Source organism: Triticum aestivum, chromosome 5D (assembly GCF_018294505.1).
Source record: "Triticum aestivum cultivar Chinese Spring chromosome 5D, IWGSC CS RefSeq v2.1, whole genome shotgun sequence".
Classification (NCBI taxonomy): Eukaryota; Viridiplantae; Streptophyta; class Magnoliopsida; order Poales; family Poaceae; genus Triticum; species Triticum aestivum.
This window is the reverse complement of record NC_057808.1, coordinates 378353619-378497797: the sequence shown is the minus strand read 5'-3', so window position 1 is coordinate 378497797 and position 144179 is coordinate 378353619. Positions and strand designations below refer to the sequence as shown.

Here is a 144179-nt window from a genome sequence, read left to right as displayed (position 1 = left end):
CTCTCTAACCAAGGTAGGGACGAGGAGTAAACGGAGGGAGTAGTAAAATTTTCTCCTCGTCCTGCGAGCCACCGCGCGCGTGGGCGAGGGAGCGGGCGTAGGCGTAGTAAGCAAGCTTCACCTCGTCCTGCGAGCCACCGCGCCCATGGGCGGGGGAGACGGCGTAGTAAGCAAGCTTCTCCTTGTTCTGCGAGTTGACGTGACACATAAAAAGTAATACTTACGTACAGAGCATCTCGAGTGTACAGAAGCTTGCCTCTAAGGTAGGCCCCATATGACGCGTCAAGTCGCAATTTGTTTGTTCACCCGTGGTAGACGATCCTCCATCAAGTGGACAACTAGTACACGTGTCAAATTACCGCGTGGGCTGCCTTTTCATACAAAAATGAGCTCCATCGTGTACCCGCGCGGGTGTGGCTGGGAAAGGGACGGGAGTACGTGCGTCGTGCATGCACCTCTTCTCTTCGTGCACGTCCCCCACCTACGTGGGTGTGTGTGAGAGAGATACAAACCTAATAATAATGTGCCGTCCATCCCCATGCCTCCACCCACGCCCCACTCCTCCTCACCTTATCTCTCATCTTTCTCAATATATCATTTTTTCGATGAAATTCTTGAGATACCATTTTTCCGATAAAATTCTCGAGATATCATTAGTTTTTACACATGGCATTACTCCTGCATGGGTCAATCACAATAGGTGTTTTGTAAAAAAATGCATGTTGATGTTTCGTGCAATGCACGGGCATCTAGCTAGTCCATGAAAACAACACATGGCAAAATTTCACGGCGAACGAGGGATTTGAATCTGCTGGGAGGGGCTGTTTGGATTTTGCCCGGGGTAGCCAAAATATTGGCGACCCTTTTGTCCACCGGTGCCTTTGCCACCGATGAACGAGGAATGGCTCGGGTGCTCATGCATCCTCCAGCGCGTACGTTGGAGACGAGCTCGCACGAGCTGTGCTTTTTTGTCCCACCACGCAGCCCGAGCCGGCTGCAGACTGACCGACGACCCGCATATTACGCCATCCAACCGTAGCTGCACACATTCTGACAGCAACTCAACCAACCAGACGAAATTCATGCAAACACGGCGATATTTCTCATAAACAATGATAGAATTCATATAAAATACCAAATTTTCATACAAACATGACAGATTTCATTACATTCAAATCAACTAAGCGGTGCTAGTTCTGGACAGCACAGGTATATAATACCTGGCCTAAATGGTCGCCCGCTGATCCATTTGTGTTCCTCATGTCTGGCAGCACGATCACCGGATTGCCGGGAGCCCTGAAGGTATATGCTTCAGCGCAAAGGACGGCTCGCTTCCTCGCTGCCCAACTGATATGGTTGGCCGATGCCCAAGATGATGGTAGAAGGGGGCTTCGCCGCTTCCGTGGAGCCCATGCGGGGTCGATGAAGGTCCTCGCAACAAAAGGATCTGGCAGGACACCTGCTGTGTACGCCGGCGTCGCCTCCGCGGTGGCCTTCATGGGACCCAAGCGGCGGCGGCCTCCAGTGTTCTACTTCTCCTCGATGATGGCGACGAACGCGGAGGCGCTGGCCATCGACTCGTCTCTCTCTGCGCACCCAGCTTCTGTCTCTGTTTGCATGGCGCGGCCGCCGGCATGGGAGTCTCGGCCACAGAAACGGGAGTCGCGGTCGAAGAAATGGGAGGCGCGGTACGAGGCGGTAGGGTGGATGGCAGCAACGACGCCAGTGCGCCGCTCCTCGTCGAGCTGGCCTGGAGCGGCGAGTTGCTGAACCGCGCGCCGGCTTGTGGCAGCAACTGGCTCCGTCGGGCGAGGGGAGGGAGGTGGATCAGCGAGCTGCATAGCTCGTACCCGGCGGGCTCGGCGGGCCACCCAGCCGGCTTGGATGCGGGATAACTACTCTTCGTAAGCCATTGTAAGAGTGGACAAAATGGTGAAGGAGGAGATAGGGGAGCGGTGGAGGGGTGCGATTCTTGGCCGGCGTTTGGCCTCGTTTAAATAGGAGATTAAATAGACGGCGGACGGGAGGAGCTCGGCCGGCGTTGCGTTTAATGCCGGCCTGGTCATGAACGGACATGTGTCTAGAGTGGGTTTCTCGGCTTCCACACGGGTTTCATGGAGGCGTTTGAATGCGGCAAGGAGGCGTGTTCAGCCGGGCGTGCATCGAGTGGTGCCCTCGACTCCAACATATGACACCGCGCCGTTCTTCCACTGACGTGTGGGCTCTTTGGGTACATGGCCTGCATGTCAGTGACCCAACGCAGGCAGCGCACGGCAGAGGAACTTCTGGTGGGCCAGGGCGGTCAGAAGCGGGCATTTCATAAACCGATGATTGTTCATTGAGTGTGACGTCATCTATTTCATCTAGATAAGCCTACTATATAATGTAAGAGAATTTTAAAATTTTCATATATACGTTGATAGCGTGTTCGATACGTTGTGATTCATAAAGATGGCTGCAAACATCAATGTTCTGCTTATCACAGATAAGATTGATTAAACCTTGCAAAAAAGGATTAGATTGATTAATACCCGTAACAATCCATGTCCTTAATAAAGGGTGCATGCACATATAGGTTGAGCGTGTGTCTCGCATCGTGTGCGGTGTGCATGCAGGCGTGCGAGTGTTGCGTGCGTGCATGTGTACGTTTCAGTGTTGCATGTGTGTGTACGTGCGTGTGTTCGTGAGTGCATGTGTACGTGTCAGTGTTGTACGCCTGCATGTGTGCGTGTGTTCGTTATGTGTACGTGTCAGTGTTGCACGCCTACATGCATGTGTGTGTTCTTGCGAGTGTTGCGTGCGTGCATGTGTACATGCGGGGTGAGGCTGCACGTCAGTCGACTGACTTTTTCATCTCTGGTCAGTAGATTTTCTAGCCGTTGGATACGAAATCAAGGGCCTGCAGTTTATCTTCAACCTCCACCCCCTGAGCCGCCAGCCACCGCCGGCCGAACCGACGGCCGCCGCCGCCCGCCACCGCCCGCAGCCGGCCCGCGCGGCCAGGCCGCCCCGGCCGCCCCGAAACGACTCCCCACTGCCGGTCCGCCGCCGCCCCGGCCATCCCACTAGCCCCCCCCCCGCGCCGAGCTTTTTCTCCGGCGATCCCCACGCCACCGCCCAATCACCGTGCCCCCCCACCGCCGGCGACTGCCAACCAGAGGTCTCACGACTTCGAATCCCCACCGAGCACTAATTTATTACCATTTCTGTCCATCATATACGCGCTGATGGGTGGGCCCTATGGTAATGTGCGCTTCTGAATGTGGACCGTTTGAGTGGTCAATTGATCGTGTCATCAATAAATTACGGAGCTGTATGGTGAGCCAGTGACGATATGATCACCCTAAAATGTATTTTATTAACACAGTACAGACTCAAACTGCTATTTCTTTCTTTCATATACGCGCTGACAGGTCAATTGATTGTGTCATCAACAAAATACGGAGTTGTACGGGTGAGTCAGTGACCGTATAATCACGACATGTATTTTTTTAACACGGTACAGACGCAAGCACTCATATATAGGCGCAAGCACTCACCGCTATAAGCGCACACACACATACCCTACCCCTATGAGCACCTTCGAGAGAGTGAGCCAACATATCATCTTGAGATTTTACGAAGTCACCATAGGTGCCTCGTAGTTGAGTGGAACGTCTCCTCCCACTGAACGCACATCGCCGGAAAAATACTGAAATTAACCCACAATAAATGCGAGCACCAGGACTTTAACCCTGGTGGGCTCGAGAAACCACTGTCCTCCTAACCATCCAACCACAGTTTGGTTAGCACCACAAAATGTATGTGCTGACCGTGACGAGCTTATTCTGAAGTCCAGTGACCATATCATGCTTTCGCTTCAAATACAATGACCGTAAGTGTCGTCAACAAAATACGGAGCACGCATCAAATACTATGTCCATCAGTGTCATAAAAAAAACACGGAGACGTATCGTGAGCTAGATACCGTATGATCACCACGAGAATATATACGGTGACTGTAATGAGCATATTCTGAAGTCCACCGACCGTATAGTGCTTTCGCTTGAAATACAGTGACCGTCACGCGTGAATGTGTCATGGGCATGCATTCTTTTATAGGGTCGAGAGATAATTTGTGTGCGTACGTGAAAGTGGTGTAGAAAGAGGGGGTGTCCAGTGGAGACAAGGAGAGATATGCCCTTCGTTTCTCTTTCCCGTGACTAATATTTTAGGAGAAAATATAAACATTCACAATGCAGAACAAATATTTTTGGATGCACCATGCAATTAACTTTCATGTATAACATTGTACTATTGTATATGCTTATTTTCTTAGTGGCCGATTGCGTGTGTGGTGTGGTGGGCACATCATTTCTAGTTGGGGTGGGCACATCATTTCTAGTTGTGGTGGGTCAACATGAGGACTCATGGGTCGGTTCCATCCTGCGCCACATAGGTTGGACCGAGACGCATTATACGAAGACCCATGTGGAGGACTCGGCGTACAACACGAAGCTACCAGAGTCGTGGAGGACTCTATCCCTGCTGGTGATAAGCCAACTATATATGATTTGTAACCCTAGGCCCCGAGTATGTTATAGAAGCCTCGGGGTTAGTTCGTCGATAGTATACACACACACACAATGCCTGGTATTCACGTGTACTTTGTACACACCCCTATCACTAATATACAGTACCAGGAGTAGGCTTTTTCCTCAACTGCGAGGGTCTGAACTTGGGTAAAACTTTTCCTCGTATTACCATCCAGCCTTACAGTCAGGGATATCCTACCGAATGATCTGATGGAATCATATCTGCCAACTACTAAGAGAGAGGTGTGTCTGGCGGGGCAATGTGTGCGAGAGAGGCCTAAAGATAATGTGCGTGCGTGTGTAGAGTGGTACATAGTAGTCAGAAAGAGAGAGAGAGAGAGATACAGAGGGAGTGTGTGCGTGAGACACCCCGACACCCCGGGAGAGATTGTGAGCATGTGTGAAAGAGAAATGCCGATGCATATAAAGTGTGTGCACTTATGCGTTAGATAGAGAGATATATAGCACATTTGTGAGAACGGGCCGAGGCATAGTGCATCTACGTGTAAAAGGCGGTTCTACGCATTAAATTAAAATATAAATGGCATTATTATTTTTGGATGAGATCATGAATTTTGCAATTTGCGTATGAACGAAAATTGGTCTATCAGACGCCCATACTCTATTGAATTCTAACATGTGCATGTGTTTATTTCATATTATCGATCCATAGATTGAGAGCGGTTTGAAATACAGGCAATGCATTGCTTTTGCAATTCATATATAAACATTAATTAGTGCACTTCATGTTGTTAGTGTGAAGCACTTTATACATTTGTCACTTGCATGGATACATTCCAAATTGCTAGCTACGAAACAGAATACATGTCGAATTCAACATAAAGGGGGTTTTGAAGATTCGAATTCATAGGAAGTGCATTCATCTATTTGAACCCGAGATAATGGCATTTGTAAATCAGATCTAAAGGGGGCATCAACCTTTGTTGTGCGTTTGAACATGCTATATATTCATACGCACGTCTAACTATTTTTTTGCAACCAAGGAGATTATATCTGGAACCATGCATGAACTGAGGTAAGTTGCATGTTTTTTAATAGGGATTTTTACATATGTGCCCCTGGTTCCTTAGCTCTACTCATTCATCCCCGTGCTCTTAACTTTTGCTCAATTTTCCCCGCTCCCTTGCCAGAAACCCTCATAACTAGGCACAACGGATGTTGCCGTCGGGTCAAAGGCTTGACCGTTAACTCTGACTAGTGGGGCCACGCTGGACTGTGCTGCGTTGGGTGGTGTCGCTGTTCGACCATTGGGTCGTCCCTTGCATTAAACGTCTGCGCGCGCCGCCAGGACAGAAGCCTGCTATGCATGCACCCAGCAAACCCTGCCTGCATGCGTCGATCGAGCCTGCATGCGCCAATGCCACGATCCCATGATGCGGCGACCGAGCCTGCATGCGCTGATGCGTCCGCCACGATGCACTGACCGAGCAGCTTTCTTGCACGCCAGCCGCCACGGTCACTGCCGCTGGTTTCTCTCTTCTAGCTAGGTGGCTACATATTTGTGGCTTGTGTAAAAAAAGAGCCACTCCCTTGCTTAGTTATACTCATTCATCCCTACTAACAAAGCTTGATTGCATGCACTAGCTAGGTGGTTACTAAGAAGGGAACCCTACTAACAAGCCGTGCTCTCTAAGAAAATAATCAACAAATATGCAGTCCCAATATGTAGATAGGGCCAACAAGCCCATAGCACGATCACATAGCTCAAACTAGGAAGAACTTAATAATAGAATAGATAGAAAACTTAATAATAGATTTAAGAAAAGGGCCAACAAGCCCATAGCAGCTCCAACATAGTTCAATTACAACTTAACATAACATAGACTAAAAAAAGATAGAGGGTTTAGAACCCTAGCCGCCGCCTTCTCCACCTCGCTCCTCCTCCGGGCGCCCTTTTCACTGCTCCTCCGGGGCGTTGTCGATGGGGTACGGAAGAGTGTGTATGCGCATCGCGGTGGGGAAGATGTTGTTGTACTCCGTGAACCTGTTGTGGGTGGTGAAAGCGATGAACTCGGAGCCACACCAGAACACCCGGCCGAGGAGGTAGAAGGCGTCGAATGTGTTGGTGAAGTGGGCAAGGAGAGCAACCACCACCCGGTTTTGGATGACCTCCTCGACACGGAACATCGTTGGAGATCCCCTCGGGAGGTGGTGGTAGCCGGACGCGAGGAAGAACTCGGTGAAGTTCCTTGCGGTCCTCAGCCTTGATATCGCCCACACACGTAGTGTGCGATCAACGTACATGCCGGTAGGGTAGAGCCTCTCCGGCACGGTGGGTGGGAAGCGGTAGGTTGGTCCGGTGTACTGCATGGCTGAGGGATGTGCAGAAGACGGAGAAGGGGTCGAAGAGCAAGAAGGGCAGATGGATGAGGGATGGCAGAGGCATAGGGTGGCTTAAATAGCCGTAGTGCTACGTGTTATTTGGCCGCGGCAATAACGGGGTCAAATGTGAAGTTAGTAGCCCGTTTTCAAACCCACCGCAACATCGAGAGTGTACACGCATGGGAAACGGCGGTTTGAAATGAAGAAGAAAAAGAAGCTAATTGCACGCGTGGGAATCCGTGGTCAAACCCTATATTATATGAACAAAAAGAGATAATTTTTGAAGAGCTTGTGGCCATTTTGAATGATAAAAATAAATTTGGCCCTTAAAAATTTGGTCATTTTGCATGATAAAAAGAGATAGAGGGCTTGTCGCCATTATACAAATGCAAAATGACCCATTTTTTGATAGTTTGTGGTCATTTTGCATGATAAAAATAAATTTAGCCCTTATAAATTTGGTCATTTTACATTTGTATAGAACAAAAAGAACGATGCAAAAAATAGAGCAAACGATTCAAAAAACGATGCAAAAATATAGAGCCAGCACATTCACAAAAAACAGAGCAAACAATGCAAAAAAAAAACGACGCAATTCGACGACCCAGAGCTTGGTTTCCTTTTGGGCCGAATAACAACGTTTTTTTTCATGTAGTCAGTGGTGGGCGAGCAGCCGATCACAACCAATAGGATTGCCTCTCGCGGATCGCCCCACGATCCAACGATGCGGAGCCGTCCTTGTGATCCAACGGCGCGGAGCCTGCACACAGCCAGCCCACCTAGTTCCTTCTAGAAGGCCAGATCTGAGGACTGTCGCTTGGCGCGAGGGTATGATCGGACGGCTGACGTTGGGAGTTAGGGTTAGGCGAAACCCCGCGGGGTTTAGAGGGGTTTTGAGCTGGTCAACGGGGTTTCGAAGGCTTTGAGTGAGCATAACTAATTTTTAAAAAATCGAAAAAATATGAAACCTTCGCCGTTCGTCGTTTTATAAGACAAACTAACGAGGAAAAATACTAAACTTGGTATATGGTCATTTTCATGAAAAACCCTAGCTGGCACGATCGAGGTCAAATGAGCACCATTAATTTAAAAAAAATCAAAAAAATATAAAACCTGCGCACAATGTTGTCTTATGTGACATGTTACCAACAAAAAATCATAAACTTGCTCTATGGTCATTTTCATGAGAAAACCTTCACACATATGAGCTATCATGTACATGATTTCATAGAGTTCAAGGAGAGGAGGTGGTGTTACCCTCTGTTTTTGAAAAATTTAAAAAAATCAAAAAAATCACTAAAGCTTTATTTTAAAGTGAATAAGAAGGATCTGAAGTTAGTTTTCCATTTTCATATTTCAAAATGTGTTTTTAATAGTTTTTATATTAAAGCATATGTTTTCAAAAGAAAATGTAAAAATATGAAGATTAATTCAAAAAATAGTGAGACTTCGAATCTACACTATGGAAAGTGAAGATGTCTTAATAAAAAAATATTTGGCTCATTTAGAGTAGGTTCAAAAAAACTTGATTACAAATGGGTTGTTTACCCTAGCCTGGGAGCTCATTTGGAGCACATTTTCGCAAATTCAAATTTATTTGACCTCCTCTAAATCACTTCAAATTTTGCACACATGATCTCCAACACAAACATAGATAGTTTGCCAAGGTTTTACTTGTTTTTGTATTTTCTTGCATTTGTACTGCCCAGGTTTGCCAAGGTTTACATGATCTCATTTGGAGCATGAATTTGATTTCCTACACAACATGTGTGATCATTGCAGCACCTAAGATCATAGTCCGTTTGGGTCGGCACGGGCAAAAGTGGTGGCCCAATGCGCCGACCCAAACCCAAATCACGTCTGCTTCACGTCCGCGCCGACGCATTTGCGGCCCAAATTTGCGCCCCAAATGCGTCGGTGCGGATGTCGAACGGACGCCACGCGCGCATTCTCGCTGTCCGCCGCGTCCTCACCCGGCGGCCGCCCACTCGCGGTCAGCTTAATTTATGACCACGGGCCCACGCGTCAGCGACGGCGGTCACCCTTTTTTAAGCCGACCGTGCGGCGGGGCCGTCCTCATCCAAACTCGTCGTCCCCATCTAGGCAAGCTCGCTCCCCCGTCGCCGGCAAACCCTAGCCAACCCTAGCCAAATGGGGCTCTTCTCCGGCGCCGGCAGCAGCAAGTCCAAGGGCAAGGCCCCGCCGTCCCTTTCCCCTCTGAGTTCGTACCGCCTCCGCCGGCGCCGGCTCGCCGGCACCGGCTCACCGGCAGAGGGTGCGAGTGAGCGTGCCAGTGCACCAGGCGGAGTGGCACTGGCAGCACCGCGTCCCTCTGTCGTACCCCGATGTCACCCTACCGCACGACTGGCATCTGGATCCAGAGAGGATCCCAGTGCCGGCGGCGCCGCGGTCGACTAGGGCGCACACGGAGGAGGTGCGGCGCCGGCGAGTAATGCTGACACCGAAGCAGCGCCGCGACGCCACCTATGCCACCGACTCGCCTAACTGGGCGAGGTGGTTCACCTTCGAGCACGAGGAGGCGAGGCGACGCAGCGTGCGGGAGGTCGACCGCAGCGTGCTGCCGCCCACGCTCGTCGTTCGGGAGGAAGACCAGGCGGCGGAGGCCGCCTACCAGGCGGCCCTTGCGGCGGTCTACCGCGAGAGCGAGGAGGACGAGCGGCGTGGTGGAGGCGGTGGAGGAAGCGGAGGCTCGCTACGAGGCGGCCATGGCGCAGGCCCTCGCCCTCTCCGTGGCCGGCGATTGCGTCATGCCGCCGGTGGCCCCGCCGTCCCCTCCCCGACGGCTCGTCAAGGCCGACCCAGAGCCGCAGCCGGAGCCCGAGCCGGAACCGGATCCCATCAAGCACTTCTCCTGGACGGGAGTGGTGCGCGAGTGGGTGTCCGCGCCACTGGTTTGGATGGGGGCGACCCCGGAGCAGGAGGCGGCGTACCTCGAGAGGTGGCGCCAGCGACGGCTCGCCGAGGAGCACCGTCGTGGCGAGTACGAGGAGATGCTCGAGCACGACCTGAGGAGGAGGTGCTCGAGGCTGAGGAGGAGGCGCGCTAATCCGCGGCTGCACAGGCGGCCGCACAGCCCCCCGCGCCAGCACTACCCCCGCCGGAACAGCTGCCCTCGGCCTACATCGCCGTCGCCTGGAACACGGCATTCCCCTGGGCCGGCCCTGCGCCGACGCTCATCGACCTCACCCACCCCGAGGACGACGACGACGACGCCTAGGACACGCTGGCAGCGCGCCGCCTCGTAGTTAGGTTGTTTTTAATTTCTTTTAATGCAAATGTGGACGCGTGGACTCTTGCCGGCCTTCCTGGCCGGCTTTAATGTTTAATTAAGTTGTTTTTATTTTAAATATGCATGCACAGTTTTTTTTGTCAGCGCAGTGAAAATGGGTCGGGCCAGCGTTGGGCACACGAGCCGACCCAAACGCGGAAGCGTGTCCGCCTGGCCGACCCAAACGGACAAAAAGCGAATGAAATCACCGTCTGTTTGGGTCGGCCCGTTGGAGTTGCTCACCATAGATTCAGGACAGACAAATATACCACATGCAAATTTAAGGACAGACAAATATGATGGGACAACGGGGGGATTTGGGGAAAATGGTAGGGGCGATGGAGGTGGTTGCCCTCTTTATATGATGAGACTTTCGGGCATGTCCATGGACACGTGCTACCCCACGACCGCGGTCTTGCATGCGCCCACGTATACGCGGCCCCACTCGTCAGCTAACTGTCAAAGGCATTGACCCAACGACAACGTCCGTTATAACCAGTTATGAGGGTTTTGGGCAAGGGAGTGGGGAAAAGTGAGCAAAAGTTAACCGAGTGGGGATGAATGAGTAGAGCTAAGGAACCGGGGGCACATAATCCCTTTTTAATATATACTTGTGTACAATGTATATTCAAATGTACCCCCTCCATTCCAAAATAATCGTAGTTTTAGGATTTTCAAGAGTAAAGATTTGTGAAGTTTGACAAATCCTGAAAGTTCAATTCAAGAGAACCAAAAACGTTAATGCTTTTGCTCCCAAATATCGAACGAAGCGCCAAATAAGCATCTGGTCACCCGAAACCGCGCGAGACTAATGTTTGGTGGTAGGAAATTACTGTCCTGACTCTGGCACGTGTAGCCTATCGGTCCGATGTCCATAGGTCTAAAGTGGGGTAGGTTTGTAAATTCACCAAGACGCCAGTCTCCACCGCCTCCGAGAAGCATTCATACGCCGTGGGCGCCTAAACACCCACGCGCTTGGCCGAAATCTATCCCGCCCACCATTTGGGACACCTGAGATTACTGTCCTACCCCAACCCGCAATATGTCTGAAATTTTAGATGGGGGCAAAGTTAGTAACTTTCCCCAAATTTCAAACAAGCGCGTCCCAAACCGAAACATTGTTCACCCTTAGTTCCCCCTCCCTCCGTTTTGTGACGCCCGGATAATCAAGCTACAGTAAACCTGTGCTAATGGTGCCACGTCACCTCGGTTACTGTTGATAAACTCGAGTTAGTTCAAAAACGATTCAAGTTAAAATTTAAAATATAGGCCAACAATAAAAGTTTTCAAATAATGAAAACTAAACTAAAAACTGAAAACTAAATTGTTCAAAATTTAGAAAATAAATCATGGGTGATTGTGGTGGAGAAACCACATTTTGATAAAATGTTTAGATGCAAGAAATTAATTAAAACAGGGGCTAAACAATTACTTAAATGCTTTTAATTAGCAAACAAATATAAACCAATTTTATTAAAGTGTGAAACTTCTTGTGGCAGAGGGGTAATTTAAAACACTAATTTAAGTGTTGGTCTCATATTTTTATAAAACTAAAAATCTACTAGTAATAAAATAAAACAGAAAAGAAAAATAAATAAAAGAAACTGGAAAAGAATAAAAATAAAAAGAGGAGAAACCCCCTGCCCTCGTGGGCCTCGTGGCCCAGCTGGCCATTCAGCCGGCCGGCCAGGCCTGCCCACACGGCCCACCCCACTCCCCCGGCCTACATACCCTCCCCCCCGAAACCCTAGGCCTCACCCACTCTCTCCCCGATCCCCTTCTCCTCCCCGTCTGGATCGGGCGCACGCCCCGCCCCCGACGCGGTCGCCCCCTCCCTCGCCCGGAGCCTCCGCCGGCGCACACCGTCGCCACCCCGATGCCACGCCCCATGCTCGCCGTCGCCCACTCCCCCCTCGATCTGGATCGAGATCGAGGGCTCGACCCGCCTCGTCGCCGCGCCGACGCCATCCGGAGCCCGCGCCGCCGCCTAGACCTCGCAGGACGCCATCGCCGGCCTGCCTCCTCTCCATCACGCCGTCTCCGTCTCCTCCCCGCGCCCCACTGCCACGTTCCCTACACCCGCGGTGAGGCTCGGCCTCCACCTCCCCTCTCTCCCGCGCCTCACGCCTGCTCCAACCACCGCCTTGCCACGCCGCTCATGCCGCCCCGCAGCCTTGCTCGCGTGCTGCTCCGCGCCCGCATGGCCACTCACCAGCCCGGCCGCGCCACCCCGTCACCCCCTGCTGCCCGCACCCCCGCCACACCTCCCTGCTCCGCCGCTCGCCGCACTGGCTCCGCCACGCTACTGCTGCCCCGCCGTACGCGCGCGGACGACGCCGCTCCTGCCTACGGCTGCTACGTCCGTGGCCGTCGCTGCCCGTCCCCTGCCGCGGCTCTGCTCCGGCCAAGCCGCCGCACGCCGCCACTCGTCGCGCGCCCGCCGGCGCCCCACCGCCCCTGCACCGCCTCCGGCCTCGTCCGGCGACCGCCCGCTTCGCTATGGCCTCGCCCCGCCGCATCCCCCTGCGGGCAACCGCATGCTGCGCCCGTGACCCACCGCCCGTTAGGGCCCCTGGCCCAATGACAGCCGGGGCCCATCCCAGAATGTTTTAAAAAAAGGAATAAATAAATAAATAATAATAATAAAAATAAATTTAATTAATTAATTAACTAAATTAATTTAGTTAATTAACCCTGTTTAGATTAATCTAATTTAATTAATTAGTTTAATTATTAGTTAATTAATTAGTTAACCCTAATTACCCTAATCAGTCTATGACATGTGGGACCCACGTGTCAGATGACTGCTGATGTCAGCATGATGTCATGCTGATGTCATCGCAACACTGTTTCGGATAATGTATATATTAAATAATTAAATAAATTCCAGAAGTTAATAAAATCTTCAAAATTTAATATAAAATAAACCGTAGCTCGGATGGAAAAACTTTGTACATGAAAGTTGCTCAGAACGACGAGACGAATCCGGATACGCAGCCCGTTCGTCCACCACACATCCGTAGCATAGCAAACCTGTAACATTTCACCTCCGGTTCATCTGTCCGAAAACGCGAAACACCGGGGATACTTTCCCGGATGTTTCCCCTTTCGCCGGTATCACCTATCCCTACGTTAGGTCACCCCTAGCACAACGTATCGCCGCGTCTTGCTTTGTGTTACATTTGATTGCTCTATTATTTATTGTGTTCCCCCTCCGTTACTTCTTTCCGGTAGACTCCGAGACCGCTGCCGATGTTCGTGTGTTCGACTACATCGAAGACGACCCCTCCTTCTTGTCTGAGCAACCAGGCAAGCCCCCCCCCCTTGATCACCAGATATCGCCTAGTCTTCTCTATACTGCTTGCATTAGAGTAGTGTAGCATGTTACTGCTTTCCGTTAATCCTATCCTGATGCATAGCCTGTCATTGTTGCTATATATGTTACCCTTACCTGCTATCCTACTGCTTAGTATAGGATGCTAGTGTTCCATCAGTGGCCCTACACTCTTGTCCGTCTGCCATGCTATACTACTGGGCCGTGATCACTTCGGGAGGTGATCACGGGTACATACTATATACATTATATACATGACACATGTGGTGACTAAAGTCGGGTCGTCTCGAGGAGTACCCGCAAGTGATTCTGATGAGGGGGCTGAAAGGACAAGTGGCTCCACCCCGGTAGAGGCGGGCCTGGGTTCCTGACGGCCCCCGACTGTTACTTTGTGGCGGAGCGACAGGGCAGGTTGAGACCACCTAGGAGAGAGGTGGGCCTGGCCCTGGTCGGCGTTCGCAGATACTTAACACGCTTAACGAGATCTTGGTATTTGATCTGAGTCTGACCATTTGGTCTATACGCACTAACCATCTACGCGGGAGTAGTTATGGGTATCCCGACGTCGTGGTATCAGCCGAAGCTCTTTTGACGTCAGCGACTGAGTGGCGCGCGCCGCATTGGACCGTAAGCTCGCGCTTGTATTAAGGGGGCTAGGTCTGCTTCCGGCCGCGTACGCAACGTGCAGGTGTGCATAGGGCGATGGGCCCAGACCCCTGCACGCATAGGTTTAGACCGGCGTGCTGACCTCTCTGTTGAGCCTAGGTGGGGCTGTGACGTGTTGATCTTACGAGGCCGGGGATGACCCAGGAAAGTGTGTCCGGCCAAATGGGATCGAGCGTGTTGGGTTATGTGGTGCACCCCTGCAGGGAAGTTTATCTATTCGAATAGCCGTGTCCCTCGGTAAAAGGACGACTCGAAGTTGTACCTTGACCTTATGACAACTAGAACTGGATACTGAATGAAATACACCCTTCCAAGTGCCAAATACAACCCGGTGATCGCTCTCTAACAGGGCGACGAGGAGGGGATCGCCGGGTAGGATTATGCTATGCGATGCTACTTGGAGGACTTCAATCTACTCTCTTCTACATGCTGCAAGATGGAGATGGCCAGAAGCGTAGTCTTCGACAGGATTAGCTATCCCCCTCTTATTCTGGCATTCTGCAGTTCAGTCCACTGATATACCCCTTTACACATATACCCATGCATATGTAGTGTAGCTCCTTGCTTGCGAGTAATTTGGATGAGTACTCATGGTTGCCTTTCTCCCTCTTTTTCCCCCTTTCCTTCCTACCCGGTTGTCGCAACCAGATGTTGGAGCCCAGGAGCCAGACGCCACCGTCGACGACGACTCCTACGACACTGGAGGTGCCTACTACTACGTGCAGGCCGCTGATGACGACCAGGAGTAGTTAGGAGGATCCCAGGCAGGAGGCCTGCGCCTCATTCGATCTGTATCCCAGTTTGTGCTAGCCTTCTTAAGGCAAACTTGTTTAACTTATGTATGTACTCAGATATTGTTGCTTCCGCTGACTCGTCTATGATCGAGCAATTGTATTCGAGCCCTCGAGGCCCCTGGCTTGTATTATGATGCTTGTATGACTTATTTATGTTGTAGAGTTGTGTTGTGATATCTTCCCGTGAGTCCCTGATCTTGATCGTACACATTTGCGTGCATGATTAGTGTACGGTCAAATCGGGGGCGTCACACGTTTCCCCATTCATACTCTGTGGGCGCGAAAACGCCCTCTCCACCAGCCGCGAAACCCCAGCCTCCTCCGTCCTCCACCCCATCGCGCCCAATCCACCGCCGCCCTCCTCCATCACGCCGGAGCCGGTACCCCGACGTCATCGTCCGACGCAACCGCAACCGCAACGCCCTCAAGGACTTAGCAGCTGAAGTCGAGGCAGAGCTGCCTCCACGACGCCGACGCCGATGAGCACCGTACCAGAACCACTTCGGCCACGCCGTCCTGCGCCTCACCGCTGCCGTTCCACTGTCGCAACAGTCCACCGCACCGGAGCTGTTCCCGCTACGCCGTCGTTCGCCGCCTCGGATCCAGTTCCCCGCCGCCGACAGACGGCCACCGCACCACACTCAACAACTTGGCCATGGGTTCGTCCAAGGCTCCACCATCCTCCACAACTTCTCATTTCCAGCGAACCACAAGAAGATCGTTGGAAAAACAGAAGGAGGACACAACACTGCCAGCAGAAAGAGGTACTCCTCTTCCCTTATTTGTGCAAATCTTACATCTCTACTCACACTGTATTCATCCCATGAAATAAACTAGTTGAGCGCTTCGTACTGCATCTTCTTCGTGATACTAAATGCACAAGGTTTCCCCCCATTTACTATTTCACCTTTGCTAGAGGTCAGTAGCCCGCCTGGATTTCAATTCAGGGTCAGTCAAATCGCAATCAAAAGAAGCAGCACCCGCTTAGGCGTGCGGAGCACCTAGTCCGCCTGTTCGTCGGGGAAGCGGCACATCGGTGTCTATCATAGGGGTGTGGGGTGCAGGAGCTGCTTGCGCCCGATCTGGAGGTCGGCGGGGCTTGAAGGGATGGCCGGGGGCGGTGCCAAGCACAACGGTGCGGTGAGGTCGAGGGGAGGGCGGAGGCAGGGGACTGGGCCGGTGGTCGCTGGCGTTTCGAGGAAGATCGTAACACTGACTGGCTGGAGGTAGATGAAGGCGATCTGCCCGTTCTTTGTACATCAAACGATGCAGAAAAAAATGGACTGACCTATTTGTTTTCAGTCGACTGTTATTTTCATAGGACCACACCTTGTGGTGTGCTGGAGGAGCATCTGCATTTCCCAGCCATCCCTGTGCTCATATTTCAAAATCCTAGAATCTAGTAATTTCGTGTGCCATGCATGTTGTAGATCTATCATATGCCTCTCGTCATTTATTTCTCACCGACCTGCTATCTGCTACCTTTACACTGTACTACTTGGGCACACACTTCACCCATACTCACACTATTTTTTTATGCATGGGTATTTTAGACTCTGATGCAGTGTTGATGAATACAAAAAAGAAAAGATAGAAGTCGCTCCAGTGTAATTCGAAGATAAGCACTAAGCGTCCCAGCGCTCTAAAGGGTGCAGTGCCAGTAGATGGAGACAGTAAACGTAGCTCTGCAGTTGATGATCTCAATTTCCGCACACAACCATCCCAGGTGCTTGCTTTAACTTCGCGCTGTCAAATGTGGTTGCATGTTGCATATGGTGTCTAGCTTGTATTGCTTCCAATTTGGTTAAATTGCATCAGCTTACTTTACACATTATACCTTTGATAATGACATGCCTTCATGTTTTTGATACATACTACATATGTCTATTAACCATGTTCGTACATCAAACTAATGCTCTTTTGTATCCCTCATCAATCACTTATGACGAGACAGTCACCCCAGTGGGTTACTGTGAGACGCGCTACTCGTTTAAAGAGTGCAGTGTCATCCTCCCCACATGATTCTCAAGAAACATCAAGGCTAAATGAAGATAGTCAACGTAGCTCTCTAGTTGATGACCGCAATTCCCCCACACCACCATCGCAGGTGCTTGCTCTTACTTGGTAGTGTGATATGTGGTTGCATGTTGCATATGGTGTCTACCTTGTAATGCTTCTAATTAGGGTAAATTGCATCTACTTAGTTAACACATTATACCTGTGAATATGACATAGAAGTTATGTTCGTCAGTATCATGCTTCTAAAAGGACGAAGGCACATATTCCCCAAATGGTGGTCCTCTGGAGCAACCGAAACAAATGATCTCTGCAGATTCTCCTGCTACTCCTACTGTAGTGCAAGTTCCAAATCTCATCTCCCCTACTCCACAACCCCAAGTGCTTGCTCTAACATGGCAGTGTGATATCTGGTTGCATGTTGCATATGGTGCCTAGCTTGTATTGCTCCTAATTTGTTAAATTGCATCTCCTTAGCTTACACATTATACATGTGAATATGACACGCCTAGCGAAAAATAGGCACATCTAGAATACCAAATGCACATCATTGGATACATAATGAGTTGTATTTTCAGATTGTACATGTTTGGTATTGTAGATGTAGACAGTTTTCTCTATACACTTGGTCAAAGTTGACAAAGTTTGACTTTCAGAAAAATCTATAGGCACTACATTGTGGAACGGAGGGAGTATTGCTTCTAATTTGGTCAAATACATTTGTTAGGCCACCCTTTTAATTTGGCAGAGTGATATTGGTTTCATCTTTCATATGGTTTCTAGCTTGCATTGCTTCTAACTAGTTCAAACACCTTGTGCCTACTTTACACTTTATACATCATAGATGTCAATATGTCATGCCGTCCTGTTTTTCATACATATTCCATCCTCCTATCATGCAGCTGTCTTACATGAAATTAGTGCTCGTCAGTATCATGCATCAATGAGTTCTGAAGAGCAAATTTTATTCCTTTTTCTTGTGGGTTTGACTTGACAAGGCAAAATCAAAAAAGAGGAAGGAAAAGAGTAAGGAAGGCGATGATGGTGATCCTCTGCAGCAATGTAAATGGAGCATCTGTACGGATTCTCCTTGTACTGCTAGTGCATTACAAGTTCCAAGTCTTCGCTCCCCTACTCCACCATCCAAGGTGCTTGCTTTAACTTGGCAGTGTGATAGCTTGTATTGCTCCTAATTAGTGTAAACTTCATCTGCTTAGCTTACACATGATACGTGTGAATATGACACGCTTTCCTGTTTTTGGTACATACTATATCTATCTATCACACCATGTTCTTACATGAAACTACTCTTCTTGTGTATCTCGCGTCAGTCAGATATGATGGGACACCTTTAAGTTGGCATAGTGATATTGGTTTGCGTCTTGAATATGATTTCTAGCATGCAGTGCTTCTAGTTTGATGAACGCCACCTATGACGAGACAGTTTTAACTTGGCAGACTGATATTGATTGCACCTTCCATATGGTGTCTAGCTTGCAGTGCTTCTAATTTGTTGAAGTGCCTTTTGCTTAGTTACCACATCATATGTGTGAATATGTCAAGCCGTCCATTTTTTCGTACACATTCCATCCTCGTATCATGACTTTGCCTTTCATCAGAGTAGTGTTCGTCAGTATCATGCATGAATGAGTTCTGAAGAGCGAATTTTATTCCTTTTTCTTGTCGGTTTGACGTCACAATGCAAAATGAATAAAGCGGAAGGAAATTGGTAAGGCATTGGATGATGGTGGTCCTTCCGAGCAACTGAAATGGAGGGTCTCTACAGATTCTACTCCGCCATCCTCCCAACAAGATTCGCAAGACAACGCAAGACTAGACAGTCAACGTAGATGTGTAGATGATGAGCACATCTCCCCTACTCCACCATCACAGGTGCTTGCTCTAACTTGGCACTATTATATGTGGTTGCATGTTGCGTATGATGTCTAGCTTGTATTGCTTCTAACTTTGTTGAATTGCATCTGCTTACTTTACACATAATGCCTGTGAATATGACACCTATTCCTGTTTCTAGAACATACTATATCTGATCACACCATGTTCTTACATCAGACTACTGTTCTTGCATATCCCGCATCAGTCACTTATGATAAGGCACCTTTAAGTCGCCACTGTGATATTGGTTGTGTCTTGCATATGATTTCTAGCATGTATTGCTTCTAATTTGTTGAAACGCCAGACAGTTTGAACTTGGCAGAGTGATATTGGTTGCACCTTTCATATGGTGTCTAGCTTGCAGTGCTTCTAATTTGTTGAAATGCCTTCTGCTTACTTACCACATCATAGGTGTGAATATGTCACGCCGTCCTGTTTTTCGTACATATTCCATCCTCGTATCATGTGTTTGCCTTTCATCCGAGTAGTGTTTGTCAGTATCATGCATGAATGAGTTCTGAAGATCGAATTTTATTCCTTTTTCTTATCGGTTTGACTTCACAATGCAAAATGAATTCAGCTGAAGGAAATTAGTCCGGCAGTGGATGATGGTGGTCATTCGGAGCAACTCAAACAGAGGGTCTCTACAGATTCTACTCCGCCATCCTACCAACAAGATTCGCAAGACAAAACAAGGCTGGACAGTCAACGTAGCTGTGTAGATGATGAGCACATCTCCCCTACTCCACCATCACAGGTGCTTGCTCTAACTTGGCACTATTATATGTGGTTGCATGTTGCGTATGATGTCTAGCTTGTATTGCTTCTAACTTTGTTGAATTGCATCTGCTTACTTTACACATAATGCCTATGAATATGACACATGTTCCTGTTTCTAGAACATACGTGTAGATGATGAGCACATCTCCCCTACTCTACCATCACAGGGGCTTGCTCTAACTTGGAACTGTTATATGTGGTTGCGTGTTCCATATGATGTCTAGTTTGTATTGCTTCTGATTTTCTTGAATTGCATCTACGTAGCTTACAACTTATACCTGCAACAATCGCTTACCCATAAGACACATTTAACTTGGGAGTGTGATGTAGGTTGCATCTTGCATTGTCTTCTAGCTTGTACTGATTCTAATTTCTTGAAATGGCAATTACGACGAGACACTTTTTACCTGATAGTGATATTGGTTGCATGTTCATATGGTGCCTAGCTTTCATTTCTTCCAATTTGGTTGAAATGCCTTCTGCTTACTTTTTTCATACATATTCCATCCTCCTATCGTACGTCTGAATATGCAATGTTGTCTTTTTTGTATATATTACATCCTCCTATCCCGCGCTTGCCTTACATCAAAGTAGTGTTCGTCTGTATCATGCATCAACCAGTTATGCAGAGCTAATTTTATTCATCTTATTTTGGTTTTGACTTCATAAGGCAATATCAGAAAATAGGAAGGAAAAGAGTAAGTTAGGGGATGTTGGTGGTCCTCCGGACCAACGCAAACAGAGACTCTCTAGATTTGCCACTGCTACTGCTAATGAAGTTGAAGTCCCAAGTCTACATGATGAGTTCATCTCCCGTACTCCACCATCACAAGTGCTTGCTCTAAGTTGATAGTGTGATAATTGGTTTCATGTTGCATATGTTGTCTAGCCTGTATTTCTTCTATTTTGATTAAATTGCACCTGCTGAGTTTATACGTTATACATGTGCATATGACATACCTTTCTGTGTCTAGAATACACTGCATCTATCAATCATACCATGTTCTTACATCAAAGTACTGTTGCTGTGTATCCCGCATCAGTCACTCATGATTGGACGCTTTTAACATGGCAGTTTGATAGTGGTTGCATCTTGCATTGATTTCTACGTTGTACTACTTCTAATTTTTGGAAATGCCACTTATGACAAGACACTTTTAACTAGGCAGAGTGATATTGGTTGCATCTTTCATATGGTGTCTAGCTTGCATTACTTCTATTTTCTTGAAAATCCTTCTGCTTAGTTTACACATCGTAGCTGTGAATATGTCATGCCATCCTGTTTTTCTTACATATTCCATCCTCATACGGTTGTCTTACATCAAAGTATTGCTTATCTGTATCATGCATCAATGAGTTCTGAAGAGAGATTTTATTCTTTTGTGTTGTGGGTATGCCTTGACATGGCAAAGTCAAAAAATAGCAAGGAAAAGAATATAGTAGGGAATGGTCTTACTCGTCGGGTGAAAGGGAAAATGATCTGCCATCGAGATTCTGCTGGTACTTATAGTGCAGTAGAAGGTCCAAGTCCACCGGCTAAATCTACAAACACAGTATCACCTGCTCCACCAGCTGCAGCATCCGCTTCAACTGTACCAGTATCTCAACGAGTTACTCGTTCGTTTGCTCCGGAACTGGCTAGTTCCCAAGCTGCATTCACACCTAACACTACTTCTGAAGCACTACTGACACAATAGGACTTGGCAAGATCAGATGAACCTCATGAGCATCAACACCAAGACGGTACCTGACCGACTCAAGTTGCAATTGCATGCTCCTTTATATGTAGTCTCACAGTTTGATGTGCACTAACACTTTCCATATTCGTTGTTGAACTAGCACCACGGCGCAAGCAAAAACAGACATCAGGGATAATGCTTGACAGATTAACAAAATCTATAGGAGGAAGAATGGAGATCCATTTTGAGGCAGGTTTAAAAAGGCCATGTGATGCTACAGAGTCAGCCAAGTTAGTATCAGAGGCAGCCATTACCGTTAGGTGCCATGCACGTATCCTCCCAATGTGGATCCAGTACAGGAATGAGAAAGACAATACCCAGTTTAACACCTTCCTTGACCATTTATCCGTAAGTAATGTTATTCATCGCAATTTGTAATATTGTCTTGCTCTGTGCCATACTTTCTAGCTTCCTCCTAATAAGACTCACATTCTTTTTTCAATAGATGAGGTTCAAGTTGGATCCGAAAGATGATGCAACTAAACAAGCATGCACTCATGTTTTTCAGTCTGCTCTGCGACAGTATCGGTACCACCTTAGAAAATCTCACTTTGAAGGCAAGGCTAACAATGAAATCGCCCAAACATCTCCAGTGGAATATATTACAGATGAAGATTGGACAACCCTTGTTAAACACTGGTCTGATCCAAAGTATCAGGTAGGGTATATGTATTTGATAAGACCACATATTGAACTTGTATTTATGTATGTGCCTTACAAGTGTATCTTCTTCTAGGATAACTGTTTGAAGAACAAGACCAACCGTTCTAAAGTGAAATTCCAACAGACAACAGGATCTCGTAGCTATATTGCACACTGCGAGGCTCTTGTAAATAGCTCCTACTTCATTCTTTTTTCTGTGCCATATTATCGTATCTATATTGACTGTTCCAAATACAGAGGAAAACTCGTGCGGACCAAAAAGAACCTGAACCGAATGCAGTGCAAATCTTCAAGGATTGCCACACCAGCAAGATGAAGGGCATGAGCACACCAGTTCAGGCCGCGATTGTAAGTCCTTACTACTCCTGCCTTTGAACTGATTGGTACTATGATGTGTTCATTTAACTGTTTCGTTTGCAACCAATGTCAGTTACTCTGTTCACTTTTATACATAGTTGTCTTAATGTATCATTTCACCTTACATGGTTTAACAGAGATGAAGGATATTCTTTTGGTCTTGATCTGTAATCTAGTTGTGATGTTCACGTGCGCACACAATGATACAGTAGCATGTTTGTTTTATATCTGTTTGTTCATCATATGAATGATGTATCTTTATCCTACTTTAAACCATGTCTCTTTATCCTTAGATGTCAACGAATGTGAGGAAATAGACAATACAGTAGGCATGCTACATGGACATATGTTCCAAAAGTGATTTTATTATGTAGTTGGCACTACAATACATGCTAATGTATTACAGTAGTTCACCAAAATAAGTTATGTATAGACGTGAAACCTACTTTGTTTGTTTTTGTCTCATTAGTAACTTATCTGGTACATTAATCTACAAGTTCAAACTTTCAGCAAGCTATGGAACAAATGATTGAACAGCCACAACCACCTGAAGGTGACGAGGCTACCACAGGCACAATGTCACCTCTTGCTGCAGTGCGTCAGTATGTCTCCACTAACAGTGCAAAAAGCACCTTCCTGCGTAATTCTGGGCTGGTTGTCAAGGTAACCTCGTCCAAATCTTCTACTGAACAAAATCTTCCGACTAGACAGAGTGATATATTTGTGCTCCAGACACAAGTCCAATCCAAATGGACGTTGTGTCAGAAACAAAAATAGTGGTTGACAAATGTCATGAAGATATGAATGGTTTTGAAACCAGACTATCAGACATTTGCTTAGTTGTTCAAGAGCAATGGCGGGAAAAAGGGGAAGATCGTGCTGCTCCATCAGATTCTACAGCCTGAAACATAAGCACTCAGGTCAAATGATCTGTGCTTCTATACATCTGATGGTGCTTTTATCTGCAAGGACTGTAAACTTTATGCCAACAGGCCTTTTGTTGTATGGTTGGAATTTATTTTGTTGTGATACGGTATTTATGATGCTGCCAAAGGTTGCAGTAATTACGACGCTATTTTTGTATAGTGTAGGTTTATCTTAGTAATGTATTCGGCCGAAAGCTTCGTAGGAGCCCAACATGCCAACATTCGTCGGGCCCATTCCAATTGGGCTAAAAACAATTCTGGGCCGAAATTTGCATGTAGCCCACTAAAAAGATCTGGGCCTAAATTAGCATAAGCTTTCATATTTTTCTGGTAGGCCCGTGCCCATAGTGGGCCTTTAATATGCCTAAATATAATTTGGGCCCTCTGTAATAATAGGCCGTTACATGTGTAAATATCTCGGGCCCATAAAAAACATGGGCCTTTAGTAGGCCGAAAGTAAGATTGGGCCCTGATTGTGCCAAATAACCCACTGGTCTTAGCAGGCGGAAATGGTGGCCCATTCACAATTCGGATCGTCCACAGGCCGAAATTCAGACGGGCCGTAAATGCGCCGACCTACTACACAGGCCTTTAATAGGCCGGAAGTTCGGTCGGGCTTGATTAGTAGGCCCGATGTGGAGTTGGGCCACATATGGCCCATGGACTTCGTCCGACGTTAACAGGCCGAAAGTCACAACAGGCCGAAAGTGGCCCAAATCTGTAGTGGGCCTCTAACAGGCCGAATATGAACCATATCCTTCACAGTCGTTTATGGACCAAAAGTTTCAATGGCCTATAAATGGGCCCAAATGAAGCAGGACCTTTAACACGCCGGAAACACACCGGGCCGTAATTCGGCCCAAATTCTTAGCGGACTGTTAATGGGCCAAAAGTGACCATGGGCCGCAATGATGACAAGTTTAGGACAGGCCATTGACGGTCCGATTTAACACTAGCTGTATGGACCTTAACAGAGAATGTTGGGCCTTTAGCTGGGCCGGCCCATTATGGTCTACAAAATCTTGTGGGCCTTTAGTTGGGCTGGTGAAAGTGCAACTATCCCTGGGTGGTTTTGGTAATGATTAACAACATATAGCTCATTGAATTAATGCCATTACAAGATAAATATTTCAGGAAAGTTCAATGATTGGCATGGCATGGATAAGAATGTGGACCCCTCAAAATGCTAAGGACAAAACATTGGCTCAAGCTTCAAAGTCCAAGACTCTACATTTTACTTTTAGTGATCCAAGATCACATTGAGTCCATAGGAAAATCCAATACTATTAAAAGGGGGTGAGGTGTTGCTTAATGGCTTGCTTGCTGAATGTGCTTAGTGATATGCTCCAAAGCCCTCAGCCACTTTCTCATATCCACATATGTCCCAAACCAAAAGTTAAACTCGGCCCCACCGATTTGATCTATCCGGCGCCACCGAGTTCATTTGACATATCGACTGCTAGAAACCCTAGTCTTTTCGGTCTCACCGATAGGGATCTCGGTCTCACCGAGATGGGATTGCAGACTCTCTGTTTCCCTTCGTAACGTTTCGGTCTAACCGAGATGAGCGATCGGTCCCACTGAGTCTGCAATGCAAACTCTCTGTTTCCTTTTCGTAACGCTTCGGTCCCACCGAGACGAGCGAATCGGTCCCACCGAGTTTGCCTGGCCAACTCTCTTTTTGTCTATTACCAAAGTCGGTCCAACCAAGTTTGAGTAATCGGTCCAACCGAGATTACGTTATGCCCTAACCCTAATGATATCGGTCCCACCGAGTTGACATGTCGGTCCCACCGAAAATCCTAACGTTCATATTTTGAACTAAATCGGTCTGACCGAGTTTTTTGATTCGGTCACACCGAGTTTGGTGATTTGTGTGTAACGGTTAGATTTTGTGTGGAGGCTATATATACCCCTCCACCCACTCTTCATTCATGGAGAGAGCCATCAGAACGTGCCTACATTTCCATTACCCATTTTCTAAGAGAGAGCCACCTACTCATGTGTTGAGACCAAGATATTCCAATCCAACCATATGAATCTTGATCTCTAGCCTTCCCCAAGTTGCTTTCCAATCAAATCATCTTTCCACCAAATCCAATCCTATGAGAGTGAGTTGAGTGTTGGGGAGACTATCTTTTGAAGCACAAGAGCAAGGAGTTCATCATCAACACACCATCTATCACCTTTTGGAGAGTGGTGTCTCCTAGATTGGTTAGGTGTCACTTGGGAGCCTCCGACAAGATTGTGGAGTTGAACCAAGGAGTTTGTAAGGGCAAGGAGATCGCCTACTTCGTGAAGATCTACCCTAGTGAGGCAATTCCTTCGTGGGCGATGGCCATGGTGGGATAGACAAGGTTGCTTCTTCGTGGACCCTTCGTTGTTGGAGCCCTCCGTGGACTCGCGCAGCCGTTACCCTTCGTGGGTTGAAGTCTCCATCAACGTGGATGTACGATAGCACCACCTATCGGAACCACGACAAAATTATCCGTGTCTCCTATTGCGTTTGCACTCTCCAAACCCTTCCCTTCACATTCTTGCAAGTTGCATGCTTTACTTTCCGCTGCTCATATACTCTTTGCATGCTTGCTTGAATTGTGATAATATTGCTTGACTTGTGCTAAGTTGTTAAAATCTGCCAAGAACTAAAATTGGGAAAAGGTTAAGTTTTTATTTGGTCAAGTAGTCTAATCACCCCCCTCTAGACATACTTTCAATCCTACAATTGGTATCAGAGCTTTGGTCTCCATTTGCCTTGATTTCCATAGCTTTTGGTGATCATGGCCTTGGTTTCACAACCTAGGAGAGTATGGCGTCTAGTGAGGGAAATTACCACCGTAGATGTAATTACTTTGATGGTACAAATTTTGCTAGTTGGAAGCATAAGATGAAAATGCATATTCTTGGACATAACCCCGCCATTTGGGCTATTGTGTGTATTGGCTTGCAAGGTGAATTCTTCGATGGGAGAGAACCAAACCGTGAAGCTACCGCGGAAGAGTTGAAGATGCTGCAATACAACGCTCAAGCTTGTGATATCCTCTTCAACGGATTGTGCCCCGAAGAATTCAACAAAATCAGCCGCCTTGAGAATGCAAAGGAAATTTGGGATACTTTGATTGACATGAACGAAGGTACCGACTCCATCAAGGAATCCAAATTGGATGTGCTTCAAAGTCAACTTGACAAGTTCAAAATGAAGGATGGTTAAGGTGTCGCTGAAATGTACTCTAGGCTTGCTCTCATTACAAATGAGATTTCCGGCTTAGGAAGTGAAGAGATGACCGACAAATTCATCATCAAGAAGATCCTAAGAGCCTTGGATGGAAAATATGATACCGTGTGCACATTGATCCAAATGATGCCCAACTACAAAGATCTCAAGCCAACGGAAGTCATTGGAAGAAATGTTGCTCATGAGATGTCACTCAAGGATAAGGAAGAGCTTCACAACAAGTCAAGTGGTGCTTACAAAGCCTCATGTGATTCTCCCACATCATCAAGTGACAAACAAACCTTCAATGAAGAATTGAGCCTAATGGTGAAGAACTTCAACAAGTTCTACAAGAGTAGAAGCAAGGAAAGAAGTTCCAAGTCAAGGTCCTACAATGACAAAAGATCTTCTAGTCGTGAACGAAATTGCTATAATTGTGGAAGACCCGGACACTACTCCAATGAGTGTACGACTCCCTACAAAAGAAGAGAAGATTCTCCCAAAAGAAGAAGTAGAAGAGATGAATCACCACCAAGAGAGAGAGAAGGAGTAGAGATGATCGTTATGAACGAAGACCCTCTCGGAGAAGCAAGGATTTAGAGAGGAAGGACAAATCATCAAAGAGCTACACAAAACAGACATCAAGCTCATGTTGGTGAATGGGTATCCGGCTCCGACTCCGACCATCACTCCGAAAGAAGTTATCACTCCGACTCCGAATATACTCAAGATGAAGGTGTTGCCGGTCTAACACTTGTGTCAACCGACTCCTACGACATATTTGACTCACCAAATGAAGGAATTGGAAGATGCTTAATGGCCAAAGGTCCAAAGGTATCACACCTCGAGTATGTTGATTTCAATAGTGATGAAGATGACTTGTTAGGTGATGATGATTTACTTGTTGACAACTCTAGTGATGAATAGTATGATGAAACGTCAATTAGTCATGCTAATCAAGATAAAACGAATGACAATGATAAGGAGAAGATTGAGCGTCTAACTAAAGAACTAAACACTCTTAAGTTAGCTCATGAAACTACCTTGGAAGATCATCGATAACTTTTAAAGACTCATGAGAAGATACGCTTTGAAAATCTCAACCTTGAGCAAAAGCATGAGTTCTTAAAAGCAATCAATGATGATCTTTGCAAGAAAAGTTCTTCTTACATTGCCAAGCGTTTACTCTTATCTACTTACATGCCACAAGTTAAATCTAGCAACAAGAACAAGAAAGATTCTTCCTCTAGTAGTAACAACAATCATGCTAAATCCAATGTTGTTGCTTCTAGTATTTCTCTTGATTCCACTAATGATTCTCTTAGCCAAGTTACACTTGAGCAAGAAAATAGCTTATTGAAGGGAATTATAGAGAAAGGTGTTTACAAGAGTCTTGCCGGAAGTAAGCACTTTGAGGAAATTGTACGCAAGCAAGGAAGACACCGGAAGAATCAAGGTGTTGGTTTTGAACGAAAGTTCAATGCCAATGGAGTTGAGTGGGAAGAAGATCAATATCCCAAGATGAAGTTTGTTCCTCAACAAGAGAAGTATGATCCTACTTCTTTCCAAGGAACACAAGCTCAAGATGATCTTCCACCACAAGACCACAAGCTAAAAGGCAAGGACAAGCTTCAAGAGGAGATTGATGCATTTGAAGAAGCTCCTAAGGCCTTGGTCAAGTGGTTTCCTAAGACTACATCAAGCTCTACTTCATCAAGTTCCACTACTACCCCAAGGATTCCCATCAAGATGATGTGGAGCCCAAAGAAGAAAAACTAGAGAGTTCTTGAGGGTGACTCCGCCAATATACTTCACTCATATCATTTTGGCAAAGACAAGTGCAATCAACTTCCACATCTTGCACTAGTTCAAGGAGTCACAAACCCTCTTGTTGGTAAGACAAGGGACAAGGTAACCTAATGCATTCATGGACATCATCTCATGTGAACATCACTCTATGTCTATGTATATCCTTGTTTGTTCCTTGTGGGACTAACCCGTGTAGGTATTGAAAGTGCAACTCACTCAAGGATTGCTCCAAATGATCTACATCAACATTGAGCATCTACATCTTCAACACCTACATGAAGTCATCATCGACAAAACCCAAGGTTAGTTCATCCCTCTTAGGGGGGATCTCACATCTAGGGGGAGCTTTACTCTAAAAATTGAGCTAAAGCAACTCTAATGGTGTGAACACATCAATGCTTTATGTAAAACTGGTAACCCCACTTGTGCTTAAACGATGAGTATGACCTATGATCAAATGTTCTCATTTGACTCCTAAGTCAATATACTCATATATAGATGACCTAGTCATTGCCAATTGTTTGATAGATGCTAGAATTTGTTGTGCATGCTTTGCCACATATTTCATTTGTCATTTTATTGTGTGAGCATGTTGGTCGCATATTTTACTCATTCGAGGACATCCACTTGTTAATTTGATTGTTTGGATCTTTCTTCTTTTGCCAAGTGGATGGACAAGAATGCCTAAGAACCTTCTCTAGCTATCTATGTTTTTCTCGTCTCAAACACTATTCATGCTACATCACAAAGTTTGATCAAGTCAGATTCGAACCACTCTGTGTGAGGAGCACTCGGAGTCCCCGATTCATCATAGACTTAAACTTCCAAAACCTCTTTGTGCATTTCGGTCTGACCGAGAAATCCATTTCGGTCAAACCGAGTTCACTAAGTTGATCTAGGTTTTCATCTCGGTGCAACCGATTTGAACACTTCGGTCACACCGAGTTGCAGCAACTGCTTGCGATTCTGCAATCTCGGTGCCACCGAGTTGTTCCACTCGGTCACACCGACAGGGTCGGGATATAAATACCCACGGGTGAGACTTTGGAAATTTCTTCAAATTCTCTCAGCCCGCGCGTGTCCTGCTCTGCCTCCTCGGGTCTCCGGATCGTCTCCTCGCCGCCAACGACCTCCCGCCGTTGGACTCTGCCGCCGTCGACGGAATCTGCTCCGCCGTCGCTGCCGTAGCGAACACTCGCCACTCTAGGGTAAGTGTTCGACCCCTTGTGTTGTCTTTTTCACTCCGATTCCTAGCACAAGGACAATGCCATGTTTCTTGCCACGAATGTGATTAATCTATCCAGCTAAAACTTCCTTAGGTCTAGATTGATGCGAAAAAATTTAGGGTTAGCTCTCCGCAGAACTCATCTCGGACCGACCGAAATGTAGAAATCGGTCTCACCGGTTCGGCTTAGGCCATTGCACATGTGCTTTTCGGTCCGGCCGAAACATGCAAATCGGTGTGACCGAGTTCAAGATTCTGTGAAACCCTAGCAATCTCGGTGCCACCGAACTGTGACTCGGCCCAACCGAGTTCACTAGTTTAGGTTCCAAGTGTTGCTTCGGTATCACCAAGTTTGTCAATTCGGTAGCTTCGAGATCACTTCTGTAGAGAACTAAAACTAAGATTTTTGACTCAATTTGTTTTGCAAAACCTCTGTACTTTGTGATGCTCATCCACTCTACCTCATCTATATCTATTCACAGGGTCTGCTGTCAGTAAGGTTGCAGAGATGTCTGATCAGAGTGACAGTCAGAATAGGTCAGAGGAACATGTGCAGATGAGTGAGGGCTCAGATCCCTCTAGCACTTCTGATGATGGCAGCAGGAGCACTCCAAGCAACTTGCCAAAGGCAGCCACCAGATCAAGGAAGAAGAGAACCTCATAATCTGAGGATGAGGACTATGTGGCCACTGAAGAGGAAGTAAGCTCCAAAAAGAAGGTGCTGAAGAAGGAGTATGGCACAGCTGCTGCAAGTAAGCCAGGGCTGAACAAGAAGGCACCTGCAAGGAGGATGCCAATGTCAAAGCCAAGGAAAGTTGCCACAGGTGAAACTATGAAGTTCACCATTGAATCTGAAGAAGAAGCAGCTGGTGAGGACAAGAAGAAGAAGAGGGCAAGAACTACAACAGCTAAAGTTCTTGGAAAGTCCTCAATGGTGAGATCAGATGATGAAGAGGAAGAGGATGCTGCTCCAGCACCTAAGGCACAGAAGCTCATGGGAGATGCTATAAAGTCAGGGGCTGCTGCTAAGCCCAAAACTGCTCCCAAAGCTGCTGCTCCAGTTCCCAAGACTGCACCCAAGAGGAGTACCAGGAACATACCTGCTGAGGAGAAGAACAAGGCCCCAGTGCCTGAGACTGAAGAAGAGGAAGCTGAAGCCCAAGTGCTAAGGAAGCTAAAGCCAAAGATCCCTGACCATAATGATGCACATCCTGTTGCAGAAGATATGAGGATCAGGAAGGATGCAGGACTGAGACAGTGGAGAAAGGCTGACCCATATGCTGTCAGGAGGAGAACTGCTGTGGATTATAGGTTCCACACAAAGGAACAACAAGATTTCTATGAGACTATCCTGCTTGACAAGAAGCCGATAGTGTGTGACATGAGATGGGTGGACTGGACCTACATAAGAGAGAATGAAGATCACTTTCCAGGTGTTTATGACAGCTTCAAGGCATGTGAGGTTGACAAGTTTGTTGGCCAAAAGCTCACTAAGTGGAATGATGAGCTGATCATGCAATTCTATTCTACTGCTCATTTCTATCCAGATGGCAGAATCGTATGGATGTCAGAGGGTACAAAGTACCAGTCTACAGTTGATGAGTGGGCTAGATTGATCAATGCTCCAGAAGATCATGAAGATGACTTGGATGTCTATGCCAAGAAGAAGGAGGATCACAACTCAATGGCCAGCATGTACAAGGAGATTCCTGATGCAGACCTGGAGACTCACAAGTTTGGCTCTGTGAAGCACTTACTCTCAGGCCTGCCTACAATCAATACCACTCTGAGGCACACACTATTGCCAAAGTCAGGTGATCACATAATGATCAGAGGACACTTCATCAACTTGCTGCATATATTTGATGTTCCTCAAAAGTTCAAAGTGATGAGTCTGATTGTGGAAACAATCAAGAGGACAGCTGCAGATCAGAAGAGATCTTGTGGGTATGCTCCACAAATTCAGGTGCTCATCAACTCCAAGATGGGCACAGGCACATATCTATTGGACAAAGAGTATTTACCCCTCAGGCCAGACTTTGAGGACAACATTGTTGTCATGACTGAGGAAGATCCATCATCAGTGCAAGCACATGAGAAGAGAGAGAAGGCAAGGGCAGAGAAAGCTGCAAGGATGCCAACTGCTGAAGAGGCATCTCAAGTGTTCTTGAAGAGCAAGCAAGATCAGCTTGGATATCTGATCCAATCCACCTTGAGGATTGAGAAGGGCTTGGCCACCCTGACTCAAAACCAGGAGAGCTTGGAGAGGATCATTGAGCAGAAATTCTATGATCTTGATGTCAAGGTAACTGAGATTCAGTCAGTGGTTGAGCAACTTCAGGAGGAAGTGGAGGAGAAGAAGGGCAAGTCTACTACAGATGCTTTTACTAGAGTGCCCAGGAGCCAGAGGTCTGCTGCAGTGCCTGTCCTAGACACAAGAGCTACTACATCTGCACCAGCAGCCACAGCCTCAGTGCCATCAACTCCAGCAGCCACTCCACCAGCTCCAGCTACATCAACAGAAGCTTTCGTCCTTGGAGTCATCTCTACACCACCTCATGAAGACCAAGCTTGAGAGACGCATAGCACTATGCATATTTTTAACTTTTTGGTACTTGTTGCCAAAGGGGGAGAAATATGTATAGATCATAGTCTTCGAGAGAGAGAGAGAGTGTGTGTGTTGTTTTGTCTCTCTTTGCATTTTACTTGCTTGAACTTTATTGTGTGTTTGCTTGCTATATTATGTCTTTTGTGAGATACTTGGATGATCATGTGATTGATCATTTGCTACCTTAATGCTTGTTTGGATGATACTATCTTTTATATCTTATATATGATCATTCACTTTGCTTGGTGATGAGTGCATGTTTTTAATTATTATCATTTTGAGCGCTCCACCAAGATGTATGTGACATGGAAGAGTGACCCATGATCCTAACACATTGTGCATTTGCAGTCCAAAGCAAATTTTAAATAATGCACAAATTTAGAGGGAGCTCTTGTTTGTCACATACTTCTCAAAGCGACAATTTATTTCAATCTTATTATCAATTGTCGAAGCTTTGATCTATATGGTGTCATCAATTACCAAAAAGGGGGAGATTGAAAGTGCAACTATCCCTGGGTGGTTTTGGTAATGATTAACAACATATAGCTCATTGAACTAATGCCATTACAAGATAAATATTTCAGGAAAGTTCAATGATTGGCATGGCATGGATAAGGAATGTGGACCCCTCAAAATGCTAAGGACAAAAGATTAGCTCAAGCTTCAAAGTCCAAGACTCTAAATTTTACTTTTAGTGATCCAAGATCACATTGAGTCCATTGGAAAAGCCAATACTATTGAAAGGGGGTGAGGTGTTGCTTAATGGCTTGCTTGCTCAAAGTGCTTAGTGATATGCTCCAAAACCCTCAGCCACTTTCTCATATCCACATATGTCCCAAACCAAAAGTTAAACTCGGCCCCACCGATTTGATCTATCCGGCGCCACCGAGTTCATTTGTCATAGCCACTGCCAGAAACCCTAGTCTTTTCGGCCTCACCGATAGGGATCTCGGTCTCACCGAGATGGGATTGCAAACTCTCCGTTTCCCTTCGTAACATTTCGGTCTAATCGAGATGAGCGATCGGTCCCACCGAGTCTGCAATGCAAACTCTCTGTTTCCTTTTCGTAACGCTTCGGTCCCATCGAGACGAGCGAATCGGTCCCACCGAGTTTGCCCGACCAACTCTCTGTTTGTCTATTACCAAATTCGGTCCAACCGAGTTTGAGTAATCGGTCCAACCAAGATTACGTTATGCCCTAACCCTAATGATATCGGTCCCACCGAGTTGACATGTCGGTCCCACCGAAAATCCTAACGTTCATATTTTGAACTAAATCGGTCTGACCGAGTTTCCTGATTCGGTCACACCGAGTTTGGTGATTTGTGTGTAACGGTTAGCTTTTGTGTGAAGAGAGCCATCAGAACGTGCCTACATTTCCATTACCCATTTTCTAAGAGAGAGCCACCTACTCATTTGTTGAGACCAAGATATTCCAATCCAACCATATGAATATTGATCTCTAGCCTTCCCCAAGTTGCTTTCCACTCAAATCATCTTTCCACCAAATACAGTCCTATGAGAGTGAGTTGAGTGTTGGGGACACTATCTTTTGAAGCACAAGAGCAAGGAGTTCATCATCAACACACCATCTATTACCTTTTGGAGAGTGGTGTCTCCTAGATTGGTTAGGTGTCACTTGGGAGCCTCCGACAAGATTGTGGAGTTGAACCAAGGAGTTTGTAAGGGCAAGGAGATCGCCTACTTCGTGAAGATCTACCCTAGTGAGGCATGTCCTTCATGGGCGATGGCCATGGTGGGATAGACAAGGTTGCTTCTTCGTGGACCCTTCGTGGGTGGAGCCCTTCGTAGACTCGCGCAGCCGTTACCCTTCGTGGGTTGAAGTCTCCATCAATGTGGATGTATGATAGCACCACCTATCGGAACCACGACAAAAACATCCGTGTCTCCTATTGCGTTTGCACTCTCCAAACCCTTCCCTTTACATTCTTGCAAGTTGCATGCTTTACTTTCCGCTGCTCATATACTCTTTGCATGCTTGCTTGAATTGTGATAAGATTGCTTAACTTGTGCTAAGTTGTTAAAATTTGCCAAGAACTAAAATTGGGAAAAGGTTAAGTTTTTATTTGGTCAAGTAGTCTAATCACCCCCCTCTAGACATACTTTCGATCCTACAGCCGGCCCATTATGGCTCACTAAATCTTGTGGTCCTTTAGTTGGGCCAGCCCATTTCATCTTTATGGGCCGCTTTTGGGCCGGTCCACATGTCAACGTATCATAGGCGCATCTCGCCCATTGGATATGTGACACCTGTGCCAACGCGGAGCTGACACATGGTTCCATCAGCCAATGAGAATTTTACACGTGGAAAATCGGCATTGGTCGTTGCTGTTAGCGGGTTATCGGATCCAAAACTGGACCCGATAGCTTAACGGCGTCCCATTACGGTGGATGCCACGTGTCGGTCACCCTTGATGAAAGCACTTCTATGACGTGCGATTTATCGTCATGGAAGTGGACACTTCCGTGATGATAATTTTGGTAATGTCATGGAACACTTCTACGACAGCACAGGTATGACTATCTTGATTCTGTCATAAAATTGTCATGGATGTACATGCATGATAGAAAACGTGACCTACTGTGACAAACACGTATCATCACGGAAATGTCTTTTTTTTGTAGTGATGTCTACCAAACCGAGAAAAAGAAAAGATAAGGAAGCGAATACATCATACGATGAGCCAAAGCGCCACATAGTTCTTTCAGGAAAAAGAGACATCATGGGATTGGAGGGCAAGACAGACATATCTGAGGATTATGAAAAATTTCATGAAATTCCTCCCTTCAAAGTCAAGGCTGACCCACGCACCCTGTTAAACGATGAAGATTATCCATGGTTACGGCGCAATAAGCAAAGGATACAAGCGAAGTAAAAGTGAAGACTTTCTCTCCACAACTATTATGATGATGCCTTTGATCTAGAATATCACTGCAGTTACATGTGAAGAAATGAAATCCCTTTTGTAACAGACGAGTTTCCGTATGAAACCCTGATACTTTGAAAGAGATTGTCCATTTTGTACACGAAGTGCATCCAGTTTTTGCCGTAACCCTCTCAACTTTTTAGCACATGCTATGTGGATGAAATGATGATACCATGCTAACTTTCAACCTTTTCAGAGTTCATTTGTAGTGCTTTTCAATTTCAGGGTCATTTAGCTTAAAAAATCTGTAAATGCATGAAAAATACCAGATGAAGTCAACAAGGGTTAAAAATTGATGATGTGGTTTTGAATGGTTCATTTTGAACACACAAAAAGTCTAGAGTTCAAATAAGTTCAAAAAAATGAAATCCCTTTGTGACAGATGAGTTTTCGTCCGAAACCCTGATACTTCGAAAGAGATTGTCCATTTTGTACACGAAGTGCATCTAGTTTTTGCCGTAACCCTCTCAACTTTTTAGCACATGCTATGTGGGTGAAATGATGATACCATGACAACTTTCAACCTTTTCAGAGTTCATTTGTAGTGCTTTTCAATTCCATGGTCATTTAGCTCAAAGAATGAACTAATAGCAAAAAGAATGAACTAAAAATATTCAATTAAAATATTCGGTTATGATCAACTAAACAAAACTATAATATTCTTTAATAGCAAAAAGAATCAACTAAAAAGCTTTTATAAAACTCTAATAGCAAAAGGAGTCAACTAAAAAGCTTTTATGAACCTCTAGTATTTTTGAAACTAAAATTATATAAAATTTATGCAACTAAAATTATCAAAGTATTTTCGGTTGAAAACATGAAAAGCAAAATGAAATTTCATGAAGAAATTTTTTGTTAGAAACATTAATAGCAAAAAGAATTATCATAAAGAATTTTTTGTTAGAAAATAAAATAACAAAATATGTTTTTGAATATAATGAGAAAACACAGTAATATTAAGTAGCAGGAAAAAGAATCACTCCAAAATCTATTTTTATAGTAAAGTTAATCACAAACTAGTGATTCACACAAATTTCAAAGAATTCAAATTTAAACTATTTAAATTTGAAAACTAATGGCACTAACAGAAAGCTTATAATTTTTGAGACCTAAAAGCAAAAAGAATTTAAAAATAAAGCGAAAAACAAAAGAAAATAAATAATGCAAAAACAAAACAAAAAACTGGAAAAAAATAAAAAATGCCACCTACTGGGCCACCACGGCCTGAATACGACTAGAAACCCCATTGGGCCAGGATTCAGGCCCGCAGAAGGCCCAATAGGCCCACAGGCAGCGGAGTGTGAGATTAGGCTCGTAAGCCTGCATTTGAGAGGAGCTCGAGAGGGCAGCGGCAATGGGGTTTATAAACCACTCCAAGCCCCTCTCAACTAGCGAGGTGGGACTAAACTTTGGGCCGCGGGCAGCATAGGGCCTTTGGTCCCAGTTGGTGGCACCAACCGGGACAAAAGGGGTGCATTGGTACCGGTTCATGGTACCAACCGGGATCGATGCCCCCCTTTAGTCCCGGTTGGTGCCACCAACCGGGGGACCAAAGGTCCTTGTTTCCTGCCCTTTGGGCTGCTGAAAAGAGACCTTTGGTTCCGGTTGGTGCACCAACCGGGACTAAAGGAGGGCATTGGTCCCGGTTGGTGCCACGAACAGGGACCAATACTTCGTGTATATAAGAAAGCACTTAGCAGTTTCTGCAAAAATCACTTCTTTCTCCGCCCCAACGCCCACAGATGCTCCTCGTCGCCGTCGCCCCCGAGCCCTGCCCCGACGCCGTTAGGCTGCTCCACCGCGTCATCGCCGATGCCGTCAGGCTGCTCCACCGCGTCGTCCCCGCCACCACTGCCGACGCCCTCTGCCCCGACGTCGGCGCCGCTCCCCACGCCCCTGCCCGCCCCGACGCCGCCCGCCGTGCGCCCTTGCCCGCCCGGCCCGACGCCACCCGTCGTGCGCCCCTGCCCGCCCCGACGCCTCCCTCTGTGAGCACCGTGCCCCTGGCCTGCCCCACCGCCGCCGCCTCCGCGTTGCTTTTTTTTTATATATGCTTTTTTGTTACATGTTTGTAGATGATTTTAGATGTTCATATATGTATGTATGTATTTTTAGATATATGCATTTTTTAGATGTATTTTTTGTATGTAGGTATGTATTTTTTTAGATGCATTTTTTGTATGTATGTATGTATATATTTTTTCAATTGTAATATGCATGATGTTTTAAATTTTGAAATGTGCTCTGTTTTTTTAGATGTGATAGATAGATTTTTCGTGGAGATGAGATGAGATGAGATGGAAGAGAACTTTTTTAAAACTTTTTATATGTATGGAAAAGAGGAAGAAGGAAGAAAAAGAAGGAGAGGAAAAAGGAAAATAAGAAGAGGAAGAAGGAGAAGAAGAAGAGAAGAAGAGGAGAGGAAGAAGAGGAGAAAAAAATAAGAAGAGGAAGAAGAAGAAAAAAAGAGGAGAAGAAGAAGAAAAAATAGGAGAAGAAGAAGAGAAGAAGAGGAGAGAAAAATAAGAAGAGGAATAAGAAGAAAAAAAGAGGAGAAGAAGAAGGAATAGAGGAGAAGAAGAAAAAATAGAATAAGAAAAAAAAAGAGGAGAAGAAGAAAAACTACATTCTATTTTTTCTTCTTCTCCTCTTTTTTTTTCTTATTCTATTTTTTCTTTTTCTCCTCTTTTATTTCTTCTTCTTCCTCTTCTTATTTTTTATCGGGAACGAGGGTGTCGAGGATCGCCGAGCGGTCGAGGGTCGGGAACTAGGGTAGAGGGTCACCGAGGGGTCGAGGGTCGTCGAGGGGTCGAGGGTCGAGGATCGCCAAGGGGTCGAGAGGGGGACGTCGATCAACCCACTCTCGCTCGACCAACTCTCGAGGACACCCAAACCCTACAAAAAAACATTGTCGATCTCCTACCCCCTCCCGCCCCTACCCGACAAACTCTCTCGAGATTTATAAGAGATTTATCAAGAATGCCCCCATTATGGATGTGCATAATTAAGTTGATCCATATTTTTTCTGATCTCATCTACGCTTCTACATGTGCACGTTCTCTTGTGTCAAAGTATTGAAGAAATCCATGGTTTCATAATTAGCCGGAAGTAACATGCACATGATGGTATGAAGCACTCCAAAATTATTTTGGAACGGAGTCCTGTTAGGATAATTCACTTTTTGGTACGAAATTCAGCAAAGGCCTTCCAAATAGCGATATTCGAAAGGCTCTTGCTGAACTTCGTACCAAGAAGCAAATTATCCTATCAGGACTCCGTTCCAAAATAACTTTGGAGAGCTTTATACCATCATGCGTGTGTTACTTCCGGCTAATGATGAAGCCATGGTTTTCTTGAATACTTTGGCACTAGACAACGTGACATGTGGAAGGATAGATGAGATCAGGAAAAATATGGACCATTTTCTGCACATCCAGAATGGCGCCATTTTGTTAAATCCCTTGTTGGTCCGGACGTCGGACATTCATGAGAGAGGCGGTCCGGACCAAACCCTAGAAGCGTTTCCGAGGCCACCCCAAACCCTAAAAGAGTGGAGGCCAGCCCAAACCCTAGAAGCGTTGCCAAGGCCACCCAAATTTACCAAGTTAAAAGAGCGTTGTCGTCGAGGCCACCCCAAACCCTAGAAGCGTTGTCGAGGCCACCCCAAACCGTAGAAGCATCGAGGCCACTAATTAATATTCCTTGTTGTGATTGGCTAGCTAGTTCTATGTTTGCCACTAATACGTCCATCTCTCATGTTTGTATATTAATTGCCATGTTGTAATATTTGCAGAAACTATGGAGCAAAGAGACTTGGAAACAGAATAGTTGTTGGGGGACATAATCCTCGGCGGAGGTGATGTCTTGTCGTATCTCAACGACACCGATGGTCTCGAAGGAGAGGGTGAAGGCTCCGGTGATCGAACAATGGAGAATGAAGGACATGATGATGATGGCTCCGGTGACCGAATGCCGGTGGAAGAAGGAGACTGTGATGACTGCTCCGGTGACCGAACGGAGGAGGGAGCTGTTGCAAAGTCCGGCGAGGTATATATATTAATTAAGCATGTGCTGACTAGCTAATTGATGCATTAATTGTTTTGGTATGTACATATATTAACTCTTCTTCCTTCTTTTATAGCCCTCCGGATCGAGCCAAACTTCGGTAACGAGACGAGGCCCAAAGAAAAGGTTGAGCCAGGATGAAAGGTTCACGATCACAGCAATCTCGGATGATGTCCAACCGATTGAACCCAGGCGGACCAAGGAAGCATTTTCTGCTCAGTGCGGGGCTATTGTTAGGGACATGATCCTGATCAGCATCCAGCAATGGAATAAGCCTAAGAACGAAGGCCCTCAAATTCCTTATGTCAATGATAGACAGAAAGATGATCTTTGGACCACGCTGAAGGCAAATTTCACCCTACCACCAGAGGAGGAACCGGATAAGCTAGTTATAGAGCCATTGGTCAAGGCTCATGCTCTTAAGAAGATGGAAGATCTATTCAGGAGGTGGAAGAATGAGTTCATATCAACGTATGTCGACAAAGGGAAGACTCCAGAATTCACCGGCCGATTTGAGAAGATAAGAGATCACTGGCCCACATTTGTGGCCTACAAGACATCGAACATGAGTAAGAAGATGTCAGAGACAAACAAGAACAATGCTGCAAAGAAGAATTTTCACCATCGCACGGGGTCAGGTGGCTACCTCAAAGCCTGGCCGTTGTGGGACAAAGCTGAGAATGACCTGATTGGTAAAGCGGTCAAACCAGAGACATTGAACTGGCCAAACCGTTCAAGGACTTGGTTCTTCGGGGTTGGGGGAACCTTGGACCCTGAAACAGGGAAGTGCATTTGTACGGACGAGCAGCTTGCAACACACGTCAAGAAGCTTCAGAAGTGTATCACCGCAGCACAGTAAGGGACGTTCGTTCCCGACAGAGAGAATGACGAGCTGACCGAGGCCCTCGGGAATCCTGAGCACCCTGGACGAACACGAGGCACGCCAGGCTCTGTTGCGTGGAAGGTTGGGTTTCCCGGTACAGGCGGTTACAAAACCCGGGAGAGGAAGAGGAAACTGGAGCAGAGCGAACTACGGAAGCTGAATGCAAGAGTACAAAAGCTAGAGGAACAAGTTGAGAGCCAGCGACCTGCCGGAGCTACCCCAGAAGCGACCCCGCCATCTTAACGGAGAAGCAACGTGGCTTCCACCGAGCTCGTTCAACAGCCTGACTTCACGGCTCCTAACTACCCCGTGGATAATATCACGGAGGCTCAACATTGCCAACTTATGACGCAATGGCAGAACCCCAAAGTCAAGGTGGCTGTCGGCTCTGTTGCACCTCCTCAACCCGACGGAACTTTTCACTGCCGTCCGATTCCACAAGGCTAAGCTGTTGTGATGGTGGATGAAGTAACGGAGGGATTTGAGGAGCTCGAGCTTGACCACCCTACAGGTGAAGGGGAGACTCAGATGGGTCTTGCTCTGAAGACTCCATGTCTATGGCGGAAGGAGCACATCAAGCTTCCGAACTGGACGCCTCCTCCTCCGGCGAGTCAGGGCATTCCGCCGCCTCCTCCTCCTCCTCCGGCGAGTGATCAGGGCACTCCGCCTCCTTCTCCGGCTGCTCCGGCGCGTGAGGCCGGCACTCCGCCTCCTTCTCCGCCTGCTCTGGCGCGTCCGAGCAGCCCGCCTCCTCCTCCGCCTTGTCAGCAACGGCGGAAGACAGACGTCGTCGCTCCGGCTGCTCCGGCGCGTCGGAGCACTCCGCCTTCTTCTACTACTCGTCGGCAGCAACGGAAGAGAGGCGCCGCCGCTCCGGCGTCTAGCAGTACAGCCAGAGAAAACCTGCAGCGAGTCTGGGAAGGATGCTTTGACGATGAAAATTAAAGATGACCACGACTTCATTGGACAAGATCTGTTAACTGTTGATTTTGACGAGTTTTTCCAGTTCTACAATCAAAAGGCCCTCGACAAATCACTCGTGGCTTGCTACTGTCTGTAAGTACTACTTTCTGTAATTAAGTCTCTCTATATAGCTCAGCTCTTTCATTGCATGTATATATAATTATCCTCACTATATTATGCAGATTGAAGATCGTCGAATGGAGAAAAGCACAAAACAATGACATTGGGTTCATTAACCCAAATGTCATACATGAATGGACGGTTAAACACAATGTCTCATAAACCGAGGACAACTTGCTACAATCGTTGCTCGAAACTCAAAGCAAAGTTAAAATACTCCTTCCTTACAACTTCAAGTGAGTGTTACTGTCTTGTGCACATTCGGTTTCCCTTATTACTCAAGGTTATAGTAATGTAACTGATGAGTCATGCATGCGTGGGCGGGTTCCACTTTATTCTCCTAGAGATTAAGCTTGAGCGGGGAGAAGTAACCATCTTAGACTCCAGACGAAAAGATCCCGAGGAGTATGCGGACATGACTCGAATGCTCAAGAAGTTCAATCGATCATTATCGCACCATATCGGCAACTTTGTTCATTTCCTGATATCAAGTAATTATTTTCTTTGTCTGGCAGGGTTTGGAAAGAGTTCACCACAATTTCTCGAGGACTGCTGACCGACCTGCGATTTAAACACCAGAAAGTAAGTACTACTACCTAGTTCCGTGCATCTCCCATTGATTCTAGCTAGTTTCATCAATACCATTTAGCATGCATGCTTATCAGTTTGATTGACCTTTATTTCTCGTAAAGTGCTTGTGGCAGGAAGCCGGGAATGATTTCTGTGGATACTACGTTTGCGAGTTCATCTACAACACGACGGCCTCTAATATGCGGGGCTACTCTCAAAAAGAATATGAAGTGCGTAAGCAAAAATATTCACAATTTTATTTTATTACCATCATTTGTGTTGAGTTTCATTCATACACATGTATTGACCCTCTTCTTCAATTTAGATCTGGCAGATGCGGGATGAACTCCTACCACATGATTGCATAAAAGTAATTCAAGAGGAATTGGCGGGATTCTTTCTTGACCACGTCATCAATAAAGCCGGAGAATACCATGTAGCACTTGACTTCATATGTTAGGGATTGTAAGAGATCTTATATTGTATATATGTAGCTAGTAGCGTCGGATAGATATACGAAAACTTGTTGTTCGACCAATCTCTCGGAGAAGGAGGAGGTTGATCACTTCTCTCTGTATATGTTCATGACGATCTTGTGTACTTAATGGTTTCCTTCATTTGTTTACTAGCTAGCGTGTCGCGAGTTCTCTCTATACGTATAGTACGTAGCGTCGACCAAGCACGGAGATAAGAGAGGTCACTTCTCTCTATTAGCTAGCTAACACAATATATGAAACCCCTAAATTAACCCTCCAAAAACCCCCAAACCCCCCCCCCCTAAAAAACAAAAACCCCAGCTCCTGAGCTGCTGATGTGTGGATGCTTTCTGGTCCCGGTTTGGGACCAAAGGCCCTCCTGCCTGGGCTCACCGCAGCGGCCACGTGGAGCCCCACCTGTCCCGGTTCGTAAGCGAACCGGGACTAAAGGTCATGGTATTTAGTCCCGACCCTTTAGTCTCGGTTCCAGAACCGGGATAAATGGGCCTCTGGAATCGGGACAGATGGGCCTTTTTCTACTAGTGTACGTACTACGTCAGTCACTTAGCTACTTGTCGTCGGAGATGTCGACGATCTCCGTGCCCGGCTCCAGCAGGATAGGCGGCAGCTGCAGCTCTGGCTCCCCCTACTCCGGACCATTGCGGACCACCGGAGTGTGGGCAGAGTGCCGGAGCGGGAGAGGGAGGAGGTGGATGGGCCCGAACTGGCAGCGCGGAGAGGGTGGAGGTGGATGGACTAGGGTTGCGGGACTCCAGCTGGGTTAAATAGGCGAATTTGCTCTCGTGCGGCGAGCCGGAGCGGCGCCACACGGCGTTCACACCACGGCGATGGAGGAGGTGTCTGTCGAACCGCCGGGTTTCCGGGCGAGTCAGTGTGAGACCCCTTCGCCAGTCCTACGTGGTGGTCGTCCCTGACCCCCGTCAGCTGCTGCTCCCCACGCGGGCGATGGGTGCTTGTACCCGCCCCGACGGCCCGGACGCACGCGTCGGAGTCGTAGGCGCGCGCCGCCCGCCACGAGAGGCAGCGGGCAAGGGAGAGGGACGCGGCGGAGACCTCTGTCCGCTGCCGCCACGGGTTACCAACGAAGCCCGACGAGGACGAGCGGCTCCTCGCGTGGGTATACCGCCGGTCACTTACGAAGGCGGAGACTCACGCTCAGCGGCTCCACGGGAAATACGCGAAGGCTCTCCGGCTTACCATCGCAGTCCGAGCGTGAGGCCAAGGAGAGAAGACGACGGAGGCGGCTGGGCTGGCGAAGCTCAAGCGCCAGCAGGATCGGGCTATCCGGCGCCTCAAGGGCCTCATCATCGTCTCCTCCTCCTCCGATGACGACGGAGGATCGTCTGACGAATCGGACGATCCTCCACCAGCCGCCGACGGCTACAGTTGCGCCCGCGACCGGATGGGAAAAGGGCCGGCCCAGAAGTGGTGAAGATCTGCTTTCTTCAATTTAATTTCTAGTTTTAAATGTAGTTTAAAGTTATCCGTCGTTTATGTGAACTTTGGTGGTCCTTTGAACATCTGGCCGTGTTTTGATGACTGTATTGTGCTTGCCTATGTCCATATGCTGATCGACGTCGCATGGTTTAGTATGGAGTTAGGGGATTGGATATGAGATACAAGGATGTGGACGACGCGATTTGAGGAGTATCCGGTTAGTACCCGCGACGCGTCCGGGCGCGACCGTTGACGTTTGAAGGCACATATTTGTCTAGTCCGGCTGCAGATGCTCTTACGTAGAGAGAAAATACGTGTAATTGACGAAAGAATGAATAGAATCCAACTGCTGCGTAGGTGACCTCTTCCACCCCACCGGGCTCCCTCTCTCAGAAGTCAGAACTTGAACGGACGCATCGAGTTGCTGCTCCTCACCGCTCCAGAGTCTCCGGGTCGTCCTTTCTTACTACGAAAGCACAATCAAGTAACCGAAGCGCGAATGGATTCTGTTAACTCTGGGATGCGTAAATGTGTATTAAAGTACTAGTACACGAGAAGGGAGACGCAGACACAAAGGTCACACAGAGATGTCAGTGCGCACACTGATCAAGGCCAATCACCACGGTCACCACCGCTGCGATCGGCATTATCGTCGGCGGGCGGGCGGGCAGGCGGAGCCCTCAGAACTCACCCTGCTCACGTCTGTACTCCTCAAGGTGCAGCCACGATAAGGCCTCCATGAAACTGGGGAAGCGGTCATTGACGAGCAGGGAGGTGCCCATGACCCGGAGCCTGGGGGTCACCCCGCGGAGCAGCTGCAGGGCCAGCGCGGTGTCGGAGACGGGCTCGCCGCCCGCGTCGGAGACGGCACGGGCCAGCGCCTTGAGGCGCCAGCCGTAGGCGTTGACGGACATGTCCCCCTGCGCGGCGGTGCGGAGCTCCAGGGCCGGGTCGAACGCGCCCTCGTCCTCGAAGAAAGCCGCGCAGCTGGGCCCAGACCTCGCCGGCGGTGCTGTGGGCGGCCATGACCTCGTCCAGCAGCTCGTCGGAGATGGTGGTGTAGATCCAGAGGACGATGGTGACGTCGGCGCGCATCCACTCCTCGTCTCCGTCGTGCAGGGAGTGGGCCTGCTCCTCGACGTGGTCGACGGCGCCGAACTCGGCGAGCGCGGAGAGCATGCCGTCCCTCCACTCGGCGTAGTTGTCGGCGTCGAAGTCTAGCTTGGCGGGGACGTGGGTGAAGATGTCCACGTTGTGGATGGTTAAGGGCGCCGGCGAAGAAGCGTCGCCGGACGAGGCGGCATCCAGAGCGCCCTGGCCGGCGGCGGAGGCGTCGCTCATGGCGGACGTGGTGGACAGGCGGAGAGATTACTCAGAACCAGAATGATCTGCCTTTATAGATATAGATGGACAAGATTTGACGAGTACACATCTGAATCTGGACGTTTGCATGCGATACATGCAGCGGAGGAAGCGGCCGTGGGTTGTTGAGATCCGCTGGGCTGCCGTGATCCGGACTTTTTGCAGCGGCCAGGTTCTCACTCAGCTACCTGTGAATCTGTCAAGCGCTGCTAGTATCTGCCAAGAAGATCAATGGTACTAACAGATAAATTCTCTCTCCAAAAATGACATTACTACAAACGGAAGAAGCTCAATGATTCTGACTAAATTCCACAGAAGATGCATTTGGCAAGCACAGAAAGTATATATAGGCGAAGAACTTACTACAACTATCTGGTTTCAGATATATGCAGCGCTTCATAATGGCCACAGCCATGATAGAGGACTCGGATCGGGTCTTCTTTGCCGTACTCCTGGCCATACTCCGCGATCGCTATCAAACCACCCGCTGCTTCTTCGCGCATATAAACAGTGATCGGCATCCTGAAAACGAAATGATGTTTATTCTTACTGCTTTGGTACCTCACTGTTGCAAAGAAGGGCCAAGTTTTAAAATGAAACCTACAAAAGACAATCCACTAACTATCTTGGAATACAGTAATAGATTCTCATCGACGTGACAATCGAAACATTTCCCCTTGTTATTTTTCTGTTAAGACAGAAAGCCACAATCGCAGCACCTTGAAGTGCATATACAAGGAAGCCAAATATTAGAAGAAGAAACAAGGTCAAGTGGCAGTAGTCTTAAACGCCAGAGACTCAAGTGTTATGCTACATCAGTATTACTGACTTGGGACGCGCGGTGAAGGTAAAAGTGAAACAAACTTGTTGCAAGTGCTGTATTAGGTACATGCAGTGATGTATAGTTCAGCTAAATAGCAAACATGCAGTGATGTATAGTCCAGCTAAATAGCAAACAGTTTGAAAATATTCAGAGATCATGGCTAATACTACTCATCTTTTAAAATGCCTATCTCAACAGAAAAATAGTCCAGTTACTCACTGAAGAACGTGAGAAGCCATGAGCAATTCTGGCTCTCCTCCCCACAAATGCGGCTTCCTAATCTGAGAGATATATGTATCGAAATCACCCTCAATAAACCTGCATATTGATGTTACAACAAAGGGTAAGCATGTGTAGCACAACATTACTGTGAAGAAAGAACAACAGCAGGATAAGGAACGAACCATTCAGTCTCTGTCCGTCTCTTGATAAACTCATCAGCAACCTAACAATAGAAAAGTTATATGCAAATTTCAGACAGGATTAACCAAGAAAAAAAATCTTCAGTCTTGAGAACACTATTCATCAAAAGTATGACCTTGGCTTTAGATTATAAACACACCAATGTTCTTAAATCATCAGCGAGCTTTCTCTGAAGATTCTCATTAGGTATGGGTTTCCCTGACCTAATGCACTCACCATGAGCCACAGAACGGAACAAGCATCTACCATCCCCAGGAATGCCTACGGGTCTCGTGTGAGACAGTCACAAAGCGTCCAGACGATGTTATGCTTTGACTACGTGCCTGTTGCAAGGGGAAAATAGCCAATTACTCACCGAAGAATGTGAGAAGCCATTAGCAATTCTGGCTCACCTCCCCACACTTGTGGCTTCCTAATCTGAGAGACGTATGTATCAAAATCGCCCTCAATAAACCTGCAAATTGATGTTACAACAACAAAGGGTAAGCATGTGTAGCACAACATTGCTGTGAAGAAAGAACAACAGCAGGATAAGGAACTAACCATTCAGTCTCTGTTCGTCTCTTGATAAACTCATCAGCTACCTAATAATAGAAAAGTTATGCACAAATTTCAGACAGGACTAACCAAGAAAAAAAATCTTCAGTGTTCAGAACAATATTCATCAAAAGTATGACCTCGGCTTTATACATTATAAACATACCAATGCTCTTAAATCATCAGCGAGCTTTCTCTGAAGATTCTCATTAGGTATGGGTTTCCCTGACCTAATGCACTCACCATGAGCCACAGAACGGAACAAGCATCTACCATCTCCAGGAATGCCTGCAGGTCTCATGTGAGACAGTCACAAGTATTCACACGATGTTACACTTTGACCACGTGCATACACACATATTGTATAGAAACAAAATGTTCCACACGCTCACCGGTGACAGAATACTCTGTATAAACTTTCTTCCCATGAGCACAGGTAGTGGATGATTCGGAAGTGTGGGTGGTATCGATGCCATCATCCACCGGACCCTCAGAATTTGCTATCCCAGAAACTGCGAAACTCAAGGAAAGCCCAGCGCCTGTAGCTCCTATTTTTTGTGCTAAACTTCTCGGTGTTCTCGACTTCCAGCTGATACTAGGAAACTTGTGATGTGAGGTCATATCAATCTTAGCATTTAGGATATGACCTCTCGCTGATAATCCACGTCGAGACCGTCGCTCCAAGCAGGCAAAGCATGTCGCATTTTGCAGACAAGAAGATGTTCTGTTCTTAGGAGAAAAGCTGACTAAACCCATTTTTGTTTGATAACTGGATGCATGTGAGCGAGAATGCTTCCATAAGGCCATGCTCTGTGACAATCCTCCTTGTAACTGACTAGGCTGAGAGAACACATGGTATTAGTGCAGTGTTGCAAACATATAGCAGGCGTGTAACGCAGCAGCATCTGCTTCCAGTAGCACCAAGTATAAACTGAAAAACATGGTCAGAGGACCAGGTAAGAATTAGTGGAACACGAGATGATTGATTTCATATCAAATAGAAACAAGAAAGCACACTGAAGTAGATGACCCTAGGCCTGAAAATAATGTTATGCAACATGTGACGGTAGCATCATTTTAAGAAGACCAACGCATGTTTCAGAAGTGCTACAGATGATAGAACTAAAGGATTTGCAATGTTTTTCTTTAAACTCAACCAGGAGACTGCAAGCATAGAGGCTGATGACCACATAGAGCTGTGAGAAAAGAACAGGAATATATCAAAATACTAGTTCGAACACACTGAGCACACACTTGCCAGAATATGCTATAGAGAAACCGCATACATGATTGAAGCTAAACATGTGAACTTCCCAGAATATGCTGCTACAACTGAATTCCCCTCCCAAATCATGGGCATTTCAAGCACGAGCAGCCAACCAGCCACCAGGAAACGGAGCTCTATGCTACCACGAATCCCAGTAGGTTCGTCGTTACGGCAACTGTCGACGACAGATAACATCGCCCGGCGAGTAGGCACACTACACTGCACTGAAGTACTCAAAAGATCATACTTCAATCTACGCTTCATATTATCTATAAGTTCCGGTGCACCTACTAGAGTGCAGAGAAGGTATATATACAGATTATTTCGAGTTCAAATTAGACACCGGAGAGACCGGGAGATTCGTACCTTCAACCTACTAGATTCGTACCTTCAGACTTGGGTCTCCGGATCGAGTCAATCCGGCAGGGGCAGGGGGCCGGGGAGATGCAAGGATGGGGCGGGGTCGCGGGTAGCAGGGGAAGGGTTGGTGGAAGCCGGAGAAGCTCAGGCTCCGCAGAGGCGGAGGGGATTGGTCTACTCTCGCCGGCTGGAGCCGAGGAGAGGACGAGGCGAAGATGGCCGTGGGCTCTTAACGGGCCCATCGCAAATGGGCCGTACCGTGCGAATTTATTTATTATTGTTACGATAGTGGGCCACAATATACATACAGCCGCATGCAGCCCAAAAAAAGAAAAAGAAAAGGAGGTATCGGCGTATCGCCGCCGTCACCGTGGTATCATGGGGCTGCTGGCGCTCAAGCGGCTCATGTCCATGCGGCGGCAGGGGCTGCTGACCGCTGAGTATGCATGGCATGACACCCTGGCTGGATTTTTGTTGTCAACTCACGCTGCTAATGTCTGCACTATGTTCTTGTTCGTGGATGATGTGCTGCCGCTGAGTACTTGTAGGACGACGCTATACTCCCATCTCTGAATATCTAGATCAGTTCGGGTGGACCATGGACTAGAAAACTCCCATCTCTGAATTTCTGCATCCTACGTCTGAACTGAATTTCTGCACTATATTGGTCAAAAAGATGGAATGTGCATCAAATAAGATCATGGAAGCTGCAGTTCGATATACACTGCATTTCTGGACATCATTCCGTTACACAACACTGCAGACAAAAATCTGCCACGCTATACATACACACTGAATTTGCAAGGTGTCTCTGTGGGAGTCTAGTAAAAAAAGGTGCAACAAATAGATCATGGAAGCTGCAGTCAAATAAAAGCCACACCAAACTGATGAAAGGAAATTTGCCTCCATTTCAAAAACAAAACAAAAAAACTGATGAAAGGAACACACTGGTTTTTTCTTATCTATGGTCAGCAGGGCAAACACATTGGTTTTCTTATCTAGTACCATTCTTGTTGCTTCATTATGCTCCCTCACCTACACAAGTATACAAAACGTCAAGATGGTGCAAACCTTTGGAGGTTTGAAAGCAGACTGGCCTATGCTCCACGAGCTATGATTGCCATTGCAAAGATCTTTTTCTACAAGCAGATATGGTGATTTAGTTTAGAAAAGGTTTTACCTAATTCTGAATTGGAGCTAGAAGAGAAAAAAATTCAATAAGGCTAATTAAGCTGGATGGAGCGATACCGATTAACCCTGAGAGTTGTTAGCATGGAGAAGAGAAACCCGAAAAGGAATAGGAGGATGCTTGGCCGTTCTTACCCTGGGATCTAGGGGGAGAAGTAGAGGTCGGCGGCGAGGCCCCGGTGTTGGTGTTGGGCGGAGAGGAGGATGGCGGTGGGGTGGAGGTGGAGGATGCCGAGGGAGAGGCGTCGCCAGCTTTAAGTCAAATCAATCAACATTAAGAAAGAAATTCATAAAATATGACCATTGTTGTGCATATAATTATGGACTACTTCTCTGTTTACCTGACGCTGACGCTGATGCTGATCTATGTTGGCGAAAATCCAAGGCGTATAACACCTCAAGATCGAAAGCAGTAGGATTGCTGGTAAGCTCGACCCTACTTAGCGTTGTATCCCCAACCCCCTTGTGGACCATGAGCAGCCAGACGAAGGTGAGCAGCTCCCCTCCCCTGGCGAGCTGCGCCGCGTGCTTCTCCGGTCGGGACTTGCCGGCGGCGTACATGATGATCCTCACCCACATGTCCCTGATTTCCACCAGTGTTTCTTTATACAAATCAGGCTGCAGGTTCTCACACACTCGAACATCTCTCAGCTCCCGCAGGATGGCTGCCTTGTCGCCGCCTATGGGTCTCACACGCTTATGTGCGCTTTCGAGCAGCTCCCCGGGACTAGAACCAATGACCTGCAACATGGAAGCTGCATGTATTGCAACAATGTACATCATGTAATTGGATAGTTTCCGGCAGTGGCTGACCAAAACGCCTGTTTCGGCATCATCCATGCTGATTCTCGTAGACATTGAAACAAGGCTGAGCTGCATCTCCGTCAGCAAGCGCAACTGGAGCACCAGATCGTTGAAATCCGCGGCGCCGCCTGATAGTTGCTGCTTCAGGAACGGACCGAGGTGTCGCCACTGTGGCTGGGGGAAAGAGAAGGCGTACGCGTCAATCACCTTTATGAAACTCTCTGCGATCTGCTTGTCCACCACCTCGGACTTGGTGTCTAGCAGTTTGCTCAGCCAAAACAACTTTCCGGCCCCTCCAGCGCCAACTACCTTCGCTATTTTCCTAATCATGCACATCGCGTGTCCTGACATGCTACTTGGCGTTTCACAGCCAATGTAGCTCAGAAAACTGTACTGCCCCATGCTGTTGGACCACAGTGTCTTCTCCTCCGGCCACCCGATGATATTGCTGGAGAGAAGAATCCAAGACATGCGGGCGAGCCAACGACACTTGTTGGCCTTCAACCATGCCCATGTCCAAGGTGATACCATGACCATCATAAACATTGCAAAAACTTCCAGGGAAAAACCTCCGATAAACAACGCGTATGTGATTACAACGTCGGCTATGTTGTATTGCCGCTTGTTGCTAATTGCGAAGAGCACCATGGCAACTATGGCCGATACTTGGGATATGCACCGAAGTATAATGCCACTTCTTGTCCGAAGCACTGCCGCCTTAGTGTACAGATCATAATACATGATTCCAAGTTCAACGTTGATCAACTTGACCAACTGGCCTTCATCAAATTTGTCTTCTCGAGCAATGTCTTTTTCTATCTGGTATAGTGTGCGCCCAGCAAATAGATGTCGGATGACGGGTGCGCAATCCAAAGCGTAACAAACAATCCTAGGGTAGATAGCATCCTCATGATCTAGTGCCATGTCTGTATACTTGTTTTCTTTCCTATCGGAATCCTTGTTATTACCGTACATGAGAGCCAGTGTCCTCTCCACATACTTGATGACTCCAGCAACAAATACAAAGATGCCTGGGAGAAGAAGTTGCATGTTGCGCAAACCAGTCGACTTCCAGAAAACATACAAGGCCAGGACCACTTGGGCTGTCAAATTATACATTTGCCTTAGCCACAAACTGTTGTCCTCTATGGCGAATGCAGTGATGGTGTCTTGTCCGCCGAGATGAATGAGGAGGAAAGGCGCCCACAAGAAGGCCAGCGGGTGGGTTTCCCTTATTGTGCCCCTTTCCGTGGTGGATTCCCTTTGCCTTGACAGAAAGCCAAGGGCAAAAACTGCAACCAAGTCTGCCGCTAAATAGGCTACCCAAATGGTGCCTCTAAGAAAACCGTTGGTGCTACGTAGCCGAAGGCTCCCCGTAAAGAAGAGGAATGTTTGTAGCATGAAGCTGGAAAGCACAAGCAGCTGAATCTCCCACTCACTAAATAGTTTTAGCATGCTCTCCATTATTTTATAGATTTCCTGTATCACCAACTTGGCAGTAAGAATAAATTGTCAACAAAAGAATCTGATAGTAATACCAAAAATAAGCTAGAATATACTGTTGTGCCTTCTTGAAAAGAAAACCGCATGATCCACACACCCCAGCCCACCCTAAAGGGTATGTTTAGAACCGTATGGAACTTTGGGTTTTGTGTGGATGTTGGGCGGGGGAATAGTTAGCATGCATCAATACTCTCATCCAAAAATAAATGTGTAACTATAAAATAACTCATTCCATATATTGAAAAGATTGGCATATCTATAGTTAATACAGTTTGTAACAACATTCTAACTTACTTTAGTTAAGTGTGTACCATAAGTTTAAGTATTAAATAAATAAAATGTGGAATAATTTACTTTTCAAAAATTGAGAAACAATTAATACTCATGATACTTGACACTGTTGATAACAAAAGTATAAAAAAAGGCCGAGGAAAAGAAAATTACGGCAGTGCAAAGTACATATGAATGCAACAGCAATTACAAAGATAAAATGGAAATGCCCAAAAATGGATGTAGCATGTATTTTATTAGGTGTATGCAAAGCCATTTAGATTAACTCTTCTATATTTTTTTTTGCTAGTGAACATGGCGAACTAATGACAATCATAGTGACAAAGCAGGAGGCTGAAAACATTTTTTTACCGTAACCAGCTGTAGTTCTGCCATTTTCATTAAGTAGAGGGAAAATTTACATCAGCTAGAGAGAGCTTACAAAAAGAATAAGAAGAGAGTAAAATTAAACCGAGAGGCAGAAAATGCCATACTCGACGACAAACACATTTGGCAACTACTCACCCCAGACAACCCTTAGAGCCTGCACATCATCTCCGATCATCCCTACGATCATAGGCACAATGGCCGCTTTGCCCTAAAAGACTCGTTGATGGTGTTACGGCTCAGGGAAGCCTCAAGACACCGGAAGTTGGCCCATCAAGCCGATCTGAGACCCCCCCCCCCCCGACGCTATAGGGTCCCATGCCTCAGCCTGGTCTGTGGGCCCTCTAGAAGGAAGGAACCGGCGTCCCTGCCGTGCAAGAGAAGGAGGCCGGGTCACCATAAGATTCTTTGACTTTCTTAGAACCGACTATGACTTTGTAACCCTAGGCCCTCGACATCCTTTATGAGTCGAGGCCGGGCTAGTCGATAGACACATTAGTCATTACCCTTCCATATACCTATGATCCCTGAGATCTACCTTGTACTCTGTACACCCCATCCAATCAATACAATAAGAGCAGGAGTAAGGTTTTACCTCCAGAGTGAGGGCCTGAACATGGGTAAATCTGCCTCATGTTTCCCCTCTGAGCATTCCGGCGTTGTGGCACCCTATCGAGGGGTTTGCCGTGATTCACACTGACAGTGGCACACCAGGTAGGGGGTGGTGCACCAGGCACGTGTCGTGCTTGCCAGAACCGAGATCCAGATAGGATCCCACATCAACTGCGACGTCTTCGCTCCCCGCTATATCTTCGCCCTTGGGGGCGATGAACATCGTAACAAATTCGGAGGGTGAGATTGAAGTCAACGACACCGACAATCCAAGCCAGGTTCTCTTCTTCGCGAACCTGGAATTCGTTCTTGATTCATACGGAGAGCTTCACCTTCGTAGCCCAGCACATTGCCAAACACAGGAGCTGGAGCCGATTTTCATCAATCCACCAACCTCCTACTTCGTCGTCAACATGGAGTCGCTTCACGACGTCCTCGGGGAGCGTGATGTGGAGGAAGAGGAAAGTAACAACAGCTGCCCAGAGGCCATCCCGGTTCGTCCCTGGCCTTGGTAGTCGACTGCTTGTTACATGGTCGACAACCACGTCGGTGGCTAGGACAACACAAATGCCGAGGACTCTAACGATGATGATGCGCTAGGTGAGGATGACCCAGTTCTACTCACAACTCTCGTGAAGGGTACCGATGAGCCTTCCAAGAAATTTGATTCAAGAGAACTCATCTACGTGGAAGGTCTTTTAAGTGCCAGTTGTACGCGTATAGAAGTTTTGTGCCCTCAACTACACCAAGATGCCTCATGCATTAGCATCACAACTTTTATCACTACGGACAGCTCGCTAGTCTTCTTGCATCAGCCACGCCTAATTGGCCTCACATCCCTCACGATCGGGTAAGAAACCCTCCAAAATTGTCTAATAACGACAAATGGTGCACATGCACTTCACCACTTGCCACCATCAGAGAAAATAAGAGTGACATTTGCAAAGAGTACTCTTTAATTAGTGATCTGAAAAAAGTGCAATTAGCATCAAGCATGAGCCATGCTACCGAATCACAGCGCTTGGCCCGGCTAACAAGCATGCCAGGCACTCTAGCTAGGCTAATGATCATGCAAGATGCTTTTTTTGCAGAGTGATCATACAAGATGCTACTCCCTCTGTAAAGGAATATAAGAGTCTTTAGATCACAAAAGTAGTGATCTAAACACTCTTATATTTTTTTACGGAGGGAGTACATGCTAGGCCATTGTTTGCTTTCCAGACGAGTCCTTTTTTCCTCGGGTCTCCAACCAAACAAGTGTCCCACCTCCCTCCTCGCATTCAGGGGTTATATCTTGGTCTGGTCTCAGTTGACCGGTTCCCTTTAAAAATGTAGGTGGCGTAGTGGAAATAGACTTTGTTGGGGTGGTGACTCCCAACCCTAGTAGTTGTCACCACAGCTTCCCTACACGTGTCGCCTTGGTCCCCCTCCTCTTCCTCGTCTTCTGGCCTCGTCAATGGCAATAGGAGTGGGGACACGTCCGTCTCATTCCCCCCCTTAGTTTTTTGTTTCCTTGGCGACATCGATGAGGTGGTGGCGGCAATGGCGTGTTGGAAGAAGATCTTCTAGTCTCCTCCCTCAATGACATTTGATCCGGCGTCGACAAAGGGCCTGTGAGAATTTGTATTCCCAGATCTGTTGGTTTCCTCCAGACCTTGGCAGTTGGTGTGTCTTTCAAGGAGAGCTATTTGACTGGCTATTGGTGCGGCGAGTCCGACATCTTCTTTCATTTGTTTTGTGGCATGGTTCGCTTTTCTCCAACCCTCTGAACTGATGGTGATGGACCACAAGCTTGTTCTGCGTGGGGTGATGCTCTAGCATGATGTTGCCTCAGCGATATATAGATACTGCAATTTTCAATCTTTGGCGGGAGGCGTACAACCGAAGGAAGAATAAGCCTAGTATGAGTTTCAATGTAATTTTATTTTTACTAGTCTTTCTACGTCTAGTTGGCTGTCCATTGAATTAATTTTTGTTTTATTTGATAGTATTAATAACCAGATCTAAGATGCCCTTTTGATGTCTTTATTTAAAAAAATTGTAGGTGGCGTACCTCTTGTGCCCGAGGTAGTTTCTGTGGTGATGGTCGACGAGTATGCTGGCAAGGTTCATGCAGTTGGGATGATCTCGGCTTTGCAATGCCCTTTGTTGGCGTCCGAGACACGCCCCGCAAGCCGTTGATTGTTGATGAGGATGTCGTTGCAATATTTGCTTCGACAGAATGATTCCTTCAATAATGCGGACTGCACTCGCTACTCGAAGTGTTTGAGATGGCCGTTGAGCCTACGGAGAATATTGTTGCTCTCGGGACACTCCTCCGTGCAATGTCTTCATGGTTTGCCTATCTTATAATATCCCTGTTGCACAATTCATTTTCACTCCTTAATTAATTGAAAGCAGTGTCATTGTCTTACTTTGGAAGCATAAAGACTCGGAAAATTGAACATTTGATATAAATACCCAACTTTTGTAAAGAACACAATAGAGATTCATAAGGGTCTGGCATAACCGCAAAATTATGTTTGTACATAATTTTTTTTGATGTGCCAGTTCTGTATTCTAGAAAAAAGTAGTTAATATGCCAAGCACAACACGTAACTACTCATTCGTTCATTATTATAAGGTGTTTTGAATATTTCGACATGGACTACATACATATTAAAATGAGTGAACAAACAAACTGAAATGTGTCTACATACATTCGATATAGAAAAAAGTTAGAACATCTTATAATTCTTTTTTTTTTGCATGGAAGAACATCTTGTAATTCCGAATGGAGGGAATATCTTTTTTTAGAATTTATATCTATTGAAATTCTAAAACCTTGACGCATCCATCTGCTGCTAGTGAAGATTACAGTAGTAGTACTAATCTTACAGAATGCTTTTCTGTCCATTGATCTACCATCTCTTGGATTTGGGGTCCATTAAATTGGCAATGGATGCATATGTCAGATATGAAGGATTTCGGAAAAGCCTAGTTAATTAGTTAAACAGATGCGAAGAAATCAGTTTATTCGATGACGCACAGCGGCACAGAGATTAGTAGTTCAACCAAAGATGTGAGATTAAGTAAACAAGAGACATATAATGTTTGTCTTGGCGCATACCTTAGATGAGAATGCTTCCAGGCAGACGCGCAATCGCGCAGTCCAGAATGTAGATGTTCGGTGATGTGTGGTATGTGCTAGCTCCCAACACATGCTTAGAAGTAGCAAGAGCGAAATAGAAAACAACTTTCTTTCTGGAAAGGCATGTCAACCTTTATACGTTTCTTGCAAGATGAGCAAGACCCACGAGATGCTAGATTTTCATGGAGCTTCACACTAATGCATATTTCCATGTCATTATGAAAGCATGAGCCTGGATGTGATAATTTCACCCAATCAGTCTGAAAATCTAATCAAATTTATATTTCTCCAAATGCTATGGACAAAAGTTAGATCCTCTGTAATCACTTCTATGTTAACTAGATGATACCCCATACGTTGTTGCGGGGATTGGTTGCAATACTTTTTGCTCAAATTTAAATACAAATTAAAATAGATATAATATATTGTATTTTATTATTATATAGTTTTTCTAGCAACCCCCCCCCCCCCCCCCCCCCCCCCCCCCCCCCCGCAATTTCCATTAAGGGAAACCAAAGCATAATCCAGCTACAAGCACGAGTTCAAAAGAAAAACAAAAACTGCCAAACTACAAGTACCAGCCATCTCCCGTCTGGAGCAAACCAGGTGAAGATGACACAAACATCATAAATCCGGAACGCAGACATGAAGCAGTGACTAGAGGCACATGGGAACCACTACTCAAAAGGAACAAAGACTCCTGCACGTAAGACACCGACACAAAGTAAAGCCAAGCCCAGCGTGAGTCGAGGTCCAGCATCCTCAGCCCTCCAGCGATGGCACGCTGTATCTCCACCCCTGCGACGCATTATACGATTATTATATATGAGTAGTACTTCCATATGCACGTTGAGAGAAATATAATTAGAATGATTTACTCAAGTTGAGATGTGTGCATGTTGAGAGAGAATATAAATAGCAATTTTCATGCATGTTAAGAGAAATAGTTAGTGGGTTGAGAAGGTGGCATATATGGTGAGATAGCATGTGTGCATATTGAGAGAATTGAGATAAGGGGATCAACTATTTAGGTATAGAGGATTATCATAGACTGTATTAACTCACTGGATTGTCCATTAGTTTTGGTGAATACTCGCTTTCGTTTACGTGTCTATGTTGTATTTGCACTGGTTTTGTTTATAGTTTTCATTTCTGTATTTGTTTTTGGGGTCTTTTAATCGTTGCCGCTTTTCGAAAAGAATATGAAAACAAATATGGTAACATCTAGTTCCATTTCTTTCCGCTCCGTTTTCAGCCCTAATTCAGTCATTGAAGCGCAAACGGATCCACTAGACACTGAATACTGCTAGTTGGCTGGAGCAACTCTACACGAGAAGGGAGTCACAGGAAGACGTCAGTGCGCGCCCTGGACTTGATCACCACGGTCACCGCCGCGGCGGGCGGAGCCCTCAGAACTCGCCCTGCTCACGTCTGTACTCCTCAAGGTCCAGCAACGAGAAGGCCTCCATGAAACTGGGGAAGCGGTCATTGACGAGCAGGGAGGTGCCCATGACCCGGAGCCTGGGGGTCACCCCTCGGAGCAGCTGCAGGGCCAGCGCGGTGTCGGAGACGGGCTCGCCGCCCGCGTCGGCGACGGCGCGGGCCAGGGCCTTGAGGCGCCAGCCGTAGGCATCGACGGACATGTCCCCCTGCGCGGCGGCGCGGAGCTCCTCGGCGGGGTCGAACACGTGCTCGTCCTCGAAGAAGCCGCGCAGCTGGGCCCAGACCTCGTAGGCGGTGCTGTGGGCCGCCATGACCTCGTCCAGCAGCTCGTCGGAGATGGTGGTGTAGATCCACAGGACGATGGTGACGTCGGCGCGCATCCACTCCTCGTCCCCTTCGTGCAGGGAGTGGCCCTGCTCCTCGACGTGGTCGCCGGCGCCGAACTCGGCGAGCGCGGAGAGCATGCCGTCCCTCCACCCGGCGTAGTTGTCGGCGTCGAAGTCTAGCTTGGCGGGGACGTGGGTGAGGATGTCCACGTTGTGGATGGTTAAGGGCGCCGGCGAAGAAGCGTCGCCCGACGAGGAGGCATCCAGAGCGCCCTGGCCGGTGGCGGGCATCGTGCCGAGGTCAGAGGCCGCGGAGATGTCGCTCATGGTGGACAGGACGGGAGGAAAGATTACTCAGATCCAGAATTATCTATCTGATTCGTGGATCACGATGTGTGCATGCGTTTTTATAGAAGGAAGGTAATAAGAGGCAAACAGATGGACAAGATTTGGCTAAGTATACATCTGACTGAATCTGGACGTTTACATGCGATACATGTAGCGGATGAAGCGGCTGCGGGTTGTTGAGATCCGCTGGGCTGGCGTGATCCGGACATTTTGCAGCCCTCGGGTACACATCTAGTACCTGTGAATTTGTCAAGCGCTGCATCTGCCAAGAAGAAACGTAAGAGATAAATTCTCTTTCAACAAAATGGTAATACTCCCTCTGTAAGCGGATATAAGAGCGTTTAGATCACTACTTGAGATAGGTAAATGGGAGAAGCTCAATGATTCTGACTATACTTTGACAGAAAATGTAATTGGGTCCTAAAATGCCTGTTGCAAGGGGAAAATAGCCAATTACTCACCGAAGAATGTGAGAAGCCATTAGCAATTCTGGCTCACCTCCCCACACTTGTGGCTTCCTAATCTGAGAGACGTATGTATCAAAATCGCCCTCAATAAACCTGCAAATTGATGTTACAACAACAAAGGGTAAGCATGTGTAGCACAACATTGCTGTGAAGAAAGAACAACAGCAGGATAAGGAACTAACCATTCAGTCTCTGTTCGTCTCTTGATAAACTCATCAGCTACCTAATAATAGAAAAGTTATGCACAAATTTCAGACAGGACTAACCAAGAAAAAAAATCTTCAGTGTTCAGAACAATATTCATCAAAAGTATGACCTCGGCTTTATACATTATAAACATACCAATGCTCTTAAATCATCAGCGAGCTTTCTCTGAAGATTCTCATTAGGTATGGGTTTCCCTGACCTAATGCACTCACCATGAGCCACAGAACGGAACAAGCATCTACCATCTCCAGGAATGCCTGCAGGTCTCATGTGAGACAGTCACAAGTATTCACACGATGTTACACTTTGACCACGTGCATACACACATATTGTATAGAAACAAAATGTTCCACACGCTCACCGGTGACAGAATACTCTGTATAAACTTTCTTCCCATGAGCACAGGTAGTGGATGATTCGGAAGTGTGGGTGGTATCGATGCCATCATCCACCGGACCCTCAGAATTTGCTATCCCAGAAACTGCGAAACTCAAGGAAAGCCCAGCGCCTGTAGCTCCTATTTTTTGTGCTAAACTTCTCGGTGTTCTCGACTTCCAGCTGATACTAGGAAACTTGTGATGTGAGGTCATATCAATCTTAGCATTTAGGATATGACCTCTCGCTGATAATCCACGTCGAGACCGTCGCTCCAAGCAGGCAAAGCATGTCGCATTTTGCAGACAAGAAGATGTTCTGTTCTTAGGAGAAAAACTAACTAGACTAATTTTTGTTTGATAACTGAATGCATGTGAGCGAGAATGCTTCCATAAGGCCATGCTCTGTGACAATCCTCCTTGTGACCCCCCGAAAAGAACCCACGTAAACAGAGTTTCGCTTTTGCTAAAAAAAACGTAAACAGAGTTTCTTAGGGTTTTGGACTTTGGTTTACCACCGCGTTTTGCTCTTCGCGTGGACAGTGGACGATCGTGGGATTAAATAAAATAAGATGTGACTATATCTCATCCAGATGTGAGATAATATCTCACATCTAACATGACTTCATCTTATATCGTGGCATCTACTGTTGACAAAGAGGCTTTGCTGAAAGCGGTGGCCCAAGCCATCCCAACTTATGTGATGGGCGTATTTAAATTTCCAAAGAAAATTTGCAAGGGAATCACTGATGCAATGTCGCAATATTGGTGGGGTGATGAGGAGGACCAACAAAGGATGCATTGGTTTGCATGGTGGAAGATGTGTATTCCGAAGGAGAGAGGAGGTATGGGATTCCGGGATATTCATGGCTTTAACTTGGCAATGTTGGCAAAGCAGTGTTGGAGACTAATTGAGAACTTTGGTTCATTATGTGCACGAGTTCTCAGAGCCAAGTACTACCCTACATGAGATATTCTGAATTGTCAACTGAAGAAGGGATCATCCTATGTGTGGCAAAGCATTTGGTCTGGAATTCAAATGTTCAAGAAGGGTTACATTTGAAGAGTAGGCAATGGAGAAAAGATTAATATATGGAATGACTGTTGGATCCCGAACAGTGCCTCCAAAAAAGTTTTAACAGCAAGGGGGAACCAAGTACTTACTAAAGTGAATGAGTTAATTGACCCAATCATGGGAGAATGGGATGAGATGTTAATCCGGGAGAATTTCTAGCACATTGATGCTGAAAACATACTACAAATCCCATTATTCCATGTGGAGACAGAGGACTATGTTGCATGGCATCTCACGAGGAGCGGCGTTTTTTCAGAACGTTCTGCCTGTTATAAGCAATGGGAAGTGAATTATGATACAGACGCTGGACGGCCGACCGCCTCGCCCGGCGAGGACTGCCCTATAACGACAGTTGTGTGCTGTGCGACCAGACCACCGAGGACATGCTACACTTGTTCACCTCCTGCCCCTTCTCCCACCAAATCTGGCACGAGGTCCTTTCTTGGTGCTATCGACTGCCACGATCCCAAGCCCCGACACACCGTTTGCGGATTGGTGGATAGATACCTGCACTTCATCACCCATGGTTCTACGGAAGGGACTCAGCTCCATCATCGCTCTCACCGCATGGGCCATCTGGAAGCACTGGAATGGATGCGTGTTCGATCAGCGACAACCCTCGGTCGCAAGTCTACTCCAATCCATTCGAGAAGACGCTCGCCTATGGGCTAGTGCCGGCGCCAACGGCTTGGCGAACTTGATACCTGAGATATAGGCTTAGCATTGTGTAATGGGGGACGAGCAGCCCCTCTCCTAGCTGCTCCGGCCACTTGTGCCTGCGCCGGCTTGTGTACGCGTGGCCAATGTTGGCACACCTCTCTGTACTTTCACCCCCTCCTATCAATGCAATGATACGCAATCTTTGCGTATTCGCGAAAAAAAAATTATGATACAAATGACAGTGGTCTGGCCAGCTTCTCCATGGCGCCCCATCCAGTTTGGAAAATTTTGTGGAGTTTGAGAGTGCCAGCGAAAGTTAAAATTTATATCTGGAGATGCTTGCACAATGCCATCCCATGCCGGAGTACTCTTATGAATCGCCATGTTGGAAACTTATCCCAATGCCCATACTGTACAGATGGTGCGGAGGACTTAGCCCATATGTTGTTTAAGTGTGCAAGGGCGCAAGCAGTTTGGGAAGCTTTGGGAATCGCAGCAGATATTAACTTTGCTTCATTGACTGATCGAGTAGATTCGGCAGTCTTGGAGTTCATTTTATGTGATGATTATTATCGGCGACAATATTCTGGATTGGTCGAGCTACCGGACCATTCTGGAGCTCCTCGTCATGTCCGTGATCTCATCCGGGACTCCGAACAACATTCGGTCACCAACATACACAACTCATAGTACTATATCGTCAACGAACGTTAAGCGTGCGGACCCTACAGGTTCGAGAACTATATAGACATGACAGAGACACCTCTCTGGTCAATAACCAATAGCGGAACCTGGATGCCAATATTGGCTCCTACATATTCTACGAAGATCTCTATCGGTCAAACCGCATAACAACATACGGTGTTCCCTTTGTCATCGGTATGTTACTTGCCCGAGATTCGATCGTCGGTATCTCAATACCTAGTTCAATCTCGTTACCGGCAAGTCTCTTTACTCGTTCTGTAATGCATCATCCTGCAACTAACTCATTAGTCACATTGCTTGCAAGGCTTATAGTGATGTGCATTACCGAGAGGGCCCAGAGGTACCTCTCCGACAATCGGAGTGACAAATCCTAATCTCGATCTATGCCAACTCAACAAGTACCATTGGAGACACCTGTAGAGCACCTTTATAATCACCCAGTTACGTTATGACGTTTGGTAGCACACAAAGTGTTCCTCCGGTATTCGGGAGTTGCATAATCTCATAGTCATGGGAACATGTATAAGTCATGAAGAAAGCAATAGCAATATACTAAACGATCAAGTGCTAAGCTAACGGAATGGGTCAAGTCAATCACATCATTCTCTAATGATGTGATCCCGTTAATCAAATGACAACTCATGTCTATGGCTAGGAAACTTAACCATCATTGATTCAACAAGCTAGTCAAGTAGAGGCATACTAGTGACACTCTGTTTGTCTATGTATTCACACACGTACTAAGTTTCCGGTTAATACAATTCTAGCATGAATAATAATCATTTATCATGATATAAGAAAATATAAATAACAACTTTATTATTGCCTCTAGGGCATATTTGCTTCAGTCTCCCACTTGCACTAGAGTCAATAATCTAGATTACACAGTAATGATTCTAACACCCATGGAGTCTTGGTGCTGATCATGTTTTGCTCGTGAGAGAGGCTTAGTCAACGGGTCTGCAACATTTAGATCCGTATGTATCTTGCAAATCTCTATGTCTCCCTCCTTGACTTGATCGCGGATGGAATTAAAGCATCTCTTGATGTGCTTGGTTCTCCTGTGAAATCTGGATTCCTTTGCCAAGGAAATTGCACCAGTATTGTCACAAAAGATTTTCATTGGACCCGATGCACTAGGTATGACACCTAGATCGGATATGAACTCCTTCATCCAGACTCCTTCATTTGCTGCTTCCGAAGCAGCTATGTACTCCGCTTCACACATAGATCCCGCCACGATGCTTTGCTTAGAACTGCACCAACTGACAGCTCCACCGTTCAATATAAACACGTATCCGGTTTGTGACTTAGAGTCATCCGGATCAGTGTCAAAGCTTGCATCGACGTAACCATTTACGACGAGCTCTTTGTCACCTCCATAAATGAGAAACATATCCTTAGTCCTTTTCAGGTATTTCAGGATGTTCTTAACCGATGTCCCGTGATCCACTCCTGGATTACTTTGGTACCTCCCTGCTAAACTGATAGCAAGGCACACATCAGGTCTGGTACACAACATTGCATACATGATAGAGCCTATGGCTGAAGCATAGGGAACACCTTTTATTTTCTCTCTATCTTCTGCAGTGGTCGGGCATTGAGTCTGACTCAATTTCACACCTTGTAACACAGGCAAGAACCCTTTCTTTGCTTGATCCATTTTGAACTTCTTCAAAAACTTCATCAAGGTATGTGCTTTGTGAAAGTCCAATTAAGCGTCTTGATCTATCTCTATAGATCTTGATGCCCAATATATAAGCAGCTTCACCGAGGTCTTTCATTGAAAAACTCTTATTTAAGTATCCTTTTATGCTATCCAGAAATTCTATATCATTTCCAATCAACAATATGTCATCCACATATAATATTAGAAATGCTACAGAGCTCCCACTCACTTTCTTGTAAATACAGGCTTCTCCAAAAGTCTGTATAAAACCATATGCTTTGATCACACTATCAAAATCTTTATTCCAACTCCGAGACGCTTGCACCAGTCCATAAATGGATCGCTGGAGCTTGCACACTTTGTTAGCACCCTTTGGATCGATAAAACCTTCAGGTTGCATCATATATAACTCTTCTTCCAGAAATCCATTCAGGAATGCAGTCTTTACATCCATTTGCCAAATTTCATAATCATAAAATGCGGCAATTGCTAACATGATTCGGACGGACTTAAGCATCGCTACGGGTGAGAAGGTCTCATCATAGTCAACTCCTTGAACTTGTCGAAAACCTTTCGCAACAAGTCAAGCTTTGTAGACAGTAATATTACCGTCAGCGTCAGTCTTCTTCTTGAAGATCCATTTATTCTCAATGGCTTGCCGATCATTGGGCAAGTCAACCAAAGTCCACACTTTGTACTCATACATGGATCCCATCTCAGATTTCATGGCCTCAAGCCATTCCACGGAATCTGGGCTCATCATCGCTTCCTCATAGTTCGTAGGTTCGTCATGGTCAAGTAACATGACCTCTAGAACTGGATTACCGTACCACTCTGGTGCGGAGCTTACTCTGGTTGACCTACGAGGTTCGATACTAACTTGATCTGAAGTTACATGATCATCATCATTAGCTTCCTCACTAATTGCGGTAGAAGTCACAGGAACAGATTTCTGTGATGAACTACTTTCCAATAAGGGAGCAGGTACAATTACCTCATCAAGTTCTACTTTCCTCCCACTCACTTCTTTCGAGAGAAACTCCTTCTCTAGAAAGGATCCATTCTTAGCAACAAATGTCTTGCCTTCAGATCTGTGATAGAAAGTGTACCCAACATTCTCCTTTGGTTATCCTATGAAGACACATTTCTCCGATTTGGGTTCGAGCTTATCAGGTTGAAGCTTTTTCACATAAGCATGGCAGCCCCAAACTTTAAGAAACGACAACTTGGGTTTGTTGCCAAACCACAGTTCATAAGGTGTCATCTCAACGGATTTAGATGGTGCCCTATTTAACGTGAATGCAGCCATCTCTAAAGCATAACCCCAAAATGATAGCGGTAAATCAGTAAGGGACATCATAGATCGCACCATATCTAGTAAAGTACGATTACGACGTTCGGACACACCATTACGCTGTGGTGTTCCGGGTGGCGTGAGTTGCGAAACTATTCCGCATTGTTTCAAATGAAGACCAAACTCATAACTCAAATATTCTCCTCCACGATCAGATCGTAGAAACTTTATTTTCTTGTTACGATGATTTTTCACTTCACTCTGAAATTCTTTGAACTTTTCAAATATTTCAGACTTATGCTTCATCAAGTAGATATACCCATACCTGCTCAAATCATCTGTGAAGGTGAGAAAATAAGGATACCCGCCGCGAGCCTCAATATTCATCGGACCACATACATCAGTATGTATGATTTCCAACAAATCTGTTGCCCGCTCCATTGTTCCAGAGAATAGAGTTTTACTCATCTTGCCCATGAGGCATGGTTCGCAAGTACCAAGTGATTCCAAAAGTCTACCAGAATGGAGTTTCTTCATGCGATTTACACCAATATGACCTAAACTACAGTGCCACAAATAAGTTGCACTATCATTATCAACTTTGCATCTTTTGGCTTCAATATTATGAATATGTGTGTCACTACTATCGAGATTCAACAAAAATAGACCATTCTTCAAGGGTGCATGACCATAAAAGATATTACTCATATAAATAGAACAACCATTATTCTCCGATTTAAATGAATAACCGTCTCGCATCAAACAAGATCCAGATATAATGTTCATGCTTAACGGTGGCACCAAATAACAATTATTCAGGTCTAAAACTAATCCCGAAGGTAGATGTAGAGGTAGCGTGCCGACCGCGATCACATCGACTTTGGAACCATTTCCCAGGCGCATCGTCACCTCGTCCTTAGCCAATCTTCGCTTAATCCGTAGTCCCTGTTTCGAGTTGCAAATATTAGCAACAGAACCAGTATCAAATACCCAGGTGCTACTGCGAGCATTAGTAAGGTACACATCAATAACATGTATATCACATATACCTTTGTTCACCTTGCCATCCTTCTTATCCGCCAAATACTTGGGGAAGTTCCGCTTCCAGTGACCAGTCCCTTTGCAGTAGAAGCACTCAGTCTCAGGCTTAGGTCCAGACTTGGGCTTCTTCACTTGAGCAGCAACTTGCTTGCCGTTCTTCTTGAAGTTCCCCTTCTTCCCTTTACCCTTTTTCTTGAAACTGGTGGTCTTGTTGACCATCAACACTTGATGCTCCTTCTTGATTTCTACCTCCGTAGCCTTTAGCATTGCGAAGAGCTCGGGAATTGTCTTATCCATCCCTTGCATGTTATAGTTCATCACGAAGCTCTTGTAGCTTGGTGGCAGTGATTGAAGAATTCTGTCAATGACACTATCATCAGGAAGATTAACTCCCAGTTGAATCAAGTGATTGTTATACCCAGGCATTTTGAGTATATGCTCACTGACAGAACTATTCTCCTCCATCTTGTAGTTGTAGAACTTATTGGAGACTTCATATCTCTCAATCCGGGCATTTGTTTGAAATATTAACTTCAACTCCTGGAACATCTCATATGCTCCATGACGTTCAAAACGTCGTTGAAGCCCCGGTTCTAAGCCGTAAAGCATGGCACACTAAACTATCGAGTATTCATCAGTTTTGCTCTGCCAGATATTCATAACATCTGGCGTTGCTCCTGCAGCGGGTTTGGCACCTAGAGGTGCTTCCAGGACGTAATTCTTCTGTGCAGCAATGAGGATAATCCTCAAGTTACGGACCCAGTCCGTGTAGTTGCTACCATCATCTTGCAACTTGGCTTTCTCTAGGAACACATTAAAATTCAATGGAACAACAACACGGGCCATCTATCTACAACAACATAGACATGCAAAATACTATCCGGTACTAAGTTCATGATAAATTAAAGTTCAATTAATCATATTACTTAAGAACTCCCACTTAGATAGACATCCCTCTAATCATCTAAGTGATCACGTGATCCATACCAACTAAACCATGTACGATCACACGTGAGATGGAGTAGTTTTCAATGGTGAACATCACTATGTTGATCATATCTTCTATATGATTCACGCTGGACCTTTCGGTCTCAGTGTTCCGAGGCCATATCTGCATATGCTAGGCTCGTCAAGTTTAACCCGAGTATTCTGCGTGTGCAAAACTAGCTTGCACCCGTTGTATGTGAACATAGAGCTTATCACACCCGATCATCACATGGTGTCTCGGCACGACGAACTTTCGCAACGGTGCATACTCAGGGAGAACACTTGTACCTTGAAATTTAGTGAGAGATCATCTTATAATGCTACCGTCGAACTAAGCAAAATAAGATGCATAAAGGATAAACATCACATGCAATCAATATAAGTGATATGGTATGGCCATCATCATCTTGTGCCTTTGATCTCCATCTCCAAAGCACCATCATGAGCACCATCGTCACCGACGTGACACCTTGATCGCTATCGTAGCATCGTTGTCGTCTCGCCAACTATTGCTTCTACGACTATCGCTACCGCTTAGTGATAAAGTAAAGCAATTACATGGCGATTGCATTTCATACAATAAAGCGACAACCATATGGCTCCTGCCAGTTGCCGATGACTCTGTTACAAAACATGATCATCTCATACAATAAAATTTAGCATCATGTCTTGACCATATCACATCACAACATGCCCTGCAAAAACAAGTTAGACGTCCTCTACTTTGTTGTTGCAAGTTTTACATGGCTGCTACGGGCTGAGCAAGAACCGTTCTTACCTACGCATCAAAACCACAACGAATTTTCGTCAAGTATGTGCTGTTTTAACCTTCAACAAGGACCGGGCGTAGCCACACTCGATTCAACTAAAGTTGGAGAAACTGACACCCGCCAGCCACCTGTGTGCGAAGCACGTCGGTAGAACCAGTCTCGCGTAAGCGTACGCGTAATGTCGGTCCGGGCCTCTTCATCCAACAATACCGCCGAATCAAAGTATGACATGCTAGTAAGCAGTATGACTATTATCGCCCACAACTCACTTGTGTTCTACTCGTGCATATAACATCTACGCATGAACCTGACTCGGATGCCACTGTTGGGGAACGTAGTAATTTAAAAAAAATCCTACGCATACGCAAGATCATGGTGATGCATAGCAACGAGAGCGGGGAGTGTTGTCCACGTACCCTCGTAGACCGTAAGCGGAAGCGTTATGACAATGCGGTTGATGTAGTCGTACGTCTTCACGATCGACCGATCCTAGCACCGAAGGTACGATACCTCCGCGATCTGCACACGTTCGGTTCGGTGACGTCCCACGAACTCATGATCTAGTAGAGTGTCGAGGGAGAGCTTCGTCAGCATGACGACGTGATAACTGTGATGATGAAGCTACCGGCGCAGGGCTTCGCCTAAGCAGTACGGCAATATGACCGAGGTGGATTATGGTGGAGGGGGCACCGCACACGGCTAAGAGATCAATGATCAACTTGTGTGTCTATGGGGTGCCCCCTCCCCTGTATATAAAGGAGCGGAGGAGGGGGAGGGCCGGCCCTCCTATGGCGCGCCCCATGGGGAGTCCTACTCCCACTGGGAGTAGGATTCCCCCTCTTCCCTAGTTGGACTAGGAGTGGAAGGAAGGGGGAGAGGGGGGGAAGGAAAGGGGGGGGGGGGGGCGGCCCCCACCCAATTCGGATTGGGCTTGGGGGGGGCCTCCTAGGCCTCCCTTTGTTCTCTCCCACTATGGCCCAATAAGGCCCATATACCTCCCGGGGGGTTCCGGTAACCTCCCGGTGCTCCGGTATATGCCCGAACTCACCCAGAACCATTCCGACGTCCAAACATAGTCGTCCAATATATCGATCTTTATGTCTCGACCATTTCAAGACTCCTTGTCATGTCCGTGATCATATCCGTGTTGACATGGATTTTGACCAAGATAAAATAAAATGCATAAACCACATAAAATATAAATGCAAAACGGCAAATATCCGTTTAATAATGAAAGGAGACAATTTAAAAATAATTGATCGTTCAAAGCAAGGGCTGATGAAAATAATGGTTTCGATGAAACAAATAAATGCTCATCAAGTTTTGTCCTAACGAAAATATAGAGGACACTTGGCTCGCCTGCATATACGCCGTCACCGACGGCGGAATTCTAATTTTCAAATAAATTTAAATTGTGATAGGCAATGTTGATATTGCCAAAATACTGAATCATCGAGTAAATGCGAACATTATTCTAATAATATTAAAAGCATATAAAAGGAAAATGCCCCGTGTGACGACATATTAAAAAAATGTCAGACAATTATTGAATTATTGGCAAACACCTATATTGCTAACAATGAAAAGGGACAATAAATAAATATGAGAAAACAAATAATACTCATCAAGTTTTTGTCCTAAGGAAATTTCGTCGACGATAAAACTCTAATGTTAACATAAAATCAAATTATCATGACCGGCGCTAATGTCACCAAAATATTATTCCACAGAATAAATGTGAGCATGTCATTCTATGACATCTAATGAGATATTGGTGCAATGCTTGAAACAAAATGTGTCACACACCATCGTAGAATTATCAGTGAAAGAATATGTTCTCATATCTCTGTCTCATGCATGATAAGAAAATTAGCCTTAATCAGGCCTAGCCCACTTTGAAAATGTCTACGTACGTGTGCATGTGTAGCCACATCCATTGGCCAATCACGCACATAAGTAAATGGGTTAGCGACATTGCCGGTCAATTAGCGATTAAACAAATAGAAAAAAGGAGCCAGCACTCTCCCACCATCCCACCATCCCACGATCAGTGGACGTGGACGTGGGCGCACACACCTCTAGCCGCAGCGCTGCACGCTCCGTCCCTATAAATAGCTGGTTCCCATGCGATACAGAGGGTTGGACTGCTCATTCTCTCTTGCTCTGCTGCTACTACACACATATATTGTTACAAGAAAAATCCCACACACACATACGTGAGGAGAGGGAGATTTGGAAGAGTTCAGCAAGAAGGTGAGATTCATGGTTCTCTCCTAATCCGTTTGCTTCTCTGATTGGTGCTCTTCCCTATGCTTGCTCAATCTTTGCTGTTGGTTTGGTCATATTGACATGAGCCAAGTAGCTTCTCCTCATATGATGATTCTTGATTTGGTCACATTGACACAGATCATGAATTATTTTCCATGTTGCCCAATTTTTGCCCTTGGCTTGGTCATATTGACGTGAGTCAAGTAGCTTTTTTGCTTGATATGATGGTTCTTGATTTGGTCATATTGACACAGATCTAGAACTTTTTCTTCAAGTAGCATGATCCTTGCTTTTTTCCTCCATATGATGGTTCTTGATTTGGTCATATTGACACAGATCTCGAATTTTTCGCCAAGTGATATGATTCTTGCTCTTGGCTTGGTCATATTGACACATCCCAAGTAGCCTCCATCCTCCACAAATTTGGCATTCTACTCTTGGCATGGTCATATTGACACATGTCAAGTAGTATTTTCACCCTATTTCAGATCTCGCTCTTGGCATGGTCATATTGACACAGGTCAAGTAGTATTCTCACAAGTTTAATATCTTACTCTTGGCACGGTCATATTGACACATGTCAAGAGGTATTCTCACAAATTTGATAGTTTGTTCTTGCCATGGTCATGTTGACACATGTCAAGAAATACAAGTTGCATGATGAGCTCCTTTGATTTGGTCATGTTGACATGAATCAGGGTGTTTCTTCTCACATGTACCATGAAGGCTTAGTTCTCAATAGAATGAGTGCAAAGGTATGGCTTGGGGGAAATAAACATTAAAAAGGATGAACAAACTACATACTATAAAATGCATATGGAAAAAATAGCAAAACCATAAATGCTCGTCAAAAGACAATATCCTTAGTCGCATGTTCTATAATCACATGCGTGTATGATATGCGAAAATAAGTCATGTAGCACAAATTAACCTTGTTCATACCTGGGTGTATAGAAAGTAATATTCCCACTTCATGATGCATAAACAAAATGTCGGCCAAATCATAAATGGTATTATATTAACCAAATGTCTCTAAAATAGACTAAATGGGTGCACTATATAAAAATGCGTCGGCCCCAAATAATGCTAGCCGGCATCATCGACAAAATAACCAGATATGGGCGAATCTAGTGTATGTGCATGCAAAGTGAAATGGCCACGTCGTACCTAGCTAATTCTAGGTTAATTGATGTACATCCACCCAACAAAAATAAATTGTATGGTCCCTTCATATGGACATACATTAAGAAAAACTAAAAGATGACCAGAGTCATAATCTGAGTCTGATTGCACTCGAAATATTATAGTGCACTTGCATATGCCACCAAAACAAATTAAATATTCTTTTATCTGCTCCATATATGTGTATGCTCAAAAAGGTCGCATCTAGCTTATCTTCGCATAAGATAAAAGTTAGATCATGCATTCCCATACGGCTTGCAAATATTTAGTAAAAGTAGATGTCATCTACTCATAAAATAAAGAGTACTACAACTGTTAGTACTAATGTATTTTGCATACATAGAACACGCGCGTGCATGATTTTATGCCCCATATGCATGCATCATGATGTTTGAAGGCTCATTTAACAGATTGGTTAACCATTAAGATGATTTTCTTATATAAAGTAAAGAAAAATAAATCAAAGTCTATGTATTGGTTAATCAATTAAGGAAAGTAAATGAAGCCATTCAATCATGCATATATGTACTGCCAATATCAGTACGAGTCAAATAAAAGTGAAATATAAAAGTCACCGCATATGATAACATCAACAAAGTCCAAGGCTCCCCCGAGCGTGCCGGCATCGACGACAGCGAGGAGGAAGATTTTTTTTCATCATTTTGTAATGGTCGTATGTTGTAATCCCATGTAGTAGAAATGTTGGAATTCTTAATCAGGGGTTCTCTCTTTAGAGATGTAATTAACAGAATTTTCATGTAAATGTAAGAGTTCTGGAAATAAAGTTCCTGCAATGTTTGATCCTATTTTTATTTTATGCATTTAAATTTCACTCTTTATCAATGACGTGGACGCGTGTCTCACGCCTGCCATTTTCTCGTCATCAGATTCTGGCACGCCCAGTGGGACATATTTCTCCCTAGCTTCATCTTCGAATTCCAACATAGGATTGCAACATATGAATTTCTAAAGTACATGAAGTATATAAACATTGTGTACGGTAAATATACTCAGAATTTATATGTAAATGTAAGAGTTCCGGAAATAAAGTTCTTGCAATGTTTGATCCTATTTTTATTTTATGCATTTAAATTTCACTCTGTATCAATGAAGTGGACGCGTGTCTCACGCCCGCCATTTTCCCGTCATCAATCCAGGACTTCGAACTACCTTCGGTACGTCAAAAAACATAAACTCATAATACCGATCGTCACCGAACGTTAAGCGTGCGGACCCTACGGGTTCGAGAACTATGTAGACATGACCGAGACTCATCTCCGGTCAATAACCAATAGCGGAACCTGGATGCTCATATTGGTTCCTACATATTCTACGAAGATCTTTATTGGTCAAACCGCATAACAACATACGTTGTTCCCCACCAGTAGAAAAAGGGTCAAATGTCAAGCACATTAGTGCCGGTTTGCTTTTGAGCCGGCACTAATGTGTGCATTAGTGCCGGTTCCAATGGCTAGCCGGCCGCTTTCATTAGTACCGGTTCATGGCCGACCTTTAGCACCGGTTCGTGCCATGGACCGGTACTAAAGTGAGTGGTGGCAGGATGTTGTCAGTCCGGGGCCCCTCCAGCACCTTTAGTACCGGTTCGTGGCACGAACCGGTGCTAAAGGTCGTCCTACATAAACCCTTCGTCCACCCGAGCTCGCTCTATTCTTCCCCTTTCCCCTCTCCTCTCTATTCTTCCCCTCTTCCTCTCGAGCTCATCACACATTTTGCCCAAAATTTGTCAAGATTTGAAGGCCCCCATCCATTCAAATGATCACAAAGGTTAGCAACTTTGTCCTTTCATCTCTCATTGCTAGATTAGCTCTTGCAATGCTTTGTATAGTGATTAATTTATGAGTTTAGTAATTTGGGAGGAAATATATGTGCTAGTATTTGATTTATATGCAATTTGAGGTCAAAAATAACACTTAGTTTGCATATGTAGGTGTGGTTTACTTAGTGCCGTCTAAATCTCCATCGTAACCACAGTCGATCGCCCGCGCCGTTCCGTCGCCGGCACCACCTTGTGGTGAGCCTCTTGTTCATGAATGTTTTACATTACCAAATTGATGTTTGTGTGATTTGGATATATAGTTACTCGTATAATTATCTTACCCGTACGTTGTTTGTTATACATAGTGCCATGGTTTTGATATCCGTCCCCGTCGGCCCTCGTCCTTGTTATGATTCGGATGTGGTATATTCTCTTTTAAAACTAGTTGTTGCATTTCGTGTTTATGACAAATTATGCCCATCAAGTTGACATAGATATTTTTGTCTAGGAGGTTTGTGAACCAGAAATTCCATCCGACCCTATTGTCGAGAGGTTAAATTTAGTTGAAGGAGAAAACGAGTATTTGAATTTTTTTTGAAAATAATTGAGGGGGAGAAGATGGAATTGGAGTTGCATGTTGCCGATGTCGTCGATGATCACAAGATCAAGATGGAGAAAATGCGCTTGAAGATTAGAAAGATTAGAAAATATGACATTGATAGTGAGGCTTGGTATCATTATGCTGTTGGATCAATTGTTACCTTAGTTGCGATCTTGATCGCATTTGTTGTTGCATTTAAATTCTTTAGTTAGAGAGTTATTTGTTTGTTGCATTTAAGTCTTATATGAACTTTATGTATGAACTTGTATTAATTTGGTCTTTTCGGTATTGTGTAATGAAGATGAGCCAACAATGGATGTACGATGACCGATGCTCTCCCGAGTTCATTAATGGCGTGCAAACTTTTCTGCTTGCGGCTGAGGCAAACAAGCGAGCGGATGGTTTTATGCCTTGTCCATGTTTAGTCTATAAGAATGATCACAATTACTCTACGCCAAGAACCATTCACGTCCACCTGTTTAACTCCGGTTTCATGCCCCACTATAATGTTTGGACCAAGCACGGAGAAAGAGGGGTTATGATGGAAGACAATGAAGAAGAAGAGGACGACGACAGCTATCCTGGCCATGGGTTCCCTGAATACGATGATACAACAATGGGGGAAGAAGCTAAGCCGGCAATGCGGGAAGAAGCTGAAGAAGAGGCATCAGATGAGCCCGCTGATGATCTAGGTCGGGCCATTGCCGATGCAAAGAGAAACTGCGCAAGTGATTTGGAGAACAAGAAGTTGCAGCGCATGTTAGAGGATCACAAGAAATTGTTGTACCCGAATTGCGAAGCTGACAAGAAAAAGTTGGGCGCCACACTGGAATTGCTGCAATGGAAGGCAGAGAATGGTGTATCTGACAAGGAATTTGGAAAATTGCTGGTAATGATAAAGAATATGCTTCCAAAGGAGAACGAATTGCCCGAGAGTACGTACGAAGCAAAGAAGGCTGTCTGCCCTCTAGGGTTAGAGGTGCAGAAGGTACATGCATGCCCTAATGACTACATCCTCTACCGCGGTGAGTACAAGGATTTGGATTTGGACGCTTGGCCGGTATGCGGTGCATTGCGCTATAAGATCAGGCGCGATGACCCTGGTGATGTCGAGGGCGAGCGCCCCAGGAAGAAGATTCCTGCCAAGGTGATGTGGTATGCTCCTATAATACCATGGTTGAAACGTTTGTTCCAAAACAAAGAGCATGCCAAGGCGATGCGATGGCACAGAGAAGACCGTAAGAAAGACAGAAAGTTGAGAGTACCCGCTGACGGGTCGCAGTGGAGAAAAATCGAGAGAAAGCACGGGAAGGAGTTTGCAGATGACGCAAGGAACGTATGGTTTGGTCTAAGCGCAGATGGCATTAATCCTTTTGGGGAGCAGAGCAGCAACCATAGCACCTGACCTATGACTCTATGTTTGTATAACCTTCCTCCTTGGTTGTGCATGAAGCGGAAGTTCATTATGATGCCAGTGCTCATCCAAGGCCCTAAGCAACCCGACAACGATATTAATGTGTACCTAAGGCCATTAGTTGAAGAACTCTTACAGCTGTGGAATGGAACAGGTATACGTGAGTGGGATGAGCACATGGGGGAAGAATTTGACCTAAAGGCCTTGATGTTTGTGACCATCAATGATTGGCCTGCTCTCAGTAACCTTTCAGGACAGACAAACAAGGTATAGCGCGCATGCACGCACTGTTTGGATGATACCGACATTATATATTTGGACAATTGTAGGAAGAATGTGTACCTGGGACATCGTCGATTTCTTCCGAGCAGGCATCCTGTAAGAAAGAAAGGCAAGCATTTCAAAGGTGAGGCGGATCACCGGACGAAGCCTCGCCACCGTACTGGTGCTGATGTACATGATATGGTCAAGGATTTGAAGGTAGTCTTTGGAAAGGGTCCTGGTGGACAACCTGTTCCGAATGACGCTGACGGACGCGCACCCATGTGGAAGAAGAAATCTATATTTTGGGACCTGCCCTATTGAAAAGACCTAGAGGTCCGCTCTGCAATCGACGTGATGCACGTGACGAAGAATCTTTGCGTGACCCTGCTTGGCTTCTTGGGCGTGTATGGGAAGACAAAAGATACATTGCTTGGCTTCCCGCCGCTTGGCCTGGCCAAAATTGACCTTTAGTACCGGTTGGTCGCTCCAACCGGTACTAAAGACCCATCCTATATAAGAAAACACTTCAAAAAATTCAGTTTCTCATCTGCTTCTTCTCCTCTGCCCCGTCGCCCGCCGCCCCACGTCGCCGCCCCCGTCGCCACCCCTCGTCGACGCACCCGTCGCCGCCCCATCCCCATCGTCGCCGCCCCGGCCGTCCCCGTCGCCGCCCCGTCCCCGTCGTCGCCGCGCCTCGCCCGTCGTCCCGTCGTCCCCGCCCGGCCCGTCCCCGTCGTCACCGCCCCATCCCCATCCCCGTCGTCGCCGCCCGTCACCGTCCCCGTCGCCGCCCCCCGTCGCCTCGCCTCGCCGGTGAGCTCCTGCCCCGGCCGCCATGTCCACACACACACACACACATTGTTTTTTAGTTTTTTAGTTATAGAAATTTTTCTGTTTTTTAGTTATAGAAATATTAGAAATGTTATAGAAATGTTAGTTATATAGAAATGTTATAAATTTTTTCTGTTTTTAAGTTATAGAAATATTTATAGAAATGTTAGCAATTTTCTGTTTTTTAGTTATAGAAATATTAGAAATGTTATAGAAATGTTAGTTATATATATAGAAATGTTAGAAATTGTAGAATTAGTTTTAGTTAGATGAATTAGATTAATGTCAAATTGTTAGAATTTGCATATAGAATTTTAGTTATCACAATCCAATCATTTAAAAAATGTTACTTTTTGCGGGCATATAGTATTTGTTCTCGATGATGCCCGGCCCGCATCCTCGCCGTCGACCCGTTCGCGACGATGTCCGGCTGACCCATGTCCGGGATTGGGCTCCGCCGGGCTGGCACTGGGAGGTGCTACCTAGAGGGGCGCGTCACTTGGTGAGGAACCCGGCCTCAGGTCCCGTCGTCGACCCTGATCTCCTTTGGTGGCGTTCGCGTGGGCCACATTCGGTGCAGAGGGAGCCGGCCCCGCCGGAGGTGGTGCGTCGTCGTGTCAGGGAGGAGGACGAGCACATCCATCGCTACATGGCTGCTATGGTTGTCAGGTTCTCCAATACCTGCCAGGTTCTTTGGGCAGATGACCGGAGATATGATCCTGTGATGGTTCCTTGTCTTTGAGGTCCACCGCCCGCGCCCCAGGAACCGCGAGTGGCCTAGATTCTTCTATAGTATTCGATCTTTATTAGCTACCTAGCCAGTGATGTATTCGAGATTATATATTATTCGAGATGATGTATTCGAGATTATATATTATCCGAGATGAGCATATTATGTACTATATGATTCAGTTTTTCCTTATTGATTGCATCCATGCATTGTAATCTGAATACTAAATTGTTTTATATTTCTTCTGTATTAGTTAAATAAAAGCTATGGCGGACAATACCGGCAGAGAGGGAGAAGAGGCCCTGTTCGAGATCATACGCAGCCCTAACAGGCCAGATGATCTGAATGAAGCAAATGACGGCTCCCAATATCTGAACAATACTGGGGAGGGTGATGATAAGATATTTGATCTCGACGACCGAGCTGATGAAGTCATGAACTATAATTATGATTATGATGACGTAGACAATAATTATGATGACGAATACAATGTTGATCTTGAAATAACAAAGACTACCGGCGAGGTATATTTATATAAGCAGGCATCTAGTGATCATCACATGTTATTTTTATTTGAAGATATATTAACGAATCGATCTTTCTTCTTTCAGCCCTTCGGATCGAGCAAATCTGCTTCTACAGACAGCAGGACAAAGCGCGGCCCGGGCAAAAAGTTGGAGGAGGGTGTAAAGTACAACATCGATTCCATCAAAGCTAGTGGCAAACCCCTCACGCCTAAGAACATTGCGAACAAGTTCGTTCGTCAGTGCAGAGTTCTTGTGAAGGACCAACTCCCGATCTCCATTCAAGAATGGAAAGAGCCAAAAACTAAACGCCCAGATGTTACTTGGGTCGACGATAGAGCAAAACAAAAGCTTTGGGAATCTCTGATGGAACATTTCACCCTACCAGATTATTTCACTGATGCAAGATGTGCAGAAAGTCAAGGACGCTGCTCTTAAGGAGATGGCAATTGCATTCAACACCCACAAGAAAACTGTATGGGCCAACTACCTCCCTGCAGAAAGGAAGACTCCAGAATTCAAGGGAACACTAGAGAAGCAAAGAGAACACTGGCCCGCTTTCGTGAATTCAAGGAATCAGAATTATCTAAGGAACGGTCGAGAAAAAACAAGGCCAATGCCGCAAAAAAGACGCAGTTCCATTGGCTAGGTCCAGGTGGCTACGCGGTGGCAATGCGTAAGTGGGATAAGTCTGAGCAAGAGATGGAGGATGCAGGGGTCACTCCGGTTACTACACTACAGGAATCAGCTACTTTGTCGTCTGCCACGGCAGATGGCAAAGGCAAGGATGGCGGACGGCAAAGGCCTTCGCCGTCTGCCGCGGACGGCAAAAGGCTCCGGCAAAGTAGGCTACGGTAAAGAGCTTCTTTGCTGTCTTCTTTCTGAAGCGGACGGCAAAGGGGCCTTTGCCATTAGCGGCGGATGGCAAAGAAAGCCGACGGCAATAAATTCACTGTTAGTCCGTTAGGTGTCTAACGGCAGCCTTTGCCGTCCGCCGCTGACGGCAAAGAGCATCAAGCCTTTGCCGTCTGCCACTGTAGGTAAACTGACCAAATGGGCCAGCTGCCAAGAAGCACAGGTGGTTGCAATGTGGCTTCTTTGCCGTCCGCGGCAGACGGCAAAGATCCCGTTGCCGTCGGTGGCAGACGGCAAAGAGCCTGCATTGCCTCTTTTTTCTGTTTTTTCTTATACCCAACCATTTTCACACATGTACTAGTGACACTCTGTTTGTCTATGTATTCACACATGTACTAAGTTTCCGGTTAATACAATTCTAGCATGAATAATAAACATTTATCATGATATAAGAAATATAAATAACAACTTTATTATTGCCTCTAGGGCATATTTCCTTCACGGACGGCAACAAAGGGGGCCAAGAAGGGGAAACACGCCGAGTCGGCTACCACGCGTGTGCAAGAGTCCATCGAGCATTGCCTCGCCGACGCCCAGGCCTGGGCCGCCCCGCGGGAAGAGAAAACCGAGGCGCGCTGGTCGGCGTTGATGACGAACAGCGCCGTCAAGCTTGACCTACTCCGGACCAACGTCGCCACGAAGAAGAGGAACACCGACCTGGCATTCCTGATGGGGCGGACATGTCGACGATGGACGAGGAGGTCAAGGCGTGGTACCTGGCGGAGCGCGGCCTCATCGTGAACCAGATGTCGTCGACGGCGCCGCCAACTCCCACGCCGACGCCAACACTGCCGCCAAGCCCGAGCGATGATGCCTCCACGACGCCCAGCAGCACAGAAGCCACGCCGACGCCGCCCAGCACAGAAGCCGCGCCGACGCCGCCCAGCACGCGCACGCCGACTCCTCCGACGCCGGAGGCCGATACCGCCGTTTGATGCATTGCCTACGCATCCTTTCTTTTTGCACGCCGAACTTTTCATTTGATCGCCGAACTGATCGCCAAACCGTAGCGCTGATCGGCGGAGTTGTAGCTTTTTTTGGGAGCGGGAATAGACCAAGTTTAAATTTACGACGCCTTGGGGGCGGCACCTGGGGGCGTGGCAAGGACCTAGATCGCCCCCAGGGCCTAAAATTCGCCGGGGGAGCGCCCGAAAGAGCGCCGGCTTATGGGCTAGGGGGGCCAACGAGTGCAGATGCTCTAAGACCCTGGCTGGATTTTTGTTGTCAGCTCCTGCTGTTGATTTCTGCACCATGTTCCTGTTCATGGATGATGTGCTGCAGGTACGTCGACCGCTTCGGTGTCGGTGGCAAAAAGAACAGTACTAAAATTTGAACTAAAATCACGATACTTATTTTGGAGCGGAGGCCGGTGGGAGTACTTGTAGGACGACGCTATACTCCGGTCTCTGAATATCTAGATCAGGTTCGCGTGGACCATGGACCAGAAACTCCCATCTCTGAATTTCTGCATCCTACGTCTGAACTGAATTTCTGCACTATACTGGTCAAAAAGATGAAATGTGCATCAAATAAGATCATGGAAGCTGCAGTTCGATATAAACTGAATTTCAGGACATCATTCCGTTACACCACACTGCAGAGAAAAATCTGCCACGCTAAACATACATGCTGAATTTGTGGACTGTATACCTGATCAAAAGAGTAAGGTGTCTCACCGGGAGTCCAGTAAAAAAAGGTGCATCAAATAGATTATGGAAGCTGCAGTCAAATAAAAGGCACACCAAACTGATGAAAGGAAATTTGCCTCCATTTCAAAAACAAGACAAAAAAAACTGATGAAAGGAACACACTGGTTTTTTCTTATCTATGGTCAGCAGGGCAAACACATTGGTTTTCTTATCTAGTACCATTCTTGTTGCTCCATTATGCTCCCTCACCTACACAAGTATACAAAAACGTCAAGATGGTGCAAACCTTTGGAGGTTTGAAAGCAGACTGGCCTATGCTCCACGAGCTATGATTGCCATTACAAAGATGTGTTATCATATCATCTTTTTTTACAAGCAGATATGGTGATTTAGTTTAGAAAAGGTTTTACCTAATTCTGAATTGGAGCTAGAAGAGAAAAAAAACCAATAAGGCTAATTAAGCTGGATGGAGCGATACCGATTAACCCTGAGAGTTGTTAGCATGGAGAAGAGAAACCCGAAAAGGAATAGGAGGATGCTTGGCCGTTCTTACCCTGGGATCTAGGGGGAGAAGTAGAGGTCGGCGGAGAGGCCCCGGTGTTGGTGTTGGGCGGAGAGGAGGATGGCGGTGGGGTGGATGTGGAGGATGCCGAGGGAGAGGCGTCGCCAACTTTAAGTCAAATCAATCAACATTAAGAAAGAAATTCATAAAATATGACCATTGTTGTAACATCCCAATTTTCAATTTGGATGTTATACATAGATCATCATATGCATATCATATTTTATTTGCATTTTGTTTGTGATCTTGGAAATCTTAAGCACCTTAAGGACCCAAGGAGAGAGTTGGGGATTTCATTTATTTTCATATTTGAATTTTCTCAAATTTGAAAAGAGGATCAATTTGATTTATATATTTTTTTCTCTCCAATTATTTCCAATATTAAAAATAAAAGAGAGGAGATAAAATGACTTCTCCAAATGATAGGAATATTGGAGGAGAAATTTTAAAATCAAATTTATATTTTATTTGCTATTTTATTTGAATTAGAAAAATTATGCATTTTTGAAAATTGCATTTTAGGCCAGAAAAATGTTCACTTTGTTCTAAATATTTTATTTAGAAGGCGAAAATGGTTTTTGGCATTTTTAGATTTTTTTAATATTTTCTTTGGATTTTTATTTCGGGCGAATTGTTTTTCTTTAAAAAAGTCTTCGCCCGACTGGGCCGAAGGCTCAGCCGAGCGGCCCAGCCGGCCCACGCGCACCGCCGCCTTCCATTGCCGTGGCCGAGGCGGACTCGCCGGAGTCCGGCGCCGCCACGCCGCTCGCGTCGCCCCTGCCCAAGTCAGAGCCCCCGACCCCCTTTATATGCCGCCCCGCTCCGCCGCCTCCTCCCTCACCCCGAGCCGCCGCAACCCGCAGCTGCCGCCGCCGCCACGCCTGCCGCCCGCCACCGCTGCTGTAGTCGCCGCCGCCCGCGCTTGCCGCCGCCGCCACACGCTGCCACGCCGCCGCCGCACGCTGCCCCGCCTCACCGGAGTTCCGCCGCCGCTCGCCGGATCTCGCGGTCGGTCAACCCCGGCTAAACGGTATAAAACCGTTTGGTTTTTTTAGGTTTACGATTTTTTTGGTTTTTGATTTAGATCGGTTTAGTTTTGAGTTCGCTAATTAGCGAACATTCACTCGAACATCACTGTTAGCGAACGTTTTCGCCCGTTTGTCTTAGATAGCGAACATTCGTTCGTTAGCGTTTTTCTCTTATTTTATTTTCGTCCAGGGACCTATCCGCGATTATTTTTATCGCAGATTAGCCCCTGATCTTCAAACCCTCGCAACTTTTTGCTCGTTTATCCAAATCCAGTGACCAACGCCAAGATCTTCGTCTTGGAACCCTCTTTCCAGATAATCAACTTGAACATGGTTTTGACAATTTAAAATTTGGTTTCAAGCAGATTTTGTATTTGAACTTCTTTTGATCGTAGTTCGAGTTTCGTAGCTCCGATTCAATTGATTCTTTTTGCAAATCGAAGCTCTTCTCTTGTATGTGCAATTTGGACTTTCTCATCTTAGTTTTACTCTTGTATCCACTGCTTGTGTGCTTATGTATGCTATTGTTTGCCTACGATAGAGTTTCTGGAGTGCGAAGCGTGCTACTACGAGTCACTAGGGTTTTCAGATCGTCAGCAAGGCAAGTAACACTCTGATCATATCCCTTTAATACCCAGTTTTTATGCATTAGTTTCAACCCTCAAACATTGCATGAGTATGATCTGTTAACATGTGGGTATTGGGAAGTAGATGATGAGGTAGATCCTATTGTCCTTTGTCTAAAACGTTGTGAGTTACTTCTACGTTATGCTTATACTGCTATGCCATGCTCATAGACGTGGATTGGTTGAGTGTATCCATGACAGATGTGAGAGATGTTAATTAATGGTTAACTTAAGGTGGCTACTTAAATACACATCTGGGTGGATTGGTTGAGGCACCCTGGAGCACCCAGTGGTTGTCTGGGCACCTGGAGCAATCCAACGATGTCCTGGGATATCCGGAGTACCCGTGTGATCATCCTATGGTTCGCCACCCAGGCTCAAAGGGATCATAAGATTATTCATGCTAGAAACTTTCGTGTGCATCCACAAGCCATTATGGGCTCTGGCATAGGTGAGTAAGTTGTGGGAAACCTTTCCATGATGGGCTAGCAGATGTAGGGGATTGTAGGTGTACTGGCCTATCTATCGGTTAAGGGGAACTCTTCGGAAAGACTGTGTCTCGGTCATCCATTTCTCAAACACCATGCAGTGCGAGAAATACAACGGAGGAGATCGAGTTTTGTGGGGAAAAGTGCGCAAACCTCTGCAGAGTGTACAAACTAATCATGATTAGCCGGGTCCCCGGTTATGGACATTTTGAGTATATGGTACTTGAATTATTGATTTGATCTCATCACTTTACTTAATTAATTTTGTTGGGTTGTTAATTATTGCTTAATTGGGATTGAGTTGGAGGAACCTTCTCAATGTTTATCAACCAACTTTGTAGTTAAATAAAATATATTCCTTTGTTGTAGGGAAAAACTAGCTTTACGCAAAAATAAACTTAGAGCCTCCACCAGCCATATATGCATGTAGTGATAGCTGTTACTATTCATTGCTCTACAATGTTATTTTGCCAGCATATTCCATGTGCTGACCCGTTTCGGGCTGCAACGTATTATGTTGCAGACTTTTCAGACGAAGAGTAAGGTGCGCTAGGTCGTTGTCGGGCACTCAGCTATGCCGTTGGAGTTGATGGACTCATTTACTTTCGATGCTTCCGCAGTTATCTTATTTAGTTATCCTTAAGCCATATTATTCTAATAAGTTCTCTTTCGAGACATTCGATGTAATAAGTGTGTGATTGAACTCTATTATAAATCCTTCAAGTACTGTGTGTGTCAGCATTACCGATCCAGGGATGACACTTATATACCAAAGTAATCCCGGCATGGAACACTGGACAGCGGTCAAGAATATCCTGAAGTACCTGAAGAGGACTAAGGATATGTTTCTCGTTTATGGAGGTGACGAAGAGCTCGTCGTAAAGGGTTACGTCGACGCTAGCTTCGACACAGATCTGGATGACTCTAAGTCACAAACCGAATACGTGTATATTTTGAATGGAGGGGCAGTAAGCTGGTGCAGTTGCAAGCAAAGCATCGTGGCGGGATCTACATGTGAAGCGGAGTACATGGCGGCCTCAGAGGCAGCGCAAGAAGCAATCTGGATGAAGGAGTTCATTACCGACCTAGGGGTGATTCCCAATGCGTCGGGCCCGATGACTCTCTTCTGTGACAACACTGGAGCTATTGCCCTTGCCAAGGAGCCCAGGTTTCACAGGAACACCAGGCATATCAAGCATCGCTTCAACTCCATTCGTGAAAGTGTTCAAAATGGAGACATAGATATTTGTAAAGTACATACGGACCTGAATGTAGCAGATCCGTTGACTAAACCTCTCCCTAGAGCAAAACATGATCAACACCAGAACTTTATGGGTGTTCGATTCATCACAATGTAACTAGATTATTGACTCTAGTGCAAGTGGGAGACTGTTGGAAATATGCCCTAGAGGCAATAATAAAATGGTTATTATTATATTTCCTTGTTCATGATAATTGTCTATTGTTCATGCTATAATTGTGTTATCCGGAAATCGTAATACATGTGTGAATACATAGACCACAACGTGTCCCTAGTAAGCCTCTAGTTGACTAGCTCGTTGATCAACAGATAGTCATGGTTTCCTAACTATGGACATTGGATGTCATTGATAACGGGATCACATCATTAGGAGAATGATGTGATGGACAAGACCCAATCCTAAGCATAGCACAAAGATCGTGTAGTTCGTTTGCTAGAGCTTTTCCAATGTCAAGTATCATTTCCTTAGACCATGAGATCGTGTAACTCCCGGATGCCGTAGGAGTGCTTTGGGTGTACCAAATGTCACAACGTAACTGGGTGACTATAAAGGTACACTACAGGTATCTCTGAAAGTGTCTGTTGGGTTGACACGGATCGAGACTGGGATTTGTCACTCCGTATGACAGAGAGGTATCTCTGGGCCCACTCGGTAATGCATCATCATAATGAGCTCAATGTGACCAAGTGTTTGGTCACGGGATCATGCATTACGGTACGAGTAAAGTGACTTGCCGGTAACGAGATTGAACGAGGTATTGGGATACCGACGATCGAATCTCGGGCAAGTAACGTACCGATTGACAAAGGGAATTGTATACAGGATTGATTGAATCCTTGATATCGTGGTTCATCCGATGAGATCATCGTGGAACATGTGGGAGCCAACATGGGTATCCAGATCCCGCTGTTGGTTATTGACCGGAGAGTCGTCTTGGTCATGTCTGCGTGTCTCCCGAACCCGTAGGGTCTACACACTTAAGGTTCGGTGACGCTAGGGTTGTAGAGATATTAGTATGCGGTAACCCGAAAGTTGTTCGGAGTCCCGGATGAGATCCCGTACGTCACGAGGAGTTCCGGAATGGTCCGGAGGTGAAGAATTATATATAGGAAGTCCAGTTTCGGCCACCGGGAAAGTTTCGGGGGTTACCGGTATTGTACCGGCACCACCGGAAGGGTCCCGGGGGTCCACCGGGTGGGGCCACCTATCCCGGAGGGCCCCATGGGCTGAAGTGGGAGGGGAACCAGCCCCTGGTGGGCTGGTGCGCCCCCCCTTGGGCCTCCCCCTGCGCCTAGGGTTGGAAACCCTAGGGGTGGGGGCGCCCCCCACTTGGCTTGGGGGGAAGCCACCCCTTGGCCGCCGCCCCCCCTTGGAGATCAGATCTCCCAGGGCCGGCGCCCCCCCAGGAGGCCTATATATAGGAGGGGGGAGGGAGGGCAGCCGCACCACAGCCCCTGGCGCCTCCCTCCCCCTTCCGTGACACCTCTCCCTCTCGCTGAGCTTGGCGAAGCCCTGCCGAGATCCCCGCTACTTCCACCACCACGCCGTCGTGCTGCTGGATCTCCATCAACCTCTCCTTCCCCCTTGCTGGATCAAGAAGGAGGAGACGTCGCTGCTCCGTACGTGTGTTGAACGCGGAGGTGCCGTCCGTTCGGCGCTCGGTCATCGGTGATTTGGATCACGACGAGTACGACTCCATCAACCCCGTTCACTTGAACGCTTCCGCTCGCGATCTACAAGGGTATGTAGATGCACTTCTCTCTCTCGTTGCTAGATGACTCCATAGATTGATCTTGGTGATGCGTAGAAAATTTTAAATTTCTGCTACGATCCCCAACAGACCCAAGTAAATTCACTCTCGGGAGTTGTGCAGGAAGAAGTACCTGTTGTGAAGGATTATCCGGATGTATTTCCAAAGGAGTTACCAGGCATGCCACCGGATCGAGACATCGAGTTCTTGATAGAGCTGTTGCCAAGCACTGGACCAATATCGAAGAGGCCATACCGGATGCCCGCAAATGATCTGGAGGAAATAAAGAAGCAGATTAAGGAATTATTGGAGAAAGGTTACATTCGACCAAGTTCATCACCGTGGGGAGCCCCAGTGCTCTTAGTTGAGAAGAAGGATGGATCTTTGAGAATGGTTGTTGATTATCGTGCATTGAATGAAGTGACAATCAAGAACAAGTACCCATTACCGATGATCAACAATTTGTTTGACCAACTGCAAGGAGCTAAAGTATTCTCCAAGATCGATCTTCGATCGGGATACCACTAGCTGAAGATCCGAGAATAGGATATACCTAAGATAGCTTTCACCACAAGGTACGGGCTATATGAGTACACGGTCATGTCATTTGGATTGACTAATGCCCCTTCCTATTTCATGAGTATGATGAACAAGGTGTTCATGGAGTTCTTGGATAAATTTGTTGTGGTGTTCATTGATGATATTTTGGTATATTCGAAGAATGAAGGAACACAAGGAGCATTTGCATTTAGTGCTCGAGAAGCTCAGGGAACATCAGCTATGTGCCAAGTTCAGCAAATGTGAGTTTTGGTTGAAAGAAGTTGGATTTCTTGGACATGTTATATCTGGAGAAGGTATAGCAGTAGACCCTACGAAGGTTCAGTCAGTCACTGAGTGGTTGGCACCCACCTCAGTAGGAGAGATCCATAGTTTTCTTGGACTCGCGAGATATTACCGAAGATTCATTGAGAATTTTTCCAAAATTGCGAAGCCCATGACGGAATTATTGAAGAAGGACACCAAGTTTAAGTGGACCAAAGAATGTGAGGCCAGTTTTCAGGAGTTGAAGAAACGCTTGGTTACAGCCCCAGTGTTGATTCTTCCGGACATACGCAAGGATTTCCAAGTGTATTGCGATGCTTCTTGCCAAGGACTTGGAGGTGTACTTATGCAAGATGGAAGAGTTGTTTCATATGCCTCACGACAGCTTCGACCTCATGAGTTGAATTATGCCACGCATGATTTGGAGTTAGCAGCCGTGGTACATGCACTCAAGACCTGGAGACATTTTCTTATTGGAAACCGTTGTGATGTGTACATGGATCACAAGATTTTGAAGTACATTTTCACTCAGAAGGAGCTGAATCTCAGGCAAAGGAGATGGTTGGAACTTATAAAAGATTATGATATGAAGTTGCATTATCATCCAGGAAAGGCCAATGTCGTAGCAGATGCCTTGAGCCGGAAGAGTTATGTTAATACCCTTGTAAGCGGAGGATTACCACAGGAGTTAGTTAACGATCTCAAGGAACTTCATTTGGAGATAGTTCCAACAGGTTTTGTTGCAGCAATGGAGGTTCAGTCTACATTATTGGGAAGGATTCGAGAAGCTCAAAAGGATGATAAAGAAATTGTTGAAATAAAGGAGAAGATGAGCCAAGGAAATGCCAAAGGTTTTCGGGAGGATGAGCACGAAACCTTATGGTTTGAGGACCGTGTATATGTACCCGATAATGCAGAGATCAGGAAGTTAATACTTCAGGAGGCTCATGACTCGCCATACTCGATTCACCCCGGAAACACCAAGATGTATTTGGATTTGAAGGAGCATTTCTGGTGGACAGGTATGAAGAAGGATATTGCCGAGTATGTAGCTGTATGTGATATATGTCAGAGAGTGAAGGCAGAACATCAGAAGCCGGTAGGATTATTACAGCCTATGCCAATACCCGAATGGAAGTGGGACAAGCTTGGCATGGATTTCATCACCGGATTACCCAGGACCCGATCGGGATATGATTCTATCTGGGTAGTAGTTGATCGTTTGACCAAGGTAGCTCACTTTATCCCAGTGAAAACCACCTACACGAGCGCGAAGTTGGCCAAAATATATATGACCAGGATCGTATGTCTGCATGGAGTTCCAAAGACCATCGTATCAGATAGAGGAACACAGTTTACTTCAAAGTTTTGGAATCAGTTGCACCAGACTTTGGGTACCAGGCTAGAGTTCAGTATAGCCTTTCATCCGCAGACAGATGGACAGACCGAGAGAGTCAATCAGATTCTGGAGGACATGTTGAGAGCTTGTGCGCTAGATTATGGATCTAGTTGGGATGATAATTTACCCTACGCAGAGTTCTCATACAACAACAGTTATCAGGCTAGTTTGAAGATGGCACCTTTCGAAGCTTTGTATGGAAGAAGGTGCAGGACACCGTTAGTGTCGGATGAAGTCGGAGACCGTCAGTTGTTTGGACTAGATTTAATCAAAGAATCTGAGGAGAAGGTTAAGTTTATTCGAGATAGACTAAAGGTAGCTCAGTCCAGGCAGAAGTGTTATGCGGATACTAAATGCAAGGAGGTAGTCTACGAAATCGGAGATAGAGCATATCTTCGTGTGTCACCACTCCGAGGAGTTAAACGATTTGGAGTTAAGGGAAAGTTAGCCCCGAGATTTGTAGGACCATACCGAGTTTTGGAGTGTATGGGAGAGGTGGCCTACAAGTTGGAGTTACCCGAAGGATTGTCAGGAGTTCATGATGTGTTTCACGTTTCCCGGTTGAAGAAGTGCCATGCAGAGATGGCCGATATTCCTCTGAGAGATATAGTGCCCGTGGAAGCAATTCAGTTGGATAGTGATCTAACCTACGAGGAGAAACCCGTCAAGATTCTCGAGTTTGCCAGCCGAGTTACACGCAGCAAGGTTATCAAGTTTTTCAAAGTTCAGTGGAGCCACCATACTGAGGATGAAGCCACCTGTGAACGAGAAGAAGACCTACGGAAAGACCACCCACACCTATTTTATAGCCAACCCGAATCTCGAGGGCGAAATTCATCCTAAGGGGGGTAGGTTTGTAACATCCCAATTTTCAATTTGGATGTTATACATAGGTCATCATATGCATACCATATTTTATTTGCATTTTGTTTGTGATCCTGGAAATCTTAAGCAACTCAAGGACCCAAGGAGAGAGTTGGGGATTTCATTTATTTTCATATTTGAATTTTCTCAAATTTGAAAAGAGGATCAATTTGATTTTTATATTTTTTTCTCTCCAATTATTTCCAATATTAAAAATAAAAGAGAGGAGATAAAATGACTTCTCCAAATGACAGGAATATTGGAGGAGAAATTTTAAAATCAAATTTATATTTTATTTGAATTAGAAAAATTATGCATTTTTGAAAATTGCATTTTAGGCCAGAAAAATGTTCACTTTGTTCTAAATATTTTATTTAGACGGTGAAAATTGTTTTCGGCATTTTGAGAATTTTTCTTTCGGGCGAAAATATTAGAATTTTTCTTTCGGGTGAAATTATTTAAAAAAAAGTCTTCGCCCGACTGGGCGCCGAGCGGCCCAGCCGGCCCACGTGCGCCGCCGCCTTCCCGTGCCGTGGCCGAGGCGGACTCGCCGGAGTCCGGCGCCGCCACGCCGCCTGCGTCGCCCCCTGCCCAAGTCGGAGCCCCCGGCCCCCTTTATATGCCGCCCGCCCCGCCGCCTTCTCCCTCACCCCAAGCCGCCGCCGAGCTTCGCCGCCGTCGCCGCGCCTGCCGCCCACCGCCGCTGCTGCAGTCGCCGCCGCCCGCGCTTGCCGCCGCCGCACGCCGCCCCGCCTCGCCGGAGTTCCGTCGCCGCCCGCCGGATCTCGCCGTCGGTCAACCCCGGCTAAACGGTATAAAACCGTTTGGTTTTTTTAAGTTTACGTTTTTTCGGTTTTCGATATAGATCGGTTTTTTCGAGTTCGCTAATTAGCAAACGTTCACTCGAACATCACTGTTAGCGAACGTTTTCGCCCGTTTGTCTCTGATAGCGAACGTTCGTTAGCGTTTTTCTTTTATTTTATTTTTGGTCAGGGACCTATCCGCGATTATTTTTATCGCAGATTAGCCCCTTATCTTCAAACCCTTGCAATTTTTTGCTCGTTTCTCCAAATCCAGTGAAACCAACGCCAAGATCTTCGTCTCGGAACCCTCTTTCCAGATAATCAACTTGAACATGGTTTTGACAATTTAAAATTTGGTTTCAAGCAGATTTTGTATTTTAACCTCTTTTGATCGTACGTAGATCCGATTCGATTGATCCTTTTTGCAAATCGAAGCTCTTCTCTTGTATTTGCAATTCATCCGAGTTTTACCCTTGTATCCACTGCTTGTGTGCTTATGTATGCTATTGTTTGCTTGCGATAGAGTTTCTGGAGTGCGAAGCGTGCTACTACGAGTCACTAGGGTTTTCAGATCGTCAGCAAGGCAAGTAACACTTTGATCATATCCCTTTAATACCCAGTTTTTATGCATTAGTTTCAGCCCTCAAACATTGCGTGAGTAGGATCTGTTAACATGTGGGTATTGGGAAGTAGATGATGAGGTAGATCCTATTGTCCTTTATCTAAAACCTTGGGAGTTACTTCTACATTATGCTTATACTGCTATGCTTTGCTCATAGACGTGGATTGGTTGAGTGTATCCATGACAGATGTGAGAGTTGTTAATTAGTGGTTAACTTAAGGTGGCTACTTAAATACACATCTGGGTGGATTGGTTGAGGCACCCTGGAGCACCTAGTGGTTGTCTGGGCACCTGGAGCAATCCAGCGATGTCCTGGGATATCCCGGAGTACCCGTGTGATCATCCTATGGTTCGCCACCCAGGCTCAAAGGGATCATAAGATTATTTATGCTAGAAAATTCTGTCTGCAGCCACAAGCCATTATGGGCTCTGGCATAGTTGAGTAAGTTGTGGGAAACCTTTCCATGATGGGCTAGCAGATGTAGGGGATTGTAGGTGTACCGACCTATCTATTGGTTAAGGGGACCTCTTCGGAAAGACTGTGTCTCGGTCATCCGTTTCTCAAACACCATGCAGTGCGAGAAATACAACGGAGGAGATCGAGTCTTGTGGGGAAAAGTGCGCAAACCTCTGCAGAGTGTACAAACTAATCATGATTAGCCGTGTCCCCGGTTATGGACATTTTGAGTATATGGTACTTGAATTATTGATTTGATCTCATCACTTTACTTAATTAATTTTGTTGGGTTGTTAATTATTGCTTAATTGGGATTGAGTTGGAGGAACCTTCTCAATGTTTATCAACCAACTTTGTAGTTAAATAAAATATATTCCTTTGTTGTAGAAAAAACTAGCTTTACGTAAAAATAAACTTAGAGCCTCCACCAGCTATATATGCATGTAGTGATAGCTGTTACCGTTCATTGCTCTACAATGTTATTTTGCCAGCATATTCCATGTGCTGAACCGTTTCGGGCTGCAACGTATTATGTTGCAGACTTTTTAGACGAAGAGTAAGGTGCGCTAGGTCGTTGTCGTGCACTCAGCTATGCCGTTGGAGTTGATGGACTCATTTACCTTCGATGCTTCCGTAGTTATCTTATTTAGTTGGCCTTAAGCCATATTATTGTAATCAGTTCTCTTTTGAGACATTCGATGTAATAAGTGTGTGATTGAACTTTGTTATAAATCCTTCAAGTACTGTGTGTGTCAGCATTAACGATCCAGGGATGACACTTATACACAGAGATTTGACCGTCTGAGGTCGGATCGCTACAATTGTTGTGCATATAATTATGGACTACTTCTCTATTTAGCTGACGCTGATGCTGATGCTGATGCTGATCTATCTTGGCAAAAATCCAAGGCGTATAACACCTCAAGATCGAAAGCAGTAGGATTGCTGGTAAGCTTGACCCTACTCAGCGTTGTATCCCCAACCCCCTTGTGGACCATGAGCAGCCAGACGAAGGTGAGCAGCTCCCCTCCCCTGGCGAGCTGCGCCGCGTGCTTCTCCGGTCGGGACTTGCCGGCGGCGTACATGATGATCCTCACCCACATGTCCCTGATTTCCACCAGTGTTTCTTTATACAAATCAGGCTGCAGGTTCTCACACACTCGAACATCTCTCAGCTCCCGCAGGATGGCTGCCTTGTCGCCGCCTATGGGTCACACACACTTATGTGCGCTTTCGAGCAGCTCCCCGGGACTAGAACCAATGACCTACAACATGAAAGCTCCATGTATTGCAACAATGTACATCGTGCAGTTGGATAGTGTCCGGCAGTGGCTGACCAAAACGCCCATTTCGGCATCATCTGCTGATTCTTGTAGACACTGAAACAATGCTGAGCTGCACCTCCGTCACCAAGTGCAACTAGAGCACCAGATTGTTGAAATCCGCAGCGCTGCCTGATAGGTGCCCCTCCAGGAGAGTGATTGACAAAAAAAACTACCACTTTAGGGGTTTGCGTCCCACTGAAGTACCACTTTTAAAAAGGTGACCGAAAACTACTAATTTTTTTAATTTTGTGACTAAAAACTACCATTTTCGGATAATGGCAAGTTTAGATGATTTAAACGTGTTTGTGACATGTGGGGCCCGTCTGTCAGGGCTGATGTGGCAGAAAAGTCAACTCTGTTTTATTTTGACTGTTAAGTTGGGCATTATGACAGGTGGAGCTCACATGTCTGAAGGAAATATGTCCTAGAGGCAATAATAAAGTTATTATTTATTTCCTTATATCATGATAAATGTTTATTATTCATGCTAGAATTGTATTAACCGGAAACATAATACATGTGTTAATACATAGACAAACAGAGTGTCACTACTATGCCTCTACTTGACTAGCTCGTTAATCAAAGATGGTTATGTTTCTTAGCCATAGACACGAGTTGTCATTTGATTAACGGGATCATATCATTAGGAGAATGATGTGATTGACTTGACCCATTCCGTTAGCTTAGCACTCGGTCGTTTAGTATGTTGCTATTGCTTTCTTCATGACTTATACATGTTCCTATGACTATGAGATTATGCAACTCCCGTTTACCGGAGGAACACTTTGTGTGCTACCAAACGTCACAACGTAACTGGGTGATTATAAAGGTGCTCTACAGGTGTCTCCGAAGGTACTTGTTGGGTTGGCGTATTTCGAGATTAGGATTTGTCAATCCGATTGTCGGAGAGGTATCTCTGGGCCCTCTCGGTAATGCACATCACTTAAGCCTTGCAAGCATTGCAACTAATGAGTTTGTTGCGGGATGATGTATTACGGAACGAGTAAAGAGACTTGCCGGTAACGAGATTGAACTAGGTATTGAGATACCGATGATCGAATCTCGGGCAAGTAACATACCGATGACAAAGGGAACAACGTATGTTGTTATGCGGTCTGACCGATAAAGACCTTCGTAGAATATGTGGGAGCCAATATGGGCATCCAGGTTCCACTATTGGTTATTGACCGGAGACGTGTCTCGGTCATGTCTACATAGTTCCCGAACCCGTAGGGTCCGCACGCTTAAAGTTTCGATGACAGTTATATTATGAGTTTATATGTTTTGATGTACCGAAGGTTGTTCGGAGTCCCGGATGTGATCATGAACATGACGAGGAGTCTCGAAATGGTCGAGACATGAAGATTGATATATTGGAAGCCTATGTTTGGATATCGGAAGTGTTCCGGGTGAAATCGGAATTTTACCGGAGTACCGGGAGGTTACCGGAACCCCCCGGGGGCTTAATGGGCCATAGTGGGCCTTAGTGGAAGAGAGGAGAGGCGGCCAGGACAGGGCCGTGCGCCCCTCCCCGCTAGTCCGAATAGGACAAGGAGAGGGGGGCGGCGCCCCCCTTTCCTTCCTCTCTCCTTCCTCTTTCCCCCTCCACTCCTAGTCCAACAAGGAAAAGGGAGGGAGTCCTACTCCCGGTGGGAGTAGGACTCCTCCTGGCGCGCCCCTTCTGGCCGGCCGCACCTCTCCCCCTTGCTCCTTTATATACGGGGACAGGGAGCACCCTGGACACACAGCAATTGATCGTTTGATCTTTTAGCCGTGTGCGGTGCCCCCCTCCACCATAGTCCACCTCGATAATACTGTAGCGGTGCTTAGGCGAAGCCCTGCGTCGGTAGAACATCATCATCATCACCACGCCGTTGTGCTGACGAAACTCTCCCTCAACACTCGGCTGGATCAGAGTTCGAGGGACGTCATCGGGCTGAACGTGTGCTGAACTCGGAGGTGTCGTGCGCTCGGTACTTGATCGGTCGGATCGTGAAGACGTACCACTACATTAACCGCATTGTGCTAACGCTTCCGCTTTCGGTCTACGAGGGTACGTGGACAACACTCTCCCCTCTCGTTGCTATGCATCACCATGATCTTGCGTGTGCGTAGGAAAATTTTGAAATTACTATGTTCCCCAACAGTGGCATCCGAGCCTGGTTTTTTGCGTCGATGTTATATGCACGAGTAGAACACAAGTGAGTTGTGGGCGATATAAGTCATACTGCTTACCAGCATGTCATACTTTGGTTCGACGGTATTGTTGGATGAAGCGGCCCGGACCGACATTACGCGTACGCTTACGCGAGACTGGTTCTTCCGACGTGTGTTGCACAGAGGTGGCTGGCGGGTGTCAGTTTCTCCAACTTTATTTGAACCAAGTGTGGCTATGCCCGGTCCTTGCGAAGGTTAAAACATCACCAACTTGACAAACTATCGTTGTGGTTTTGATGCATAGGTGAGAACGATTCTTGCTAAGCCCGTAGCAGCCACGTAAAACTTGCAACAACAAAGTAGAGGACGTCTAACTTGTTTTTGCAGGGCATGTTGTGATGTGATATGGTCAAGACATGATGCTAAATTTTATTGTATGAGATGATCATGTTTTGTAACCGAGTTATCGGCAACTGGCAGGAGCCATATGGTTGTCGCTTTATTGTATGCAATGCAATCGCCCTGTAATGCTATACTTTATCACTAAGCGGTAGCGATAGTCGTAGAAGCATAAGATTGGCGAGACGACAACGATGCTACGATGGAGATCAAGGTGTCGCGCCGGTGACGATGGTGATCATGACGGTGCTTCGGAGATGGAGATCACAAGCACAAGATGATGATGGCCATATCATATCACTTATATTGATTGCATGTGATGTTTATCTTTTATGCATCTTATCTTGCTTTGATTGACGGTAGCATTATAAGATGATCCCTCACTAAATTATCAAAGTATAAGTGTTCTCCCTGAGTATGCACCGTTGCGAAAGTTCTTCGTGCTGAGACACCACGTGATGATCGGGTGTGATAGGCTCTACGTTCAAATACAACGGGTGCAAAACAGTTGCACACGCGGAATACTCAGGTTAAGCTTGACGAGCCTAGCATATAACAGATATGGCCTCGGAACACGGAGACCGAAAGGTCGAGCGTGAATCATATAGTGGATATGATCAACATAGTGATGTTCACCGTTGAAACTACTCCATCTCACGTGATGATCGGACATGGTTTAGTTGATATGGATCACGTGATCACTTAGAGGATTAGAGGGATGTCTATCTAAGTGGGAGTTCTTAAGTAATATGATTAATTGAACTTAAATTTATCATGAACTTAGTACCTGATAGTATCTTGCTTGTCTATGTTGATTGTAGATAGATGGCCCGTGCTGTTGTTCCGTTGAATTTTAATGCGTTCCTTGAGAAAGCAAAGTTGAAAGATGATGGTAGCAATTACACGGACTGGGTCCGTAACTTGAGGATTATCCTCATTGCTGCACAGAAGAATTACGTCCTGGAAGCACCGCTAGGTGTACCACCTGCGCCAGCAACTGCAGACATTGTGAATGCCTGGCAGTCACGTGTTGATGACTACTCGATAGTTCAGTGTGCCATGCTTTACGGCTTAGAACCGGGACTTCAACGACGTTTTGAACGTCATGGAGCATATGAGATGTTCCAGGAGTTGAAGTTAATATTTCAAGCAAATGCCCGGATTGAGAGATATGAAGTCTCCAATAAGTTCTACAGCTGCAAGATGGAGGAGAATAGTTCTGTCAGTGAGCATATACTCAAGATGTCTGGGTACTGCAATCACTTGATTCAACTGGGAGTTAATCTTCCGGATGATAGCGTCATTGACAGAATTCTCCAATCACTGCCACCAAGCTACAAGAGCTTCGTGATGAACTATAACATGCAAGGGATGGATAAGACGATTCCCGAGCTCTTCGCAATGCTAAAGGCTGCGGAGGTAGAAATCAAAAAGGAGCATCAAGTGTTGATGGTCAATAAGACCACCAGTTTCAAGAAAAAGGGCAAAGGGAAGAAGAAGGGGAACTTCAAGAAGAACAGCAAGCAAGTTGCTGTTCAGGAGAAGAAACCCAAGTCTGGACCTAAGCCTGAGACTGAGTGCTTCTACTGCAAGCAGACTGGTCACTGGAAGCGGAACTGCCCCAAGTATTTGGCGGATAAGAAGGATGGCAAGGTGAACAAAGGTATATGTGATATACATGTTATTGATGTGTACCTTACTAATGCTCGCAGTAGCACCTGGGTATTTGATACTGGTTCTGTTGCTAATATTTGCAACTCGAAGCAGGGGCTACGGATTAAGCGAAGATTGGCTAAGGACGAGGTGACGATGCGCGTGGGAAATGGTTCCAAAGTCGATGTGATCGCGGTCGGCACGCTACCTCTACATCTACCTTCGGGATTAGTTTTAGACCTAAATAATTGTTATTTGGTGCCAGCGTTAAGCATGAACATTATATCTGGATCTTGTTTGATGCGAGACGGTTATTCATTTAAATCAGAGAATAATGGTTGTTCTATTTATATGAGTAATATCTTTTATGGTCATGCACCCTTGAAGAGTGGTCTATTTTTGTTGAATCTCGATAGTGGTGATACACATATTCATAGTATTGAAGCCAAAAGATGCAGAGTTGATAATGATAGTGCAACTTATTTGTGGCACTGCCGTTTAGGTCATATCGGTGTAAAGCGCATGAAGAAACTCCATACTGATGGACTTTTGGAACCACTTGATTATGAATCACTTGGTACTTGCGAACCGTGCCTCATGGGCAAGATGACTAAAACGCCGTTCTCCGGAACTATGGAGAGAGCAACAGATTTGTTGGAAATCATACATACAGATGTATGTGGTCCGATGAATGTTGAGGCTCGTGGCGGATATCGTTATTTTCTCACCTTCACAGATGATTTAAGCAGATATGGGTATATCTACTTAATGAAACATAAGTCTGAAACATTTGAAAAGTTCAAAGAATTTCAGAGTGAAGTTGAAAATCATCGTAACAAGAAAATAAAGTTTCTACGATCTGATCGTGGAGGAGAATATTTGAGTTATGAGTTTGGTCTTCATTTGAAACAATGCGGAATAGTTTCGCAACTCACGCCACCCGGAACACCACAGCGTAATGGTGTGTCCGAACGTCGTAATCGTACTTTACTAGATATGGTGCGATCTATGATGTCTCTTACTGATTTACCGCTATCGTTTTGGGGTTATGCTTTAGAGACGGCCGCATTCACGTTAAATAGGGCACCATCAAAATCCGTTGAGACGACGCCTTATGAACTGTGGTTTGGCAAGAAACCAAAGTTGTCGTTTCTTAAAGTTTGGGGCTGCGATGCTTATGTGAAAAAGCTTCAACCTGATAAGCTCGAACCCAAATCGGAGAAATGTGTCTTCATAGGATACCCAAAGGAGACTGTTGGGTACACCTTCTATCACAGATCCGAAGGCAAGACTTTTGTTGCTAAATTCGGAATTTTTCTGGAGAAGGAGTTTCTCTCGAAAGAAGTGAGTGGGAGGAAAGTAGAACTTGATGAGGTAATTGTACCTGCTCCCTTATTGGAAAGTAGTTCATCGCAGAAACCAGTTTCTGCGACGCCTATACCAATTAGTGAGGAAGTTAATGATGATGATCATGGAACTTCAGATCAAGTTATTACTGAACCTCGTAGGTCAACCAGAGTAAGATCCGCACCAGAGTGGTACGGTAATCCTGTTCTGGAGGTTATGTTACTAGACCATGACGAACCTACGAACTATGAAGAAGCGATGGTGAGCCCAGATTCCGCAAAATGGCTTGAAGCCATGAAATCTGAGATGGGATCCATGTATGAGAACAAAGTGTGGACTTTGGTTGACTTGCCCGATGATCGGCAAGCAATTGAGAATAAATGGATCTTCAAGAAGAAGACTGACGCTGACGGTAATGTTACTGTCTATAAAGCTCGACTTGTTGCAAAAGGTTTTCGACAAGTTCAAGGGATTGACTACGATGAGACCTTCTCACCCGTAGCGATGCTTAAGTCTGTCCGAATCATGTTAGCAATTGCCGCATTTTATGATTATGAAATTTGGCAAATGGATGTCAAAACTGCATTCCTGAATGGATTTCTGGAAGAAGAGTTGTATATGATGCAACCGGAAGGTTTTGTCGATCCAAAGGGAGCTAACAAAGTGTGCAAGCTCCAGCGATCCATTTATGGACTGGTGCAAGCCTCTCGGAGTTGGAATAAACGCTTTGATAGTGTGATCAAAGCATTTGGTTTTGTACAGACTTTTGGAGAAGCCTGTATTTACAAGAAAGTGAGTGGGAGCTCTGTAGCATTTCTGATATTATATGTGGATGACATATTGCTGATTGGAAATGATATAGAATTTCTGGATAGCATAAAGGGATACTTGAATAAGAGTTTTTCAATGAAAGACCTCGGTGAAGCTGCGTATATATTGGGCATCAAGATCTATAGAGATAGATCAAGACGCTTAATTGGACTTTCACAAAGCACATACCTTGACAAAGTTTTGAAGAAGTTCAAAATGGATCAAGCAAAGAAAGGGTTCTTGCCTGTGTTACAAGGTGTGAAGTTGAGTAAGACTCAATGCCCGACCACTGCAGAAGATAGAGAGAAGATGAAAGATGTTCCCTATGCTTCAGCCATAGGCTCTATCATGTATGCAATGCTGTGTACCAGACCTGATGTGTGCCTTGCTATAAGTCTAGCAGGGAGGTACCAAAGTAATCCAGGAGTGGATCACTGGACAGCGGTCAAGAACATCCTGAAATACCTGAAAAGGACTAAGGATATGTTTCTCGTTTATGGAGGTGACAAAGAGCTCATCGTAAATGGTTACGTTGATGCAAGCTTTGACACTGATCCGGACGATTCTAAATCGCAAACCGGATACGTGTTTACATTGAACGGTGGAGCTGTCAGTTGGTGCAGTTCTAAACAAAGCGTCGTGGCGGGATCTACGTGTGAAGCGGAATACATAGCTGCTTCGGAAGCAGCAAATGAAGGAGTCTGGATGAAGGAGTTCATATCCGATCTAGGTGTCATACCTAGTGCATCGGGTCCAATGAAAATCTTTTGTGACAATACTGGTGCAATTGCCTTGGCGAAGGAATCCAGATTTCACAAGAGAACCAAGCACATCAAGAGACGCTTCAATTCCATCCGGGATTTAGTCCAGGTGGGAGACATAGAAATTTGCAAGATACATACGGATCTGAATGTTGCAGACCCGTTGACTAAGCCTCTTCCACGAGCAAAACATGATCAGCACCAAGGCTCCATGGGTGTTAGAATCATTACTGTGTAATCTAGATTATTGACTCTAGTGCAAGTGGGAGACTGAAGGAAATATGCCCTAGAGGCAATAATAAAGTTATTATTTATTTCCTTATATCATGATAAATGTTTATTATTCATGCTAGAATTGTATTAACCGGAAACATAATACATGTGTGAATACATAGACAAACAGAGTGTCACTAGTATGCCTCTACTTGACTAGCTCGTTGATCAAAGATGGTTATGTTTCCTAGCCATAGACATGAGTTGTCATTTGATTAACGGGATCACATCATTAGGAGAATGATGTGATTGACTTGACCCATTCCGTTAGCTTAGCACTCGATCGTTTAGTATGTTGCTATTGCTTTCTTCATGACTTATACATGTTCCTATGACTATGAGATTATGCAACTCCCGTTTACCGGAGGAACACTTTGTGTGCTACCAAACGTCACAACGTAACTGGGTGATTATAAAGGTGCTCTACAGGTGTCTCCGAAGGTACTTGTTGGGTTGGCGTATTTCGAGATTAGGATTTGTCACTCCGATTGTCGGAGAGGTATCTCTGGGCCCTCTCGGTAATGCACATCACTTAAGCCTTGCAAGCATTGCAACTAATGAGTTTGTTGCGGGATGATGTATTACGGAACGAGTAAAGAGACTTGCCGGTAACGAGATTGAACTAGGTATTGAGATACCGACGATCGAATCTCGGGCAAGTAACATACCGATGACAAAGGGAACAACGTATGTTGTTATGCGGTCTGACCGATAAAGATCTTCGTAGAATATGTGGGAGCCAATATGAGCATCCAGGTTCCGCTATTGGTTATTGACCGGAGACGTGTCTCGGTCATGTCTACATAGTTCTCGAACCCGTAGGGTCCGCACGCTTAAAGTTTCGATGACAGTTATATTATGAGTTTATATGTTTTGATGTACCGAAGGTTGTTCGGAGTCCCGGATGTGATCACGGACATGACGAGGAGTCTCGAAATGGTCGAGACATGAAGATTGATATATTGGAAGCCTATGTTTGGATATCGGAAGTGTTCCGGGTGAAATCGGAATTTTACCGGAGTACCGGGAGGTTACCGGAACCCCCCGGGGGCTTAATGGGCCATAGTGGGCCTTAGTGGAAGAGAGGAGAGGCGGCCAGGGCAGGGCCGCGCGCCCCTCCCCCCTAGTCCGAATAGGACAAGGAGAGGGGGGCGGCGCCCCCCTTTCCTTCCTCTCTCCCTCCTCTTTCCCCCTCCACTCCTAGTCCAACAAGGAAAAGGGAGGGAGTCCTACTCCCGGTGGGAGTAGGACTCCTCCTGGCGCGCCCCTTCTGGCCGGCCGCACCTCTCCCCCTTGCTCCTTTATATACGGGGGCAGGGGGCACCCTAGAGACACAACAATTGATCGTTTGATCTTTTAGCCGTGTGCGGTGCCCCCCTCCACCATAGTCCACCTCGATAATACTGTAGCGGTGCTTAGGCGAAGCCCTGCGTCGGTAGAACATCATCATCGTCACCATGCCGTCGTGCTGACGAAACTCTCCCTCAACACTCGGCTGGATCGGAGTTCGAGGGACGTCATCGGGCTGAACGTGTGCTGAACTCGGAGGTGCCGTGCGTTCGGTACTTGATCGGTCGGATCGTGAAGACGTACGACTACATCAACCGCGTTGTGCTAACGCTTCCGCTTTCGGTCTACGAGGGTACGTGGACACACTCTCCCCTCTCGTTGCTATGCATCACCATGATCTTGCGTGTGCGTAGGAAATTTTTTGAAATTACTACGTTCCCCAACAGTGGCATCCGAGCCTGGTTTTATGCGTTGATGTTATATGCACGAGTAGAACACAAGTGAGTTGTGGGCGATATAAGTCATACTGCTTACCAGCATGTCATACTTTGGTTCGGCGGTATTGTTGGATGAAGCGGCCCGGACCGACATTACGCGTACGCTTACGCGAGACTGGTTCTTCCGACGTGCTTTGCACAGAGGTGGCTGGCGGGTGTCAGTTTCTCCAACTTTAGTTGAACCGAGTGTGGCTACGCCCGGTCCTTGCGAAGGTTAAAACAGCACCAACTTGACAAACTATCGTTGTGGTTTTGATGCGTAGGTAAGAACGGTTCTTGCTAAGCCCGTAGCAGCCACGTAAAACTTGCAACAACAAAGTAGAGGACGTCTAACTTGTTTTTGCAGGGCATGTTGTGATGTGATATGGTCAAGACATGATGCTAAATTTTATTGTATGAGATGATCATGTTTTGTAACCGAGTTATCGGCAACTGGCAGGAGCCATATGGTTGTCGCTTTATTGTATGCAATGCAATCGCCCTGTAATGCTTTACTTTATCACTAAGCGGTAGCGATAGTCGTAGAAGCATAAGATTGGCGAGACGACAACGATGCTACGATGGAGATCAAGGTGTCGCGCCGGTGACGATGGTGATCATGACGGTGCTTCGGAGATGGAGATCACAAGCACAAGATGATGATGGCCATATCATATCACTTATATTGATTGCATGTGATGTTTATCTTTTATGCATCTTATCTTGCTTTGATTGACGGTAGCATTATAAGATGATCCCTCACTAAATTATCAAAGTATAAGTGTTCTCCCTGAGTATGCACCGTTGCGAAAGTTCTTCGTGCTGAGACACCACGTGATGATCGGGTGTGATAGGCTCTACGTTCAAATACAACGGGTGCAAAACAGTTGCACACGCGGAATACTCAGGTTAAGCTTGACGAGCCTAGCATATAACAGATATGGCCTCGGAACACGGAGACCGAAAGGTCGAGCGTGAATCATATAGTGGATATGATCAACATAGTGATGTTCACCGTTGAAACTACTCCATCTCACGTGATGATCGGACATGGTTTAGTTGATATGGATCACGTGATCACTTAGAGGATTAGAGGGATGTCTATCTAAGTGGGAGTTCTTAAGTAATATGATTAATTGAACTTAAATTTATCATGAACTTAGTACCTGATAGTATCTTGCTTGTCTATGTTGATTGTAGATAGATGGCCCGTGCTGTTGTTCCGTTGAATTTTAATGCGTTCCTTGAGAAAGCAAAGTTGAAAGATGATGGTAGCAATTACACGGACTGGGTCCGTAACTTGAGGATTATCCTCATTGCTGCACAGAAGAATTACGTCCTGGAAGCACCGCTAGGTGTACCACCTGCGCCAGCAACTGCAGACATTGTGAATGCCTGGCAGTCACGTGTTGATGACTACTCGATAGTTCAGTGTGCCATGCTTTACGGCTTAGAACCGGGACTTCAACGACGTTTTGAACGTCATGGAGCATATGAGATGTTCCAGGAGTTGAAGTTAATATTTCAAGCAAATGCCCGGATTGAGAGATATGAAGTCTCCAATAAGTTCTACAGCTGCAAGATGGAGGAGAATAGTTCTGTCAGTGAGCATATACTCAAGATGTCTGGGTACTGCAATCACTTGATTCAACTGGGAGTTAATCTTCCGGATGATAGCGTCATTGACAGAATTCTCCAATCACTGCCACCAAGCTACAAGAGCTTCGTGATGAACTATAACATGCAAGGGATGGATAAGACGATTCCCGAGCTCTTCGCAATGCTAAAGGCTGCGGAGGTAGAAATCAAAAAGGAGCATCAAGTGTTGATGGTCAATAAGACCACCAGTTTCAAGAAAAAGGGCAAAGGGAAGAAGAAGGGGAACTTCAAGAAGAACAGCAAGCAAGTTGCTGTTCAGGAGAAGAAACCCAAGTCTGGACCTAAGCCTGAGACTGAGTGCTTCTACTGCAAGCAGACTGGTCACTGGAAGCGGAACTGCCCCAAGTATTTGGCGGATAAGAAGGATGGCAAGGTGAACAAAGGTATATGTGATATACATGTTATTGATGTGTACCTTACTAATGCTCGCAGTAGCACCTGGGTATTTGATACTGGTTCTGTTGCTAATATTTGCAACTCGAAACAGGGGCTACGGATTAAGCGAAGATTGGCTAAGGACGAGGTGACGATGCGCGTGGGAAATGGTTCCAAAGTCGATGTGATCGCGGTCGGCACGCTACCTCTACATCTACCTTCGGGATTAGTTTTAGACCTAAATAATTGTTATTTGGTGCCAGCGTTAAGCATGAACATTATATCTGGATCTTGTTTGATGCGAGACGGTTATTCATTTAAATCAGAGAATAATGGTTGTTCTATTTATATGAGTAATATCTTTTATGGTCATGCACCCTTGAAGAGTGGTCTATTTTTGTTGAATCTCGATAGTGGTGATACACATATTCATAGTATTGAAGCCAAAAGATGCAGAGTTGATAATGATAGTGCAACTTATTTGTGGCACTGCCGTTTAGGTCATATCGGTGTAAAGCGCATGAAGAAACTCCATACTGATGGACTTTTGGAACCACTTGATTATGAATCACTTGGTACTTGCGAACCGTGCCTCATGGGCAAGATGACTAAAACGCCGTTCTCCGGAACTATGGAGAGAGCAACAGATTTGTTGGAAATCATACATACAGATGTATGTGGTCCGATGAATGTTGAGGCTCGTGGCGGATATCGTTATTTTCTCACCTTCACAGATGATTTAAGCAGATATGGGTATATCTACTTAATGAAACATAAGTCTGAAACATTTGAAAAGTTCAAAGAATTTCAGAGTGAAGTTGAAAATCATCGTAACAAGAAAATAAAGTTTCTACGATCTGATCGTGGAGGAGAATATTTGAGTTATGAGTTTGGTCTTCATTTGAAACAATGCGGAATAGTTTCGCAACTCACGCCACCCGGAACACCACAGCGTAATGGTGTGTCCGAACGTCGTAATCGTACTTTACTAGATATGGTGCGATCTATGATGTCTCTTACTGATTTACCGCTATCGTTTTGGGGTTATGCTTTAGAGACGGCCGCATTCACGTTAAATAGGGCACCATCAAAATCCGTTGAGACGACGCCTTATGAACTGTGGTTTGGCAAGAAACCAAAGTTGTCGTTTCTTAAAGTTTGGGGCTGCGATGCTTATGTGAAAAAGCTTCAACCTGATAAGCTCGAACCCAAATCGGAGAAATGTGTCTTCATAGGATACCCAAAGGAGACTGTTGGGTACACCTTCTATCACAGATCCGAAGGCAAGACTTTTGTTGCTAAATTCGGAATTTTTCTGGAGAAGGAGTTTCTCTCGAAAGAAGTGAGTGGGAGGAAAGTAGAACTTGATGAGGTAATTGTACCTGCTCCCTTATTGGAAAGTAGTTCATCGCAGAAACCAGTTTCTGCGACGCCTATACCAATTAGTGAGGAAGTTAATGATGATGATCATGGAACTTCAGATCAAGTTATTACTGAACCTCGTAGGTCAACCAGAGTAAGATCCGCACCAGAGTGGTACGGTAATCCTGTTCTGGAGGTTATGTTACTAGACCATGACGAACCTACGAACTATGAAGAAGCGATGGTGAGCCCAGATTCCGCAAAATGGCTTGAAGCCATGAAATCTGAGATGGGATCCATGTATGAGAACAAAGTGTGGACTTTGGTTGACTTGCCCGATGATCGGCAAGCAATTGAGAATAAATGGATCTTCAAGAAGAAGACTGACGCTGACGGTAATGTTACTGTCTATAAAGCTCGACTTGTTGCAAAAGGTTTTCGACAAGTTCAAGGGATTGACTACGATGAGACCTTCTCACCCGTAGCGATGCTTAAGTCTGTCCGAATCATGTTAGCAATTGCCGCATTTTATGATTATGAAATTTGGCAAATGGATGTCAAAACTGCATTCCTGAATGGATTTCTGGAAGAAGAGTTGTATATGATGCAACCGGAAGGTTTTGTCGATCCAAAGGGAGCTAACAAAGTGTGCAAGCTCCAGCGATCCATTTATGGACTGGTGCAAGCCTCTCGGAGTTGGAATAAACGCTTTGATAGTGTGATCAAAGCATTTGGTTTTGTACAGACTTTTGGAGAAGCCTGTATTTACAAGAAAGTGAGTGGGAGCTCTGTAGCATTTCTGATATTATATGTGGATGACATATTGCTGATTGGAAATGATATAGAATTTCTGGATAGCATAAAGGGATACTTGAATAAGAGTTTTTCAATGAAAGACCTCGGTGAAGCTGCGTATATATTGGGCATCAAGATCTATAGAGATAGATCAAGACGCTTAATTGGACTTTCACAAAGCACATACCTTGACAAAGTTTTGAAGAAGTTCAAAATGGATCAAGCAAAGAAAGGGTTCTTGCCTGTGTTACAAGGTGTGAAGTTGAGTAAGACTCAATGCCCGACCACTGCAGAAGATAGAGAGAAGATGAAAGATGTTCCCTATGCTTCAGCCATAGGCTCTATCATGTATGCAATGCTGTGTACCAGACCTGATGTGTGCCTTGCTATAAGTCTAGCAGGGAGGTACCAAAGTAATCCAGGAGTGGATCACTGGACAGCGGTCAAGAACATCCTGAAATACCTGAAAAGGACTAAGGATATGTTTCTCGTTTATGGAGGTGACAAAGAGCTCATCGTAAATGGTTACGTTGATGCAAGCTTTGACACTGATCCGGACGATTCTAAATCGCAAACCGGATACGTGTTTACATTGAACGGTGGAGCTGTCAGTTGGTGCAGTTCTAAACAAAGCGTCGTGGCGGGATCTACGTGTGAAGCGGAATACATAGCTGCTTCGGAAGCAGCAAATGAAGGAGTCTGGATGAAGGAGTTCATATCCGATCTAGGTGTCATACCTAGTGCATCGGGTCCAATGAAAATCTTTTGTGACAATACTGGTGCAATTGCCTTGGCGAAGGAATCCAGATTTCACAAGAGAACCAAGCACATCAAGAGACGCTTCAATTCCATCCGGGATTTAGTCCAGGTGGGAGACATAGAAATTTGCAAGATACATACGGATCTGAATGTTGCAGACCCGTTGACTAAGCCTCTTCCACGAGCAAAACATGATCAGCACCAAGGCTCCATGGGTGTTAGAATCATTACTGTGTAATCTAGATTATTGACTCTAGTGCAAGTGGGAGACTGAAGGAAATATGCCCTAGAGGCAATAATAAAGTTATTATTTATTTCCTTATATCATGATAAATGTTTATTATTCATGCTAGAATTGTATTAACCGGAAACATAATACATGTGTGAATACATAGACAAACAGAGTGTCACTAGTATGCCTCTACTTGACTAGCTCGTTGATCAAGATGGTTATGTTTCCTAGCCATAGACATGAGTTGTCATTTGATTAACGGGATCACATCATTAGGAGAATGATGTGATTGACTTGACCCATTCCGTTAGCTCGATCGTTAGTATGTTGCTATTGCTTTCTTCATGACTTATACATGTTCCTATGACTATGAGATTATGCAACTCCCGTTTACCGGAGGAACACTTTGTGTGCTACCAAACGTCACAACGTAACTGGGTGATTATAAAGGTGCTCTACAGGTGTCTCCGAAGGTACTTGTTGGGTTGGCGTATTTCGAGATTAGGATTTGTCACTCCGATTGTCGGAGAGGTATCTCTGGGCCCTCTCGGTAATGCACATCACTTAAGCCTTGCAAGCATTGCAACTAATGAGTTTGTTGCGGGATGATGTATTACGGAACGAGTAAAGAGACTTGCCGGTAACGAGATTGAACTAGGTATTGAGATACCGACGATCGAATCCCGGGCAAGTAACATACCGATGACAAAGGGAACAACGTATGTTGTTATGCGGTCTGACCGATAAAGATCTTCGTAGAATATGTGGGAGACAATATGAGCATCCAAGCTCCGCTATTGGTTATTGACCGGAGACGTGTCTCGGTCATGTCTACATAGTTCTCGAACCCGTAGGGTCCGCACGCTTAAAGTTTCGATGACAGTTATATTATGAGTTTATATGTTTTGATGTACCGAAGGTTGTTCGGAGTCTCGGATGTGATCACGGACATGACGAGGAGTCTCGAAATGGTCGAGACATGAAGATTGATATATTGGAAGCCTATGTTTGGATATCGGAAGTGTTCCGGGTGAAATCGGAATTTTACCGGAGTACCGGGAGGTTACCGGAACCCCCCCGGGGGCTTAATGGGCCATAGTGGGCCTTAGTGTAAGAGAGGAGAGGCGGCCAGGGCAGGGCCGCGCGTCCCTCCCCCTAGTCCGAATAGGACAAGGAGAGGGGGGCGGCGCCCCCCCTTCCCTTCCTCTCTCCTTCCTCTTTCCCCCTCCACTCCTAGTCCAACAAGGAAAAGGGAGGGAGTCCTACTCCCGGTGGGAGTAGGACTCCTCCTGGTGCGCCCCTTCTGGCCGGCCGCACCTCTCCCCCTTGATCCTTTATATACGGGGGCAGGGGCACCCTAGAGACACAACAATTGATCGTTTGATCTTTTAGCCGTGTGCGGTGCCCCCCTCCACCATAGTCCACCTCGATAATACTGTAGCGGTGCTTAGGCGAAGCCCTGCATCGATAGAACATCATCATCGTCACCACGCCGTCGTGCTAACGAAACTCTCCCTCAACACTCGGCTGGATCGGAGTTCGAGGGACGTCATTGGGCTGAACGTGTGCTGAACTCGGAGGTGCCGTGCGTTCGGTACTTGATCGGTCGGATCGTGAAGACGTACGACTACATCAACCGCGTTGTGCTAACGCTTCCGCTTTCGGTCTACGAGGGTACGTGGACAACACTCTCCCCTCTCGTTTCTATGCATCACCATGATCTTGCATGTGCGTAGGAAAATTTTGAAATTACTACGTTCCCCAACAATGTCATCATCACCTTCTTCCTCCTCATCTCTCTCTCTCTCTCTCTCTGAAATTTTAGCAAACACACGACGGCGAGCACTGTTGTGGCCTCCCTATCTCCGTTGCGCGGGATGGGCATTGCATCAAGCTCCAACCGCTAGCGGCTCGCCGGCGAACTGCAATTCCACACTGCCGGCGACCTGCAAGAGCAACTACGCGCGTGGTGGGGGCCCTTCCCCTCTGCTCGCCGATGCGGGTGGGGCAGGAGAGGTTGGGTGGGATATGTAGCTTGTCGGTGCACGGACCCCGCTCGTGACAGTCGATGGGGGAGGTTGACCCCCATGCCGCGGGGGAGGCGGTTCCAGCCGTCGTGGAGGCGGATCTGGTCTGGGGAAGGGAGGCAGAGGAACGGCGCCCGCACCCGGTGGGCGGTGGCAGCGAGGGGAGGTACGCGCGGGGCGGTGCGAGGACGAAGACGCATGAGCTGGGGAGGTTGCTCCTCAGGTGGTGTGCGGCGGCGCCTGGGAAGAGGTCGCGGGGCCGGTGAGAAGAAGGCGGCTCTGGGAGAGAGAGGGGGAAGGAGAAAGAAGATGGACGTGTGGAGTAGTTGACTTTTCCGCCACACCAACCATGACAGACAGGCCCACCTGTCATAAACTCCTTTAAATCATCTAAACTTGTCATTATCTACAAAATGGTAGTTTTTAGTCACAAAATTTAAAAAAATTAGTAGTTTTCGGTCACTTTTTAAAAAGTGGTAGTTCAGTGGGACGCAAACCCCTAAAGTGGTATTTTTTTGTCAATCACTCGCTTCAGGAACGGGCCGAGGTGTCGCCACTGTGGCTGGGGGAAAGAGAAGGTGTACGAGTCAATCACCTTTATGAAACTCTTTGCGATCTGCTTGTCCACCACCTCGGACTTGGTGTCTAGCAGTTTGCTCAGCCAAAACAACTTTCCGACCCCTCCAACGCCAACTGCCTTCGCTATCTTCCTGATCATGCACAACGCGTGTCCCAACATGCTACTTGGCGTTTCACAACCAATGTAGCTCAGAAAACTGTACTGCCCCATGCTATTGGACCACAGTGTCTTCTCCTCCGGCCACCTGATGATATTGTTGGAGAGAAGAATCCAAGACATACGGGCGAGCCAACGACACTTGTTGGCCTTCAACCATGCCCAAGTCCAAGGTGACACCATGACCATCATAAACATTGCAAAAACTTCCAGGAAAAAACATCCGATAAACAACGCTTATGTGATTACAATGTCGGGTATGTTGTATTGTCGCTTGTTGCTAATTGCGAAGAGCACCATGGCAACCGTGGCCGATACTTGGGATATGCACCGAAGTATAATGCCACTTCTTGTCCGAAGCACCGCGGCCTTAGTGTATAGATCATAATACATGGTTCCAAGTTCAACATTGATCAACTTGACCGACTGGCCTTCATCAAATTTGTCTTCTCGAGCAATGTATTTTTCTATCTGGTATACTGTGCACCCAACAAATAGATGTGGGATGACGGGCGCACAATCCAAAGCATAACAAACAATCCTAGGGTAGATAGCATCCTCATGATCTAGTGTCGTGTATGTATACTTGTTTTCTTTCATACCGGAATCCTTGTTATTCCCGTACATCAGAGCCAATGTCCTCTCCACATACTTGATGACTCCAGCAACAAATACAAAGATGTCTGGGAGAAGAAGTTGCATGTTGCGCAAACTAGTCGACTTCCAGAAAACATACAAGGCCAGGACCACTTGGGCTGTCAAATTATACATTTGCCTTAGCCACAAACTGTTGTCCTCTATGGCGAATGCAGTGATGGTGTCTTGTCCGCCAAGATGAATGAGGAGGAAAGGCGCCCACAAGAAGGCCAGCGGGTGGGTTTCCCTTATTGTGCCCCTTTCCGTGGTGGATTCCCTTTGCCGTGACAGAAGAGGAATGTTTGTAGCATGAAGCTGGAAAGCACAAGCAGCTGAATCTCCCACTCACTAAATAGTTTTAGCATGCTCTCCATTATTTTATAGATTTCCTGTATCACCAACTTGGCGGTAAGAATAAATTGTCAACAAAAGAATCTGATTATAATACGAAAAATAAGCTAGAATACAATGTTGTGCCTTCTTGAGAATAAAACCACATGATCCACACACCCCAGCCCACTCCAAAGGGTATGCTTAGAACCGTATGGAACTTTGGGGTTTGTGTGGATGTATCTAGGGCTGGGGAATAGTTAGCATGCATCAATACTCTCATCCAAAATAAATGTGTAACTATAGAATAACTCGTTCCATATATTGAAAATATGATATTTTGGACATATCTATAGTTAATACAGGTTGTAATATCTACCAACATTCTAACTTACTTTAATTAAGTGTGTACCATAAGTTTAAGTATTAAATAAATAAAATGTGGAATCATTTACTTTTCAAAAATTGACAAACAATTAATACTCATGATACTTGACACTATTGATAACAAAAGTATAAAAAAGGCTGAGGCAAAGAAAATTACGGCAGTGCAATGTAAATATGAATGCAACAACAATTACAAAGATAAAATGGAAATGCCCAAAAATAGATGTAGCATGTATTTTATTAGGTGTATGCAAAGTCATTTACATTAACTATTTAAATTTTTTTGCTAGTGAACGTGGCGAACTAATGACAATCATAGTGACAAAGCATGAGGCTGAAAACCTTTTTTACCATAACCAACAGGAGTTCTGCCATTTTCATTAAGTAGAGGGAAAACTTACATCATCTAGAGAGCTTACAAAAAGAATAAGAAGGAAGTAAAGAAAAACAACGAGAGGCAGAAAATGCCATACCCGACGACAAACACATTAGGCAACTACTCACCCCAGACAACCCTTAGAGCCTGCACATCATCTCCGATCATCCCTGCGATCATAGGCACAATGGCCTTTCTGCCCTAAAAACCTAGTTGATGGTGTTACAGCCTAGGGGAGCCTCAACACACCGGAAGTTGGCCCATGAAGCCGATCTGAGACCCCCCCCATGACGCTATAGGGTCCCAGGCCTCAACCCAGCCTATGGGATCTCAAGAAGGAAGGAACTAGCATCCTTGCCATGCAAGAGAAGGAGGCCGAGTCACCAGAAGATTCTTGACTGTCTTAGAACCGACTAGGACTTCTAACCCTAGGCCCTCGACATCCTTTATGAGTTGAGGTCGGGCTAGTCGATAGACACATTAGTCATTACCCTTCCATATACCTATGATCCCTGAGATCTACCTTGTACTCTATACACCCCATCCAATCAATACAATAAGAGCAGGAGTAAGGTTTTACCCCTAAAGCGAGGGCCTGAACATGGGTAAATCTATCTCATGTTTCCCCTCTGAGCATTCCGGCATTGTGGCACCCTATCGAGGGGTCTGCCAGAATTCACATTGACAGTGGCACACCAGGTAGGTGGTGGTGCACCAGGCACATGTCATGCTTGCTGGAACCAAGATCCAGACAGGATCCCACATCAACCGCGATGTCTTTGATCCCCGCTAGATCTTTGCCTTTGGGGGTGATGAACATCATGACAAATTCGGAGGGTCAGATTGAAGTCATCGACACCTACAATCCAAGCCAGGTTCTCTTCTTTGGGAACCTAGAATTCGTTGCTAATTCATATGGAGAGCTTCACATTCGTAGCCCGGCACATTGCCAAACACAGGAGCTGGAGCCGATTTTCATCAACCCACCCACCTCCCACTTTGTCGCCAATGTGGACGTCCTCAGGGAGCATGATGTGGAGGAAGGGGAGATCAACGACAGCTGCCTGGAGGCCATCCCGGTTCGTCCCTGGCCTTGGCAGTCAACTGCTTGTTACATGGTCAACAACCACGTCGGTGGCAGGGACAACACCAATGCCGAGGATACCGACGACAATGATGCCCTAGGTGAGAATGAACCAGCTCTACTCACAACTCTCGTGAAGGGTACCGATGAGCCTTCCAAGAAATTCGATTCAAGAGAACTCATCTACGCAGAAGGTCTTTTAAGTACCAGTTGTACCCGCACAGAAGTTTTGCACCCTCAACTACACCAGAATGCCTCCTGCGTTAGAATCACAACTTTTGTCACCACGGACAGCTAGCTAGTCTTCTTGTATCAGCCACGCCTTGGCCTCACATCCCTCATGATCGTGTAAGAAACCCACCAAAATTGTCTAATAACAACAAGTGGTGCACATGCACTTCGCCACTTTCCACCATCAGAGAAAATAAGAGCGACATTTGCAAAGAGTAATATTTTAATTAGTGATCTAGGAAAAGTGCAATTAGCATCAAGCATGAGCCATGCTACCAAATCACAGCGCCTGCCAGGCTAACGAACGTGTCAGGCACTCAAACAAGGCTAATGATCATGCAAGATGCTTTTTTGCGGAGTGATCATGCAAGATGCTACAAGCTAGGCCATTGTTTGCTTTCCAAGCGGGTCATTTTTCCGAGATCTCCAACCAAACAAGTGTCCCCATCTCCCTCCTTGCATTCAGGGGTTATATATGTTGGGGAACAGCGCATGCAATTTCAAAAAAAATCCTACGCTCACGCAAGATCTATCTAGGAGATGCATAGCAACGAGAAGGGGAGAGTGTGTCCACGTACCCTCGTAGACCGAAAGTGGAAGCATTTGTTTAACGCGGTTGATGTAGTCGAACGTCTTCTCGTTCCGACCGATCAAGTACCAAACGTACGGCACCTCCGAGTTCTGCACACGTTCAGCGCGATGACGTCCCTCGATCTCTTGATCCATCAGAGTGTCGAGGAAGTAGACGAGTTCCGTCAGCATGACGGTGTGGTGATGACGATGGTGATGTGATCCGTGCAGGGCTTCGCCTAAGCACTACGAGAATATGACCGGAGGCGTAAACTGTGGAGGGGCGCGCCGCACACGGCTTGGAACAATTGATGTGTCTTCTAGCGGTGCCCCACCCTCGTATATATAGGTTGGAAGGGAGGAGAGGCAGCCAAGGGGGTGCCCCAAGTAGGAGGAATCCTACTTGGGCGCCACCCAATTCGGCCTCCCCCCTTCCATATTCATCCGGAGGGAGAAGGAAGGAGGAGGGAGGAGAGAAGGAAGGGGGAGGCCGAATCCCTCCCCTTCCTTTCCCTCCTCTCCTCTTTCCTTCCCACTTATTTTGGCCTACATGGGGTGCACCAGCCCCCTCGGGGCTGGTCTGTCCCCTTCTTGGTCCATTCGGTCAATGTAGTTGCCGGGGGGATGCCCGGAACCCCTTCCGGTGACCCGATATGTACCCGGTACCCCCAGAACACTTTCGGTGTTCGAATATCATCGTCCTATATATGAATCTTTACCTCCCGATCATTTTGAGAATCCTCGTCATGTCTGTGATCTCATCCGGGACTCCGAACAATATTCGGTCACCAAATCACATAACTCATATAATACAAAATCATCATTGAACGTTAAGCGTGTGGACCCTACGGGTTCGAGAACTATGTAGACATGACTGAGACACCTCTCCGGTCAATAACCAATAGCGGAACCTAGATGCTCATATTGTTTCCCACATATTCTGCGAAGATCTTTATCGGTCGTACCGTAATGACAACATACGTTATTCCCTTTGTCATCGGTATGTTACTTGCCCGAGATTCGATCTCGGTATCTTCATACCTAGTTCAATCTCATTACCAGCAAGTCTCTTTACTCGTTCTGTAATGCATCATCCCGCAACTAACTGATTAGTCACATTGCTTGCAAGGCTTATTATGATGTGCATTACCGAGAGGGCCCAGAGATACCTCTCCGATACTCTGAGTGACAAATCCTAATCTCGATCTATGCCAACCTAACAAACACCTTTGGAGATACCTGTAGAGCATCTTTATAATCACCCAGTTATGTTGTGACATTTGATAGCACACAAGTGTTGGGAACGTAGCATGCAATTTCAAAAAAAATCCTACGATCACGCAAGATCTATCTAGGAGAGATGCACAGCAACGAGAAGGGGAGAGTGTGTCCACGTACCCTCGTAGACCGAAAGCGGAAGCATTAGTTTAACGCGGTAGATGTAGTCGAACGTCTTCGCGATCCAACTGATCAAGTACCGAACGTACGGCACCTCCGAGTTCAGCACACGTTCAGCTCGATGACGTCCCTCGAACTCTTGATCCAGCAAAGTGTCGAGGAAGAGTTTCGTCAGCACGACGGCATGGTGACGGTGATGGTGATGTGATCCGTGCGGGGCTTCGCCTAAGCACTACGACAATATGACCGGAGGAGTAAACGTTGGAGGGGGGCACCGCACACGGCTAAGAAAGAATTGATGTGCTTTGGGGTGCCCACTGTCCACGTATATAAAGGAGGGGAGGGGAGGAGACCGGCCTAGGGCGCGACCCAAGTGGGGGGAGTCCTACTAGGACTCCTAGTCCTATTCGCACCCCTCATTCTAGGGGGAAAGGTGGAAGGAGAGGGAGAGGGAGAAGGAAAGGGGGTCGCGCCCCCTCCCCTTGTCCAATTCGGACTGCCCATGGGGGGCACCCCTTGTGGGCTGCCCTCTCTCTCCCCTATGGCCTATGTTGGCCCATTACTTTCCCCGGGGGTTCCGGTAACCCCTCGGTACTCCGATAAATACCCGAAACACTTCGAAACCATTCTGATGTCCGAATACTATCGTCCAATATATCAATCTTTACCTCTCGACCATTTCGAGACTCCTCGTCATGTCCGTGATCTCATCCGGGACTCCAAACAATCTTCGGTCACCAAAACACATAACTCATAATACAAATCATCATCGAACGTTAAGCATTCGGACCCTACAGGTTCGAGAACTATGTAGACATGACCGAGGCACATCTCTGGTCAATAACCAACAACGGAACCTGGATGATCATATTGGTTCCTACATATTCAATGAAGATCTTTATCGGCCAAACCGCAATGACAACATGCGTTATTCCCTTTGTCATCGGTATGTTACTTGCCCGAGATTCGATTGTCGGTATCTTCATACCTAGTTCAATCTCGTTGCCGGCAAGTCTCTTTACTCGTTCTGTAATGCATCATCCCGACACTAACTCATTAGTCACATTTCTTGCAAGGCTTATCATGATGTGCATTACCGAGAGGGCCCAGAGTTACCTCTCTGATACTCGGAGTGACAAATCCTAATCTCGGTCTATGCCAACCCAACAAACACATTTGGAGACACCTGTAGAGCATCTTTATAATCACCCAGTTACGTTTTAACTTTTGATAGCACATAAGGTGTTCCTCCGGTATTCGGGAGTTGCATAATCTCATAGTCAAAGGAATATGTATAAGTCATGAAGAAAGCAATAGCAATAAAACTTAATGATCGTTATGCTAAGCTAATGGATGGGTCTTGTCCACCACATCGTTCTCCTAACGATGTGATCCCGTTCATCAAATGACAACACATGTCTATGGTTTGGAAACTTAACCATCTTTGATTGACGAGCTAGTCAAGTAGAGGCATACTAGGGACACTTTGCTTTGTCTATGTATTCACAGATGTATCAAGTTTCCGGTTAATACAATTCTAGCATGAATAATAAAATTTTATCATGATATAAGGAAATATAAATAAAAACTTTATTATAGGGCGTATTTCCTTCAACAAGGTATTCCTCCGGTATCCGGGAGTTGCATAATCTAATAGTCGATGGAATATGTTTTTGACATGAAGAAAGCAATAGCAATAAAACTGAACGATCAACATGCTAAGCTAATGGATGGGTCTTGTCCATCACATCATTCTCCTATCCCGTTCATCAAATGACAACATATGTCTATGGTTAGGAAACTTAACCATCTTTCATTAACGAGCTAGTCTAGTAGAGGCTTACTAGGGACACGGTGTTTTGTCTATGTATCCAGACATGTATCAAGTTTCTGTTTAATACAATTCCAACATGAATAATAAACATTTATCATGATAGAAGGAAATATAAAATAACAACTTTATTATTGCCTCTAGGGCATATTTCCTTCAGTCTCCCACTCCCACTAGAGTCAATAATCTAGTTCACATCGCCATGTGATTTAACACCAATAGTTCACATCACCATGTGATTAACACCCATAGTTCACATCGCCATGTGACCAACACCCAAAGGGTTTACTAGAGTCAGTAATCTAGTTCACATCTCCATGTGATTAACACCCGAAGAGTACTAAGGTGTGATCATGTTTTGCTTGTGAGAGAGGTTTAGTCAACAGGTCTGCCACATTCCTATCTGTATGTATTTTGCAAATTTCTTTGTCTACAATGCTCTGCACGGAGCTACTCTAGCTAAATGCTCCCACTTTCAATATGTATCCAGATCAAGATCAGAGTCATCCAGATCGCTGTCAAAGCTTGCATCGATGTAACTCTGTACGAGAAACTCTTTATCACCTCCATAACCGAGAAATATTTCCTTAGTCCTCTAAGGTTAATTTTGACCGCTGTCTAGTGATCTACTCCTAGATCACTATTATACTCCCTTGCCAAACTCATGGCAAGGTATATGATACGTCTCCAACGTATCTATAATTTTTTATTGTTCCGTGCTATATTATATTCTGTTTTGGACATTATTGGGCTTTATTATACACTTTTATATTATTTTTGGGACTAACCTATTAACCGGAGGCCCAACCCAGAATTGCTGTTTTTTGCCTATTTCAGAGTTTCACAGAAAAAGAATATCAAACGGAGTCCAAACAGAATGAAACCTTCGGGAACGTGATTTTCGGAACGAACGTGATCCAGAGGACTTGGACCCTATGTCAAGAGATCAACCAGGAGGGCACGAGGTAGGAGGGCGCGCCTACCCCCCTGGGCGCGCCCTCCACCCTCGTGGGCCCCCTGTTGCTCCACCGACGTACTCCTTCCTCCTATATATACCTACGTACCCCCAAACTACCAGATACGGAGCCAAAAACCTAATTCCACCGCCGCAACCTTCTGTACCTGTGAGATCCCATCTTGGGGCCTGTTCCGGAGCTCCACCGGAGGGGGCATCGATCACGGAGGGCTTCTACATCAACACCATAGCCTCTCCAATGATGTGTGAGTAGTTTACCTCAGACCTTCGGGTCCATAGTTATTAGCTAGATGGCTTCTTCTCTCTTTTTGGATCTCAATACAAAGTTCCCCCCCTCTCTCGTGGAGATCTATTCGATGTAATCTCCTTTTGCGGCGTGTTTGTTGAGACCGATGAATTGTGGGTTTATGATCAAGTTTATCTATGAACAATATCTGAATCTTCTCTGAATTCTTTTATGTATGATTGGTTATCTTTGCAAGTCTCTTTGATATCAGTTTGGTTTGGCCTACTAGATTGATCTTTCTTGCAATGGGAGAAGTGCTTAGCTTTGGGTTCAATCTTGCGGTGTCCTTTCCCAGTGAAAGTAGGGGTAGCAAGGCACGTATTGTATTGTTGCCATCGAGGATAACAAGATGGGGTTTATATCATATTGCATAAGTTTATCCCTCTACATCATGTCATCTTACTTAAGGCGTTACTCAGTTCTTTTGAACTTAATAATCTAGATGCATGCTGGATAGCGGTCGATGTGTGGAGTAATAGTAGTAGATGCAGACAGGAGTCGGTCTACTTGTCTCTGACATGATGCCTATATACATGATCATACCTAGATATTCTCATAACTATGCTCAATTCTGTCAATTGCTCAACAGTAATTTGTTCACCCACCATAATACTTATGCTCTTGAGAGAAGACACTAGTGAAACCTATGGCCCCCGGGTCTATTTTCCATCATATTAATCTCCTGACAACAAGCTATTTCTGGCGCCGTTTTTATTTTGTTTTCTTTACTTTGCATCTTTATCATAAAAATACTTAAAATATTATCTTATCATATCTATCAGATCTCACTCTCGTAAGTGACCGTGTAGGGATTGACAACCCCTTATCGCGTTGGTTGCGAGGATTTATTTGTTTGTGTAGGTGCGAGGGACTCGTGCGTGGCCTCCTACTGGATTGATACCTTGGTTCTCAAAAACTGAGGGAAATACTTACGCTACTTTGCTGCATCACCCTTTCCTCTTCAAGGGAAAACCAACGCATTGCTTAAGAGGTAGCAGTATACAATAGATCTGGTAGACAGCATGGCATACTTTATAGAACCTATGGCTGAGGCATAGGGAATGACTTTCATTCTCTCTCTATCTTCTCTCGCCGTCGGGCTTTGAGTCTTACTCAACTTCACACCTTGCAACACAGGCAAGAACCCTTTCTTTGACTAATCCATTTTGAACTTCTTCAAAATCTTGTCAAGGTATGTGCTTTGTGAAAGTCCTATTAAGCATCTCGATCTATCCCTATATATCTTGATGCCCAATATATAAGTAGCTCCACCAAGGTTTTTCATTGAAAAAATTCTTATTCAAGTATCCTTTTATGCTATCCAGAAATTCTATATCATTTCCAATCAAAAATATGTCATCCACATATAATATCAGAAATGATACAGAGCTCCCACTCACATTCTTGTAAATACAGGCTTCACCATAAGTCTGTATAAAACCATATGCTTTGATCACCTTATCAAAACGTATATTCCAACTCTGAGATGCTTGCACCAGTCCATAGATGGATCGCTGGAGTTTGCACACTTTGTTAGCACCTTTAGGATCGACAAAACCTTCTAGTTGCATCATATACAACTCTTCCTTAAGAAATCCATTAAGGAATGCAGTTTTGACATCCATTTGCCAGATTTCACAAAATGTGGCAATTGTTAACATGATTCGGACAGACTTAAGCATCGCTACGAGTGAGAAAATCTCATCGTAGTCAACACCTTGAACTTGTCGAAAAACTTTTTGCGACAATTCGAGCTTTGTAGATAGTAACACTACCATCAGTGACCGTCTTCCTCTTGAAGATCCATTTATTCTCAATGGCTTGCCGATCATCGGGCAAGTCCACCAAAGTCCATAATTTGTTCTTATATATGGATCCTATCTCAGATTTCATGGCCTCAAGCCATTTATTGGAATCTGGGCTCATCATAGCTTCTTCATAGTTCGTAGGTTCGTCATGGTCTAGTAACATGTCACATCCCTAGTCTGGTATGCACTTAGGCTAGCTAGATATGCTTGCATCATGTCTAAATTTATTGAAATTTGAAATGGGGATGAACAAACCCTAGCACCAAAAGAACTCAACTAGGGTCAAATTCAAATGTTTTCAATGAACCCAAAATGCCTTCATCAATGTTTGATAATTTTGGCAAGGCTTTGAGTCCAAACCAAAACTAATGAACATTTTTGTGGAATATTTTGGATCATTGGATTAAATCATAAAGTATTTGAATTTGGGCATTTAAATGCTATAATTATTCTAAATGCTCAAATTATTCTGAAATGATTTGAGGGCTGTTGGAAATAATTCTACAGGTGCCCACAAATATTTTCAGGAGTTTTGGAAGTGATTTAGTATTTTTACTAAATCAAAACAGAGCAAATAAATAGAAAACAGGAAGAAAAATAGGAAAACAGAGAAACTTACCTGGCACTCACCTGTAGCTTACCAGCCCAGCCCAGCTGGCCGACGCCAGTCGTCGTCTCCACCGCGCCAGAAGGACGCCGAGCGCGTGCTCGCCGTGCGCAGCCACACGCCGTGGCCACCTCCTGCTTCCGCCGACACGGGAGAGGCTCCTGGAGCCGCCACATACCTCCCCGACCCTCTCTCACTCTCTCCCGTGCTTCTCCCCTCCTCTGCTCTCTCTCCCTCTCGCGCCCGAGCGCCGCTGTCGCCGCCGCTCATCGTTGCCGTGGCCACAGCCACTGCCTCGCCTCTCCGACGCGCCCCCGAGCCCCGCCGTGCCGCCCTCGTCCTCTCTGTCGTCCCAGGCAAGCAGAAGAGCCCCGACACGTCGTCCCCGCCCCCTTCTTCCTCCTCCGGCCACGGAGATCGCCGGCGACTTTCCGTCGTCAACAAGCCGTCCCCGGGCACGCCGAGCTGCTCTGCGACCTCGCCGTGAGCTCCTCTACCCAACCCCTCTCTCCCCGCCGTCGATTTCTTCCTCTAGCCCCACTAACCACCGCGGCCGAAGCTCGCCGCCGCCGTGCCTCGTCGCCGACGTGGCTAGAGTCACAGTGGCTCGAAGCCAAGCTCACCGCTATGCTCAACACAGCACCAGGAGCCCGTAGCCGCCACCAGCTCCTCCTCCCGTGCACCGTAGCGCCTAACCCGCCGATGGCCGTACTCCGGTCGCCGTAGCGAGCTCGACTCTGGCGAGCTCGCTCCATCCCAGCCCCTCCCGTCTGCCCTAGCAGATGCACGCGAACGCCAGCTTGCCGTAGAGCCAAACCCCGCCCCAAACCGCTGTCTGTAGCGCGAGCCCGAGCAACTCCGGCGACCCTCCGCCGTCGGCTTTGGTCGCCGGCATTAAGCCGTCGACGTGGCACACTTAATTAGCCTAATGACAATCTAATTGACCTCTTAGGTCGCTGACACCGGGCCCCACGACGGGTCAAAGCTGAGTCAACGCGGGGTTAAACCGGAGTTTAACACTGTCTCAATGACATGCGGGTCCCAGCCGTCAGGTTTAACCTGGGCTGGCGCCTTTGGCCTGCTGACATCACCACGACGTCATGCTGACGCAATTAACCTTTTTCTAGAATTATGTTTATACAGGAAATTTCAGAAAATACCACAAACTTCAAAAAATCATAGAAAATAATCTATAACTCCAAATGAAATAATTTATATATAAAAATGATCAGAAAAATCCAATCTTTCCATCTGTACCATTTTCATGCATGTTAGAGCAACCTAACCTTGCTGTTTAGATGAAACAAGATAATGCACTTATATGACTTTATAAAATGGGTTTTCATTTGAATCTTTGGTTCAAATGGACTCATCTCAATCTGTTCTAGCTTGCATTAGCCCAGAACACATTCATATTGCCATGTCATGGTCATGCATCATATTGTGCATTGCATTGATTGAATTTCTTCTATGTTGCCGGTATTTGTCCCCTCTTGGTAGACGATGTTCCGGCGTTGTGATCGTTGACACTAATGAAGACTCAATGCTATCTTCAGAAGTGCCAGGCAAGCAAACCCCCTTGTTCATTCCGATACAATCCCACTCTCTCGCTCCTGCTCTCTTTTACTGCATTAGGACAGCAACGATTCATCTGTTACTTGCTGTGGTAGTTGAACCCCTTATCCTCTGCATGACCTGTCATTGCCACAGTAAATAGATGAAACCCACTAGCATGAGTAGGAGTTGTTTGAGCCCTGGTGTGCCTACTCATTCATGCTTGTTTGTCATGCCTGCTACTGCTTAGAGTTGAGTCGGGTCTGATTCATCGGGGATGAGTTGGAATGGTGATGAACATGTCCTACTGTTGAGAGCTAAGTGTGTCAACACGATTTGGTAAAGGTAGCGGTGAGAGGCCATGTAGGAGTACATGGTGGGTTGTCTCATTGAAACCGTCCTCAGGAACTGAGTTCTGTCTTTGTGATCCATGAACAGCTACTACCACGCATTGGAATGCTTAAGTGCCCCTCTCGACTTATTAATCAACCTGATCTCTGTCCAGGGGTTGCAACTAGTTTCTGGTGTTTGTAGGTAGTGTTAGTAGTCTACCAAGTGGCACCCGGTACAGGTGGGCTTGGGACAGACTAGGCACCGTGGCCGGGTATACCAAGCGTCGCCCGTTTGGTGGGCTTGGGAACCCTGTACACATCGTTTGGGGCCGTGAGCGACACCCCGGCCGGATCTCCTTGCGGATGGAACCCGAATAGGCGATAAACCTGGACTAGAGACTTGTGTGGTTAGTCAGGTCGTGGCCGACTCCCTCGCCAGGCTTCCGCTTGAAGGTTGCCGAGATACACGACGTGTACATGGTGGTAAGTGGCGAGAGCATGTGTGAAGTACACCCCTGCAGGGTTAACATCATCTATTCGAATAGCCGCGTCCGCGGTAAAGGACTTCTGGGTTGCCTGTACTGTTCATAGACAAGTGAAAGTGGATACTCTAAAATGCGCAAGATAAGCGTGAGTGCTATGGATGGCCTTCTCGTAGGGAGACGGGAGCGGATCCATAGTGGTGTATTGATATGGTGAATATGTGGACTCGTGTGCGCCACCTCAAAAGAGTTACTTGCAGTCGTAGTTAGGATAGCCACCGAGTCAAAGCTGGCTTGCTGCAGTTAAACTCCACCACCCCCTTTGTTGATACCGATGCATATGTAGATAGTTCTGATGTAAGTCTTGCTGGGTACATTTGTACTCACGTTTGCCTATTTTATGTTTTGCAGAGAGACGTCAGTCTCGCTAGTAGTTCCGTGTGGACTTCGACGTTTAGCTTGATACCTCAGCTACGATCTTGTGCCCTCGGCAGGATCTGGTAGATAGTCAGGCTTCTCAGCCTTTTTCATTTGTAGATGTCTGTACTCAGACATGTTAAGCTTCCGCATGTGCTTTGACTTGTATGCTCTGAATGTTGGGTCATGAGACCCATGTTTGTAATATCTGGCTCTTCGGAGCCTAATGAATAAATACTCTGAGTCGTAGAGTCTTGTTGTGATGCCATGTTGTATTTGCACATATCGAGCATATTGTGTGTATGATTGAAATGCTTGGTATGTGTGGGATCCGACAACCTAGTTGTTTATCCTTGGTAGCCTCTCTTATGGGGAAATGTAGTCTTGTGCTTCCATGAGCCATAGTAGTCCGCTACAGCCCGGTTCACCGGAGTCCTGCTAGCCCAGCACTACTGCTCCGGAACACTTGACTGGCCGGCATGTGATTCACTTCGTTCCTGTGTCTGTCCCTTCGGGGAAATGTCACGCGGTGACATCCGGAGTCCTGCCTAGCCTGCTACAGCCCGGGTTCCCGGAGTCCTGTTAGCCCAGTGCTACAGCCCGGATTCACACGCTGCTGACCGACATGCTCGATGTTGATTCATGTATGCCTGTCCCCGTAAGTTAGTGCCACTTTGGGTTCACGACTAGTCATGTCGGCCCGGGTTCTCTGTCATATGGATGCTAGCGACACTATCATATACGTGAGCCAAAAGACGCAAACGGTCCCGGGCCATGGTAAGGCGACACCCGTGGGAATACCGTGCGTGAGGCCGCAAAGTGATATGAGGTGTTACCGGCTAGATCGATGTGACTTGGAATCGGGGTCCTGACAGCTTTGGTATCAGAGCCCGACTGCCTGTAGGATTACCAAGCCAAACTGGTCGAAGTTGAGTCTAGAAATGCTTTAGTTATATAAGGGAATTGATTGTGGAAGGGAACGTAAGGTTCTTTTTACTCCTTTACCTTATGCCCTTCTGATCTGAGTCAACCTCTTCTTTTCTACGGGGATTAAGAACTAGGCTTCTCATCTTTCTATTAGGATGACGAGTTACTATGATAGAGACTTATAGGATTGTTGGTTCCAGGCCTCAATTCAGTTTCTACTACTTTTAGTATGTTGTCAGCTGAACCAGAACCTTGATATGATGTTGTTAAGTGACTATGCAAATCCTTGTGAATGTCTCAAATCTTTTCTGAGCATTTACAGCCGTTATGCTGTCCGAGTCATCCCAGGTTTCTAAAGAATCTGATGCATTTGCAAATCCTTCCTCCCAGTTTCCGATGTTCTTTTGGGCCAGATTAAGCGGACTAAACGGTCTGTTGAGGTACTCCATTGCCTTGACATATATGTTGGAATTATTATTATGACCCTAGGTGTTTTAGGGAGTCACCTAGTAATCTAGCCATGTTTTGCGTTCCCGGTGTGATGATTCTGGCCACCATTCTCGAAAGCATCTCGTGATGCCATTTAGTAGTAGGTATCCTACTCTTGGGTTCTTGACCCAAGATTCACTCTACTTACCTCGTGTTGATAGTGTTGCTCATACCTTTAGGATATTAGTAACCTTTGCGATAGTCCTCGAGGTCCGTGGTATACCATTCTTCCAAATACCATGAACCATCCTTGGCAGAAGTTCCTCGTTGAACCAAAAGATCACAACAAGAGTGCTCTCGATGAGTTCTCCATTCTACAGTGTGAATCTGCCAGTTCTACCTTTCTGCATGGGTTATCCGGAAGAAATGTTGAGCTTTGCTCGACATACTAATCTATGCATCCACAACTCAGAAAGATATATGCCCCTTCGAGTTGTCTCTCTTTAGTTGTATTCTGACCCCCGTCTATCAATTGATAGTCAGGAGTAGTTGTGCATTCGTGCCCATTCATACCTTTCTATTCTTGTTGTCTGTCAAGCCATTCTATTTCAGAATGACTAGGAGAAACAAACTCCGGTACCTCGTCCATATCTAGGATGGGTCAAAGTAGTTGTATTCTACAGATCAAAATGCCAATCCAGTTTTTGTTCTGTTCTACCTTGGAGTGTAACCATCTTTATGTCAAGAGTGTCATGAGAATTGCACCAACTCTTATGAATTCCTGGTGCAGTGATACTCCTCACCATCATCATTCATTTCTTGGTCCCGTGTTGTCACAACCGGGATGCCGACAAGTGAACCATGATGTGTGAAATCAATACTCCTAGCAACCGTGTTGCTTGGTAGTTAATGGACAACACTCTCATTCTTAGTGTGCTGGTTATTAAATCATCACCCTAAGGTTTATCGTGCTACCTAGTCCTTATTTCCGGTGCACTTTTCGATCAATGAGTTAGGATAGTGTCAAACTTTGCTTATTTGATCATATCGTCTTGCCCTGAAAAGCAAGATTGTTCTCGAACTTAGTAACATATCGGTGGTTCGTGATGTTCCGAATATCCTCTCGGAAGTGTTACCAGGTTGTCACCTAACCGCTATGTTGAGTTCGTGATAAAGTGGGTTTCTTGTAAACCACCCCTTCTCCAAGAATCCGTGTTGGATACCCCTGAGCTAGTTGGTTAAGCCAAACAACAACTTGGAGAGTTGGAAGATAAAAGCTTATCTGACTTAGCTCATCACTAAGGGATATCTTTTTGTGTGTGTGTTGAAGAAAGATGATATCTTCATTGATTGATCCTTGTGATCAATTGTTGGATCTACTGTCTTGTCAATACTTTGATTTGAATGTGGGCTATCGTCAAGTCAAATCAGAACCAACGATGTTCGTAATGTTGTCTTACTCGTGGTTGATCCCTCGAGCATACACCATTACATCTTTTGGTCTGACCGATGCTATCACCGTGTTCACATGATGGTGGAAGTCCAGTGATATGAAAATTCCGATGAGTTGCTATTGAGCCCATCAGCAGCATCTCGTCTCCTCCATGATTCATGTTGAACATCAAGCTAGTGTTGGAAACTTTTGTAAGCATTATCTTCATGTCCCGTTCATGAAATACATGTTTGGTGTAAGGAGTGACTTCCTCTAATTCACGTGCATGATGTAAGTTGCCGCCGTGAATTTGAGAAAGTTTGTTTTTGCTTCCTCTGGAATCATCCCAAGTTAGTCACGCATATGTGCAAAGTACTCTATGGTTTGATAGGTTGGCCGCCTCCATTCTATATGTGTTTCCTAGCACACCAAGCCACTGATTGATTTGTTCAAGGAGAAGAAGTTCCTTCTTAGGATCCGGACTTATGTAAGGACTTCAACATCCTTGTTGATGGTTCCTAACCAGAACTCGGTAGTGTCTTATTATAAGACTACTACGTGGCCATGCTTGTCCGGGACAGCGTGCTCACATGTATGTAGCAGAACCAGCTCATGTTTTGGAGCTTGCTACCGTAGCTCATTTCCCGAGAATCTCGCAATGTCATCTCGTCGATTTGTGTTGCAAACCTTCATTTTCTTCTAGACTCGATGATTCTGGAATATCCTGTTACCAACTAGATCCGAATCTCAGGCAGATATGACGGTTGGAACTTTTCCAAGATTATGATGTAGGTCCCGACAAGGTTGATGTTCTGGCTGACACACCTAGCCGGAAGATCTATCATTGTAGTATCTTGATTGAGCTATTTAACCATCTTCTCCATGAGGATTTAGTGCAACTTATTCTAGAAGTTGATCCTCAGGGGTCCTTGTGCTCTCGGTTTCCTTGATTATGCTAGAACCATTCAACGGTGGACTCACTCTCGTTGAGTTATCCCCAGTTACCAGAATCATACCCAGCATTTGCATTTTGTTCCCAGCTTGCACCTCAGTAATTACTGTTTAGGATCATCTTCAAAAGTGGTCCTACTATGGGTCCCATCCATCCCCGATGATAAGCAAAATCATCCATGGTGTTGTCTTCAACAAGGTAGTCCACATCATTCCTTCTGGTATGAGTATGCCATTCTTTCGAATTCGTTCACACGATCGTTTGTGATTGCCTTAGGCTGGTTTAAAGAGTTTCAACGATCTTTGTATCAAAAGTAATTCTTTTTGCCACTTAAGGGAATAATTCTACGAGTCACCTTTCCTAAGGTGCCCCGTTATGGAGTCATGGCAATTAACTCCTCGCTGCTTTGGAACCCATGCACCATATTATCTAGCATGGGATTGTTGCCCACCAAATCAAACCTCATCGTTTGTTCTTCCATCCCTCTCGATGTGTTTTGTGTCTCAACTCGAGATGTTTCAACATCTCATTCCGCGAGTTGATCTTGTATAGCTCGATCTTCGAGAAGATCAATCCTGTAGAGTTTCCCTCTCTTCCGTCATCATAGTTGGATGAAGCTCTCGAAAGAAAAGATGTCAAGATCAAGATGATGCAATGAATCAACATCTTCGAGAAGAACAATTGGATCGTGAAGATTATGTTAGTTTGCGTTCCCCTTTCATCTTACCCTACGCTTGAATCTCGGGACGAGATTTTTGTTTAGTGGGGGTGAGTTGTCACATCCCTGTCTGGTATGCACTTAGGCTAGCTAGATATGCTTGCATCATGTCTAAATTTATTGAAATTTGAAATGGGGATGAACAAACCCTAGCACCAAATGAACTCAACTAGGGTCAAATTCAAATGTTTTCAATGAACCCAAAATGCCTTCATCAATGTTTGATAATTTTGGCAAGGCTTTGAGTCCAAACCAAAAATAGTGAACATTTTTGTGGAATATTTTGGATCATTGGATTAAATCATAAAGTATTTGAATTTGGGCATTTAAATGCTATAATTATTCTAAATGCTCAAATTATTCTGAAATGATTTGAGGGCTGTTGGAAATAATTCTACAGGTGCCCACAAATATTTTCAGGAGTTTTGGAAGTGATTTAGTATTTTTACTAAATCAAAACAGAGCAAATAAATAGAAAACAGGAAGAAAAATAGGAAAACAGAGAAACTTACCTGGCGCTCACCTGTAGCTTACCAGCCCAGCTATGGCCCAGCACTGTGCGGCCCAGCCCAGTTGGCCGACGCCAGTCGTCGTCTCCACCGCGCCAGAAGGACGCCGAGCGCGTGCTCGCCGCGCGCAGCCACACGCCGTGGCCACCTCCTGCTTCCGCCGACACGGGAGAGGCTCCTCGAGCCGCCACATACCTCCCTGACCCTCTCTCTCTCTCTCCCGTGCTTCTCCCCTCCTCTGCTCTCTCTCCCTCTCGCGCCCGAGCGCCACTGTCGCCGCCGCTCATCGTTGTCATGGCCACAGCCACTGCCTCGCCTCTCCGATGCGCCCCCGAGCCCCGCCGTGCCGCCCTCGTCCTCTCTGTCGTCCCAGGCAACCAGAAGAACCTGACGCGTCGTCCCCGCCCCCTTCTTCCTCCTCCGGCCACGGAGATCGCCGGCGACTTTTCGTCGTCAACAAGCCGTCCCCGGGCACGCCAAGCTGCTCCGCGACCTCGCCGTGAGCTCCTCTACCCAACCCCTCTCTCCCCGCCATCGATTTCTTCCTATAGCCCCACTAACCACCACGGCCGAAACTCGCCGCCGCCGTGCCTCGTCGCCGACATGGCTAGAGTCACAGTGGCTCGAAGCCAAGCTCACCGCTATGCTCAACACAGCACCAGGAGCCCGTAGCCGCCACCAGCTCCTCCTCCCGTGCACCGTAGCGCCTAACCCGCCGATGCCCGTACTCCGGTCGCCGCCACGAGCTCGACTCCGGCGAGCTCGCTCCATCCCAGCCCCTCCCGTCTGCCCTAGCAGATGCGCGCGAACGCTAGCTCGCCGTAGAGCCAAACCCCGCCCCAAACCGCTGTCTGTAGCGCGAGCCCGAGCAACTCCGGCGACCCTCCGCCGTCGGCTTTGGTCGCCGGCATTAAGCCGCCGACGTGGCACACTTAATTAGCCTAATGACAATCTAATTGACCTCTTAGGTCGCTGACACCGGGCCCCACGACGGGTCAAAGCTGAGTCAACGCGGGGTTAAACCGGAGTTTAACACTGTCTCAATGACATGCGGGTCCCAGCCGTCAGGTTTAACCTGGGCTGGCGCCTTTGGCCTGCTAACATCACCACGACGTCATGCTGACACAATTAACCTTTTTTCTAGAATTATGTTTATACAGGAAATTTCAGAAAATACCACAAACTTCAAAAAATCATAGAAAATAATCTATAACTCCAAATGAAATAATTTATATATAAAAATGATCAGAAAAATCCAATCTTTCCATCTGTACCATTTTCATGCATGTTAGAGCAACCTAACCTTGCTGTTTAGATGAAACAAGATAATGCACTTATATGACTTTATAAAATGGGTTTTCATTTGAATCTTTGGTTCAAATGGACTCATCTCAATCTGTTCTAGCTTGCATTAGCCCAGAACACATTCATATTGCCATGTCATGGTCATGCATCATATTGTGCATTGCATTGATTGAATTTCTTCTATGTTGCCGGTATTTGTCCCCTCTTGGTAGACGATGTTCCGGCGTTGTGATCGTTGACACTAATGAAGACTCAATGCTATCTTCAGAAGTGCCAGGCAAGCAAACCCCCTTGTTCATTCCGATACAATCCCACTCTCTCGCTCCTGCTCTCTTTTACTGCATTAGGACAACAACGATTCATCTGTTACTTGCTGTGGTAGTTGAACCCCTTATCCTCTGCATGACCTGTCATTGCCACAGTAAATAGATGAAACCCACTAGCATGAGTAGGAGTTGTTTGAGCCCTGATGTGCCTACTCATTCATGCTTGTTTGTCATGCCTGCTACTGCTTAGAGTTGAGTCGGGTCTGATTCATCGGGGATGAGTTGGAATGGTGATGAACATGTCCTACTGTTGAGAGCTAAGTGTGTGAACACGATTTGGTAAAGGTAGCGGTGAGAGGCCATGTAGGAGTACATGGTGGGTTGTCTCATTGAAACCGTCCTCAGGAACTGAGTTCTGTGTTTGTGATCCATGAACAGCTACTACCACGCATTGGAATGCTTAAGTGCCCCTCTCGACTTATTAATCAACCTGATCTCTGTCCAGGGGTTGCAACTAGTGTCTGGTGTTTGTAGGTAGTGTTAGTAGTCTACCAAGTGGCACCCGGTACAGGTGGGCTTGGGACAGACTAGGCACCGTGGCCGGGTATACCAAGCGTCGCCCGTTTGGTGGGCTTGGGAACCCTGTACACATCGTTTGGGGCCGTGAGCGACACCCCGGCCGGATCTCCTTGCGGATGGAACCCGAATAGGCGATAAACCTGGACTAGAGACTTGTGTGGTTAGTCAGGTCGTGGCCGACTCCCTCGCCAGGCTTCCGCTTGAAGGTTGCCGAGATACACGACGTGTACATGGTGGTAAGTGGCGAGAGCGTGTGTGAAGTACACCCCTGCCGGGTTAACATCATCTATTTGAATAGCCGTGTCCGCGGTAAAGGACTTCTGGGTTGCCTATAACAGTTCATAGACAAGTGAAAGTGGATACTCTAAAATGCGCAAGATAAGCGTGAGTGCTATGGATGGCGTTCTCGTAGGGAGACGGGAGCGGATCCATAGTGGTGTATTGATATGGTGAATATGTGGACTCGTGTGCGCCACCTCAAAAGAGTTACTTGCAGTCGTAGTTAGGATAGCCACCGAGTCAAAGCTGGCTTGCTGCAGTTAAACTCCACCACCCCCTTTGTTGATACCGATGCAAATGTAGATAGTTCTGATGTAAGTCTTGCTGGGTACATTTGTACTCACGTTTGCCTATTTTATGTTTTGCAGAGAGACGTCAGTCTCGCTAGTAGTTCCGTGTGGACTTCGACGTTTAGCTTGATACCTCAGCTACGATCTTGTGCCCTCGGCAGGATCTGGTAGATAGTCAGGCTTCTCAGCCTTTTTCATTTGTAGATGTCTGTACTCAGACATGTTAAGCTTCCGCATGTGCTTTGACTTGTATGCTCTGAATGTTGGGTCATGAGACCCATGTTTGTAATATCTCGCTCTTCGGAGCCTAATGAATAAATACTCTGAGTCGTAGAGTCTTGTTGTGATGCCATGTTGTATTTGCACATATCGAGCATATTGTGTGTATGATTGAAATGCTTGGTATGTGTGGGATCCGACAACCTAGTTGTTTATCCTTGGTAGCCTCTCTTATGGGGAAATGTAGTCTTGTGCTTCCATGAGCCATAGTAGTCCGCTACAGCCCGGTTCACCGGAGTCCTGCTAGCCCAGCACTACTGCTCCGGAACACTTGACTAGCCGGCATGTGATTCACTTCGTTCCTGTGTCTGTCGCTTCAGGGAAATGTCACGCGGTGACATCCGGAGTCCTGCCTAGCCTGCTACAGCCCGGTTCACCGAAGTCCTGTTAGCCCAGTGCTACAGCCCGGATTCGCACGCTGCTGACCGACATGCTCGATGTTGATTCATGTATGCCTGTCCCCGTAAGTTAGTGCCACTTTGGGTTCATGACTAGTCATGTCGGCCCGGGTTCTCTGTCATATGGATGCTAGCGACACTATCATATACGTGAGCCAAAAGACGCAAACGGTCCCGGGCCATGGTAAGGCGACACCCGTGGGAATACCGTGCGTGAGGCCGCAAAGTGATATGACGTGTTACCGGCTAGATCGATGTGACTTGGAATCGGGGTCCTGACATAACATGGTTTCCAGAACACGATTACCGTACCACTCTGGTGTGGGACATGCTTTGGTTGACCTACGAGGTTCGATAGTAACTTGAGCTGAAGTTGCATGATCATTATCAATAGCTTCCTCTCTAGTCGGTGTAGACATCATGGGAATAGATTTCTGTGATGAGCTACTTTCCAATTCGAGAGAAGGTACAATTACCTCATCAAGTTCTACTTTCCTCCCATTCACTTCTTTCAAGAGAAACTCCTTCTCTAGAAAGGATCCATTCTTAGCAACAAAGATCTTGCCTTCGGATCTGTGATAGAAGGTGTACCCAACAGTTTCTTTTGGGTGTCCTATGAAGACACACTTTTCTGATTTGGGTTCGAGCTTATCAGGCTGAAGCTTTTTCACATAAGCATCGCAACCCCAAACTTTAAAAACGGCAGCTTAGGTTTCTTGCCAAACCATAGTTCATACAGTGTCACCTCAACGGATTTAGATGGTGCCCTATTTAACGTGGATGCAGCTGTCTCTAATGCATAACCCCAAAACGATAGTGGTAAATTGGTAAGAGACATCATAGATCGCACCATATCTAATAAATACGCTTACGACATTCGGACACACCATTACGCTGTGGTGTTCTAGGTGGCGTGAGTTGTGAAACTATTCCACATTGTTTTAAATGAAGGCCAAACTCGTAACTCAAATATTCGCCTCCGCGATCAGATCGTAGAAACTTTATTTTCTTGTTACGACGATTCTCCACTTCACTCTGAAATTCTTTGAACTTTTCAAACGTTTCAGACATATGTTTCATTAAGTAGATATACCCATATCTGCTCAAATCATCTGTGAAGGTCACAAAATAATGATACACGCCGCGAGCTTTAACACTCATCGGACCGCATACCGGTATGTATTATTTCCAATAAGTCATTAGCTCGCTCCATTGTTCCAGAGAACGGAGTTTCAGACATCTTGCCCATGAGGCATGGTTCGCAAGTATCAAATGATTCATAATCAAGTGATTCCCAAAGCCCATCTGCATGGAGTTTCTTCATGTCTTTTACACCAATATGACCTAAACGGCAGTGCCACAAATATGTTGCACTATCATATCAACTTTGCATCTTTTGGCATCAATATTATGAATATGTGTATCACTAGGATCGAGATTCAATAAACTATTTACATTGGTTGTATAACCATAGAAGGTTTTATTCATGTTTACAGAACAACAATTATTCTCTGACTTAAATGAATAACCGTATCGCAATAAACATGATCCAATCATATTCATGCTCAACGCAAACACCAAATAACATTTATTTAGGTCTAACACTAATCCCGAAGGTAGAGGGAGTGTGCGATGGTGATCTTATCAACCTTGGAATCACTTCCAACACACATCGTCACCCCGTCCTTAACTGGTCTTTGTTCATTTTGCAACTCCTGTTTTGAGTTACTAATCTTAGCAACTGAACCGGTATCAAAATACCCTGGGGTTACTATGAACACTAGTAAAGTACACATCAATAACATGTATATCATATATACCTTTGTTCACTTTGCCATCCTTCTTATCCGCCAATTATTTGGGGTAGTTCCGCTTCCAGTGACCATTCCCTTTGCAGTAGAAGCACTCAGTTTCAGGCTTAGGTCTAGCTTTGGGCTTGTTCACGGGAGTGGCAACTTGCTTGTCATTCTTCTTGAAGTTCACTTTCTTTACCTTTGCCCTTTTTCTTGAAACTAGTGGTCTTGTTAACCATCAACACTTGATGCTCTTTCTTGATTTCTACCTTCGTTGATTTCAGCATCGCGAAGAGCTTGGGAATCATTTTCGTCACCCCTTGCATATTATAGTTCATCACGAAGTTCTAGTAACTTGGTGATAGTGACTAGAGAACTCTGTCAATCACTATTTTATCTGAATGATTAACTCCCACTTGATTCAAGCGATTGTAGTACCCAGACATTCTGAGCACATGTTCACTAGCTGAGCTATTCTCCTCCATCTTGTAGGCAAAGTATTTGTTAGAGGTCTCATACCTCTCGACATGGGCATGAGTCCGAAATACCAATTTCAACTCTTGGAACATCTTATATGCTCCGTGGCGTACAAAACATTTTTGAAGTCCCAGTTCTAAGACGTAAAGCATGGGGCACCAAACTATTAAGTAGTCATCATACCGAGCTTGTCAAACGTTAATAACGTCTGAATCTGCTCCTACAAAAGGTCTGTCACCTAGCGGTGCATCAAGGACATAATTCTTCTATGCAGCAATGAGGATAATCCTTAGATCACGACCCAGTCCGCATCATTGCTACTATCATCTTTCAACTTAGTTTTCTCTAGGAACATATCAAAAACATAGGGAAGCTACAACACGAGCTATTGATCTACAACATAGATATGCAAATACTATCAGGACTAAGGTCATGATAAATTAAGTCCAATTAATCATATTACTTAAGAACTCCCACTTAGATAGACATCCCTCTAGTCATCTAAATGATCATGTGATCGATATCAACTAAACCATGTCCGATCATCACGTGAGATGGAGTAGTTTTCGATGGTGAACATCTCTATGTTGATCATATCTACTATATGATTCACGTTCAACCTTTCGGTCACCAGTGTTCCGAGGCCATGTCTGTACATGCTAGGCTCATCAAGTTTAACCCGAGTATTCCGCATGTGCAAAACTGTCTTGCACCCGTTGTATGTGAACGTAGAGCTTATCACACCCGATCATCACGTGGTGTCTCGGCACGATGAACTGTCGCAACGGTGCAAACTCAGGGAGAACACTTATACCTTGAAATTTTAGTGAGGGATCATCTTATAATGCTACCGCCGTACTAAGCAAAATAAGATGCATAAACGATAAACATGACATGCAATCAAAATATGTGACATGATATGGCCATCATCATCTTGTGCCTTTGATGACCATCTCCAAAGCACTGTCATGATTTCCATCATCACTGGCTTGACACCTTGATCTCCATCGTAGCTTCATTGTCGTCTGATAACCCACAAGTATAGGGGATCGCAACAGTTTTTGAGGGTAGAGTATTCAACCCAAATTTATAGATTCGACACAAGGGGAACCGAAGAATATTTGAAGGTATTAGCAGCTGAGTTGTCAATTCAACCACACCTGGAGATTAATTATCTGCAGCAAAGTGATCAATAGCACAATAGTTTGATAGTAGTGATAGCAGCAATGGTAACAGTAAGAGTGATAGCGGTAATTTGTGGCAAGTGTAACAGTGGTGATAGCAGTAGTAACGCAGCAAGATCAATATAAATAAATTCGTAGGCATTGGATCTATGACTTGTTGGATGATATTCATCATGTGCCAGTTATAACCTAGGACGATACAGCACTAGCTCCAGTTCATCGATATAATGTAGGTATGTATTCCGTAAATAGTCATACGTGCTTTATTAAAAGAACTTGCATGACATCTTTTGTCCTACCGTCTCGTGGCAGCGGGGTCCATATTGGAAACTAAGGGATATTAAGGCCTCCTTTTAATAGAGAACCGGAACAAAGCATTAACACATAGTGAATACATGAACTCCTCAAACTACGGTCATCACCAGGAGTGGGCCCGGTTATTGTCACTCTGGGGTTGCCGGATCATAACACGTAGTAGGTGACTATAACTTGCAAGATCGGATCTAAAACATGGATATAATGATGAATTCATAAACGGTTCAGATTTGAGTTCATGGCACCCGGGCCCAAAGTGACAAGCATTAAGCATAGCAAAGTCATAGCAACATCAATCTAAGAACATAGTGGATACTAGGGATCAAGCCCTAACAAAACTAACTCGATTACATGATGAATCTCATCCAACTCCTCACCGACCAGCGAGCCTACGAAGGAATTACTCACTCCCGGTAGGGAGCATCATGGAATTGGCGATGGAGATTGGTTGGTGATGACGAAGAACCAAGACCCCCCCTCTCCGGAGCCCCAAACGGACTCCAGATCTGTCCTCGCGAGGAAGAACGGGGCTTGGCGGCGGCTCCGTCTCACGGATCACGATAATTCTTTCTTCCTGATTTTTTTCTGGAAGTATGTGAATTTATAGTATCAGGGGGGTTGTCAGCAGGGCCACCGGGTGGGTACAACTCACCTGGGCGCGCCAGGAGAGGGGGCGTGCCCTGGTGGGTTGTGCCCAACCAGGGGCCCCTCTCTGGTGGTTGTTGGCTCGAAAAATCCTTATTTATTCCATAAAAAATCCTTGCAAAGTTTTGTTCCATTCCAAGAACTTCTATTTCTGCACAAAAACAACACCATGGTAGTTCTTCTGAAAACAACGTCAGTCCGAGGTTAGTTTCATTCAAATCATGCAAATTAGAGTCCAAAACAAGAGGAAAAGCATGAGAAAAAGTAGATACGTTGGAGACGTATCAACTCCCCCAAGCTTAAACCTTTGCTTGTCCTCAAACAATTCAGTTGATAAACTGAAAGTGAGAAAGAAAAACTTTTATGAACTCTTTTGCTCTTGTTTGCATAAATAAGCTTAAACAACACCCAGGTTTTCAGACAGCATTATAACTAACCATGTCAAGAATAACTCTTAAAGATTATAATGATTCATATCAATGACATAATCAGGTAGCGAGCAATAATAAGATATCTCAAACAGCAACACATTGTCAAAACAACCATGATATAATATGACAATAGTGGTATCTCGCTAGCCTTTCTGAGACCGCAAAACATAAATGTAGAGCACCTCCAAAATTCAAGCAGCGACTAAACGTTGTAATTCATGGTAGAAAAGATCCAGTCATGATGTACCCAACATTAGCTATACACAATGCATAAATCATGACCGCTGTGCTCTACTCAGTTTCTGGCGCTTGTTTATATAGGGTGGTGACACAACATAAAAGTAAATAGAAAGTCCCTTCGCAGAGGGAAGCAGTGATTTGCAGAGGTGCCAGAGCTCAGTTTTTAAAACAGAGTTAAATGATATTTTGAGACATGCACCCTTCCCATTCACTTCACGACCATCAGTTATCAACATCTTCCATGCTAAGCACGCTAGTGCCAGTTCCCAAGTGATAAAAGTAAAGGTTTACTCCCCCTCCACCATCAATCACACTCCATGGCTTGTTCGAATCAATGGGTGCCGTCCATACCAACATCAGTCCTGGGGGAGTTTTGTTTAATTATTTGCATTTTTGAGTTCGGGATTGGGAATCCCTATTAACGCCCATTTTCTCGTGCGATGGCGAGTGAATAAACACTCGACCTGAGAATAACCCGCTTAGCATGGAAGATATCGACCACCTCCTGTCGTTCCATGAACGATCCAGGCATACAAAAAGGATAATTTTTAGACGTTTTTAGAGGTGGCACATGCAAATTTACTTAGGACGGCAGGGTAATACCATATATAGGTAGGTATGGTGGACTCATCTGGAATAACTTTGGATTCAAGGTTTATGATGTACAAGCAGAATTCCCACTTAGTACAGGCGAAGGCTAGCAATTAAGATTGGGAAGCGGCCAGCTAGAGAGCAACAACGATCATAACCAGGCATTATGCATAAGTAACATTGGACACTAGCATGAGTAGGATATGAACACCATGAACATAAATATTATAGAGGCTATGTTGGTTTTGATTCAACTACATGCATAAACATGTCCCAAGTCAAGCCACTCGAACATTCAGAGGAGGATACCATATCATCATACTACATCACAATCATTTTAACGCTATGTTGATATCCAAGATAAATCATTATTCACTCTCAGCTATTTATGCATGGCATGAGAAACTATAATCTCTAATTGTCATTGCAAACATGTTTAATCATAACGAGCTGAATCGTGGGCACTAGGTTAAACATATTTACACAACAAGAACAAGTCGAGTTCATACCAGTTTCTCTTTGCCACGGCCCGCTCATCGAATATCGTCATTATTGCCTTTCACTTGCACGAACGAATGAAATGAAAATAATAATAATAATAGTGCAAGAGTGCCATGGACTAAGCTGGAATCTGCAAACATTTTATTCAACAGGAGAAGACAAGGTAAAATGTGCTCTTTATTAGTTCAACAGTTATTCATATGAGAGCCACTCGACATTTTCATCGTGGTCTTCTCCTCGGTAAGACTCAAATAAAAGGAAAAGAAATTTAGAGAAACACACTGAAATATTTTTGGAGTTTTTGGGTTTCTTCAACAAGCAAATAAAAAGCAAAAACGAGAAAAACTATTTACACGGGAAAGCTCCCAACAAGGAAATCGTTTTGGATTTTCTTTTTAGTGCTACTACTAAGCATGCATAGAAAGTAAATTACTACAGCTAATTTTTTTGGTTTTTCTAAAGTTTTTCAAACACACAAGAAGAAAGCAAGAAAATAAATCTAAGCATGGATGATACAATGAAAAAGTGTGAACATCGACAACTAGAATGATATGTGAACATGAATGTAATATCGGTGAGAACACGTACTCCCCCAAGCTTAGGCTTTTGGCCTAAGTTGGTAATCGATCAGTAGCCTCGAGGGTAGTAGGGATCCTGAGGAGCGGGCATCCACACATCCCACTGCTAAGGTGCATGTGCAGCTTCTGCAGCAGCGTGAGCGTTCCAGTAGGCGAGGATGTCTGCAGGCATAATCCGATATCCGCCCCTGGCAACAGAATCAAACAAAGCAGGTGCAGGCAAGGGGATAACATCACGAGTGTCAACGCTATAGACCAAGTTATAAGGAATGGCAATGTTAGGACGATCATGTGCAAGAAAGTGATGGTGATGCATGGCTGCCTTGTCTAGGTAAACCTTGGTCAGAGGATAATCATGAGGGCGTATCTCAACCTCGAAGTGAGCCGCCAAACGAGTAGCAAAAATCCCACCATGTATTTTACCCTGAGATTTATTAAGATGGAGGCGACGAGCCACAATAGCTCCCAAGCTATAAGTGTTGTCGCCCTCTATTGCACGACGTAAAATAGCAAGGTCCGGTGAACTAAGTGCACCCACCTTCTCCCTAGAAAGCAAGCATTTGGTGATAAAATATTGAAAGTAACGAACAGCAGGAAAATGTAAGCCACCGGCAGTGATGGCTGACACTTTCCACTCATCACCCACTGTCAAAGTGCGACAAAAATCCTCAAACTCAGCCGGCCTAGGCTTAGCCAAGCTCCCATCAGACGGGATCATGCATATGTTGCAAAACTCAGTAAGTGGTATCTGATGGTTTTCAACATATAAATCAAAACTCCACTTCAGGAGGATTATTCCTAGGCAGGAAAGTAAAACTTTGAACAAACATGTTTGTGAGGATTTGGTGTTGGTGACACTCATCTGCGATGAAGTCGGTGAGACCGACGTTGGCAATAAATTGCATGAACTCCTCATGAATTCCAGCCTCCTGCAGGAACGGGGTGTGCGGCCATTCACACGGCCGTACCCCCGAGGGAGGAGATCACTGTCAGAAGACTCCCCAATAACACCCTTGGAGTTCTTCTTAGAGCCATATTTCCTGAAGATATTCATGTCCGCGTACAATTTTTCCTATGAACAAAAATCTAATTTTTTAGTCCACAAAATTTTCCAACAAAACTAATAGCAGCTCCTCATAGGGATACATAGAGGCCATAGCAAGCATTCAAACTACTTAGAACACTAAGAATTCAACATGCAAGCACATCTACAGCAGCACCAAGAGTAGCTATTTATTCAAAGTATAAACCACTAAAACAAAAACTAATTGGACAAGTGGTGGAGTCACATACCAAACAACAAATCCCCGTAACAGTTTCGACAACGGAGCTTCGAACAAAGAGATCGAAATCCGCGGTTTCGGGAGCAAGAACACGAGAGAGAGCTAGACTGATTGTTTTCTGGAGGTAAGTGACCGTGTGGGAGGAAGAAGTAAGTGAGGCGGCCCACGTGGGGAGCACAACCCCCTAGGGCGCGCCAGGGGGTGCTGGCACACCCTGGTGGGTTGTGCCCACCAGGTGCACCCCCTTCTGGTAATTTTTGCACCAAAAATTCTTAAATATTCAGGAAAAAATCATGTAAATTTTTCAGGGCATTCTAAGAACTTCTAATTTTGGGTCATTTTTTTATTGCACGGGAAATTCAAAAAACAGATAAAACATGGCATATATTTTATTTAACTAATAAAAGCAGAGAATAAAAAGTAGGGACAGAAAGTAGTGCTTACTAAATTCATCAACCTCATACCGTTCAAAAATGATGCATTAATAAGGTTGATCAGTTCTTATTAACAACCACTTTCGATTACCATGAAACCGAAGAACTTTCGTATCACTAAGTTACCTCAATGGGGATTTGCATCTCCCCAACAATAAGCATTTCATATTTCTTTTTGACAGTAGGTAGAGGTATTTGCAAACTTCCAATAGTGATTGTCGGAGATTTTTCAATAACATTAATACCATTCACCTGGAATTGTTTCTTCGAAAAGTGCACCGTATGCTTATTACCATTAATATGAAAAGTGACCTTGCTTTTATTGCAATCAATAACAGCCCCTGCAGTATTCAAGAAGGTTCTACCAAGGATAATCGACATGTTGTCGTCCTCGGGCATCTCAAGTATAACAAAGTCAGTCAAAATAGTAACATTAGCAACAACCACGGGAACATCCTCACAGATACCGATAGGTATGGCAGTTGACTTGTCAGCCATTTGCAAAGATATTCTAGTAGGTGTGAGTGTATTAAAGTCAAGTCTTTTATATAAAGAGAAAGGCATAACACTAACACCAGCTCCTAAATCACACAAATCAGTTTTCACATAATTCTTTTTGATAGAGCAAGGTATAGTTGGTATTCTCGGATCACCAAGTTTTTTAGGTACTCCATCTTTAAAAGTATAATTAGCAAGCATAGTGGAGATTTCAGCTTCCGGTATTTTTCTCTTATTTGTGACGATGTCTTTCATATACTTTGCATAAGGAGGCATTTTCAGGATATCGGTCAAGCGAGTACGCAAAAAGACTGGCCTCAGCATTTCAACAAAGCGTTCAAATTCTACATCATCATTCTTTTACTTGACTTGGGTGGAAAAGGCATAGGTTTTTGAACCCACGGTTCTCTTTCTTTACCGTGTTTTCTAGAAACAAAGTCTCTTTTATCATACCTTTTATTCTTAGGTTGTGGGTTATCAAGATCAATAGGTGGTTCTATCTCAACATCATTATCTGGTTCTTTTTCATTACTTGTTTGAGTGTCTTCATGAACCTCGTCATTATCTTTTTCATTATCACTAGGTGAGTGTTCATCACCAGATTGAGTTTCAACATCTGAGATAGAAGTGTCATTATTATTATCATGAGGTTTCTCTATTTCAGGTTCTTGTGCAAAGTCCTATCATTTTTCTTCTTCTCTTTCTTTCTAGAAGGACTAGGTTCACTAGTGTTATTTCTTTGTGAGTCTTGTTCAATTCTCTTTGGGTGTTCCTCAAGATAAAGTGGTTCTTGAGTCATTTTACCTCCACTAGTTGCAACTCTAACAGCAAAGTCATGCATGTTATGATTCATTTCATCAAGTAATTCTCTTTGTGATTTAGCAACTTGTTCTAGTTGAGCTTGTACCATAGAAGCATATTTTCCAACACCTCTAACATCATTTGAAATTCTAAATAACAAGTCACTCAAGCGAGAAATCATATCAGAGTTGTGTTTCAACTGTTTCATAACATTTGCATTGAAGTGATCTTGTTTTCTAATATAGTTTTCAAACTCATAAAGGCATTGACTAGGATGCATATTATGAGGGTTATCATTTTCATTAAACTTCATAAGAGAATTTACCTCTACCACCTTAGGCAGTGGTGGTGTATTAAGCCCATGTATTTCTTCAATAGGAGGTAAATTTTTAACATCTTTAGCTTTAATACCTTTTTCCTTCATAGATTTCTTTGCCTCTTGCATATCTTCAGGACTGAGATATAATATACCCCTCTTCTTTGGAGTGGGATTAGGCGGTGGTTCAGGAATAGTCCAATCATCATAATTTTTCAATATGTTATTCAATAATTCTTCAGCTTGAGCAATAGTTCGTTCCCTGAAAACACAACCGGCACAACTATCTAGGAAGTCCCTAGAAGCATCGGTTAGTCCATTATAGAAGATATCAAGTATTTCATTTTTCTTCAGAGGATGATCAGGCAAAGCATTAAGCAACTGACAAAGCCTCCCCCAAGCTTGTGGGAGACTCTCTTCTTTAGTTTGCACAAAGTTAAATATTTCCTGTAAGGCAGCTTGTTTCTTATGAGCAGGAAAATATTTTTCAGAGAAGTAATAAATCATATCCTGGGGACTACGCACACAACCAGGAGCAAGATATTGTACCAAGCTTTAGCATCACCCTTTAATGGGAAAGGAAATAATTTGAGAATAAAGTAATAGCGAGTCTTCTCATCATGAGTAAAAAGGGTGGCTATATCATTCAACTTAGTAAGATGTGCCACAATAGTTTCAGTTTCATAACCAGGGAAAGGATCAGATTCAACCAAAGTAATTAACTCTGGGTTGACAGAGAATTCATAATCCTTATCAGCAATACAGATAGGTGAAGTAGCAAACTTAGGATCACATTTCATTCTAGCATTCAGAGATTTTTGTTTATACTTGCATAGTAATTTCTCTAGATCATCTCTATCATTGCAAGCAAGACTATCTCTAGTTGCCTCTTCACACATAACATAACCTTTCCGGTACCTTAGGCAATTCATATCTAGCAAGGCTAGTTCTAGCAGGTGTTTCGGGAGTTTCAGTTTCAAGTTCATCATCAGATTCAACAACATCATGTTGTATAACTTTAGCAATTTGTTCATCAAGAAAATCACCAAGTGGCACATCATCATTATCAAGCAAGGTACTAGCATCATCATAAGCATTATCCATAGCAGAAGTAGCATCATCAATAACTTGCGACATATTAGAATTGATAGCATGTGGTGATAGTTCGGGACCCCCTTAGTACCGCCTAGCCGAACAATCGGGAACGTAGGGGTAAGCACAGGAGCCAGGCAACCCAGCTTGGCCAAAATCTTAAGTCAAATTGATGCATATTTATGGCTTTATAACGATGATTGCGGAAGACAGCCCTCGTATATGAAATACAAACGCCGATGATTTTTTTATTTTGACTCCGTTGCGACCGTTTATCAGTTGAAAGTGGCCCATAGTCGGCTGCCACCCCCTTGTAGATGCTACGCAGGGTGTTGTCGCAATAACGAAACAACCCTTAGCTGACGTCTCGATGCCCAAAGGCGGTTGTGTTAGCGGAAACGAGGCAATCAGGTATGCGGGCTTTATAACTTTCACTTAGTCATAGGAGCTTAAAGTTGGGAGGCCAGTTACTAGCCCCCGGTTAGTGTTCGGCGATAGTCGAGGTCAAGCCGTAAACACTTCGGTCAATGTTATGAACGGACCGTTATTTAACACGGGGTGACCTCTATCGATCTTATAGTTTAACATAGTCATCGGATCGCTGACCAGTTTGCGCTTATTGTGACAGTCAGTTTTCGGCTTTCTCCACTGAGGTGCTTTAACCATGCTAGCTGGAAGCACAATCGCAGTGGTTCTCCTTTTGCACACCTAGCCGAATAAAGCGGAACGTAGGAGGCAACCACAGGAGCCGGGCAACCCAACAATTGACCGAAGTCACAATTCAAAACCGATGCATATATAGCAATATCCGAGAATGTTTTTGCCGAATCTCTAAAGGTGTTTGGCGTTGCACTGCGAGACTTATGCTGGAAACATACAAATAGTTTAAAAGTGCCATGGGCTTGGAAAACCAAAAACTTCAGTAAAAATTGGTCGTCCGAACTAGATCAAGTGTTCGGTGCCAAATCGAAAATTGGTCTTAGAGAGGAAAAAATTGTGCTTCTATCGTGCTTTAACATGACACATCCTATCTCAAGACTTCAAGCGGGTCAGCCTACGGCTTGAACCTTCTATCCCGAAGGCGGAGTACTTCTCATTAGGCCAGTTTAGCAAACTAAACTCTAGCAGCTTTGAGAGAGAAATTAGGCTCTTCAGCTATTGACCACACACTCGCGTTGAAAAAGGGAGTGATAGAAAAAGACTTTGCAACGACTAAGAAGAAAACACTGATTATAAAATGGCTCATGTAAATTTAAGAGCCCCCAAGTGACTTGGGTAGAAGAATTTTATGTATTATGATTGTATGTACCGAAGTACTTATATCGTATCTATGTTCACCCGAACTTTAAACGCGTCTTAACCGACCGTCGGCTTCTTCCTTTTCGGTCAAGGGCCGAAAAGTGTTATGTACTCCACCTGTCGAGAATATCGACGGTGTTTCCGATAACCAGGCAATCAGGCCATAAGGCTGTAACAGACAAAGCGCGCTCAGGGAACTTATGCTATATTACTGACGAAGTGTAAGAAGTATCTTCGAAGAAAATAGTACCCCCACCGATACCTTTCTTCGGTTGCTCATTGTTACTATGAGACTTGTGCAATAGATTTTTTGTATTCATGAGTTTCGTTGTGTGCCGACCATGATTGAAAACAATAAGAGCTCTAGCTTTCGGCTTCACCCAGTCTGAGGTCCGAGCTCGGATGACCCGATCGTGACAATCGCAGAGGTGCTCCCTTTACTCCCTAGCCGAACAATCGGGAACGTAGGGGTAAACACAGGAGCAAGGCAACCCAGTTTGCGGAACACTTAAGTCAACATGGTGCATATTGTGGTGTAATACACGAACAAGGAACGAAGCCATACAAGTATAATCATATGCAAGAGGAAAGGCTTCATAGAGGAAGCCCCCAAGTAAACAGGGTATTTGAATTTGTGTGTCACAAACAAAGTTTTGACAAGAAAGTTTTTCACAAACAACTTTTTACCAACAAAGTATAATGCTTGGCCGAACCAAACAAAATTTAAAACTGAAATTTTTTGAGCATGAAAGCGACTTAGCTGATTAAGGTGTTCGGCATTGATGACGCGGTCCGAGCTTGGTGCGGGACAAGGTCTCAGCCCCCAAGCCCGATGTGGCCGAGTGAAGAGCTCGGCACTCCGAAGAGGTGAAGCCCCCAGTCTAGCCGAGGTGATGGAGTAGGTCGCCGGGTGACACTGGAATCTCCGGCCGAGTAGGTTGATGAAGCGACGATGCGGGGTTGCCAACACAGGGCATTGCTCCAAGGCGACGACACAATTCGGTCGATGGA

At 45.6% G+C, this 144179-nt stretch overlaps 2 protein-coding genes and 1 pseudogene across 2 annotated transcripts; all 3 read right to left on the bottom strand.

The window, feature by feature from the left end:
- Window positions 1-44216: 44216 nt before the first annotated feature.
- LOC123121921 (uncharacterized) lies at window positions 44217-47766 on the bottom strand (annotated as a pseudogene).
- Window positions 47767-49336: 1570 nt separating this feature from the next.
- Window positions 49337-56421, bottom strand: LOC123120669 (uncharacterized). The gene is made up of 6 exons (XM_044540659.1): window positions 56362-56421; window positions 55306-55609; window positions 50018-51959; window positions 49812-49928; window positions 49560-49627; window positions 49337-49345 (listed from the first exon to the last, which is right to left on the bottom strand). Exons 3-6 carry the CDS (start codon window positions 51942-51944, stop codon window positions 49337-49339), a joined length of 2121 nt encoding a protein of 706 aa, XP_044396594.1. The 5' UTR covers window positions 51945-51959; window positions 55306-55609; window positions 56362-56421.
- A 2505-nt stretch (window positions 56422-58926) lies between these two features.
- LOC123120668 (OVARIAN TUMOR DOMAIN-containing deubiquitinating enzyme 4-like) lies at window positions 58927-91689 on the bottom strand. The gene is made up of 5 exons (XM_044540658.1): window positions 91451-91689; window positions 59535-60013; window positions 59309-59430; window positions 59149-59189; window positions 58927-59059 (listed from the first exon to the last, which is right to left on the bottom strand). The coding sequence occupies exons 1-5, from the start codon at window positions 91687-91689 to the stop codon at window positions 58957-58959; spliced, it is 984 nt and encodes a 327-aa protein (XP_044396593.1). The 3' UTR covers window positions 58927-58956.
- Between the last annotated feature and the right edge of the window lie 52490 nt (window positions 91690-144179).

Excerpts from the sequence above, each read along its gene's own strand:
- LOC123120669 (XM_044540659.1), bottom strand. The coding sequence starts at position 51,944 with ATGGAGAGCATGCTAAAACTATTTAGTGAGTGGGAGATTCAGCTGCTT. Across the intron at positions 49,929-50,017 it reads AGCATCAGCGTCAGCGTCAG|CTGGCGACGCCTCTCCCTCG; the intron begins GTAAACAGAGAA and ends TTTGACTTAAAG. Across the intron at positions 49,628-49,811 it reads TTCTCCCCCTAGATCCCAGG|AAAAAGATCTTTGCAATGGC; the intron begins GTAAGAACGGCC and ends ATCTGCTTGTAG.
- LOC123120668 (XM_044540658.1), bottom strand. The coding sequence starts at position 91,689 with ATGTGGGTGAGGATCATCATGTACGCCGCCGGCAAGTCCCGACCGGAG. Across the intron at positions 60,014-91,450 it reads GCATCAGCATCAGCATCAGC|CAAAAGCGAAACTCTGTTTA; the intron begins GTCAGCTAAATA and ends CGTTTTTTTTAG. Across the intron at positions 59,190-59,308 it reads CTGATGATTTAAGAGCATTG|GTAGCTGATGAGTTTATCAA; the intron begins GTATGTTTATAA and ends TTCTATTATTAG.